The sequence below is a fragment of the Elephas maximus genome, chromosome 13 (assembly GCF_024166365.1).
Source record: "Elephas maximus indicus isolate mEleMax1 chromosome 13, mEleMax1 primary haplotype, whole genome shotgun sequence".
Lineage (NCBI taxonomy): Eukaryota > Metazoa > Chordata > Mammalia > Proboscidea > Elephantidae > Elephas > Elephas maximus.
Window position 1 is genome coordinate 68,305,599 of NC_064831.1, and position 135,285 is coordinate 68,440,883.

The window sequence follows — 135,285 nt, forward strand, 5'->3', positions numbered from 1 at the left end:
ATACCGAGTGGCTTAAAGTCAGGAAAGGTGTGCCTCAGGGTTGTATCTTTTCACTACACCTATTCAACCTGTATGCTGAGCAAATAATCCAACAAGCTGGACTAAATGAAGAAAAACGGGGCATCAGGAGCTGGAGGAAGACTCATTAATACCCTATGTTAATGCAGATGACACAATCTTGCTCGCTGAAAGTGAAGAGGACTTGAAGCACTTACTGATGAAGATCAAAGACCACAGCCTTCAGTATGGATTACATCTCAACATAAAGAAAAGAAACATCTTAACAACTGGACCAATAAGCAACATCATAATAAAGGGAGAAAAGATTGAAGTTGTCAAGGATTTCATTTTACATGGATGTACAATGAACACCTATGGAAGCAGCTGTCAAGAAGGCAGAAGATGCATTGCATTGGACAAATCTGCTGCGAAAGACCTCTTTAAAGTTTTGAAAAGTGAAGATGTCACCTTGAGGACTAAGGTGGGCCTGATCAAAGCCACAGTGTTTTCAATTGCCTCATATGCATGTGAAAGCTGGATGATGAATGAGGAAGACCAAAGAAGAATTGACGCCTTTGAATTATGGTGTTGGCGAAGAATATTGACTATACCATGGACTACAAAAAGAATGAACAAATCTGTTTTGGAAGATGTACAATCAGAATGCTCCTTAGAAGCAAGGATGGCAAAACTATGTCTCACAGACTGTGGACATGTTATCCAGAGGGATCAGTTCCTGGAGAAGGATATCATGCTCGGTAAAGTAGAGGGTCAGTGAAAAAGAGGAAAACCCTGAATGAGATGGACTGACACAGGGGCTGCAACAATGGGCTCAAGCATAACAATGATGGTGAGGATGGCAGAGGACTGGGCAGTGTTTCTTTCTGGCGTACGTGGGTGGCGTAGCTATGAGTTGAAACTGACTCAACGGCACCTAACAGCAACAACAAAGTGAATGGTTTCACCATACGAGCAAATCCACCCATGCATACCTTGCTTTACTGGTTAGTCCATACCTGCTGGAATCCATTCAGAAGCAGACAGACACCACAGTTCTGTTGTTATGACGATGGTGAGGTAACATAAAAAAAAAAAAAATGCATCTAAGTAGGTAGCTTTGAATTGTTCTTAGAATGGGAACTGTCTTTGGAAAAATATGTTGATGAGCAGACTAGATAGAGAAGAGTTTGAGATTCGAAGGTCAGGGCTTCAAATGACAGTTAAATCGCCCGGCATGACAGAAGAAGGGTGAATTTCTTATGCTCTGTGAAAAGAGTATGGAGGAAAATGAGAAGAGAGGAGGGAGAAGGAAGAGAGAGGAGGTGGAAAGATAGGCTTGGACCAGGTGGGTCTGTGAACCTTTCCTCTGCCTCCTCACCTCACCTCCACCCCATCTTCAGCATAGTCTGCTCAACTCACAAATATTTGGGATGGGTGTGGGGAGGTGGAAGGCCGATATGAAATGAGGCCTGGGATGTGCAGAGGAGACCATGGGATCCTCAGCCCCTGGAAGGGCCTAGAAATTGTGGGAAGAGCTTTGGAGTGCTACAGGCCATCAAATTTGGGGGATTCGGTCCAATTTTACCAATCTCCGTGAGCATCTAATTCCATTTACTATTGTTACTATCATTGTTATTACAAAAATGTACACCCCCCCCCCAAAAAAATACTCCCTCCTGGGAGAAGCATAGAAGAAAAAAGAAAGGATGCCACAAAGAAAGATCCTGTAGAAAGCCTTGCTTGGCAGAAATCTACCTTTCCCTTCTGGTTAACTGACAAGTGGTTTGTGGAACATGGCCCTGTGAAATGTCAGGCTCCCAGCAAAGAAATGGAAATGGTCAGGAATCATATTTCAGAAGTTCAGTCTCACTGTTAATCAAAGAAATACAAATTAAAACCAACACGATGCCATATTTTTCCAGTGAGGGCTGAGAAGGGGTCGAGTCAGTAAGGGAACCATCGGTCCCTGCGCATTGGAGGGAGAGAGCTCCCCACATGTTCACCAGTTGCAGGCCCCACGGAGGAGGCCAGCAGGGCCGGTGGGGACCTGGAGACAGGTGTCCCACCCTCTAGTCCAAGTCCAAACCCCCAGCCTCCACGAGGAAAGAGTAACTGTCTTTATATACCCAGAAGCCCTGGGAAGGAGGGCCTGGGGAGCCAAAACTCAGAAGTTGAGTATCTGTCTGAAAGGACCATTGCAACCCGAAAAGAGGCCAATTTGAATTTTTTAAATTTTCATAGTACTTGTTTAAAGTACAAAGTACATATAGTAAAATGCACAAAACTTAAATGGATTGCCCATGACTTTTTTACAAATGTGTATATCCGTGCAACTACCACCCAGATCAAGATCTAGAATATTGCCTTCACCCCAGAAAGTTTCCTCATTATTCCGAGTTCTGTAACCGTAGATTGGTTTTACCTGTTCTTGAACTCCGTATAGGTGGAAGCATACAGTAGGTATTCTTTTGGCCTGGTTACTTTGGGTCCAAGTAATGTTTTTGAGATTTATTCATGCCCTTGCTTATATCGCTAGTTCATGTGTATCAATGAGTGGCCTTCTATTACTTTGACCGCAGTTTGCTTACCCATTATCTTGATGATGGGCATTTGAGTTGTTTTCTGTTTTAGCCAATTATGGATAAAGCTGCTTGTACAAGTCGGTGTGAACATAAGGTTTCATTTCTCAAGGGGAAATACCTAGGATTGGATATACTGGGCTGTAGAGCAGGCATGCGTTTACCTTTATTAAATAGGTTTCTGTCGAGTCACTTCCAACTCATGGCAACCCCCTGTGTGTCAGAGTGGAAATGTACTCCACAGGGTTTTCATGGCTCTGACTGTTTGACAGCAGATTGCCAGGCCTTTCTTCAAGGTGTGTCTGAGTGGACTCGAGACGCCAGCCTTTCAGTTAGTAGCCCAGCACTTAACCATTTGCTCCACCTAGGGGCTCCTTTAACTTTATTAGAAGCTGCTAAACAATTATCCAAAATGGTTTCCCTACTTTATACTCCCTCCAATAGTGTATATGAGTTCCAGTTGCTCTATATCCTTGGCAACACTAGATAGTATCAGACACTCTAATTTTAGCCATTTCTGGTGAATGTGTAAATCCATTTTGTGGATTTAATTTGCATTTCCCTGATAACCTACAGCGTTGAGCATTTTTTCCTGTATTTATTGTTTCAAATGCTGTTGGAGGTGCATGTCAAGAACCCGGTAATCATAGAGTGAGGACCCTAAAGGCAAAACACCTTCAAACTGAGGAATATGGGGTGAAATTTGCATTTGTAGACTGTCTCCTTCCTACCCCTCTTGCTAGTTATTAAGGGTGATGGTTTGTTTTGGTGATGGGGGAAGGCTGGGAAAGCTCTCTTGGCATATTCGGGGGCTGAATACATAGCAACCTTCGTGAGACTTTGCTGCTTTGAGCTACCTTGGGACTGACTCTACATGGCTCCTTTCCATGAGGCTATGGGACAATTTCATTTACCAGAGTGGCTTCTGGTTCTCCCCCCCCGCCCACCCTATTGCTGCAGAAACCCTGTGAAGGCTATGGCCGCTGGGGTGGAGGAGGGGGCAAGAGGGGCAGGAGTGGCAGACAGAACAGGGGCACAGGCCCAGTAACACTGTACTATAGTGAAATATACAATATTAAAGATCGGTTTTTTGACTGTCCAGTACAAGCCCACTTTCCCAACAGCCCCTCAGAAAATTGTCTTGGTCTGGGTTGGGGGTGGGGGACAGGGCAAGGGGGGACAATGCCAGCAGAAGGAAGAATTTGCCTCCCCATGCCATGGTGAAGGAGCCAGATCCAGCCTTCCCTGGCCCCTGCTGCAGCCAGGGACGAGGGCATGATTCAAGCTTCACCAACCAGGTGTTCTCTTCTAGGCTACTGGATCCCAAGAGAGTAACACTAGGAGCCCAAGGAAGAAATGGAGGTCATTCTTGGCAGCAGTGGTGGGGGTGGAGGCAGTGGTGGGGCCCTGCCTGGCTACAAGATGGTTGCCATGTTTTTTGTTTCTTGCTTCTTGGCACCTTGGAGTTCCTTGGAGACTGCTCAAACCTGGTGCCCAAGCCTGTCAATTCTGGAGTCCTCTAACAGCCTTCCTGTTAGGTGTGGCCATGTGACTGCATTCTGGCCAATGGAACATGAAGAAAAGGCATGTATACCAGTTGAGTCCAGCAAAATCCCCCCACATAGTTCTCCACTCTCTCTTTTCCTCTCTCTGCTGGCTGCATGTTGACAGGTAACCTAGGAACCATGTGTTGAATGGGTGCAGCCACCTTCAGCCTGGGTTCCTGTATAACTGTCTAACTGCGTGACACAGAGCTTCCCACCACATCCCTCCACCCATCAGGAACAACTGTTTGGGGCTTTATGTGAGCAAGAAATAAATTCATTTTATGTAAAGCTATTGTGGACCCTGAATGGTGTAAACGGATAACACATTCAGCTGCTAACCAGAAGGCTGGCTGTTTGAGTCCACCCAGAGGCGCCTAGGCTGAAAGGTCTGGCGAGTCCCTTCCAGAAAATCAGCCACGGAAATCCCTATGGAGCACAGCTCTGCTCTATCTAACACAGGTGGGGTCTCGTGAGCTGGAATTGACTCAACAGCACCTGGACAAAACTATTGTGATTTTTGCATTTCTCTAGCACAACAGCTAACCTTAGTAATATAGGTAGCCAGAGCTATGTAATAAAATATATCTATTTAATGATTATGTATATACATATGAAGAATACACACAAAAATGTTAACAGTCTCTAGATGATGACATTGAGAGTGAATTTTATTTTCTTATTTTACATTCCTTAATGTGTTTCAAAATTTCTTGTATGAACATATATGTATACATATAACATATTTGAAAAAACTAAGTGTTATTAAAAAGGAGATTTGGATTTTCTGAGAGAGTCAGGGATGGAGAAATAGTAGTCTCAACACAAAAGGCCAGAAAATCCAGAGAGCCCTTTGGATTTGCAAAAGCGATGACCCCAGGCCTCTTGGGTCTTCTCTGAGATACACTGCCCACCTCTAGCAGCTTCTCCAGCTGTCCATCATGTGTCAGAGTCCCCTCCACCCCCATCCTGGGACACTCCTTGAACACCCCCCTCCCATTTGTCAACAGTCTCTCACAGCATGGAGCCCAGAGCTGAGCATAGTATCAGTGACTCTGTTGAGGGACACTTCACTGGCCACTGGAAGGACCATCCGGAGAGTGAAGACAGGCCCTCTTCCCAGGGTTAACAACACCAGCCCACCCACCTCTCCTGCCAGAGAGCAGTCCTTTCACTCTGTGGTCCCTCTCCTAGCTCCACCTCCCTGGGCTTCACGGCAAGAGCAGGGCTGAGCCCCCTCTCCATGACCTTCAAGGGGGAGAGGCTATCCTCCCCAGGCTCCCAGGCTCCCTCTATTTTCTTCATTTAGTTTGGATCACCACATTGTCAGGATGATCAAATGTCTTCTTTGGTCTGGTCCCAGCAGGGGATTCACTTAATTTAGGGGCCTTACCAGGCATTTTACAGCAGCACCTACCTAAGGGTGGGCACTTTTCATTTAATCTTTATGTCTGCCCATTCCGACTACAGGACAGAGTAGACCTGCCCCATAGTGTTTCCAAGGCTGTCAATCTTTATGGAAGCAAACTGCCACATCTTTCTCCCTCAGAGCAGCTGGTGGATTCCAGTTGTCAACCTTTAGGTTAGTGGCCAAGTGCTTAACCACTGCACCACCAGGACTCCTAGGGCAGGCTCTGCCACCTTCATATTGTTGTTGTTAGCTACTGTCGAGTGGGCCCTGACTCATAGCAACCCCATGCACAACAGAAAGAAATGCTGCCTGCTCTTCAGATATCCCTATGACAGGTTGTGGATCAGGCAGTTGTGATCCATAGGTTTTTCACTGGCTCATTTTCAGAAGTAGATTATCAGGCCTTTCTTCCTACCTTTGTATTACCAGCAAGGAAGCTGAGACTCAGAGATGTTACGTAACTTGCCCAAATTCACACACTACTAAGATGAGGGCCCTGCCAGGACTCTGACCCAGACTGAATGATCCCCCAGCCCACCACGTTCTTTCCAGTCCGCCACACACCTGCCTCTCTGCCAAGGTCAAATAACTGGGGTGTTAGTAATGCAGCCAAATCGTAGCATGACAACCCTAACAAGGAAACAGGAAGCACGTCCAGTTCCAACCCAGCCTTGGGTTCTTTCTGTTTTTAACGAGGACTCAGGTTAGCATCCAGCATCCTGCAGAGTTTCTGCAGAAATCCTATAATCCGCATACCAGACCAGCTGCTGCCGAGTCAGCTCTGACTCATGGCAACCCCACGTGTGTCAGAGTAGAACAGTGCTCCATGGGGTTTCTTTGCTTTTTTTTTTTTTTAACTAATTTTGTTGTTGAGAATACCCAAAAAACCAAACCCAGTGCCATCGAGTCCGATTCCAACTCATAGCGACCCTATAGGACAGAGTAGAACCCCCCATAGAGTTTCCAAGGAGCGCCTGGCGGATTTGAACTGCCAACCCTTTGGTTAGCAGCCAGAGCACTTAACCAGTACGCCACCAGGGTTTCCTTGTTGAGAATATACACAGCAAAACACACACCAATTCCACAGTTTCTACATGTACCATTTAGTGACATTGATTACATTTTTCAAGTTGTGCAACCATTCTCACCCTCCTTTTCTGAGTCGTTCCTCCCCCATTAACATGAACTCACTCATCTTCTGAGTTGCTGTTATCACTTTAAACCCATAGAGATAGTTATTAAGAGAGCACATTTCTAGAAAAAAAAAAAAATTTTTTTTTTTGAGGCAGACATTTTTTTTCTAGCTAAGCTAAACTATTGTTTGGTTTTAAGACTTCAGGAGCTCTTTTTGGTTTAAGGTTTAGAGACTATCTCAGGGCGATAGCTTCAGGGGTTTATCCAACCCTCATGGCTCCAGGATATCTGGAGTCCATGAGAATTTGAAATTCTGTTCTGCATTCTCCCCCTTTTGGCTCAGGATTCTTCTATAGAATCTTTGATCAAAATGTTCAGTAATGGTAGCCAGGCACCACCCAGTTCTTCTGGTCTCATGGCAAAGCAGGCAGATGTTCATGGAGGTGATTAGGCACATATTCCATATCCTCCTCCTATTCCTGACTCTTCTTCTTCTGTTGCTCTGGGAGACTAGAGACCAACTGTGCCTTGGAAGATTGCTTGCAAGCTTTTAAGACCCCAGGCATTATGCAAGGAAGTAGGAGGTAGAACAGAAGCACTAAACATGTTGTTAGGCCAATTAACTGGGATGACGCATGAAACCATGACCCTAAATCTCCAAACCAAGGAACCAAATTCCGTGAGGTTTCTGGCTGTACATAACCAGCCCCAGCAGCTACTTTTTTTTGTCATTGTTATAAATATGTCTATCACACACCTTTTGCCAATTCAACTTTTTACAGGTGTACAACTTATTGGCATCAATTACAATAATCAGCTGTGCAACCCTACCCTTAATTAATGCAGTATTTCCATCACTTTAACACCTTTCACTCCCTGTCTCTTGCCTCTGGTAACACTAATAAACTTTGTTCTCTATACATTTGCTTTCTCTTGTTTTTTTTGTTTTCTTGAATATAAGTGTGGTTATATAATATTTGTCCTTTTGTGATTGACTTATTTTACTGAGCATAATGTCTTCCAGCTCCATCCATATTGTAGCATGTATGAAGATTTCATTTCTCTTACTGGCTGAGTAGTATTCTATTGTATGTATGTACCACATTTTGTTTATTCATTCAACTATCGGTGGGCTTTTAGGTTGTTTCTACCTTTTGGCTATTGTAAATAAGTGCTGCAATGAACACCGGTGTACAAGTCTCTGTTTAAGTCTCTTCTTTCACTTCTTTTAGGTATGTACCCAGGAGAGGAATTGCTGAGTCATATAGTAGTTCTATTTTTAGTTTTTTGCAGAACCACCACACTGTTTTCCGCAACAGCTGTACCATTTTGCACTCCCACCAGCAGTGGGTAAGTGTTCTAATTTCCCCCATATCCTTGCTAACATTTGGAAACTCTGGTTGCGTAGTGATTAAGTGCTACAGCTGCTAACCAAAGTTCAAATCTGCCAGGCTCTCCTTGGAAACTCTATGGGGCAGTTCTACTCTGTCCTATAGGGTCGCTATGAGTCGGAATCGACTTGACGGCACTGGATTTGGTTTTTTGGTTTGGTTTTGCCAACAGTTTTTTTTTTTTTTTTTTTTTATCTTAGCCATTCTAGTGGGAGTGAAATGGTATCTCATTGTGGTTTTGATTTGCATCTCTCTGATGACTAATGACACTGAGCATCTTTTCATGTGTTTGGTGATGATTTGAATATTCTTTGGTGAAATGTCTATTTAAGTTCTATGCCCATTTTATGAATGGACTATTTGTCTTTTTGTTGTTAAGTTCTTAAAAGTTTTATATATATTTTCGTTATTGGATTCTTGTCAGATATATGGTTTCTAAAGATATTCTCCCAATCAGTAGCTTGTCTTTTTATTTTTTGGTAAAGTCTTTTGATGAACAAAAGTTTAATTTTTATGAGGTCCCATCTACTTACTTTGTCTTTTGCTGTTTGTACTTTTGTTATTATATTAGATAACCCATTGTTAAAAGCTAGGCCTGACAGCGTTGCCCTGTTTTTTCTACTAAGAATTTTATGGTTTTAGTTTGCACATTTAGGTCCTTGATCCATTCTGAATTTGTTTTTGGGTATGGTGTAAGGCATGGACCATGTTTCATTTTTCTGTATGTGGAAACCCAATTTCCTGGCACCATTTATTGAAGAGATGCTTTTTTTCCCATCAAATGGGCCTAGTACCCTTGTCAAAAATCAGTTGACCATACATAACATAGTTTATAAAGAAAATGTTCTACATCTTACTTTGATGAGTAGTGTCTGGGGTCTTAAGAGCTTATCAGTGGCCATCTAAAATACTCCACTGGTTCCACCCCATCTGGAGCAAGAGAGAATGAAGAAAACCAAAGATACAAGGGAAAGATTAGTCCAAAGGACTAATGGACACCACAACTACCACAGCCTCCGCCAGGCTGAGTCCAGCACAACTAGATGGTGCCCGGCTACCACCACCAACTGCTCTGACAGGGATCACGTTAGAGGATTCCAGGCAGAGCTGAGAAAACTGTAGAATAAAATTCTAACTCACACACACACACACAAAAAAAACGGATACATAGACCAATGGAACAGAATTGAGAATCCAGACATAAATCCATCTACATATGAGCAGCTGATATTTAACAAAGGCCCAAAGTCTGTTAAATGGGGGAAAAGACAGTCTCTTTAACAAATGCTGCTGGCATAACTGGATATCCATCTACAAAAAAGTGAAACAAGAACCATACCTCATACACGCACAAAAACTAACTCAAAATGGATCAAAGACCTAAATATGAAATCTAAAATGATAAAGATCATGGAAGAAAAAATAGGGACAATGCTAGGAGCCCTAATACATGGCATAAAGAGTATACGAAACATTACTAACAATGCACAAACAGCAGAAGAGAAACTGGATAACTGGGAACGCCTAAAACTCAAACACTTAGGCTCATCCAAAGGCTTCACCAAAAGAGTAAAAAGGTTACCTACAGACTGGGAAAAGGTTTTTAGCTATGACATTTTCAATCAGTGTCTTATCTGTAAAATCTACATGATACTGCAAAAACTCAACAAAAAGACAAATAACCCAATCAAAAAATGGGCAAAGGATATGAACAGGCACTTCACCGAAGAAGACATTCGGGCAGCTAACAGATACATGAGGAAATGCTCACGGTCATTAGCCATTAGAGAAATGCAAATCAAAACTACAATGAGATACCATCTCATCCCAACAATGCTGACATTAATCCAAAAAACACAAAATAATAATTGTTAGAGAGGTTGTGGCGAGACTGGAACACTTATACAGTGCTGTTGGAAATGTAAAATGGTACAACCACTTTGGAAATCGATTTGGTGCTTCCTTAAAAACCTAGAAATAGAACAACCATACAATCCAGCAATCCCATTCCTTGGAATATATCCTAGAGAAATAAGAGCCCTCACACAAACAGATATAGGCACACCCAATTCATCGCTGCACTGTTTACAGTAGCAATAAGATAGAAGCAACCAAGGTGCCTATCAATGGGTGAATGGATAAATAAATTATGGTATAGTCACATAATGGAATACTACGCAATGATTAAGAACAACGATGAATCTGTGAAACATCTCATAACATGGAGGAATCTGGAAGGCATTATGTGAGTGAAATTAGTCAGTTGCAAAAGGACAAATATTGTATGAGACCACTATTATAAGAACTCAAGAAAAAGTTTACACACAGAAGAAAATATTCTTTGATGGTTATGAGGGCGAGGAGGGAGAAAGAGGGGTATTCACTAATTAGATAGTAGACCAGAACTATTTTAGGTGAAGGGAAAAACAAAACACAATGCAGGAGAGGTCAGCACAACTGGGCTAAAGCAAAAGCTAAGAAATTTCCTGAAGACAGCAGAATGCTTCAAAGGCCAGAGTAGCAGGGGATCTGGGGGCTATGGTTTCAGGGGACATCTAGGTCAATAAAAAAACATAGGCGTAACAAAATGCATTAAGAAACCGTTCTGCATTCCACTTTGGTGAGTGGCTTCTGGGGTCTTAAACACTGGCAAACAGCCATCTAAGATGCATTAATTGGTCTCAACCCGCCTGGAGCAAAGGAGAATGAAGAACACCAAAGACACAAGTAAGTATGAGCCCAACAGACAGAAAGGGCCACATAAACCAGAGACTCCATCAGCCCGAGACTGGAAGAACTAGATGGTGTCCAGCTACGACCAATGACTGCCCGGACAGGGAACACAACAGAGAATCCCTGATGGAGCAGAAGAACAGTGGCATGCAGACCTCAAATTCTCGTAAAAAGACCAGGCTTAATGGTCTGACTGAGACTGGAGGGACCCCAGAGGTCATGGCCCCCGGACCATCTGTTATCCCCAGAGTGGAACCATTCCTGAAGCCAACTCTTTGGACAGGGATTGGACTGGAGTATAAGACATAAAATGATACTGGCGAGGAGTGTGCTTCTTAGATCAAGTGGATACCTGAGACTGTGTGGGCAGCTCCTGTCTGGAGGCAAGATGAGAAGGCAGAGTGGGACAGAAGCTGACTGAATGGAAATGGGGAATATAGGGTGGAGAGGATGAGTGTGCTGTGTCATTAGGGGGAGCAGGTAGGAGTGCATAGCAAGGTGTATATAAGTTTTTCTATGACTGACTTGATTTGTAAACTTTCACTTGGTGTTGGTGAAGAATATTGAACATACCATGGACTGCCAAAAGAACGAACAAACCTGTCTTAGAAGAAGTACAACCAGAATGCTCCTTAGAAGCAAGGATGGTGAGACTGTGTCTTACATACTTTGGACATGCTGTCAGGAGGGATCAGTCCCTGGAGAAGGACATCATGCTTGGCAGAGTACAGGGTCAGTGGAAAAGAGGAAGACCCTCAACGAGGTGGATTGACACAGTGGCTGCAACAATGAGCTTAAGTATAACAACGATTGTAAGGATGGCGCAGGACCGGGCAGTGTTTCGTTCTGTTGTGCACAGCGTTGCGATGAGTCGGAACCGACTCAATGGCACCTACAACAACAACAACTTAAAGCACAATAAAAAATATATATATATTTTTGAAAAGACTAGATTTACTGGTCTGACAGAGACTGGAGAAACCCTGAGAGTATAGCCCCCAGATACCCTTTTAACTCAGTACTGAAGTCACTTCTGAGGTTCACCTTTCAGCCAAAGATTAAACAGGGCCATAAAACAAAACAAGACTAAATGAGCACACCAATACAGGGGCAAGGAGAAGAAGGCATGAGAGGACAAGAAAGCTGGTAATGAGGAGCCCAAAGTCGAGAAGGGGAGAGTATTGACATGTCGTGGGGTTGGCAACCAATGTCACAAAACAATGTGTGTTAATTGTTTAATGAGAAACTAATTTGTTCTGTAAACCTCCATCTAAAGCACACACACACACACACACACGAAATCAGTTGACCATAGATGTGTGGGTTTATCTGGTCTCTCAATTCTATTCCATTTGTCTACATGCATTTTGTTATACCAGTATCCATAGGGTTTTTAGTGGCTGATTTTTCAGAAGTAACTCACCAGGCCTTTCTTCCAAAGTGCCTCTGGGTGGACTTGAACCTCCAACCTTTCAGTTAGCAGCCAATCATATTAACCATTTGCACCACCCAGGGGTTCCATGTACATACCTTCCCAGTTTTTGGAAGACAAAACTGAGATCCATGGAGGGGTTGTGACTTGCCCAGGGTCACTGAGCCTCACTGAGCCAGTTGGAGCTAGAACCTGGGCTTCTAACTCCAAGCCAATGTCCCCTATATCTCATAACCACCAAAATACTCCAATCACTGCAGTACGCTCATCAACATTTTTAAACATAAACTTCTTATTGCGACAGAATGTACACATAGAAAATGCACAGACCGTAAACATACAGCTCAATGAATGATTACAAGGTCACCCCTCCTATTTAACCACTGTCTGGAATTAGAACATTTCGGCACCCTGGAAGTCCCCTGTGTTGACGCCCAGTCACTGTGCACCCCCCAGGGCAACCCCTATTCTGACTTCTAACCCCGTAGCTTAGCTTTGCCGCTGTTTGAACATTATATAAATGGAGTCATGTTATAGGTATTCTTTTGTGTCTGGCTCCTTTTACTCAATATAGGTTTGTGAGGATTATCAGTGTTACTGGATTGAACAATGATTTGTTGATTCTCATTGCAGTTTCGAATTCCATCATATGAATATTTAGCCATCCATTCTACTATTGATGGGCATTTGGGTTGTTTCAAGGTTGGAGTGTCCAAATGGTTAATGAGCTCGGCGGCTAACGAAGGGTTGGAGGTTGGAGTCCATCCAGAGGTGCCTCGGAAGAAAGGCCTGGCAGTCTGCTTCCAAAAAGTCAGCCATTGAAAACCCTATGGAGTACAGTTTTACTCTGACACACATGGGGTCGCCTTGAGTTGGGGTCAGCTTGGTGGTAACTGGTTTTTTTTTTTTACAGTGCTGCTGTGAACAGCCTAGTGTGTGTCTTCTGGTGCACATCTGTTCATGTTGGATATCCCCCTAGGAGTGGAATAGCTGAGTGATTGGGGGTGGCACTTCATTGCCCCTCTTGTGTTCCCTCCAGCACACTCCCCTCCCCCCGACTGTCTGTGGAGACTCCTGCTTGGTGCTTTGAGAATCTCCCATGGGCCCCCTTATTGCCCATGAGGCCCTCAAACTGCCCCCCTGGGAAAGGTCAGTGGGCAACTGTGGGCACAAACTTGCCACAGCCACATGGCTTCCCGGGCTGGCCCTGGCACACCTGCTGGAAGTGTCCGTCTCAGAGCCGTTCAGGCAAACCCCTTTTCTGTTAGACCGAGGCCCTGTAGCTGCCAGTTGGGACCTAGCTCTCTTCAGGCTGCCAGTCAGTGAAAATCTGCTTATCTTGACTGGTTTCTAACCCAAGATGGCAGCTGGAGCAGCCCCAATGACACTGAAACTCCGCCCAGGGCAGCGGCTGCCTCTTTCTCTTTTGCCATTATCTCCCCTGTGGCCTGGGGCCTAGAAGGTGCTCAGTTAACTGTTTGTGGAATTACATCCTGCTTTCTAAAATACCAATCAGACAATGTTGCCTAAAGCCCCAACGTGCCACATTACGCTCAGGCTAGAGCACTGTGCTAGTTTTGTATTGCTGCTATAACAAGTTACTACGCTTCGTGGCTTAAAATAAGACACGTTTATTATCTTACAGCTCTGCAGGTCAGGAATCCAAAATGGGTCTCACTGACTAAAATCAAGGTCTTGGCAGAGCTAGCTCCTCCTGGAGGCTCTAGAGGAGCAATCCATTTCCTTGGCTTTTCCAGCTTCTAGAAGCTGCCTGCATTCTTCCTTGGCTCATGACCACCTCCTCCATCTTTAAAGCCAGCAGCATAGAATCTCTCTCTCTCTCTGCTTCTGTCATCAAGTCTCCTCTCTCACTCTGGCACTCCTGTCTCTGCATTATAAGGACCCTTGTGATTACATTGGGTCCACCTGGAAAATCCAGGATAATCTTCCCATCCCAGGATCTTTAACTTAATCACACTTGCAAAGTCCTTTTTGCCACATAAGTTAATATAGTCACAGAGTTTGAGTATTAGGACACGGACATCTTTGGAGGAATATTATTCTGCCTACCACAAGCCCCAGACCCTTAGCCTGGCATTCAGGGCCACTAACTGCATTTCCCTCCAGTCAATCTGCATCCACACACTGCCCTGGTCACCCTTCCTTGGTCACCCTACATGCCTTGTACTCTTTTGCCTTCCACACCTTTGTTCCGAGAGTTTTCTCTCCCCAAAACTCAGTGCCTCCGAATCCAATCCCTCCTTCGAGGCACCACTGAAAAAGTCACCTTCACCAGGAAGCCACTCCTGACCCCCTCTCTGCAGTTGAGAATGGAAGAGTGGCCTCCTCCTGGCCCCCCTAGATGATAGTGGCCTCCTTCTGACCCCGCATATGAGTGATCACTCCCTGACCCCCCAGATGAGAATGGCCTCACCTGATCCCCCAAATTAGAATGGCTTCCCTCTGACCCCCTCAGATGGGAGAGGCCTTCCTCTGACCCCCCACCAGATTGCAGTGGCTTTCCCCTGACCCCCCAGATGAGAATGGCCTCCCCTGGCCCACCCCAGATTAGAGTAGTCTCCCTCTGACACCCTAGATGAGAATGGCCTCCCCCTGACCCACTCCAGATTAGAATGGCCTCCCTCCGACCCCCCCAGATGAGAATGGCCTTCCCCTGACCCCCCAAATGAGAATGGCCTCCCCCTGACCCCCCAAATGAGAAAGGCCTCCCCCTGACCCATCCCAGATTACAGTGGTCTCCCTCTGACCCCCCCAGATGAGAATGGCCTTCCCCTGACCCCCCAAATGAGAATGGCCTCCCCCTGACCCCCCAAATGAGAAAGGCCTCCCCCTGACCCATCCCAGATTACAGTGGTCTCCCTCTGACCCCCCAGATGAGGGTGGCCTCCCCCTGACCCCCTAATCGAGAAGGGCCTCCCCTCATGAGTCCTATACACCACAATCATTTGCTGCCTGTGTGACCTTGGGCAAGTTAACATCTATGTATCTTAGTGTCCTCATCTATAAAAAATAATAGTAGTGGTTTTATAAGGTTGTTGTATGAGAGCTGACTGAGAGAATGTGCATAAAACACTTCACCACAAAGCCTGATACACAGTAAAAGCTTGACTTGACAAAAGTGGTACTGTTTTCATTGTTTTTGATGTCTAAGGCTCTCTTCCTAGCTGGGCTGCAATCCCTGACAAGTAGACAGTATTACTATCCCTATACTCCCAAGGTGCCCACTTGGCACAATCAGTATTATTGTCAGCTGCTGTCAAGTTGGCTCCTGACTCATGACGACCCCATGCACACCAAAAGGAAATGCTGCCGTATCCAGGGCCATCCCCACGGTCTGGTGCGATAGGATGGCTGTGATCCATAGGGTTTTGATCCATAGAATTTTCGTTGGTCGATATTTGGAAGTAGATCTCCAGGCCTTTCTTCCTAGTCTGAAGCTCTGCTGAAACCTGTTCATCATCACAACAACACACAAGCCTCCACTGACAGACAGGCGGGGGCTGTGCTTGAGGGGCAGTGGCCAGGAATAGAACCCAGGTCTCCGGCACAGAAGATGAGAATTCTGCCACTGAACTACCACCGCTGCCCTCGGCACAATCACAGGTGCCCTTTAACATATGGAGCCCTGGTGGTGTAGTAGTTAAGAACTCTGCTGCTAACCCAGAGTTCAGCAGTTCAAATCCACCAGCCACTCCTCGGAAACCCTATGGGGCAGGTGTACTCCATCCTATAGGGTTGCTATGAGTTGGAACCGACTCAATGGCACATAATAACAGCAACAACATTAATATATGTTGGAGGGATGGATTCATGGATGCGTGGCCACACTGACTTGAGCTCATCTAGCTAAGTATGCAATTAGACCTCAGAGCCAGCATCAAAGCCAGGCTCCCATGGCCCCATGCTGTGCAGCAGTGGCAGTTTAGCTGACAGTGGCAAGGATGTCTCATTGGAATATGCCAGAGGAAGTTGGGGAATGATGAGGCATCTGGGAAGGCTTCTCAGAAGAGGTGATCATGTCAAGCCTGGACTGGAGGAAGGCAGCACAATGCTGGCCCACTCTACCCGGGCTTAGCCCTTGAGGGTAGCACCTTGAGGACCCTCCCCACCCCTCAGTCCCTTTGCATCACCTTCTTCAGGCTCCCACTACCTTGCAGTGTGAATATTCTTTACAAAGATGGCAAAGCCCAAAGAGAAGTCACTTACAGGTGCTGGCGATGTCACTGGGGATAAGGTGGCTCCTCTGTGACCCAAATCAAGCCTGACCTCACCTATTCCCAACCACCAAAGAAGGGGTTCGTCCCTCATAGGGCTTGTCTTTGCATTCTTGTGGGGAGGGAGGGAGTCAAGGCCTGTCTGAGTTCTGCCTGAGGGAGACACCCTACAAAGAATGTTGTCACTGTTTTTGGGTGCTGTCAAGTCAATTTTGACTCATAGTGACCCCATGTGAGGGAGTAGAACTGCTCCATAAGATTTTCTAGGCTGTCATCTTTATGAGCAGATTGCCAGGCCTCTTCTGCAGAGCTGCTAGATGGGTTCAAACCATCAAACTTTCAGTTAGCAGCCAAGCACTTAACCGCTATGCTACCAGGACTCCTTCCCATAAAGAATGGAGGGCCTGAAGTCCTACCAGGAAAGAGTGCTCCATTGGGGCGATCAGAGTCCTGTTTGGGAAAAGAAAAGAAAATAACGTTTGAGGCTCTTCAGCAATGTTACAGAACAGAGTGCCAATTCATTCAGCTATGACTATGCCCTGGACGTGACTTCCACCAGGTTCCTTGTGAACAAGCGGGGCAGATACCACCCCCTGCCCTCACTCCCCAGGGTCCACCAATAGTCTGAGTCAGGCTCTGTGTCTCTTGGGGAGGATTCTCTTTGCCCCCAGGACCCGGCTCAGAGTGACGTCCCACACTCTCACCGCCCAAGGGATGCAGAGGCCTCCTCGGAGCACCTACCCCACAGCTTGGCTGGCCCTTGGCACTGGGGGGAGGCCTGGGTGGGAACTCAGGCTCCCCAAATTGTAGCCCCATGTCTGTAACTGGCTTGCTATGGGACATTGGCATGTCTCTGCCCTCTCGGACTGTCTCCACCCGTAATATGGAGTTATAACGCTGCCTCCTCTTAGGACCATCAGGAAGCACATGTGAAACCTTGGATGCGAATGCCAGGCACAGCTTGGAGCCACTGGCACTGGTGTAACCTCCCTTCTCTCCCTTGTTCCGGAAGGCCAGGCTCCCAGCACCACTTCCCCACTAGGCCAGGAAGCAGCCACCCAGACCTGAGTGTGAACTTACCTGAGCACTTCATTTTTCCCCAGCTGGTGTCCCCTGGACACCAAGCAGCATCAAAAGGTGGCAGAGGAACCTGAGAGGGCCCCAGGTTGGCTCAGCTGAAGATGCTCCGTCCGCATGCCCCACTGACTGGCTTAGAGCATCATCATTAAGCAGGACACAGGATTGGAACAGGACATCATATTCTCAACGCCTGGATGTTCTGCCCCTGTGGTGAGCGGAGCCGACCTGCCCCGGCCTGCTTTTACCCTGCCTGCTGGCTGCTTGGGCCACTTGCCAGGACTCCGAGGGCTGGGCCTGGTTTTCTGTGCTCCCCATTCCCAGCCATCCCCTGGGGAGGTCACAAGCAGAAGCTGGGGAGGTCCCCAGACTCAGAGTAGAGTCTGGCTCCCTGGCTCCCTGACATTGGGGGCTGTTGCCAGAGGAAGGTACTCCCAGGCCAGCTCTCAGGCTCAGAGAGAGTGACTTGTATACGTGCCCCTTTATCCCTGTGCAATGTCCCAAGTCCTTTCCTTCACGTTTGCCAGGTTTCTTCTCCCCTCTAGGCCTCCATTTCCTCATCTGTAAAATGAAGTCAGTGGGCTAGAAGAAACCTGGTCTCCAGACCCTTTCAGGTCTGACATTCACAGACCTGGCAGGCTCACTGGGCTTTTATTGAACTGATTTTCAAAGCTTTCTTGACCCCTGCACCTCTGCCACCCCAAGGGACAGGCATGAATATGAATGTAGTTATCGTACAGGTGAGGAAACCGAGGTGCTGAGACATGAAAGTCCAGGTTGTGTTGACTCCCCATCTAGTGCTCCTTCCCAGCCTCAGCCCACTCCCCCAACTTTGGGGACAGACAGCCCAAGGGAGGTGCAGCCTGGGCAGCACCAAGCACCCTCAGTCTCAAGGCTCTGTCACTGACAAGAGCCCTAGAGAAAGTGGCCCAAACTCCATTCTGTCCCTGCATAATGTACCTCTGTCCCAGTGTCAAGAGGTATTGTTTTGTAATAACAATAACAAAAACTCTTATTGAGAACTTCTGTGCTGCTCACAGTGCTTTCTGGATATTCAACTCACTACAACCCTGCGAAATAGGAATCATCGCCCAGCAAAACCCAGTGCCCTCGAGTTGATTCCGACTCATAGCGACCTTATAGGAAGGAGTAGAACTGCCCCATAGAGTTTCCAAGGAGCTCCTGGCAGATTCGAACTGCCGACCCTTTGGTTAGCAGCCGTAGCACTTACCCACTACGCCACCAGGGTTCCCGGGAATCATTAGGATCTCCATTTTATAGATGAGAAAACTGAAGCACAAAGAGGTTAAGTGACATATCCAAGGTCACACAGCTCCCAAGTGGCTATCTTATCCCAAGTTCCCTAGAAAACAGGGCCCAAAACAAAGCTGATACCCTAAGACTTTGGTTGGGAGCACGTTCCCAGGGCACAAGAGTGAGGGAAAAAAGGAAGGAAAACAGAAAAGGAAGGAAAGCAAAATACAAGGTACCACGTGTTGCTGTGGATTCTGTCTCGTGGAGACCCCGTGGGTGTCAGAGTAGAGCTGTGTCCCCAGGGTTTTCAGTGGCTGATCTTTCAGAAGTAGATCACCAGGCCTTTCTTCCAAGGCACCTCTGGGTGGACTTGAACCACCAAACTTTCAGTTAACTGTTTGTGCCACCCAGGGAGTGAATGTTTTTTTGAGTTGTTCATCATTTCACGAGAAACCATAGCTCTCTGCTCTGTCATGAATGGCATCTAGACAGGCCCCGTGCACCACACTTTGGGCCATTCTGTTGAGAGGAGAAAGGGAGAGGAATTTCCTGTGGTCCTCTTCCCATCTCCTGTGTCTCCACAGGAGGGAGCCAGTCTGCAGGGAGTAAATGAGCCTGGCAGGAAGGGAGAACGGACCAGAAAGGTGGAGAGTGTGCGTCCAGGTGGCTGACCTGGTTCCAGTCTTCCCCCGCCTCCTATGCTTAGTTGCTCAATCCTGCCTTGTACTGCATGAGTTGTTTTATTGTCCTTTATTCCTTGTTAGAGTCTCCATCCCTTGCAACCAGGTGGAGTGCCCATTCTACAGATGAGGAAACTGAGTCTCAGAGAGGCGAGGTGACTTGGCCTAGGTTACATAACTAACCCCAAAGCCAGTGTGCTCAGCCTTTACCCTATATTGCCCAGATCCAGTACATACACCCTCGATCTAGATCTCTCCAGGCAAGAGAAAAAGTGCCTCTGCTGCAGAGGCTGGACAGGCTTCTGGGTTTGCTCCCTTCCCTCTCTTCTTCCCTAATTTTCTCCCCTAAAGGACTTGGTCCTGGGTGCCCCCTGTCCCCGTCGTACACTCCCAGCCCTGTCCCCACTCATTAGTATCCTCTGTGCACCCACCTTCTGCCCCTGCTCATAGGAAAGCTCTGCCCTGCGGCCTAAGTTTAGGAGAATCTGAGGCCTTGGGAAAGGAGTTTGAGCCTCAGAAATCTCTGGGTTCTATTTAGAGCTGGCATAAACTCAGCTCTGATCCTGAGGCCCAAAGACTACCCCTTAAGTATACAAGGGGCCAGAGAGGACACAAATCCAGCCCAGGTCCCCATGCCTTCAGGGACACAGGGATCTTGCAGCTCTGGTTGGGACACAATGTCCAGGGCACACTGGGGTGGTTTACACAGATGTCTTGGGGGTGGAGGATCAAGGAAGGACATTTCTGGGTGTGGAAGTGGCATTGGCAAGATCAGGTAGGTGGTTTTTGGGAAACTGGCTGGCAAAAGTCTCTGAGGCCAGCAGGGGTCAGCAGAGGCCTGTTGCTCCTATGGTCCTCCTGCGCTCTGGGACTGGATTGTGAGGCTTTAATCCCTAGTCCCTGGGAGAAAATTTAAAAAAAAAAAAATTTTTTTTTTTTTTTTTTTTAATACCCAAGCAGTACAAGCAGGAGCCCTGGTGGCACAGTGGTTAAGAGCTTGATTGCTAACCAAAAAGTTGGCAGTTCTAAGACAGGGAACAGATGGGCTCCCAAATCTGCAAACAAAGTACAGGAAATGGGCCGGGGCGCAGAAACAAAGCCATTCCCCAGAACAATGGGACAGGGTACCAGAAAACAGCCCACGAACTAATTTAAAGTTGTCCTTCAGAAGCAGCTGGATAAAACCAGCCCCAGGGACATGCGCAGAACGTACACCTGTGACCGCTGTGTGACCTTCCACCAGGGGCAGTGAGGGGCTGCATCTGTAGCTGGGGAATCGAACTCAGGGAACTAGAGGCTGTGCAGGTGCAACACCCCATAAGTCCTGACAAGTGCGAAGAGCTGGAGATGGAAAACCAAAAGGGAAGAACATGCTCAGTGTTTCTCAAGCTGAAAGAACTGAAGAAAAAATTCAAGCCTCTTGTTGCAATGGTGAAGGATTCTGTGGAGGAAATACTAAACGTCTCAGGAAGCATCAAAAGAAGATGGAAGGAATACACAGTCATTATACCAAAAAGAATTAGTCGATGTTCAACCATTTCAAGAGGTGGCATATGATCAGGAATCGATGGTACTGATGGAAGAAGTCCAAGCTGCTCTGAAGGCACTGGCGAAAAACAAGGCTCCAGGAACTGATGGAATATCAGTTGAGATGTTTCAACAAACAGATGCAGCACTAGAGGTGCTCACTCATCTATGACAAGAAATATGGAAGACAGCTTCCTGGCCATCTGACTGGAGGAGGTCCATGTTTATGCCTATTTCCAAGAAAGGTGATCCAACCGAATGTGGAAATTATAGAACAATATCATTAATATCACACACAAGCAAAATTTTGCTGAAGATCATTCAAAACCTGCTGCAGCAGTATATCGACAGGGAACTGCCAAAAATTCAGGCTGGATTCAGAAGAGGATGTGGAACCAGGGATATCATTGCTGATGTCAGATGGATCCTGGCTGAAAGCAGAGAATACCAGAAGGATGTTTACCTGTGTTTTATTGACTATGCAAAGGCTTTCCACTGTGTGGATCATAACAAACTATGGATAACATTGCAAAGAATGGGAATTCCAGAACACTTAATTGTGCTCATGAGGAACCTTTGCACAGATCAAGAGGCAGTTGTTCAAACAGAACAAGAGGATACTGATTAGTTTAAAGTCAGGAAAGGTGTGCATCAGGGTTGTATTCTTTCACCATACCTATGCAATCTGTATGTTGAGCAAATAATCCAAGAAGCTGGACTAAATGAAGAAGAACGGGGCATCAGGATTGGAGAAAGACTCATTAACAACCTGCATTATGCATATGACACAACCTTGCTTGCTGAAAGTAAAGAGGATTTGAAGCACTTACTAATGAAGATCAAAGACCACACAGCCTTGAGTATGTATTGCACCTCAACATAAAGAAAACAAAAATCCTCACAACTGGACCAATGAGCAATAAACGGAGAAAAGATTGAAGTTGCCAAGGATTTCATTTGACTTGGATCCACAATCAACAGCCATGGAAGCAGCAGTCAAGAAATCAAAAGACGCCTTGCACTGGGTAAATCCGCTGCAAAGGACCTCTTTAAAGTGTTGAAGAGCAAAATGTCACCTTGAAGACTAAGGTGCGCCTGACCCAAGCCGTGGTATTTTCAATCGCATTATATGCATGTGAAAGCTGGACAATGAATAAGAAAGACTGAAGAATTGATGCCTTTGAATTGTGGTGTTGGAGAATATCGAATATACTAAATTATGGACTGCCAAAAGAACGAAAAAATCTGCCTTAAAAGAAGCACAAACAGAATGCTCCTTAGAAGCAAGGATGGCGAGACTGCGTCTTACATACTTTGGACATGTTGTCAGGAGGGATCAGTCCTTGGAGAAGGACATCATGCTTGGCAGAGTACAGGGTCAGCAGAAAAGAAGAAGACTCTCAACGAGGTGGATTGACCCAGTGGCTGCAACAATGAGCTCAAGCATAACAACAACTGTAAGGATGGCTCAGGACCGGGCAGTGTTTCATTCTGTTGTGCATAGTGTCACTATGAGTCGGAACCTACTTGACAGGACCTAACAAGAACAACAACGAATCCCCGAGGCCTCCGGGACAGGAGCCATCTTAGAAAGCTACTTCACGCACTCCTTAGTTAACCTATCCCCACCCAAAATGGGCTACTTGCCGGAAAACCCCGTATGCCTCTGAATAAACATGAATCTTTTCCCATCCCAAAGCCTTTTAAAACCCATGCAAATCCTTTTTTCCATGAGTCAGGGGTAAGGGTAGCTTAGGCCCTCCTCATCTCCACTTGCAAGCCTCTTCAATAAAGCTTTGCTCGTGTGGGAAAGTCTTCGTGCCTTACCGGCTCATTCTAAACCAGTGAGAGGCAAGAACCTTATTCGATTCCGGCAACATTTCCAATCCTTGGAAACACTTTGGGGGCAGTTCTACACTGTCCTATAGGGTTGCTTTGAGTCGGAATCAACTCCACCACAATGTGTTTAGTACAAGCACTAAACCGTAAAGTGGCCCAGAAGAGCTGATGCTAAAAACATACGGCAATGCTCCCCTATCCAAGCCCTGTTGCTGTTGTTAACTGTTGCAGATTTGGCTGACTCAGGGCGATCCCGTACACAACAGGATCTGACAGTCGTGATCCACAGGGTTTTCACTGGCTGATTTTTGGAAATAGATTGCCAGGCCTTTCTTTCTGGTCTGTCTTAGTTAGGAAGGTCTGCTGAAACCTGTTCAGCATCACAGCAACATGCAAGCCTCCACTGACAGACAGGTAGTAGCTGACACATATAGTACTTTCCACCCAACAACAACACAGTATACATTCTTCTCCAGTACACATAGATCATTGCCCACACAGGCAATATATTAGGTCACAAAGCAAGTCCCAATAAATTTAAAAAGACTGAAATCATACAAAGTATCTTTTCCGGCCACAGCTGAATGAAACTGGAAATCAATAACAGAAGGAAAATTGGAAAACTAATCCATACTGAAGGCTGTAGTCTTTGATCTTCATCGGGAAATGCTTCAAGTCCTCTTCGCTTTCAGTAAGCAAAGTTGTGTCATCTGTATATTGCAGGTTATTAATGAGTTTTCCTCTAATTCTGATACCCCTTTCTTCTTCATGTAACCCTTCTTCTCAGATTATTTGCTCAGTGCATAGAGTGAATAAGTATCGTGAAAGGATACAACCCTGAGGCACATCTTTCCTGATTTTAAACCACGTACTATCCCTTTGTTCCTTTCAAATAACTGTCTCTTGGTCTATGCACGGGTTCCTCAGGAGCAAATTAAGCATTCTGGAATTCCCTTTCTTTGCAATGTGATCCATAATTTGTTATGATCCACACAGTGGAAAGCCTTTGCATAGTCAATGAAACACAGGTAAGCATCTTACTAGTATTCCCTGCTTTCAGTCAAGATCCATTTGACATCAGCAATGATATCCCTCGTTCCATGTCCTCTTCTGAATCTGATTTGAATTTCTGGTAATTTCCTTTCAATGTACTGCTGCAACTGCTTTTGAATGATCTTCAGCAAAATTTTCATTGTGTGTAACATTAATGATACTGCTCTACAATTTCCACATTCTGTTGGATCACCTTTCTTTGGAATGGGCACAAATGTGGATCTCTTCCAGTCTGTTGGCCAGGTAGCGGTCTTCCAAATTTCATGGCATAGATGAGTAAGTGCCTCCAGCACTGTTTCTGTTTGTTGAAACATCTCAATTGGTATTGTGTTAATTCCTGAAGCTTGTGTGTGTGTGTGTGTGTTTGTGTGTGTGTGTGCACTGTAGGTGAAGGTTCACAGTTCGGGTTAGATTCTCATACAAATATTTATACACATATTGTTATGTGACCCTAGTTGCTATCCGTATAATGTGACAGCACACTCCCCCTTTCCACCTCTGATTTCCCGTGTCCATTCAACCAGCTCCTATTCCTTTCTGCCTTCTCATCTCGCCTCCAGACAGGAGCTGCCCATTTAGTTTTGTATATCTACTTGAACTAAGAAGCACACTCTTCATGAGTATTATTTTATGTTTTATAATCCAGTCTAACCTTTGTCTGAAGAGTTGACTTTGGGTGTGGTTTTAGTTCTGGGCTAACAGAGTGTCTGGAGGTCATGACTTCTGGGGTTCCTCTAGTCTCAGTCAGACCATTAAGTCTGGTCTTTTTACATGAATTTGAGTTTTGCACCCCACTTTTCTCCTGTTCCATCTGGGACTCTCTGTTATGTTCTTTGTCAGGGCAGTCATTGGTGGTAGCCAGGCACCATTTAGTTCTGGTCTCAGACTGATGAAGTCTCTGGTGTATGTGGCCAGTTCTGTCTCTTGGGCTATTATTTTCCTTGTGTCTTTGGTGTTCTTCACTCTTCTTTGCTCCTGGAGCCTTGTTTTTGCCAATGCCTTCAGCACAGCTTGGACATCTTCCTTCAATACCATTGGCTGTTGATCATATGCTACCTACTGAAACGATCGAACATCCATCAATCCTTTTTGGTACAGTGACTCTGTATCCCTTCCATCTTCTTTTGATGCTTCCTGCATCTTTCAATATTTTGCCTATAGAATCCTTCAATATTGCAGCTTGAGGCTTGAATTTTTTCTTCAGTTCTTTCAGCTTGAGAAACGCCAAGAATATCCTTCCCTTTTGGTTTTCTAACTCCAGGTCTTTGCACATTTTGTTATAATATTGACTTTGTCTTCTCAAGCCACCCTTTGTTCAGCTCTTTTACATCATCATTTCTTCCATTTGCTTTAGCTATTCTACATTCAAGAGCAAGTTTCAGCATCTCTTCTGACATCCATTTTGGTCTTTTCTTTCTTTCCTGTCTTTTTAATGACCTTTTGCTTTCTTCATGTGTGATGTCTTTGATGTAATCCCACAACTGGTCTGGTCTGCAGTCATTAGTATTTACTGCATCAAATCTATTCCTGAGATGGTCTCCAAATTCAGTGGGATATACTCAGGGTCATACTTTGGCTCTCATGGACTTGTTTTAATTTTCCCCAGCTTCAACTGGAACTTGCATATGAGCAATTGATGGTCTGTTCTGCAGCTGGCCCCTGGCCTTGTTCTGACTGATGATAATGAGCTTCTCCATTGTCTCTTTCCACACATGTAGTCAATTTGATTCCTGTGTTTTCCATCTGGTGAGACCCAAATGTATAGTTGCCATTTATGTGGTTTAAAATTGGCATTTGCAGTGAATAAGTCATCGGTCTTGTGAAATTCTATCAGGTAATCTCTGGGTTGTTTCTATCACCAAGGCCATATTTTCCAACCACAGATCCTTCTTTGTTTCCAACATTTGCATTCCAGTCACCAATAATTATCAATGCATCTTGATCACATGCTTAATCAATTTCAGATGGCAGAAGTTGGTAAAAATCTTCATCTTTGGTATTAGTGGTTGGTGCATAAATTTGAATAATAGTTGTATTAACTGGTCTTCCTTTTAGATATATGAATATTATTCTACCCCTGACAGGGTTGTACTTCAGGACAGATCTTGAAATGTTCTTTTTAACGATGAATATGATACCATTCCTCTTCAATGTGTCATTCCAGGCATAGTAGACCATATGATTGTCCTATTCAAAATAACCAATATCAGTCCATTTCAGCTTACTAATGCCTAGGATATCAGTCTTTATTTGTTCCATTTCATTTTTCCTACACTCATACTTTGTACATTCCATGTTCTGATTATTAATGGATGCTTGCCGCTGTTTCTTCTCATTTCAAGTCAGGCCACATTAGCAGATGAGGGTCCTGAAAGCTTTACTCCACCTATGTCATTAAGGTCAACTGTGCTTTGAGGAGGCAGCTCTTCCTCAGTTGTATTTTGAGTGTCTTCCAGCCTGAGGGTCTCATCTTCTGGCACTATATCAGACAGTGTTCCGCTGCTATTCATATGGTTTTCACTGGCCAATTTTTTCAGAAGGTGACTGCCAGGCCCTTCATGCTAGTCTGTCTTAATCTAGAAGCTCCATTAAAACCTATCCACCATGGGCAACCCTGCTGGTATTTGAAATACCTGTGGCATAACTTCCAGAATCACAACAACACAAGCCACCACAGTAAGACAAACTGACAGGTGAGTTTAATATGTTATGCAGTAGGAAATATACATGTATGTGTAGTCCCTGGAGGAGGACATCATGCTTGGTAAAGTAGAGGGTCAGTGAAAAAGACGAAGACCCTCTGTGAGATGGACTGCCACAGTGGCTGCAACAATGGGCTCCAACATAGCAACGGTTGTGAGAATGGCATAAGACCAGGTGGCATTTCATTCTGTTGTATGTAGGGTCACTATGAGTTGGAACTGATATATATAAATATACGTGTATATACAGATACACATATGTGGGTATGTATGTGTATATATTGAAGCCTTTAATTTGTGATTTCACAAATCTGTTTGCTTAGGATGAAGCTGGAGTTGATTTTTAAATTTTAAAAGTGAGTTGACATTGCAAACACACTAAACACCATTAAATTGTATCTTCTTAATATAATTATATATTATGTGAATTTTACCTTGATTTTTAAAAAAAATGTGCTGAGGTGAAGAAAGCTATTAAATGATGTACAATACTAGAAGTATGCAGATATGGCAAAAATCATAAAGAAGGTTAAGAGATTGATTGGGAAGCAGTGATCTTGGTGATCTTGACCCTCAAAGTTGAAAATTAGTGAGAGTGGCAATTACTTTGTTATGTCAATATCATTCATTGCTGAGCTGAGCAGCTTGCCATGACCATTTTTTTTTTATTATTATTGTACTTTAGGTGAAGGTTTACAGAACAAATCAGTTTCTCATCAGACAGTTAGAACACACATTGTTCCATGACGTTGGTTAACAACCCCACAACATGTCAACACTCTCCTTTCTCAACCCTGGGTTCCCTATTACCAGCTTTCCTGTTCCCTTCTGCCTCCCAGTACCTGCACCAGGGCTGGTGTGTTCTTTTAGTCTTGTTTCATTCCATGAGGCTGTTCAATCTTTGGCTGAAGGGTGAATTTCAGGAGTGACCTCATCACTGAGCTGAAAGGGTGTCAGGGGACATATTCTCAGGGCTTCTCCAGTCCCTGTCAGGCCAGCAAGTGTGGTCTTTCTTTTTGAGTTAGAATTTTGTTCTACATTTTTCTCCAACTCTGTCTGAGACCCTCTATTGTGATCCCCATCAGAACAGTCAGTGGTGGTAGCCGGGCACCATCTCGTTGTGCTGGACTCAGTCTGGTGGAAGCCATGGTAGATGTGGTCCTTTAGTCCTTAGGACTAATCTTTCCCTTGTATCTTTAGTTTTCTTCATTCTTCCTTGCTCCTGAAGGGGTGAGACCAGTGGAGTATCCTAGATGGCTGCTCACAGGCTTTTAAGACCCCAGACGCTACTCACCAAAGTAGAATGTAGAACATATTCTTTATCAACATGTTTTGCCAATTCAGCTAAATGTTCCCCAAGAGCCATGACCATATTTCCTTCACCCTAAGGCCAGTGCCACAGATCCGGAGCTACACAAGAAGCAATATGCTTGGCATCAAGGACATGTGAACTCTATTTTCTCAAACTCGAGGGCTTGTTTATAATCATGCCACAAGTTAGTTCGGTTCATATTTGTACCATGGCTTTTTTTTATTTTACTGTAGCAAAACACACATAACAAAAAAATTGCCATTTTAACCATTTTTAAGGGTACAATTCAGTGACATTAACTACACTCACTCTGATGTACAACCATCACCACCATCTATTTCCAAAGTTTTCCATCACAGAAACTCAGTACCCCTTAAACAATCACTCCCCTTCCTCTCTGCCTCTGATAACACTAGAACTTTGGTCTCTATGCATTTGTCTGCTCTAGATATTTCCTATCAGTGGGATCACAGAATATTTGTCCTTTTGTCTGACTTATTTCACTCAGCATAATGTTTTCAGGGTTCATGCCATATTATGTATCAGAACTTCGTTTCTCTTTATGGCTGAATAATATTCCAGTGTATGTCTATACCGCATTTGTGTATCCAATCATCTGTTGATGGACACTTGGGTTATTTCCACCTTTTGGCTATTGTGAATAATGCTGCAGTGAACATTGGTGTACACGTATCTATTTGAATACCCGGTTTCAATTCTTTCGGGTATGTTCCTAGAAGTGGAATTGCTGGGTCATATAGTAATTCTATGTGCAACTTTTTGAAGAACCGCCAAACTGTTTTCCACAGCATTATACATTGCACCATTATATGTTCCTTCCAGAATGCACAAGCGTTCTAATTTCTCCACATTCTCACCAACACCTGTTATTTTCTGTTTTTCTAGTACAAGCCATCCTAGTGGATGTAAAGTGGTATCTCATTGGGGTTTTGGTTTGACTATGACTTATTTTTGCAAGTGGCTTGTAATCACCTTTTATTTTTTTCTTATCAACCGAACACTAACGTGGTTTCAGCATATCTCCAGGTTGAGTCATCGTCTCAATCATCCACCTATTGCAGGGAGTCCCCCCTTCTCCCTGGAGACACCCAGGACCCATTTCCAAAAGGAGCTATTTGTTATGCAACAGTGGTTGTGGGTCCACACTCACAGGTCATTGGACATTCATTTGGCAAATATTTATTGAGCATCTATTCTACATCAGGTACTGTTTGAGGCACCATGGATAGAGCAGGGAACAAACCAGATGGAAATTCCTGCCTGCAAGAAGAACCCATTCTAGTGGGCAGACAAATAAAGGATAGAACACTTGTTATTGTAGGATTAGATGATGGCAAGTGCAATGGGGATTCCCTGGGTGGCACAAACGGCTAAGCACTCAGCTACTCTCTGAGAGGTTGGTGTTTCTAATCCACCCAGAGGCACCTCAGAAGAAGGGTCTGGTGATCTGCTTCTGAAGGTCATAGCCATTGAAAACCTTATAGAGCACAGTTCTACTCTGCCACACATGGGCCCACCATGAGTCTAAATTAACTGAACACCAAGTGCACTGGAAAAAAATAAATAGAAAATGGGTGGGGAGTGTTGGGTGGGGTGTGGTTTTAGATTGGATGGTCAGGGAAGGTCCCATCGAGAATGTGAATAAAGACTGAAGGAGGTGAAGGACAGAATCATCTGATAGTTGGGGAAAGTGCATTCCAGGCAGAGGGAACAGCCAATACAAAGGCCCTGAGACTGGAGTGTGCCTGGCCTATTTGAGGAACAGCAAGGAGGCCAGTGTGACTGGAGCGAAGTAAGAGAGAGGGAGAGTTGAGGGGCTGAGGTCAGAGAGACGGTGGGGCCAGATGACTTAGGGCTTTATAGGCCACTGTAAGGACATCAAGGAGCCCTGGTGGCCCAGTAGTTAAATGCTTGGCTGCTAATCAAAAAGTTGGTTGGAACCCACCAGCCACTCCACAGGAGAAAGATGTGGCAGTCTACTTCCACAGAGATTTATAGACTTAAGAACCCTATGGAGAAGCTCTACTCTGTCCTGTAGGGTCGCTATGAGTTGGAATCAAATAGACTCGAAAGCATGGGGTTTGGTTTTTTGTTTTGGTAAGGACTTCGCCTTATATTCAGAGAAGGGAAACCTTCGAAAGGTTCTGGAAGAAGAAAGATGTGTTCTCAAACTTTGGTTATAACAGGTCCTTTAGGGCCTCATCCCTGCACAGGGGGCCCGAGACCACATTCCGTTTCGGGTGGCTCACCTGGGTCCAGGACATGAAGGCAAGGTATCTCCACTCACAGGGGACAGGGCTCCACCCTCAGTACACACTGTCCTGAGATCCTCCAGCCCCGTCCCCTCCCATTTCAAGGACTCCTCACTCTCTGCTTCCCCCTTCCACTCTCCTTCTCCACTCTATTCTCACCCGCCTCCTCTCTCCTTTCCCAGGCCCTGTCTTACTTATCTCTGCTCTGGGAGAGGAAAGACTAGCTCTGCCCACACGTTTGCATCATCCCTAAGCCAGGAGTTTCCAAAAGTCTTTGTTTCTGTCTCAGTGTGGACAAAGGGAGGGAACCTGGTCCCCACAGGGCACCAATGAGAGCAAAGAAGGCAGAGAAATATGCAGAAAACCTTGCTGTCACACCAAGGTACAACAACACCCCAGGGGACTCCCCCTGACCCCACCAACTGCTGGTTCTGTGCCAGGCACCATCTGACTGCCTCATTCATGCCTCACTAGCAATCCCAGGAAGCGGCTACTACTACCTATCCTCATGGTGACAAAGCTCAGGATCAGAGGGGTGAGGTCCCTTGCCCATCCAAGATCAAACAGCTCATAAGCAGAAGAGGCAGGAGTTGAATCCAGGTCTGTGAAACTCCTGCCCACTGTTCCACTGTTCCTGTGGTTCCCTGTCTCAGGTACAGACTTCTGGGAGGATCTACAAACAGATAAGAGCTTTCCACATCAAAAAAGAAGAAAGGGACAAAATCAAAACATTGGTTACACAACTTGAACAAATAGAAGGAGAACAGCAAATGGAGCCCACAGCCACCAGAAGAAAGGAAATAATAGAGATCAGAGCAGAAATAAATGAAATAGAGAATAGAAAAACAATAGAAAGAATCAACAATACCAAAAGTTGGTTCTTTGAAAGGATCAATAAAATCAACAAACCACCAGCCAAACTGACAAAAGAAAAACAGGAGAGAACACAGATAACCCAAATAAGGGATCGGAGCCGGTGGGGGGGGTGTCATTACAAGAGACCCAATTGAAATAAAAAGGATCATAAAAGAGCATTATGAAAAACCATACTCCAACAAATTTGAAAACCTAGAGGAAATGGACAAATTTCTAGAGACACATGACCTACCCAAACTAACACAAAATGATGTTGAAAATCTGAACAGACCCATAACAAGAGAAGAGATTGATAAGGTAACTAAAAAAACAAAAAACTCCCAATAAAAAAAAGCCCTGGCCCAGATGGCGTTACTGGAGAATTCTACCAAACATTCAGAGAGGAGCTTACACCAGTACTACTCAAACTATTTCAGAACATAGAAAAGGAAGTGATACTTTTAAATTCATTCTATGAAGCCAGCATAACCCTGATACCAAAACCAGGCAAAGACACCACAAAAAAAGAAAATTACAGACCAATATCTCTCATGAGTACAGGTGCAAAAGTTCTCAACAAAATTCTAGCCAGTAGAATTCAATATCATATCAAAAAAATAATACACCACGATCAAGTAGGATTCATACCAGGTATGCAAGGATGTTTCAACATTAGAAAATCAATCAACTTAATCCACCATATAAATAAAAGGAAAGAAAAGAATCACATCATCATCTCAATCAAGCAGAAAAGGCATTCAACAAAGTCCAACACCCATTCTTGATAAAAACTCTCAATAAAATAGGCAAGAAGGGAAATTTCTCAACATAATAAAGGGCATCTATGCAAAACCAACAGCCAACACCAGTTCTAACGGAAAGAGGCTGAAAACATTCCCCTTGAGAACAGGAACAAGACAAGGATGCTTGTTATCACCACTCCTATTTAACATTTTGTTGGAAGTCTCAGCTAGAGCAATAAGGCAAGAAACAGAAATAAAGGGCATCCAAATTAGTAATGAAGAAGTTAAATTGTCCCTATCTGTGGATGATATGATACTAAGAAAATCCGAAAGACTCCACAAGAAAACTACTGGAACTAGTAGAAAAATTCAGGAGAGTTGCAAGATACAAGGTAAACATACAAAAATCCGTTGGATTCCTGTACACCAATGCAGAGAATGATGAAAAGGAAATCAGGAAAAGAATACCATTTATATAATAATAAAATACTTGGGAATAAATCTAACCAAGGATGTAATGGACCTATACAAGGAAAACTACAAAACACTGTGGCAAGAAACCAAAAGAGATCTACATAAATGGAGAAACATACTATGCTCATGTATAGGTAGACTCAACATTGTGAAAATGACAATTCCACTCAAAGTCATTTACAAAAACAATGCAATACTGACCCAAATACAAACAACATTCTTTAGAGATGGAAAAACTTAACATTAACCTTATATGCAAAGGGAAGAAGCCCTTGATAAGTAAAGCACTATTGAAGAAGAAGAATAAAGTAGGAGGACTCACACTACCTGATCTCAGAAACTACTATACAGCTATGGCAGTCAAAACAGCCTGGTACTGGCACAATGACAGATACATTGACCAATGGAACAGAATTGAGAACCCAGATGTAAATCCATCCACCTATGGTCACCTGATCTTTGGTAAGGGCCCAAAGTCCATCAAACGGGGAAAAGACAGTCTTTTTAACAAATAGTGCTGGAAAAACTGGATGTCCGCCTGCAAAAAAATGAAACAGGACCCATACCTCACACCATATGCAAAAACTAACTTGAAGTGGATCAAAGACCTAAATATAAAGCAAAAAACCATGAAGTTCATAGAAGTAAAAATAGGATCAACACTAGAAGCCTAATACACGGCATTAACAGGATACAAATCACAACCAACAACACCCAAGTTCCAGAAGATAAGCTAGATAACTGGATCTTCTAAAAATTAAACAATTATCCTCATCAAAAGACTTCACCAAAAGAATAAAAACAGACCCTACAGATCAGGAAAAAATTTTTGGCTATTACAGATCAGACAAAGGTCTAATCTCTAAAATCCACAAGAAAATCCAACATCTCTACAACATAAAGACAAATAATCCAGTTAAAAAATGGGCAAAGGAAATGAATAGGCACTTCACCAAAGAAAACATTTGAGCAGCCAACAGACATGAAGAAATGCTCACAATCTCTAGCCATCAGAGAAATGCAAATCAAAACTGCAATGAGATACTAGCTCACCCCAGCATTACTGGCATGAATCAATAAAACAGGAAATAACAAATATTGGAGAGGCTTTGGGGAGATCGGAACTCTTATACACTGCTGGTGGGAATGCAAAATGATTCAACTTTTTTGGAAAACGACATGGTGCTTCCTTAGAAAGCTAGAAATAGAAATACCATTTGATCCAGCAATCCCACTCCTAGGAATATATCCTAGAGAAATAAGAGTCACCACGCCAATAGATATATGTACACCTATGTTCATTGCAGCATTGTGCGTAATAGCAAAAAATGGAAACAACCTAGATGCCCATCAACAGATGAAAGGATAAACAAACTGTGGTACATACACACAATGGAGTATTATGCAACGCTAAAGAACAACGATAAATCTGTGAAGCATCACATAACATGGATGCATCTGGAGGGCATTATGCTGAGTGAAATAAGTCAGTTACAAAAGGACAAATACTGTGTGAGACCACTGCTGTAAAAACTAATGAAAAGGTTTACATACAAAAGGAAACAATATTTGATGGTTACGAGGGAGGGGAGGGGTGGGGATGGAAAAACACTTAATAGACAATAGATAACTGGTAACTTTGGTGAAGGATAAGACAGTACATACTACTGCGGAAGCCAGCACAACCTGTACAAGGCAAGCCCCTTGTAGCTCTATAGACACATGAACCTGAGGGAACGAATTGCTGCGCTGAGGGCTGTGGGGACTGTGGTCTCAGGGAACTTCTAGCTCAATTGGCATACAGAGTTTATAAAGAATATGTTCTACATTCTACTTTGGTGAGTAGTGTCTGGGGTCTTAAAAGCCTGTGAGCGGCCATCTGGGATACTCCACTGGTCTCACCCTTGGGGACCAAGAAGGAATGGAGAAATCCAAAGACATAAGGGAAAGACTAGTCCAAAGGACTAAGGTGCCACATCTACCATGGCCTCCACCAGACAGAGTCCAGTACATCTAGATGGTGCCCAGCTACCACCACCGACTGCTCTGACAGGGGTCACAACAGACAGTCCCAGACAGAGCTGGAGAAAAATGTAAAACAAAATTCTAACTCAAAAAAGAAAGACGAGACTTGCTCGCCTGACAGAGGCTGGAGAAACCATGAGAATATGGCCCCTGACACCCTTTCAGCTCAGTAATGAAGCCACTTCTGAGGCTCACCCTTCAGCCAAAGATTGAACAGTCCCATGGAACAAAACAAGACTGAAGGGGCACACCAGCCCTGGGGTAGGGACTGGAAGGTAGGCGGGAACAGGAAACTGGTAATAGGAAACCCAGGATTGAGAAGGGAGAGTGTTGATATGTTGTGGGGTTTGTTAACTAGTGTCATAGAATCATGTGTGTACTGTTTGACGAGAAACTAATTTGTCCTGTAAACCCTCCTCTAAAGTTCAATTAAAAAAAAAAAAAGATAAGAGCTTTCTCTCTAGAAAAATGCACAGGCATGGACCCACACATGCGCGCGCGCGCACACACGTTGCCTGTGACTTCAGAGGGTTCTCAGATGCCAGGGAAGAACCATCCTGTGCCATCCATTAAGCTGCCTCAGGAGAATGTTCCCTTGGGGCTGAAGCCCACCTTGCCAAACTGCAGTGGGCCCTGGAGCCACCCTATTCCCAGCTGGCAAGCTCTCCTCACTCCACCCGTCCCCCAAGCTGCCAGGCCACAGAGCTTCTAGCTGTTGCAGAGAAATTAGTTTTGACCCTTACATCTGTTGTTGTATGCCTTTGAGTTGATTCTGACTCATAGCGACCCCATGTGACAGACTGGAAATGCCCTGTAGGGTTTCCCAGGCTGTAATCTTTACCGATTGCCAGGTTTAGTAGATTGCCAGGTCTTTCTTCCACGGAGCCTCTGGGTGTGTTCGAACCGCCAGCATTTTGGTTAGTAGCCCAGCATTTAACATTATGCTACCAGCGTAAGTCCAAACTTCTGCTGTTAACAAACTCAAGTAAGCAAAATTGCAACTGTATTTTTCTGTAACTCAATGAAACCTGTTTTTGTACTTGCCCTCTCCCCTTTCTCCTAATGGCAGAATATGTAATCTGTCCATTTCACAAAAGCTCTGTCATTTTCAGGGTCAAACTTGGTCAGGTCCTGGCAGCTCCAATGGTAGGAATTTATCCTACAGCTAGACTAGTTTGAGCAAACAATGCCGGGATAAGGTTACTCATTGTAGCGTTATCTGTAACAGCAAAGGCTGAAAACCTAAATATTCATCAGCACCAGAAAAAAGCTCAGCTGCCATCGAGACGATTCTGACTCATGGCGATCGCATGGATGTCAGAGTAGAACTGTGCTCCATAGGGTTTTCCATGGCTGATTTTTTGGAAATAGATCACCTTTCTTCTGAGATGCCTCTGGGTGGACTCTAACCACCAACCTTTTGGTTAGCAGCCAAGGGCGTTAAACACTTGCACTGCTCAGGGACAGGGCTGGTTACATGCATCACAGCCCAGTCCTTCAGAGCAATGCTCTGCACACCAAAAGTGGAACCAGGAAGCTGTCAGGGCAAAGATACGGGAAGCTCTCCATGCACACGGTCAAGCGTAAGAAACGCAACAACGTACAAAACTGCATATGCCGTGTGTTATCATTTGCATGTGTCCAGAATGTCTCTAGAAAAATGTGAAAGAATTTTTTAACAGTGGTGCCTCTGCGAGAGAAAATGGGGGAGGGAAGGGGTGAGAAGACCGGGAGAAATTTTGACTTTTCAGTGTGAAGCCCTTTGTACCTTTTACAGTTCTACTCTATTAGTCCCTGGGGCGTTAGTGGTTCCCTGGTAGAATTCTCACCTTCTATATGGGAATTCCCGGTTCCCAGCCAAGGCACCTCATGCACAGGTACCACCCAGCTGTCAGTGGAGACGTCTGTATTGCTACGATGCTGAACAGGTTTCAGCAGAGCTTCCAAACTAAGACGGACTAGGAATAAAGGCCTGGCGATCTACTTGCGAAAATCACAACAGTCCAATCTGCAACCAGCCATGGGAGTTATAGCTCTAAGAGGGATGCAGCTGCTTCCAAAATGCAGCCAGCAGGCGGGGATCGAGAGGAGTGAAAATCCCAGCTCTCTTTCTGTCTACTTTCTGTTCTCCAGGCGGTGACCCACATTGGCCTAACTCAACCAGAACCCAGGGGTCCGAGGAGTGGGTGATGCCCACACTGGTCATCTCCAGGGCACAGAGCGGGGCGGGGAAGGGTGGAGCGGGAATGTGGGGACATATGGAGAATAACCAGCACAGGCTTCTATTTTCCCACTCAAGATTAAATTAGCCCACCATTTTATAAAAGCTACATCACACTCCACTTCCCCCTGTACTTCTCTTTAGCATCTGTCCCTGCATCAGTTGTTTGTTGAGATGCACTTTGGTCCCGGTCCTCAGGTGGGGTCAACTCTCTGCCTGGTAACCAGTGAGATGACTGTTTGTTCCCATCAGCCTCTGTTGCCAGGCCCCCGACTCCACCTTCTCTTTGTGGGGACCATGAAAACCCCACCCACACTCACTACCTGCTCTAAGGGCTCAGGATGCTGGAGGGAGAGCCCCTGGCCTCTGTGGAGGAAGTGCGGTTTCCAGGCCTTCTTACCCTTGGCTCCCTGGGACCATCTGTCCTCTGTGGTCACATCAGGCTGGCCCATGCTGAACACCTGAGGGCCTCGTCACCATCTTGGGCTCACTTGGAGGCAAGCTCAGGTCCTCACCACCTCAGATCTCCACACTGATCTAGACCTGGCCCGAGGGAGTTCTTCTCCAAACCTTCGCCTGAATCCCTCCTGGCTTCCCTTTGAACTCTCTTCCCTTTTCCAGCTCCCAGGACCCATAAAAATCTGAGCGATGGAGACAACAGGGGAGGAGTGAGGGACGGGGTTTGTTCTGCCTCACACACTTCTTTCCAAACTTTTCCAGGCTTTCATCTTCACCAAGCCTTTTGAACTTGAAAGTTCAAAAATTCAAGAATCTTAATTTTCTGATTGAGTTTCTCTTGGGGTGGGGGTGCACCGATTCATCACTCACAGTGACGTCCCACTCAGCACAGCCAATAAGTCCACGGGCACAGCTCTCCCCATTCCCGTCTCATGTCCAGTTGGAACTGGTGGCCACGTTGGCTGGCCTCCAGGCCAACACTCTCATGATCCAAACAGTTAAACCGAGGGCCAGAGAAAGGCAGGGATCTGTCCAAGGTCACAGGGGACGGGCCAGGGGAAAATCCAGGCTTCCTATCCAATGTACCATCAGCAGTACTGGGGAGGCAGCATCCAGGGGCCTGAGGCCGTGCCCTCAATTTGCTTGGACACAGCCCAGCTCTTTCTCAGCCCCTTGCCTTCACCACAGTTAGGACAGCATGACCTGTGGCCCGGTTGGACCCACTGCCCCTTTAGGGGGACGTCTCATAGGAATGCCCACCAAAGCCTCCTGTACACAGTGAGCCTTGGAGGGGAGATTTCTGGTCCTCAGAGAAAGCCCTCTGTTCTCACAGCCCTATAGAATCCCCCACATCTGTTTATGGATGCCTCAAATCCCACCATTAACATCCTTCTTTCCTGTAACTGAAGGGTCAGATTTGTGCTTATATCAGGTGCCAGAGGAAAATCACATCTCAAAGTCCTAAACCAAACCCAGTGTCATCGAGCTGATTCCAACTTATGGCGACCCCATGTGTTTCAGAGTAGAAGTGTACTCTATAGGGTTCTCTAGGCTGTGACCTTTTGGAAGCAGATCGCGAGGCCTTCTTCTGAGGAGCCGCTGAGTAGTCAAGCTCTTAACTTTTTGCACCACCCAGGGAACCTCCAAGGTCGTAGGTCTCTATTAGGCCTGCTTCGGTGTGAATGCTGCTACCAACTAGATAAGAGCCGCTGGTGTTGGAGACAATCTTTCCTTCTACCAGACGAGGTCTTGTGAGGGCAGGAGCCATGGATATCTCCTCCTTCGGTCTCCAGTCTGCAGCGCAGGGCCCGCGGGAGGTTGGCTGAACAGGTGACCTCCTTGCCAGGGGCTGTGTCCAGCTACCGCTGAGGCAAGGTTATCACATGTGGGCAGCCGAGTTAGCAGCCACCTCAGGTGCACGGTCCAGATTTGTGCTGAGAGCCCCTTTTACTCCAGTGTGGCCTTTTAAAGCCAGAGGGAGGTTTCCTGGGGGCCCAGATGCCCAGAGTCCATTGGCCAGAACTCCTGGGAGAACAGGAGTGGATTTGCATCAAAAAGAACACAGACTTCATTGAAATTCTCCTCATCCTGAGTGAAACAAAACAACAAAGAAAAGGAAAGTTTTAATCCTGAGCAACTTCGCTGCTGAAGAGTGTTTTGAGCTTCTAAAAATAAAGAGGAAATGAGTCTTTTTGGGCCTTTCCAGTCTCCGCCTCCCCCCCCCGCCCCATGCCCGCCCCCACTGCCCACTCAAGGCCAACTTCTTGCCACTGGGCAGCCAGAGACCAAGCTGTCTTCAGCGGATGTCTGCAGCAGATGCCACACAGTTCTGGAGCTGGACGCAGCTTCTCCCCTCCCAGGGACCCCAGCATGCCTGACAGCAGAGAGGCCCCACAGGAGAGTGGGCAAGACACAAGCCTGGGGACCACGCAAGCAAACTTGGGGACCAGGTAAGCAGGTGGTCAGGTCTTCTGTACACTGAGCCTGTGGGCCAAGTTCTGGTCTGGACTCTGCTGTGTGAACCTGGGCTAGCTGCTTCCTCTCCGGGCCTCAGTTTCTTCACCTGGGAAATGAAGGAAGGGTCCAGATGATCTTTAAGGTGGAATAAGCACCGGACTGGGACGCTTGATGTTTGAAGCGGCGACTTAGTATCTGCTCTTCTACAGAGGGCAGGAGTTGAGGGTCTCAGCCCAAGAATGAGTCACATCACAGAGGTATGAGTTGGGGGCTGCAATTGGATGGGGGAAGGATTTTTCAGTCAGTAAGAATTTTCCCTGTCTCCCCAGGGGGGCCTTTGGCAGTAGGGCCAATGACAGACAAGGACAGGAACCAGAAGTCCCATCTCCAGCTTGCTGTGTGACATTGGCCAGTCCCTTCCCTCTCTGGGGTGCAGTTTCCCTGTCTGTACATGAAAGCAAGGTTGGCGGTTTCCTGAAGCCCCTCTCCTGTGGGTCTCCTGCTAACCCATGGTCAGAGACCAGATGCCGTTGAGTCAATTCAGACTCATGGCAATCCCATGTGTGTCAGAGAAGAACTGTGCTCCATAGGATTTTTAATGGCTGGTTTTTTGGAAGTAGATTGCCAGGACTTTCTTCCAAGGCATGGCTGGGTAGACTTGAACCTCCAACCTTTGGGTTAGCAACCGAGCGTGTTAACTGTTTGCACTACTCAAGGACTCCTATGATTCAGAGAAAGTTGATTCAATTTGTCAGGCATTCACCAATGCTCATTCTGCCCCAAGTGCTGTCCCTCCAAGGAGCTGGGGGTCCTGAGAAGATGGGGACCCAGTCCTGGCCCTGGGGACTCCCAGGCCAGGAGACAGGGAGAAAGCAGATATAAATACCTCTGGAAGCTAGACATCTGTGATCCATGCCCGGGAGGGATGCAGACCCCAGTGGAGGAGGGAAAGAGATGTAACTGGGGTACTTGAGATGGGCCTTGGGTGATCAGGGGGCGTGGACAGCCAGAGAGGAGAGCAGTGCGGGCAGAGGGAAGAGCTTAGACAATACACAGAAGATTCAGAAGACAGGAAATCCAGGGATGGGGGTCTAGGTGGCTGGAGTGCAGAGTGGGAGAAGGGCTGGAATAAATGCCCTGGTCTGAATCCTCTGTGGCAATAGGGAGAAATTGCCAGTGTTTGAGCTAGGCAGTGTCTGCCTGCTGGCTCCGATGGGAGGTCATGAGGCAGGAAGGAGGACCCAGAGGAGTCAGTGCTGATACGCCTCAGGGGTACAGTGGACCGGCCTTCCAAGGACTGGGGCTCTGAGTCCCACCCTGGGTCTCCTGAGACACCCGCTAAGCCATGAGTGGAATCCTGGCCTCCCAGAAGCAGCAGTTGCTCACCAGCAAGGCCTCCCAGCATGTGAGGCCCAGCCCCCTCCCTGGACAGGCACAAAGAGGCTGATCCCACTGAGGGTCAAGAAGACCCAGGAGGCAAGCTGGCCAGCCAGGGGTGGATTCTGGATCTACTCTGGGGCCTGGGTATCCTGCCATCTGCCCTCCTCCCTGGGGACCCAGGGATCAGGGAACAGGGGGCACAGGCCCCTCTGCCTCCATGACACTCACAGGCCTTTCTCAAAAGCTGTGTGTGTGGAACCAAGAAATAGGGTTTGCTGGTTCACAAGGTCTCCTCCCCCCAGTGGTGAGGCAGGACTCCAGGTGGGGGCCAAGGTGGGGGTCAGGAACACCCCAGGGTTTTTTGAAGCCCACCTCTCAGGCCCATGGTGATAAGTGGTGGCAGAGGGGCCTGGCCACCCACAGGACAACCTGCAGGAGGCGGCACCTGGGCTCACAGAGATTTGGGCCCGCTTTGGGGACCACTGAGGGGAGGCTGCCAGTGCTAGGGCAGAACCGCAGCCTGGTGCAAGGAAGGACTGCCTCGTGAAGAGTTAATAGGTAAGGGGCTCCATGAGGGGAAGAGAAGGGCTGAAAGCCCAGAGACAGGTTTCCAGTCCCACTACTTTTTTGCTGCTTGACTTTGGGCAAGCTGTTCAGCCTCCCTGAGCCTCGATGCCATCCTCTGTGCAAATGAAAATGTAATGCCAGCCCCTCCCCACTGACCTTACAGAAAAGCTGGGCAGATTACATCTGCTGGTGTGTATGAAAATGTTCTCAAGACCAAGAGATTATCTGTCACAGACAAAGTAACCTTCATAGCAACGCCCTGGAACTCTCTTAGCAGCAACTGGAAGGACTTGGGTTCCAGTCCAGCTCTGTTCCTGGCTGACTCTGTGACCCTGAGCCTCAGTTTCCCCATTTGTCAAGTATTGTTGCTGTTGTTAGCTGCCGTTGAGTCAACGCTGACTCCTGTCGACCTTACATACAACAGAACAAAACTTTGCCCGATTCTGCGTCATCCTCACAGTCACCGACATGTTTGAGCCCCTCGTCTCAGCTGTTGTGCCAATCCACTCACTAAGGGTCTCCCTCACCCTCCTTGGCCCTCCACTTCACCAGGCATGATGTCTTACTCTAGCAATGGATCCCTCCTGATGATGTGTTCAAAGCGATCAAGTTGGACAATATTCTGTTGTGATCCATAGGGTTTTCCTGGGTTGATTTTTGGAAGTAGATCACCAGGCCTTTCTTCCTAGTCTGTCTTAGTCTGGAAGTTTCCCTGAAACCTGTCCATCAGGGGTATTTGAAATGCAAGTGGCATAGCTTCCAGAATCCCAGCAACACACAGGCCACCACAGCATAACAAACCGAGAGATGGGTGGTGGGTCTGTCAAGCAGGGGATGATGATACCTGATCCACTTGCTCTGCAGAGGAGCTGTCAGGACAGAACTTTAAACCTTTTGCTAAACTTTGCTCTAAAGTCACCTAGACGGTGATTGCTGCGATGCCCCCCTCTCCTTCTCTGCCCTCCAGGCTAGCCCCAGCAGCGAAGGACTCCATCGCAGGCTTACCCATCTGCCCTGGCCTTGTGGCCATGGAGGCTATTCCTGGGGGAGGTGGGCCTGTATTTTCCAGTAGCCTTATAGGGGCTTCTCTTCAGCCTCTGCCCCTGGCATTGTAGTGACCAGGGGCAGGGGGAGGCTGAGAGCTGGAGGAGGGTTTGCACCCTGGTCAGACCCACCTACTTGCTGGGCTGGAGCCAAGTGGTATGGGCAGTGTCTGGGGGCAAGGAGCCAGGCTGGGGCCAGGATAGGCAGAACCCATTGGGCCCGAGTTGGCACCAGCCTGGCATTGGTCTGGCAACTCGTATTCTGTGTCCTTTGAGGCCGAGGTTGTAGACCATGCCATGCATCAGGGGCACCCATGGAGCAGATCCAGGGGCAGGCCTGAGCCTGGGCCTGGGCCCTATTCCTGTCCAGCCTTCTGCCCAGTGGAGAAAGGGCTTCACAGGAGCTGGGATGAAAGGTCATGAGTGCCCAGGATGGCAGGCAGGAGTACCTTCGTGTGCTTGCAGCAGAGGTGCAGGTGGCCACCAGGCCCCTCAGGTTGGAGCCGGGGTAACTCCTAGGTCTGAATAGGCTGGTGTGGCCAGGCTGGGGGAAGTAGGGGGAAAGGCATGTGGGCAGACAGGGCCAGAGGAGACAGAGGGGGAGCATCTGAGGTGTGGAAGCAGCAGAAGCCTGGGGAAAGCCTGGTTTTAGGGAGGTGAATCTGGCCATGTTGAGTACAGGCTGGACTAGGGATTGGCTGCAGGCAGGAGGTCAGGAGATGGGAGCCTGCAGGGTAGAGTCTGGCCCAGGGAAGGATGAAGGATGATGAGGCTCTAAATCAAGCACACACCTTGGGCTCCAGCACTACCTGCCCAAAGACTGAGCCCAAAGAGGAGCCCCTCAGAGCCAGGGATGGGGGCAGCCACAGGAAGCTGCTGCCAGCTCAGGAAAGAAGGCCTTTCTCTCTGCCAAGCCTAAGAGGAGCAATCATAATGCGAACCCTACCAGAGGATGGAGGCAGTGGTGGTTCAGTGATAGAAGTCTCACCTTCCATGCAGAAGACCCTGGTTCAATTCCTAGCCAACGCACCTCATGTGCAGCCACCACCCATTTGTCAGTAGAGGCTTTTGTGTTGCTGTGATACTTGAACAGGTTTCAGTGGCTTCCAGACTAAGATGAACCAGGAAGAAAGGCCTGGTGATCTACTTCCAAAAATTAGCTGATGAAAACCCTATGGATCACAGCGGGTCCATCTGCAACCATTAATGCAGGTGGCGCAGGACTGGGCAGCCTGTGGTTCTGTGGTACGTGGAGTTGCGATGAATTGCGGGTAGACTAGATGGTAGCTAACAATAACAAAAGCCAAGAGGATACAGACATTTTTAAAAATATGGAATATTCTGGATCTTCTAGTTCTGAGATTCTCCCTCACTCCACCCCCACCTCACTCTCCTGTGGGATTCCCCCCCCCCCCCGAATTTTTGATAGCTTGACAGCTTCTCTGTTTTCATACACACGCATTCATTTATTTATAAATTATTTATTTTGAATATGTGAGGCACTGTGCTCAGCACTGGAGAACATCTTAGAAAACAAGACAAATCTCTCCTTAAGGAGTTCACATGCTTGCAGCAGAGACAGACATTAAACAAATAATTATACAATTACTTGTTAAGCTATAACTGTGATAGGTGCCAGGAAGGAATAAAAATATATGGAGGGAATACAACAGGGCCCTGACTTAGTCTTGGCGTCAGGGAAGGCTTCACTGGGGAAGCAACATTTAAGTCAAGACCTGAAAGATAAGTAGAAGTTGGTTAGGGGAAGAGCTTTCTAGGAAACGGGAAGATCATGTGCAAGGAGTGAGAAGGAGTTTGCAGTGTTTGCAGACCTAAAAGGCCAATGGGCACAGGGCAGAGGATTTGGGACTGTAATCTAAGAGCCACAGGAAGTCAAGGTGCTGGTATCAAGAGTCCCAGGACAAAGAGCAGGACACATTTGGGAAGCCTGTGGCCCTGGGGCTGACTAGCCCTGATCCCAGACATCTCATTAAAGATCTGGATGCCTTCCAGAGGCAGGTCAGCCTGGGCCAGCCCAGGGTCCATGTAGGTGCTGCTGACTTGTTAGCTGGGAGCAGCAGAACCAGAGCTGACCTGGAGTCAGGATGCTGGGCCTGGAGCTGACTCGCTCTGTTCCCAGGAAAGCTCCTGAATGGCAGACTTAGCCCCGCAGGGCATTTTAGGTCACAGAGCCCAACACACTCTACCACGACATTCACGTATCATCATTCTGCTCTGACTCGAATACCTCCAGAGATGGCGAACTTACTACTTATCTCTTCACCTTTGCAAAAGGTGTGGTTCCATCTAGAGTCAGTGGTGTTGGGAGAGAGCCCTATCTCACACTGGGCCCTATGAGAGACCCCCAGGTCTTGGGTCTGCCCACTCCTCTCCAGAGACTCCTTGGCTCCTTGCAAGGGAGTCTGTGAGAAACACCTGAGATCAGGGCTGGGAAGATGCTTTGGAAACTGTAAAGATAGTGACTGTGTGAAGGCTACCTAGAGCCTAGCTTAGGCTCGAGCCCCAAGAAGCTTTGAATAAAAATTTTCATTTGGAAAATTTCCATCTGCAGAGTTAATAGCTTGCTTCTTATTAATGGAAGCAAGTTTTTCACATGGTGAGTGGTACAGACATTAACAGTAAAATCTGATGACTTTTGACAAATGTATGCCCCAGTGCAATCAATAACCCAATAGAAACACAGAGCTTTTTTTTTTTCATTGTCCTTTAGATGAAGGTTTACAAAATAAACTAGCTTCTCGTTAAACAGTTAGTACACACACGGTTTTGTGACATTGGTTACCAACGCTATGACATGTCAACACTCTTCTTTCTCGATGTTGGATCGAAAGAGGGATATTACCAGCTTCCCTGTCCCCTCCTGCCTTCTAGTCCTTGCCCCTGGGCTGGTGTACCCCTTGAGTCTCATTTTGTTTTATGGGCCTGTCTAATCTTTGGCTAAATGGTGAACCTCAGGAGTGAATTCATTTCTGAGCTAAAAGGATGTCCCATGCCCATAATCTCAGGGTTTCTCCAGTCTCTGCCAGATCGCTAAGTCTGGTCTTTTTTTTTTTTTTTTTTCTGAGTTAGAATTTTGTTCTACATTTTTCTTCAGCTCCGTTGGGGACCTTCTTCTGTGATCCTTGTCATAGCAGTTGGTGGTGGTAGCTGGGTACCATCTAGTTGTGCTGGACTCAGCCTGGTGGAGGCTGTGGTAGTTGTGATCCATTAGGTCCCTTTGAACTAACTTTTCTCTTGTGTCTCTGGTTTTCTTCATTCTCCCTTGCTCCACATGGAGTGAGACCAGGGGAGCATCTTAGATGGCCACTCGCAAGCTTTTAGGACCCCAGATGCTACTCACCAAAGTACAATGTAGAACATTTTCTTTTTGAACTATGTTATACCAATTGAGCTAGATGTTCCCCGAGACCATGGTCCCTACAGCCCTCAGCACAGTAGTTCAACTCCTCAGGAGTCTAGATGTGTTTATGGAGTATTCGTGACCTTGCCTTGAACAAATTGTGCTGGCTTCCCCAGTACTGTGTACTGTCTTACCCTTCACCAAAGTTACTCTTATCTATTGCCTATTTTGTGTTTTTCCATCCATACCCCTCCCTTCCCTTGTAACCATCAAAGATTGTTTCTTTTTTTGTGCAAACCTTTTCATGAATTTTTATAGTAGTGGTCTCATGTAATATTTGTCCTTTCATGATTGACTTATTTCACTCAGCATAATGCCCCCTAGATTCATCCATGTTGTGAGATGCTTCCCAGATTCATCATTGTTTTTTATCATTGTGTGTATGTACCACAGTTTGCTTATCCATTCATCTGTCGTTGGGCATCGAGGCTGTTTACATCTTTTTGCTACTGTGCACAAACTGTAATGAAATGGATGTGCATATATCTATCATGTAACGGCTCTTATTTCTCTAGGATATATTCCTAGGAGTGGAATTGCTGGATCAAATAGGATTCTTATTTCTAGCTTTTTAAGGAAGTGCCGTATCATTTTCCAAAAGAGTTGGATCATTTTGCATTGCCGCCAGCAGTGCATAAGAGTTCCAATCTCCCCACAGCCACTCCGACATTTGTTATTTTCTGTTCTGTTGATTTGTGCCAGTAATGCCGGGGTGAGATGGTATCTCATTGTGGTTTTGATTTGCATCCTTCTAATGGCTGGTGATCTCGAGCATTTCTTCATGTGTCTGTTGGCTGCTAGAATGTCTTCTTTGGTGAAATATCTGTTCATATCCTCTGCCCCGTTTTTTAATTGGATTATTTGTCATTTTGTTGTAGAGGTGTTGAATTTTCCTGTAGATTTTAGAGATTAGACCATTGTAGGATCTGACATAGCCGAAACTTTTTTCCCAGTCTGTAGGTTCTCTTTTTACTCTTTTGAAATCTTTTGATGAGTGTAAGTGTTTAATTTTTAGAAGATCTCAGTTATCTAGCTTATATTCTGGAGTTTGTGTGTTGTTGGGTATGGTTTATATCCTGTTAATGCCTTGTGTTAGGGCCTCTAGTGTAGATCCTATTTTTTCTTCTATGATCTTTATAGTTTTGGGGTTTATATTTAGGTCTTTGATCCATTTTGAATTAGTTTTTGTGTGTGGTGTGAGGTATGGGTCCTGTTTCATCTTTTTGCAGATAGACATCCAGTTTTGCCAGTACTGTTTGTTAAAAAGACTGTCTTTTCCCCATTTGATGGATTTTGGGCCCTTGTCAAAGATCAGATGACTGTAGGTGGATGGATTTACAACCGGGTTCTCAATTCTGTTCCATTGGCCAATGTATCTGTTGTTGTACCAGTATCAGGCTGTTTTGACTACTGTAGCCATATAGTAGGTTCTGAGATCAGGAAGTGTGAGTCCTCCTACTTTATTCTTCTTCAATAGTGCTTTACTTATCCGGGGCTTCTTCCCTTCCCATATAAAGTTAATGATTAGTTTTTCCATTTCTTTAAAGAATGCTGTTGGTATTTGAATCAGGATTGCATTTTATTTGTAGATTGCTTTAGGTAGAATTGACATGTTCACAATGTTGAGTCTACCTATCCATGAGCACGGTTTGTTTTTCCGTTTATGTAGATCTCTCTTTTTTTTTTTTTTTTGCAGTAGCATCTTGTAGTTTTATTTGTATAGGTCTTTTACATCCTTGGTTAAATTTATTCTGAAGTATTTTATTTTTTTAGGGGCTATTATAATAAATAGTATTGTTTTCCTGATTTCCTTTTTGGCATTCTCTTTATTGATGTATAGGAATCGAACCCATTTTTTTATGTTTATCTTATGTCCTGCTGCTCTGATGAAGCTTCCTACTAGTTCCAGTAGTTTTCTGGTGGAGTCTTTTCGGTTTTCTATGTATGGCATCATATCATCTGCAAATAGGGGCAACTCTACTTCTTCCTTACCAATTTGGATGCCCTTTATTTCTGTTTTTTGCCTTATTGTTCTAGCTAGGACTTCAGCACAATGTTAAATAGGAGTAGTGATAAAGGGCATCCTTGTCTTGTTCCTGTTCTCAAAGGGAATGTTTTCAGCCTCTCTCCGTTAGGAATGATGTTGGCTGTTGGTTTTGTATAGATGCCCTTTATTATATTGAGGAATTTTCCCTTCTACGCCTATTTTATTGAGAGTTTTTATCAGGGATGGGTGTTGGACTTTGCCATATGCCTTTTCTGCCTTGATTGAAATGATCATGTGATTCTTTTATTTATGTGGTTGATTATGTTGATTGATTTTCTAATATTGAATCATCCTTGCACACCTGGTATGAATCCCACTTGGTCGTGGTGTACTATTTTTTTGATATGATGCTGAATTCTATTTGCTAGAATTCTGTTGAGAATTTTTGCATCTATATTCGTGAGAGATATTGATCTGTAATTTTCTTTTTCGTGGTGTCTTTGCCTGGGCTTGGTATCAGGGTTATGCTGGCTTCATAGAATGAATTTGGAATTATCCCTTCCTTTTCTATGTTCTATGTTCTGGAATACTTTGAGTAGTACTGGTGTAATCTCTTCTCTGAATGTTTGCTAGAATTCTGCAATGAAGCCAGCTGGACCAGGGCTTTTTGTTGTTGTTGGAAGGGTTTTTTTTTATTACCTTTTCAATCTCTTCTTTTATTATGGGTCTGTTTAGATTTTCAACTTCAGTTTGTGTTAGTTCAGGTAGGGGCTAACACACCCAGATAGGTGTGTATCTAGAAATTTGTCCATTTCCTCTAGGTTTTCAAATTTGTTGGAGTATGGTATTTCGTAGTATTCTGTTATGACTCTTTTTATTTCACTTGGGTCTGTTGTAATGTCTCCCATTTCATTGCTTATTTGGGTTATTTATGTCTTCTCCTGGTGTTCTTTCATCAGTTTGGCCAGAGGTTTGTCGATTTTGTTGGGTCTCCCAAAGAACCAACTTTTGGTTTTGTTGATTCTTTCTATTGTTTTTCTATTCTGTATTTCATTTATTTCTGCTCTAATCTTTATTATGTTCTTTCTTCTGGTGGGTGTAGAGTTCTTTTGCTGTTCTCTTTCTATTTGTCCAAGCTGTGTAGCTAATGTTTTCATTCTGTCCCTTTATTATTTTTTAATGTGTGCTTCTGTTGCTATAAATTGACCTCTGAGCACTGCCTTTGATGTATCCCAAAGGTTTTGGTATGATGTGTTTTCATTCTTGTTCAATTCTAGGTATTGTTTGATTCCATCTTTGATTTCTTTTATCATCCAGTTGTTTTTAAGCACAAAATTATTCAGTTTCCATGTATTTGATTTTTTTCCTTGCTCTTCCTGCTGTTAATTTCTACTCTGATGGAACTGTGATCAGAGAAAGATACTTTTTATTATTTCAGTGTTTTGGATTTTGTTGAGGGCTTCTTTGTGGCCTAAGATGTGGTCTATTCTGAAGAACATTCCATGTGCATTGGGAAAGAAAGTGTACTTTGCAGCTGTTGGGTAGAGTGTTCTATATATGCCTATGAGTCAGCTGATTGTGCACTTTAGATCTTCTACATCTTTGTTGAGTTTCTTTCTAGATGTTTTGTCCTTTACCGAGAGTGGTGTGTTGAATTCTCCTATTATTATTGTGAAACTGTCAATCACTCTTTTCAATACCGGTATTTGTTTTTTTTTTTAATGTATTTCGGGACCCTGTCATTGGGTGCATAGATATTTATCATGGTTATGTCTTCACGATGGATTGTCTCTTTAATCATTATGTAATGCGTTTCTTTGTCTTTTATGGTGGATTTTGTTTTTTAAAGCCTATTTTATCTGAGATTAGTATTGCCACCCCTGCTCTTTTTTGGTAGCTGTTTGCTTGATGTATTTTTTCCATCCTTTGATTTTTAATAAATTTATGCCTTTGTTTCTAAAGTGTGTCTCTTATAGACAGCATATTGATGGGTCTTGTTTTTTTATCCATTCTGTCACTCTCTGTCTCCTTATTTGTGCATTTAGGCCATTTACATTCAGTGCAATTATTGATAGGTGTGAGCTTATTGCTGTCATTTTGTGGTGCTAATGTTTTCTTTGTTCCTCTTACTCTTTTGTGCTGGATTCCTTTTGTTTGTGGATTTTTTTTTAATTTCTTTCATTTTTGTAAATTTTGTGTTTACTGAAACTTTATGTTTTTCTCCTTTATTTTGATGAGTAGGTTTGTTAACTTTCTTTGTGGTTACCTTGAATTTTACCCTTATCTTCCTAAGTCTGAACCAGTCTGTTATTACTTGGTATCACCTTGACTTTCTTTCTTTTTGAAAGTTCTATACCTACGCCATTAGTCCCTCTTTTATTGTTTTGTTGTTGTTGTCATTTACAGACTAACCTCTCTGGTTCCTTGTTGAAAATCTTTTAGTTTTGTTTTATCCTTGAGAGTTCATTCCTAGGTTGGTATCTGGCTGATGTGGCCTTGTGTCCTAGATTCAGGCTGTTGTCTGATGTTGTTTGTTCTCTAACTTAAGGACTCCCTTAAATAATTCTTGTAACTTTTGTTTGGTTTTTACATATTCCTTTAATTTCTGCTTATCTGGGAAGGTCCTAATTTCACCATCATATTTGAGCAAGAGTTTCACAGGATATTGTTCTTGGTTGGCAATTTTTTTCTTTCAAGGTTTAATATATGTCATCCCACTGCCTTCTTGCTTGCATGGTTTCTACCGAGTAATCAGACCTTAGTGTTATGTTTCCCCTCTGTACATGACTTTTCATTTTTCTTAAGCTGCTTTCAGGGCTCTTTCTTCGTCTTTGGTTTTAGTGAGTGTGATTATGATACGCCTTGGTGATTTTCTTTTGGGGTCTATACTATGTGGGATTCATTGAGCTTCTTGGATGGTCAGATTTTCATCTTTCATGATATTAGGGAAGCTTTCAGTCAGCAACTCTTCAATGATCCTCTCTGTGTTTTCCAATTTCTGCCCCTATTCTGGAACTCCGATCACTTGAAAATGTTTGCTTTTGATTGTATCCCACATTATTTTCAGGGTTCTTCATTTTTCTTTGTTCTTTCCTCTGATTTTTCCTCAAACAAAGTGGTACCCGAGGATTTGTCTTCAGTTTCACAGATCCTGTTTTCCATTGTTCCATACCTGCCCCTCAAACCTTCTGTGACACTGTCCATTTCTGAAATCTTGTTGTTTGTCTTTTGGATTTCTAATTGCTGGTTTTGTATGATTTCTAGTTTTGAGTTTATTTTGACATTTTCTTCCTGTATTATTTTCCTGAATTCTGTCCTTCTTTTTTGTGATTTTTTTCTGTATTTTCCATGATTTTGTCTATTTTTTACTCATTTTTGACTGCTTTTTTCCTTTATCTGTTGGGTAGCCCTGAATATTAGAGATTTGAATTCCCTATCAGGTAGTTCCAGTGCCTTTTATTTTACTGGAAGGTTATCTGCTGTTTTATTTTTGGATGTCTACTGGAACCATCCTGTCCTGCTTTTAAAATATATTTTTGATATTGTTTATATATTTGTTTTGTCCTGCTTTTTTGTTTTATTTGGTTATATCTGAGCAGGCAGGCTGGGAATTCTTTGTTATTTGCTTGTCTGTGGGCATGATACTTCTCACCATCTTGTCCAATGGGCAGGGCCAGTTGCTCAGCTATGGTGCAGCAGGGCAGGTCCAGCTGAGGAGGAGGACCTGGGCTGGGTCGTTTGCAGCATGTGCTGAGGCCAACAGGATGTGATCAGGGGGTAGTGCAGGGCAGGTTCTGATAGGCTTTTGTCACTCAGGGGTGCAATGCTCAGTGCATGGTGCACATAGGTAGGAGGGAGGGGGGAGGATGTGGTGTGTGGAGCTCAGTGTTGGAAAGAAGAGAAAGAGGAGAAACAGAAGCCAAAAAAAAAGTGCTAAAGGAGCTTGCTGTTGGAGAGATGCAGACCTGAGGAATCTGTGTGCCAATGGCTTTCTAGCCAGGCAGTGCAGCACAGTCCATCAAGAAGGGGTAGATACAGCACATGCAGCTAGGTGGGTGAGAGAAATAGAAGGAAGGATGAGAGAAAGAGATAAGAAATTAGATTTAAAAAGAGAGAGAGAGAGAAAGGTACACTTGGCCAGGTGGTCAGGAGAAGGGAAAGGAAGGAAGCAAGCAAGAGACAAGAAATCGAGAGGGGAAAAAAAAATGCCAGGTGGTTGGAAGGAAGGAAATAGAGAGAGACAAGAAACCAAGAAAAAAAATGTCCTAAGGGAACTCACCAAAAGCAGGTCCCCAGCCAAGCAGTGCTGCACACCCCATGGAGAAGAAGCAGAAAAGGCGCACAGTGCAAGGTGTTCAGGAGAAGGGTAAAGAAGGAAGGTAGATAAAGACAAGAAACAGAGAAAAGAAGAGAAGAAAATGCCCGAGGGAGACCACTGGTGTGGTAGGGCAGACCAGGGACGGGGCTCCCTAGCTGAGTGGTGCTGCACAGCTCATCAAGAAGGAGCAGAGATGGTGCATGGCACCAGGTATTTGGGAGAAAGGAAAAGAACAAAGGTAGAGAGACAAGAAACTGAGAAATGAAGAAAAACAAAAAAAAAGTGCCCCCAGGGAACCAGCTGACGTGGTGATGTGGACCAGGGAAGTGGCTCCCCGGCCAAGCAGCACCGCACAGCCCGTTAAGAAGGAGTGGAGATGGCCCAGAGTGCTAGGTATTTGGAAGAAAGGAAAAGAAGGAAGAGATAGAGAGACAAAAACAACAACAACAACAACAAAAAAAAAACCTATTGCTGTTCAGTCAATTCCAACCTTTAGCAACTGTATAAGATGAAGTAGAATTGCCGCATAGTGTTTCCAAAGAGTGTTTGGTGGATTCGAACTGCCCGCCTTTGGTTAGCAGCTGTAGCACTTAACCACTATGCCACCAGGGTTTCCAGAGAGAGACAAGGAACTGAGAAATGAAGAAAAACAAAAAAGAAAAAAAATGCCCTCAGAGAGCCCACCAGCGTAGTGGTGCAGACCAGGGATGTGGCTCCCCAGCTGAGCAGCACTGCACAGCCTGTCAAGAAGGAGCAGAGATGGCACATGGAGCCAGGTATTTGAGAAAAAAAGAGAGGAAGGAGGTGAAAGAGAGAGAGAAGAAATGAAAAGAAGCCAAAAAAGTAACAACAGCAACAAAAAAAAAAAAATGGCACTGAAGGAGCCAGCCAGTGTGGGCAGGGCAAATCCAAGTGGCAAGGAGCTGGCGTCTCCCTGGCCAAGCAACTGTGGTCCACCAGGAAGCGGTGGAGACCAAGCAGTGGGAGGAAGGAAGGGAGTGGGAAAGCATATATCACTGGTTTCTGGGTGCTCTGTCTCCTCCTGGGAGCTCCATGAAGCTGCCTTCCTTTACTCCCTGTCTGACATTCTTGGTGGCTGATGGGTCCAAGATGGCAAGTCTGTGCCCTGTTAGCTGATAGGGGACCTCGACTCCATGGCTCTCCTCACTCTCTGTTCTCTGTCCGTTTCTTATTCCATTTGGTGCTTGGTTGAGTTCTTTAACCCTTCATCTGATGTTTGTCTGTTTTACTTAATTTTTCAGGTCTTCGCTGTGGAGGGATATCGTGGTACTTCTGTCTATAGCTCCATGTTGGCTCTGCCCTCCGAAAGTTTTAGATGAAGTCCAATGCATCTATTTTTTCTTTTTTTGCTTGTGCTTTTGGCATATTTAAAAAGGCTTTGCTTAACTCAAGGTCACAAAGATTCTCTTTTCTATTTTCTCCTAATCCTTTTACATTTTTAGCCCTTACATTTAAGCCCATGATCCATTTTGAATTAGTTTTAGCATGTGGTATGAGGAAGGAGTCCCAAGTCATTCTTTTGCATGTGGATATCCGGTGTGCCGGCCCCATTTTTTGGAAAGACTATTCTTTCCTTATTCAATTGTCTTGGCACCCTTGTTGAAAATCAATTAACCATAAAAAAAAAAACTATAAATATGAGGGTCAATTTCTGGATTCTCAATTCTATTCCATTGATCTATATGCCCATCCTTATGCCAGTACTGCACTGTCTTGATTACTGTAGTTTTGTAGTACCTTTTGAGATAAGGAAGTGAGAGACCTTTAGCTTTGTTCTTTTTCAAGACTGTTTTGGCTATTCTGGGTTCCATATATTTTTATATGAATTATTGAATCAGCTTGTCAATTTCTGCAAATCAGCCAGCTGGGATTCTAATAGGGATTGTGTTAAATTTGTAAATCAACCTAGAGAGTGTTGCCATCTTTAAAATATTAAGTCTTCTGATGTGTGAACATGACATTTCTTTCCATCTATTTAGGTCCTCTTTAATGTCTTTCAACAATGTTTTGTTCTGTTCAAGTTTAAAATCTTCTCTCTATTCTTTAGACTGGATAATTTCTATTCACTGGTCTTCAAAATCATTAACACTTTTTTTTTTTTGCTGTTTCTAACTGTTGTCAAGCTCATTTGGTGAATTTTTCATTTCAGAAATTGTCCTTTTTTATAGTTTTCATTTTTCGGCTGAGATTTTCCCATCTGTTCATTCATTGTGTCCATCATTTCCTTTAAATTCTTGAACATGAGTATAATAGATGTTTTAAAGGCCTTCTATGCTTATCCAAACATTTGTGTCACCTCAAGATTTGTTTCTATTAACTACTTTAGCCACAGTCCTCTGCCTGTTTGAATCAATTGCTCCTAGGAAATTCTATGTTGCTGAGGTGTGTTGAGAAATGTTAGAGCTCTCACAGAGCCTGATCCAATTTTAGGTAGTGCATATACTGGTTAGGGAGTCCTGGTGGCACAGTGGTCAAGAGCTTGGCTGCTAACCAAAAGGTCAGCAGTTCAAATCCACCAGCCGCTCCTTAGAAACCCTATGGCGCGGTTCTACTCTGTCCTATAGGGTTGTTCTGAGTCAGAATTGACTTGGGCTGTAGTGCTTAAGACATGGAATCTAAAGTTACATTGCCTGGGTTTGAATCCTATTTCAATTACTAGCTGTATAACTTACAGCAGGCTACTTCATCTCTCTGTGCTTCCATTTCTTCATCTATAAAATGGAGATTATAATATAATGACTATCTCATAATTGTTGAGATAACTAAATAAGCTAATACATAGAACAGTGTCTGGCACATACTATGTACTCAGTAAATATTCATTTTCACTTTTAGAAAAATGAAATTACCATGCTCCTTCTGCTCTGTGCCTCCACTTCATGAACTTTGCCTGCTGTGTTCACAGGTGCCTCTCACATGTACAGATCATGTATATATCTCTCCCCTTCACTCTCTTCTTCAGATTGTGGGCTCCTTCACAGAACATTGCCTGGCACACAGTAAGTGTTGAGCGTATGTTAGCTATAAGCTAACATTTTTTTTCTCTTTTCCTCCTGTCCCCCAGGCCTGGTAGCCTTGGCGCACCCAGCCTTGTAGCCTTGTCCCTGCCTGGTGCAGCAGAATTCCAGCCCAGGGAAGCCAGGTCACCAATCACAAATAGAACATCAGAAGGTTTTTTATCTGTGACGTATTTGAGGAAACTGAGTCCCAGAGAGGGTGGGGGACTTGCCCAAGGTCTCACAGAGCCTGTGCTAGAATCCAGATGCCCTAGTGCCCAGTGAACTTTGTCTCAGATGTGACAGGCTGCCAGACAACTCCTTCCTGGGCTTTGTAGTGGGACTTTATGACTGACATGTTTATTTCCAAACAGCAGGCTGTGTTATTTGACTTGGAAGGGTTGGGCACGCTGGGTGCTACCAATTGGGTTAGAAGTAAGCTGGCTGACTTAACTGCCCCCACCCACCATGGAGCCAAAGTGAAGCTGGGATGGGCTTTTGAGGGTTGAAACCTCTCAGCAAACACATTCTTGTTGGGGACTTGAGCTAGTGACTTCAGTCATGAGTCAAGAATCCCAGGATGCCTGCCCCAAATACATTCCTTCTGGTGGGTGTGGGGGATGTACCTTAGACCACCCCTGCCCAGTCCTCACCTTTTCTGAGAGACCATGGTCCCCAGTATATCTGCCCCAGCCTCCACCTCAGCTCAAGGACCTACCCCTGTGAGTTAAGGGGCTCTGTCCAGAGGGCCCACAGCCTGGGTCCATCTCCAGGACCTTGGTTCCTCTCCTCTCTGAGTCAGCACACCCAATGCCCCATTGCCTGGGGCGTCTGAGAGGTCTGGGAGTGGGTACCTGCTATCTCTTGATGTGAGGACATTTTTACCACCCCTCCCCCACCTACATCACCTCCAGCATCAATTTCAATCATTAACGTCACTATTCAGTCCTCATCAGGAGAACTGGGAGGAGGAGGGAAGGAGTAATTCCATCTTTAGCTTTTTAGGGCAGAGGTGAGGTCTGAATTCCTTTCGGGGATTCACTAGGACTTTTTTTTTTAGGGTTGTTAATATAGCATGGGCTTCTTGAAAAAAAAAGGTTATTAAGGGTTATTAACTATCCCCTAATTGTTGTTTTTCAGAAAAGTCTACTCTTACTACATTTTTGTTACAGCTTTTGCGGCACATCACCATGATTGGTTGAATCCCCAGGTTTCTTGTCTTCTCCTGGCAGGAGGCCAAGGCGCAGCAGGCACACTTACACGGGAATCCACCCACTAAATGGCCTTCCTGGGGTGGCAGTAGCGAGCCGTCTCCATTTTTTCAGGGCTGTGCACAGTATTTTTGGATCTGTGTGCAAAAACCCATTCACTAAAATTATGCGGACTGCGCAGGCCTCACAAGACTGAAGATCCTCCCCTCACCGTTCATACGTATGTATGTCACTCCCTATAAAAGGAGCAAACCAGTGCTGGTTCAGGGAGCTGGCAGCCTTAGGTCACAAGACCCTGCTTGTCTTCCAGTTTGCAAACTGTGAATAAATCTTTGTCTTCTTCCAACGGTGTGTCTGGCTCACTTCAACTCACTGGTCTGCTTGACAGGAACCTATTAGCTGACGGCTTCATTCTGAAGCCCCATCCCAGTTACCAGTTGCTGTCAAGTCAATTCCAACTCATGACAACCCCATGTGTTTCAAGGTAGAACTTCATACGGTTTTCAATGGGTGAATTTTTGGTAGTAGGCTGCCAGACCTTTCTTCTGAGGTACCTCTGAGTGGACTCGAACCTCCAAACCTTCAGTTAGCAGTCAAATGTGTTAACCATTTTCACTACCCAGGACTCCCCAAAGCCCTATGGGGACCCTGAAACAGCAGGAGAATGTCTGAGTGCAGAAGTGAATTGTTGGAGGGCAAGGGTAGGGCTTCCAGAAGGTTCTCAAGCCCATCAGAGGCTCAGGACTAGTGCCTCAGAGACAGAGGAGGGACAGAGAGGCATTCTGGAATTGTCAGGACATCCTGAGGTGGCATGGGCAACTATCCCTGGGAAAAGAGGTTTTTATGGGGATTTGGAGTTTGGCGAAGGGTAGAATTTTCTGGAATTTGGATGTGCTGGCATTGACCTATGTCAAGACCTAGGTTTATAACCCACCAGCTCAGTGTGGCAACCTGGCAGTCTTCTGGCAAGTGAGGGTATTCGAACAACCTCCCACCCCATCTCTGCCCCTGAACCCTGTCACTTTGCTTTAAAATTAGGGCTTAAAATTGCCCCCTAATGGCAGGCAGGGCAATCTGCCAACCCACTCACCCCAAAGGCAGCTGGGATTTTGTAGGCATTGGTTTAGATGGTAATTGAGGACGAGGGCGTGGGCGAGCTCCCCAAGGGGGAGAGCAGGGGCAAGAGGTGAGCAGAGCGGCAAGGACAGCACCCAGGGAACTGGGTGGGAGGGTGGCAGCACAGTGGGTGGGGACAGGGTTTTCTAGGGAGCCAGTGCGGGCCTGCTTTCTCTGGAGTGGACGAGGAAGTGGAAGGGACATTAGAGGGCAAAGGGCAAGGTGCAGAGACATTTTTTACTGTGGAATAGGGCCTCTCAAGGGGGTAGAGGCTGAGATGGAATGGTTGGCTGAGTTTTATGATACAAATAATGGGTAAACCTAGTTGCAAGCTATCCTGGCTTCAGAGCCGACTGTGGTGACCTGGGTTTAAAATGCCAGCTCTGCCACTTGCTGGCTGGGTGACACTGAGCAAGTCTAGAGCTCTCGGGTCTCCTTTGCCTCGTCAACAAAATGAGACCATTAATAAAACCTAAGTCACAGAGTCGTGGTGAGGATGCCAGGAGACAGTGCATCTTAGTACTTAGCACACTGTGTGTTTAGTAAAGAAAGGTGTAGAGGACAGAACTTCCTGCCATCCCCGGGGGCCAGGGTCAGCTCCCAAGTGGAGGGCCCAGCGGCAGGAGGAGTTTCTTCTGTGGAATGTCTGCCAAGGATGGCAGCCAACAACCTACCTCTCCATCCTACAGGTCCCTCTCCTGCCTCCTGCCCCTCTTTCTGTATGAGTCATGCAGATGGGCAGTTGATGTAGGTGCCATGTGGGTCAAAGGTTCCTGGGGCCACACCTCATCAGCAGTCCCAGGGCAGGCTGGGGCGGGCCCCCATCCACGCCCAGTCCCACTGTCTCAACACCCAAAACCTGAGGCACCTGCAGTGGCTGAGTCCCGGACTCACGATGGCTTAGCAGTGTGCAAAGGAGATGCTGAGCCCTGTGTGTGCCAACCACAAGAAGGAGGACAGGGAGGACCCCAAGGCAGCCAGACCCTCCTAAGCAGACCATCTGTTGTGAGTTCCCTGGCGGGGGGGGTCTTAGGGCAGGGAATGGGGAATGGGGAGAGAGCTATCAGGGGCCTGACCTTTGAGGTGAGGCAGTCCCTGAAGTATGAAGAGGTGAGGGGTGTGGAGTCCGTGGGCTGGCTAATGGAGAGGCCAGCACAGATTCAGCATTGCAGAAGAAGGTGCTGCTGTCGGGAGCATCATTCTCTGCAGAGGAACTGGCAGGGGTAGCCAGGAGCTGGGGTTAGGAGCAGGCATTGCTTTGTTCCCTGTTGGGGTTTTTAGGATACGGGGAAGTGTTCAGGCAGTCCCTCCATTGAGAACATTCTCCAGCGTTCTGGGAGGAAGGTTCTCCTTTTGACCGTCCCCAGAGCAGAGAAGGGTGAGAACAAAAATGAGTGACAGTGGAGTGGTGAATGGTGGTGAGGGGTCTTTGCCAAGCAGCAGCCATGGAAATGTGGCTTGTTTGCTCATCCCAGGGAACAGCTGGCCCTGGGGAGTAGAGAGACTCGAGACCCCAGGAAACCACCTGCTTTGTGGTTCTTGTTCTCATCCCAGTAAGGGTTTTAAAAAAAAAAAGGGTTTAGGAGGCAATAAATTGGTGCATCGGGTGCCTGGCCCCAGGATCCATGAGTCATGCCCAGGAAGGAGGGCAACCACCCCTCACCCAGTCTGGCCAGGGGAGTGATTCACTCTGTGTCTCTGTTGCAGGGCAGTTTGGTGGAGCTGGGGCTCTTGGGGTCGATGTGGCTCTCCTGGGGAATGGTGTGATACTTCCCCTGAGGTTCTCCCTCTCTCCTGGGTGAGTGCGTGGGGTACGGCCGCCCCACAGGCACCATGCCAGAGGCGCTGCTGCTCAGGTCTGCCAGCTCCATCCTGAGGATTGTGTAAGGCACCAGGATCCCACCCTCCTCCCCGACTCGCAGCCCCCATCCTGTTCCCTCAAGGAGAGCACCAGGGTTTGGTACCGCACCTGGATCCCGGACCTGGGTTTGGGGTTTTTTATCCCACTTAGCCCCCCTCCCAGTCTCCCCAAAGAATCTTGCCTCTTCTTCTCGCTCCCTGAAAGACCCGCAAGAATCACCAGTAATAATGATGAGAGCTGACTATATACTAAACACTTTTCATGGGCCATCTGATTCTCACAGTAGCCGTAGGCAATAGGCAGAAAACTGAGGCTCAGAGAAGTCCAGTGACTGCCCAAGTTCACATAGGCAGTAAAGTGAGCCGGGCCCAGGCAGGCAAACTCTGGCAAACCTCAGTACTATGTTGTTTCAAGAAAGTATTAGTTGAACACCTACTGCATACAGAACAGTGGGCTGGCTGCTGAGGGCTGGAGGAGAAGACAGGGCAACAGAAGTAAATAGGAGGCAGGTCTCCGACGTTGAGAGGCTCCCAGGCAAAATGAGGACTCCCCTCGACTGCACATATGTAGAGACAACTTGAGAAGGGTTAGGTCCAATCAATATTTATTGGGCTCCAACTGTGTGCCTCAGAAATACTCATGATCGGAGGACAGAGGTGAATCAGGCACAACCCCTGCTCTCAAGGAGCTTCCCAAGCCATGTGTGACCTTCAAAGCCCAAGCCTGAGTATCTGAGGGCCACGAGGTGAGAGGGTGTTGGAGGGGTAATCCAGGAAGGCTTCCTGAAGGAGAAGTTGAAGAAGGCATGGGAAGCTCTGTCTTTAAACTGATTCCCATCAGCTCCTCTGGCAAGATAGAGTTGTGGAAGGAGGGGTGAAGAAAAGACCAAGCAACCAAAGGCTGGTTAAGAAAAAGGGAGAGTGCAGACCCCCCTAGACTCCTCCCCCTACCCTACCTCATACATATTTGCTCAAACATGCCTGTTGAGTGTTTTCTTTCTCTTCATGCTACTCAGTAGACAGTAAAGATGTTTTCCTGTGAAAGTTAGGCAAGGTGCTTATAGTGTGTGTGTGAGTTGGAGGTGAGAACAGATCCTTGTCCTCATCAAGGTGAAAGGGGGCCACGCTTTTATAGGAGCTTCCTCCTGGGGGTTAGAAAAAGAAACAGGTGCAAGTCAGCCTCTTCTGGAATGTCCCCCACCCTTCTTGTCATTCTATTATGTCAGGTGACTTATGCCTCCGGAATACTGAATTCCAGGAAGAGTCTGATCTTTTAGAGTGACAGGGATAATATGTTAATCACCTTCAACAGGTTCATTATGATCATAGGACAGTAGTAGCACCTCACCTGTCAGGTCGCTTACAGGCCACCCGTCCCCCCCAGAATAGCAGCAAGAATCAGGAGAGGGGCCCAAAATGCTTTGGAGGAGTCAAAACAGAGAATAGTATCTGCCCCCCCTTAGAAAAGACTCAGGTGCTTTTCTTTGAAGGAAATATTACAGGTTCCCTTTTGGAACCCACCTCCTCTGATTTCACCTACAATTCGACCCAGCTTGGTTATCTAGCTTGGTCATCTCACCTCTAAGTCCGCCCCCAAAGGAAACTGCAAGTTGGGAGGAAGTTGAGTTGCTAGAGGCCAGGACACATGCAGACTGGCCAGAAGTGGCTGCTGATAATGCAGGAGAGGCTTCAAAAATTTAAAAAACACAACCAGCAGCAAGAATGACTAAGTGTAAGGACTCAGGCAGCAGCCATGCTGCACAGAGCCCAGCAGTCTTAGGTCTACAACAGATGGGCTACGTTCCATGTTACACACCAGGCCGGTACACTCCTTTACCAGTCATAACCCTGAGAGAGCAGGGAAAAGTGACAGAGAGTTTCAGTGTATTCATTTCAGGTGACGGGGAGGTGTGGCATTGCCTTAATCCATTGCTGTTGACTCAATTCCAACTCATAGGAACCCTATAGGACGGAGTAGAACTGCCCTATAGGGTTTCCAAGGCTGTAATCTTTATGGAAACAGACTGCCACATCTTTCTTCCAAGGAGGGACTGGCGGGTTCAAACCACCAACCTTTCAGTGAGCAGCTGAGAGCTTAACCACTGCACCACCAGGGCTCCTTGGCATCCCCCTAAATCTGAAAGGCTCTGGCAAGTAGAAGGATGAGTTTAGCCTATTTGGAAAATTAGATTTCAGCCCAGTTTGACATTCTCTTAATCAGACATGCAACATTTTTCAGGCATTGAACATAGAGAGCTGAATAAGTTCTTCCAGAAGCCATCTACAAAGATAAATGAGGTGATCCTGTCACACTGAGTACTGGCCAACGGCCAGGACCCTCCCTCTCATTGAAAAGAGGAAGGAGAGAGAAGGGGAGCTGGGTGAGCACAGTGTCTGAGAACTATGAGACTTATTCCTGCACTGGGGCACAAGACACCCCAGAAAAGGCCCCTGCAAAGGAGAAGGAGCTTCAGGCAGCATTGTCCTTCCTACGTATGCTTTGCCCTGAGCTTCCTTAGGTGGCTGGCTTTTCATTTAGTCTTTGTTTAGCTGTTTTAAAACCACAACCAGTTTACAGAGATTGTATTAGGTGGGGGAATGCTGTCTGTACCTTTTGATGGTGAGGATTTAAAAACAGGCTTGTTTGTGAGGAAGCAGTTAAGGTTGTGGAAGATTACAGCCCATGACGGTCTTGGCTAATTTGGGGGTGACTGGCAAGCTGATGATTTTAAAGGATGATCAGCTTTAAGCACTGGGTTTGTCCTGTGGTTGGAGCTCCTTCTTTGAGAACACAGGCCAAGATGGAGCTGGACCCAGGGGGACATTGGCCCCCTCCTTTGCAGTGGGGTCTCCCTGACACTCCCAGTGTGGGACCCTGAGCCTTATTGTGTGTGTTCCCTCAGCTGCCTGGTATTGCTTGAGCCCAGAGCTCAGGGATTGTTTATAGTCTTTTTGTCCCCAAATGGAGACAACTTCTACCAGACAACCCAAGCTAGTCATGGCAGTAATCAATGATCCGAAGTCAGAAGGACAAGCTCCATGACCTTCGGAACCCTCTGTTTCCCTCTGCCTGGCACTGTAGGCCTCGCCCCAGAAGCCTGCTTTGTCATCTTTTCAGTCCTTCCGGCAATCTCCAGAGCAGGTCACCATAGCAACAGAAGGACTGCTCCAGCCCTGTGCTCACAACGTTTCCAAGAAAGGGGCCAGCTCAGCCCTGCACTTATCCCCCTTCTCCCCATCCCCCTCCTTGCATAACCTCATGATGTCTTTTGCTTTAAAACCAACCTCAGGTTCTTAAGCAGACTGTCACCGTGTGGGCCTGGGTGTGTTCGCAAACTTAGTTTGGGCCTGCAGCACCAAGAAGGAGTAAGGCCGACTGGGAGAAGCAGGTAACTGGAAACTGGGCAGGTATGGGGCTAGCATGACCCTGACAGAATGGACTCCCTGGAGCCAGGGTCCTGCCCTCAGGGCTGCCACGACCAGCTGCACAGGTTGTGTACTGCACAACTCCAGGGGACTCTGTTTGCATAGTTGATGACTTTGAAATATGTGTAATGCTGTAGCCCTCTTGCTCCTGAGGTATGCACTGATACCCATTTGCTCACCCACTCAGGGGTTGAAGTCTGACCAGTTGAATCCTGAGGAGGAATGGTGCTGAGGAGCAGAGAGGATAAAACAGCCCAGTAACCCCATTGTCCACAGGCCACCAAGCCTGGGAGGCAAGGGGAATTTGGGCCATGGGTGAAGGCAGATGGCACTGAACCACACACAGGTTTCCCTGGTCCCGTGTTTGTCTCTCCATGAACTGAAGAGACATAGGGAGCACCACCAAGAGGGGGGCACCAACAGGAGGGAAGGGCCTCATTTTGGGGCCTACTTCTGGCTCCTGAGAGCCCTAGGAATGCACTCAGCCCCACCCTGAGTTTCTAAGCATGGCTCTTCTCAGTGCCTGAGTTATGGTGGGTGTGGGATGGGTGTAGGGGGCTCTCATCCCAACCCTGAGAATATGCATTCTATGGGGTAGTTCTAAGAGCCCGCCACTGCCTAAGCCCAACCCCTTCCTTGTCCACATGGGGACACTGAGGCCCAGAGAGAGGCATGAAATTGCCCAGAGTCACACAGTCAATGAGAGCAAAGCAGGACTTGATTTTTCTTACTGAGCCCCAGAGGGGCTCCATGGCCCTGCCTTAGAACCTGCAGCGAGAGGCTGGGGAGGGAGCAGATTAGGGCCTCAACCCAGGGAAACAAGGGACTGTCCCTTACTTAACTCCTGGAACTACTGAGGTCTTGTCTCCTGACCCCAGCTGGGACACTTCTGCAAATGGTCCCGGGAGTCTTCAGGAGGCAGATCTACCAGTGTCACCCCTCGGGGAGTACTGAGATGTCTGCCAGGCCAGAGCCCAGGAGCCCAGGCCAGTCCACCAGGTTCTAACAAGTGCTTACTCTCTCCCCCACCAGCCCCCAGACTGACGGGCAGACGATCTCCAAAGAATCCCTAAGCCATGCCCTTGTTCACTCGTCCCCAGAGAAGGCGAAGGACACCCAGTTGGATTGTCCAGGTGAGCCTGCTGGGAGGCTGCTGGGGTGGGATGGGCAGTACCAGAGAGCTTAGCTGTGCTGGGTATGGTGAAGGGGACTGCTGGCTAGAAACAAGCTGATGAGCCACAGGCCAGGACTGTGGGAAGGGGCAAGTGGAAGCCCACTGATCACCATGCCCCCAGGGACTCCACCAGGCCAGTTTCTTCGTCACTGTCGCCACTACCACCACCACCACCACCGGTGCCATCAGGGCCAGGCATGATAGAAAGTAGGCGGGGGGAGAGTTCTTCTTCAAGAAGGCCGGGGAGGAGAGGAACCAGAGACAGGGAGACAGCTCAGACCTCACCCAGGGCCAGGCTATCGGTACTTGGGAACTTCAGCTGGGGTTACTGGAGGATGGGAGGAAGCCCAGGCAAACAATGTCCTGGGAAATTGGGGCAAATGACAGGCAGGCAGGTGGAGGCTGGTGGCATTTGATTTGGAGGCTTAGAAAGGCATGTACCCTTTAATAATGACATTGACCCTCAGATAATTGCACAGGGTTAGCATTTACCCTGAAGAGTCATCAAAACGCTGATGACAGTAATAACGCAGCTTTTGTCCGTTTTTATTGGCTGTACAACCAATATTGCAGCAACAACAGAAATTGAAAAAAAAAAATGAAACAAAAGGTGCTGGGTGCCCAGGGTCACTGCCTCCTGTATGTGTGCTGTCCTTGGGACCATACGTTGTTGCCATCTTATCTCTGGCCTGTCTCACCTCTGGGGACAGAGAGCTTCCCCCGAGTCACTGGTCTTCCTGGTTGTGAGTTTCTTCGCTGCAGACTCCTCCTCAGAGTAAATGCGCTGTGATCCTCGTGACCACCCCCACTGCCTTGGGCCTTTGGGTGGGAGCTAGTTGGGGGAGATGATGAGTTGGCTGATGGATGGTGAGGTTTGAGGGGTACTGGATGGGTGTTTGTAGAATGTCCTTCAATTTGGGTATGCCTGGTGTTTTTCTCACAGTTAGGCAGGGGTTGTGGGTTTAGGAAGGTCTCTGGGTGATGCAAACGGTTTGTGCTCAACTACTGACCTTAAGGGTTTCATGGTTCCCACCCACCCAGCAGCGCCATGGAAGAAAGGCCTGGCAATCTGCTTCTGTAAAGATTGCAGCCAAGAAAATCCTATGGAGCAGTTCTACTCTGTAACACGTGGGGTTGCCATCAGTGGGAATCGACTTGATGGCAATGGGCATGGTTTGGTTTGGGGGAATAGATGGTAGTGTTTGAGATGGGACTAACTGGGGAGGAAGGAGTGGGAGGAGGCCAGTGCCAGGGGTCTTTGGACTGTACAGAGTGGTGAGGCCAGGGCCAGGGAACAGGAGGAGGAGGCATCTGCCCTTTGCTCTCGTTTTCCTTACTCAGCTTTCTCAGGGTCAGGGGGCGGGGAGAGGAGGGCCCGGTGTGAGGGTGGACACAGTCAGCACCTCTATCCCCTGTCACAAGCATTGTCATGGGCTGGATGGTGAGAGGCAGGGCAAAGGTCACTACGCCCGTTTTCAGTCAGGAAACTGAGGCATAACAAGCCCCTCAGCCAAGGCTCCGGGGGTGCGCTTTCCAGGGGTGAAGCTACTTCTCATGCTCTCCTCAGAGATAAAAGAGAAGGAATTGGGACAAGGAGAGGGCCAGATGGTTTCTGAGGGGAAGGATTTGAAAGGCACCAGAGATGGACCAGGCAGCCTCTCCACTTGCTGTATGACCACAGGCCATCCCACCAGCTCTCTCGGGCTGTTCTCTCAGATTTTATAACCCTTCTCTGCTGTGCTCAAAGAGATGTCTGAACCAGAAGGCTCGCACACAGTGATGCCCTGGAGTGGGGAAGCTCTGAGCACTGCGATGGCATTGTCAGTTCTGGAGATTCGAGGGGCAGGAAGGGAGTGAATGTGGGAGAAGCTCTGTGTCCCCCACCAAGCCCCAGAAAAGCCTCTGGTGTTTGCAGGAAGGAACAAGTCATCCCCAACCCTATGGGCTTCAGTTGTGTAACATGCTTGGCTGTCGTCTCACAGCCTTGCGGCAGTGAGCACGCAGAATGGGCAGGTTTTAAATAGATCAGGGAGGAGCCCCTGGGTCACACAAAAGGTTAATGCGCTTGGGTGCTAAATGAAAGGTTGGAGGTTTGAGTCCACCCAGAGGTGCCTCAGAAGAAAGGCTTGGTGATCTACTTCCAAAAAATCATCCATTAAGAACTCTGTGGAGCACAGTTCTGCTCTGACATGCGTGGGGTCATCGTGAGTCAGAGTTGACTTGAAGGCAGCTGGTCAGGTCAGGTCAGGTTAGGTTAGGTTAGGTTAGGTTAGGTCAGGTTGGGTTAAACAAGTGGGGTGGGGAACTGCAGAAAGGGTCCCAGCAGAGGGGCTGCAGCAGGGGCATCTAAGCGCCCCACAGCTTCTGGGCACTGGATTTAATGAAGGGGCGGAGAATTGGTAGGCGACTGAGGGGGAGGTGGCAAGGCCACCACTCTTATTTATCAGGACTTTGGGAAGCTGGGTAGGGACAGCCAGGCTGGCTGTGAGCTGGAACCAGGTAGGGTAGGGTGGGAATCCCTCCTTCCATCCATACCATGTATGGCGCATGGCTGCTGGGGGTGCTGAGATGGAAGCGCCTCCTTTCCTGCCCTCAAAGAGCACCAGTCTGGGGCAGACAGGCCCTGGGTGAAGGACACAGAGAGTCAGACCAGGGAAGGAAGGCCCGCTACCTGGGGACCAGGGACCTTCCTGGGTGATGAGGACCTCAGTTGGCCTCAGAACCTTAAGTCGCCCCTGTGCCTGGATCCAGCGGTCTGCCCTTGTTGATAAGGAGGGCAGGACAGTCTGGGAGGGGCTAAAGGAGCCACCTGGTACTACTGCTGTCAGCAGGCACCCCTCAAGGGGCCCCAGGCACCGCCCAGAGCTTTGCCGGGCAGGCCTCATGAGGACCCACAGGCCTTGCGTGGGCTGTGCTCTGCCCAGCTCCCTCTCAAGCAGCCCCCGGTGTCCCTGGAGGTGGATGGAGCTGCTGTGAAATCCAGGTTCAGCATGAGATTGAGTGCCCACTGTATGCCAGGCCTCAAGATGGGGCTTGGGACCCTTTAGCTCTTTGACTCCCTAGCAGCCCCAGAAGCCGTGGCGTTAGACTCCGTACCAGAGAGGAGACTGGGGCGGCCACCTGTTGAGAGTGGCCTCAAAGCTGCTCCTTCACAAAGCACTTTTCATAATATTAAGAGAAGTTAGCTATCCATGTCAAAGACTCTTGGGGTGAAGGGGTTGTAGGATTATGCGAGGGATTAGAGCACCCTCTCCCCACCCAGCTGCCCCCCCTTAAGAAGAAGAAGAAAATCTTATTGAACTTAGCACGTGCTAGGCTCTGTGCTAAGGGCTGCTATTTTATATTGACAGCAGCCTTGTGGGGTACATCCTTCTATCTTTCCCATTGGTTAGAGGATACCAGCCACACTGCCCCTTTGGGACCTAGACAGCATCGTGTACAACGTGGTCCCCTCCAAGTCTGGCCCTGAGGCCTGGCCAGCCCCTGCCTTGCCCCCACCTAACTGCTGAGCAGGTGGCACCTCTGGGAGCTCTTGAAATTTTGCCTCCTGGGATCAGGGTTTACCCTGGAACCCTCAGAGGCGCTGGGGCTCCTTCTTGAGTTCCCAGAAGTTTGTGGGTCCCCAAGCACTGGTCTTTGGGCTAGGCACTGAGCTGCCCACAAGCCTGTGCTCCCAGGCACAGCCCCTCCCGCCCAAGTCAGGCCACAGAGCTGCAGTTCTGACCTCCACACAAAGGCAGCCTTATCCCCAGCCTGGAGACACATTTCTTTCTCGACATTTCTAGGTTGAACATGAACCCCAGCTGGAGAAGGGCAGCTTCGAGGCTGCAAAGAAGGGTAGGGGATCCAAGGAGAGCACCCCTGGGGATGGAGCTAGTGGGGGTGCTGGCCAGGGCCTGTTCCCCACCCCCACTCTTCCAAGGACATGCCCACACCCACTGGGCAGCTCTCAGCTACAAGCTGGGAGGCTGGGTGCTTGGCCCAGCTTGGCCTCCAGCATGGTGAGGTCAACCGATTTACTGGGTGTCCTCTGTGCCTCACTTCCCACCATTCCCAAACGTTCCAGTGGCATGAACAGTGTACCAGGCTGGAACTGTGAGCTGGGGAGCCAGAAAAGAGACTGATATGACCCCTGTCCTCAGGCAGGGAGCTCACAGCCTGAGGCTGGAGAGAAGGAAGAGGCCTGAGGGACACTGGGAAGCAAAGGACCCTGCTGCCACTTCAGCCCCCAGAGGGGAGTGGGTTTGGAGAAAGGTCAGAAAAAGCGAGGGGTCAGAGGAAATTAGTGTAGGTGGTTCAGAATGACCTCAATTCCTCATCTGTGAAATGGGTACAGGTATAATACAAGCCCTTTGGCAGAGAACAGTGGAGCTCTGTAATCCTTGGAGAAACATTTTACTTGTCAAAATATTCGGTCCTGCCAAGTCACAAGTGTGTATGAGGCCGATCTCTGTCCCCAAGGTGCTGGCCACATGTGTGTACAAGACTGGGGCTGGGTCCCAGGGGTGCTCCTGAAGCACTGCAGGCAGAGAGAAGCAGATCTCAGCAGGGCTGAGAAGTCTCAGGGGCTTCCTGGAGGAAAGTTACCCCCACAGGGCTGGGTGCCTAACTGGAAGCCCAGCGACCTAGGTGCCCCCCGCCTCTGTATGGGCATTGCTATCAACGGGGCCTTCAGACATTGCTTGAGTGTTCTCTACCTGGATATGACCGGTCGCCAAGGCGCTGGCTATGAGGGGCAGGTCTGGGGCAGCTCTGCCTTAGTGGCTCCAGGCTAGGATGCTAGATCTCACTTTCTCTAGCAGGTGGACCTCTCCAGGGTCACCTGTGTCTCCTGGGCACTCCCACCACAGGCCTGGGGAAAGCCCATTGCCAGCCCTGCCACCTCCACTCATCCAGGCCTAGACAAGTGGAATCCTGGGGGGCAGGGGAAAAAGACCAAAACAATGGCCGGGGAGGGGCTCACAGGGACCATCTTGTCCATCCCAATTGTAACTGAGATAGGAAAACTGAGACTCTCCTGCAGTGGCCAGAGCTCAGGGCTCCTGGCCCTCAGGTGAGAAGGCTGGGGAGGGGCCAGCAGCTACAGGGCCTCTCCTCCAGACTTGTCCCTGTCTGCCAGGAGGCCTCAGACACAGTAGGGATAAAACCACTGGTGTTCTGGCAGGTACATTCTGTACCACTCTGCCAAGCTCCTCATAGACTGTTCTGTCCCAAGCCTTGTGCTTGTCTCCTGTCATGTCCTGAGGCCGCTGTGACCCTTTCCTCTGATGTATCCCCAAGTGGCTGGCATGGAGCTGACCAGGCCCAGAGACCCTCAGCAAAGAGTCCCTGTGTAGAGATGGGATCCCTCCGGGGCCTGGTCCCAGACTGACCCCTGGGAGAAGGGGCTGTGGGATCTGGGTGCCCAGAGGGAGTGTTCTTGGAGAGAGATCTGTCTCAGGCCTGAAAACCACCTTTCCCTCAGGACCAGGTTATCTCTCCATCTGAACAATGAGCTCCATTCCTATGGCCTGTTCCCACAGACTACAGAAAACACCACGGGCCTCCCACTCTGTTCTCGGGATTTTCTCCTTCCCAGCTAATTGAGAGTGACTTCCTCTGCTGTTCAGACCCCTTTATCCCAGAGCTCCAGAACACGGCTCCCACCCTGCCCAGCAGCCCCCAGCATAATGGATGGATTGATAAGACACAGACCAAGGTCAGGCCAAAAGTAGCAGCAACATGAGGGGGAGGAGGAGAGGGGCAAAACAGGCAACGGGAAGTGCAAGCTAGGTCTTGGGAAAGCCCGCCCACGGCACTCAGCTGACATGGTGTAGATGGTGTGGAGGCAGCTTCATCCGGAGAGAACTTTAATCACTTTATCAGCATCGACAGGCCAAAGCTGATGGCTGTGAGGCAGAGGTCAGACATCCCTCCTCTCTCCAAACTTTTTACCAATTCTAACACCAGCCATTCCTCCCATGGCATTCTCTACCTCTCTGATGGGTTTGATAATTTATTGCAATGGCCACACAGAACTCACAGACCATACTCATTATTATGGGGTTTATTAGGGAAGTAACAGGTTACAATTCAGGGTCAGGATACAGTTCTTCAATCAGGACAGCCTCTTCTCAGCAGTGCCCACAGGAAGGCCTCCCTTTGGCCTTCAGCCCTTTGTTCCCTCGGCCCGGCCTCTGCCCTGCTTTGGCAAGTGTTACAAAGTTCTTTAGCTCAGCCAATAAGTGCCTGGAGACAACCCACTGCCCCAAGGTGACTCCTTCCTGAAGAAGCTCAGCTCTTTCCCCACAGGTCAGCACATCCACTGTAACCACCTTATTCTGTGGGCTGGGAAGCTCACTGCGTCATCTTGTGCCAGTCTCCTGGTTCTGCTGCTACCATGTATCTGCTGCCACTTCTCGCCATCTTGTATAGTCTCCTGTGTCATAGCTCCCTCTCTCTCTGTCTCATGGGTCTAGGAGATTCTCAGCAAAGGGACCCCAGGTTTAAAGGATGTGCTCTGCCCTTGTCTCTTCTTGGTAGTAGTGAGGTTCCTACCCATCCGCCTCTGGGATGGCTCATTTTTAGCCTAGAGGAATAGCAAAACTAACCTATCCCCTCATTAGGGCCCCATACACTATATTTGCGTTGTCTTGCCCCCACAAGTGTGCCATTATTAGTTATTTGCATTATTAGGAAGCCACCCAATCCCCGTGGTGGGCCACAAGTACCTCATTTGCTAGTCTCACTCGGTCATTTGGCAGGAGTTACAAGATGGTGAGAGAAAGGCCATATAAAAGCAATCCATCACAGCACACAGGATCATCGTCCTGGTGGGCAGCTTGGCAGTGTTTGAGTGGGATTGTTGGCTGTTGGCTGCATTGCAAGCTTAAGCATTTGTTGCCTTTTGGGGCCTTGGGGGCCTGGCTGAGTGATCGAGACCATGATTGGGTCCTGGCCATGTTCTTGCTGTTATTGCCGCAGCGATTTTGGGCACAGGAAGGAGTTGATGGTTATGCCCTTGTGGGGCTTCCATGAGGGTCTGGGGAAGAGACAGTTTTAAGGGGCTGGTAGCTTATCCTGATTTCTTAAGTCTCTCCTGTCATCCGAAGGAGCCCTGGTGGTGCAGTGGTTACGTGCTAGGCAGCTAACCGAAAGATCTGCAGTTCAAACCCACCAGCAGCTCCTTGGGAGAAAAGATTTGGTGACCTGTTCCCATAAAGATTACAGCCTAAGAAAAACTCTGTCACATGGGGTCACTATGCAGCAGAATCCACTCAAAGTCACCTAACAACAACTTCTATCCCTCAAGAAACTAACACCAGAGAGGCAGACCAAGAGGTGACCACAGCAGACCTGGGCCCATTCACAATCCCTCCGTCCTGCTTGGTTCTGAGCAGTCTGTGTGGCAGAGGTCCAGGGACTCGGGCACTGTTATCTTCCCCCCAACACCATCCCCACAAAATAGACAGCAGACCCCCAAACCTACACCCCATTTCCTGACCAGCCCCCATCCCCCCTCCCCAGCCACTGGGTGCAAGGCAGCTGCCGGGACTGGCCAAAGTCTTGTCCCAACTCAGCCACTAATCTGCTGGGACCTTGGCCATTCCTGCCGCCACTGGTACTCAGTTTCTTCATCTGTAAAGGGACCATCTACCTCTGAAATACTATGTGTGAGAATTTCCCGCCCCTGCTTTTTTTTTTTTTTTTTTGCATTTCAAGGATGCCCCATGTGGCTGAGGTCGAAGCTGACATTCCTGCTGGGGCTGGAGGTGTTATGTGCGTGCTTATTCTTCTGACAGGCATTTATTGCAAGTCTACTGTCTGCACCGGAAGCTCTGCATCTACTCAAAAAGGATAGAAAGAAATTTCTTGAGCACCCGCAATGGGCTAAGCCTTTTAATCATAACAATACAGTGACACGTATCTTTTCTGATGTGTCTACACGTTTTACATGAACTTTTATTTCCACCTTTTTTTCACTCAGTGTTATATGTGAACATAACCTCATGTCATTAAATACATTTTAATATCTTTTTTTTTTCATTTTTATTTTGGTGAATACAAGAACAAAGCATTTTCTGTTTCCATCATTCTGACATAACAATTCAGTTGACATTATGTCCCCATATTGTGAAACCATCACCACTATCCATTCCCAGATTTGTTCATCATCCTTAACAGGAGCTCTTGAGCAATACCTCCCCATTTCCTCTTCTCACCTGCCCCAGGTGGTGGTGTTGTTGCTAGTTGCCGTGAGCTGACTGCAACACATGGCAACCCAGTGTGTTACAAGAATAGAACACCTCCATAGGGTTTTCAAGGCTGTGAGCTTTCAGGAGCAGATCGCCAGGACTGTCTTCCAAGGTGCCTCTGGATGGGTTTGAACCTCCAAACTTTTGGCTAGTGAAAAAAACCAAATCTATTGCCGTCGAGGCAATTCCAACTCACAGCGACCCTACAGGACAGAGTAAAACTGCCCTCATAGGGTTTCCAAGGAGCACCTAGTGGATTCGAACTGGCAACCTTTGGTTAACAGCCGTAGCTCTTCACCACTATGCCACCAGGGTTTCCTTTGGCTAGTAACGAGTGCTTAATCATGTGTACCACCTTAGTAACTACCAACGAACTTTGGTCTCTATGCATTTGCCTATTAAGTAGGTTATTTTAATGGCTGCGTTGGAATCCATGACATGGCTTTATTATAATGAATTTAACCAGACCCCTATTAGACATTTGGGTTGTTTCCAATGACTTTGCTAATAGAAACAGAGCAGCAAAGAAAATGTCTCTAATTGTTGTCCTTGGGTAACTTCCTAAAAGTATGTGATTACTGGGTCAAAGGATCAGTCCTTTTTAAGCCCCTTGATATATATTGCCATATTCCCCCAGGAAATTGGTACCAATTCATGCACTCACACCGCACAGCATCCTTGCCAACCTGGGATATTGTCTTCTTGTCTGGTTACATCTTTGCTGCATCAGGTTCTTTCATTTGAGAAGAAGCCCAGGTAGTAACCAGGTTGGGAGGTGAGTTCAGATGGCTCCAAGAGATGGCGGTTACCGTGAGGACAAGCAGGGAAGAAAAGAAAGTGGTCAGTGAGGAAGGGGAAGAAATTAATAGGCCTCTTGTTCCCTACTCTGGTGACACCACCATTACTCAAACTCAGCTCCTCTTTCTCCTGCTGCTACCACTGCTGCTCTCCACTCATCTCACTTGTCCACCCTCATCTCTGCAAGTCACTTCCAAACTCAAGAGAGGCTATGATTATATCAGTCGCCACCCACAGAAGTGTTCTTTCTAGGCAGCGTTCCTGGGCAGGCAACATCCTGAGCCTCCGGGCACGGCATGGGGCACTGGTTCCATTAGTGTGGTTACCAAAGCTCAGCACCTTGGGGCCAAGGATCCCTTCCAACTGCTCTGCTCAGGCACTTGACGCACCTTCATTGTTGTTGTTGTTGTTAGTTACTGTCCCTTTGGGTCCGACTCATACTGACCTCATGTATAAAAGAAGGAAACGTTGCCTGGGTCCTGCACCATCTCTATAATCTTTGATGTATTTGAGCTCGTTGTTGTGGCTATGGTGTCACTCTATCTCATTGAGGATTTCCCTCATTTTGCTGACCCTTTACTTTAGCAAACTTGATGTTCTTTTCTAGAGATTGGTCTTTCCTGATGAGCTGAAGTTTTGCCATCCGTGTTTCTAAGGAGCCTTCTTGTAGTTCTTCCAAGACTGATTTGTTTGTTCTGGCAATCCACAGTATATTCAATATTCTTCGCCAACACCACAATGTATGTTGTGGTGTATTGTGGTGTCAGCGCACTTCTCTGATAGCTAAAGGCTCCCAGCCCAGGCCTTCAAGCCTCGTGTTCAGAGCTCTTTCACCTTCTCTGACAGACATGGGGGTTGAATGCATGCACATGAGACGAGAGGGGTCACCCAGACCAGATGGTTATCCTGTCTTCCCTTCTCTCAACTGCTCAAGCCCAAGGGTGGGCTTGGACACTGGCACCAGAGGCTGAGGCCACTGAGCTGTGGTGGGCCCAGGACACTGAGCAGGGCAGGGCCGCACTGGGGCTACCTGGGGCTGGCTCTCAGGCATGCAGAATGGGGTACAGTCTGGCAGGCCCCATTTGGGCAGGCACCTACAGTGTGGGCCTGTCTCTCTCCACACTTGAGTGACATCACCAGGCCATCCTAGGGTACAGAAGGTGAGGCAGAGATGAAGGCTGGGTCCCCTAGACACACAGAGCCCTGGTCCAGCCATCCTGGGATTGGGATTGGAAGGGAGGCTAACTCGTTCTGCCCCAAAGGCCCGCTGATCTCTGCTCTGAGCAAGACTGCTGCTGGAGCTTAGGACCCAGAGAAGGTCAGATTGCTGCAGGAGCTTCCCAGCCTGGTGGGAGAGGCAGACCTCACCCTGACTAAACCCTGGGTTAATCTTTAGTGATGACAGGTGCTTGGGCCTTGAAGTGCAGTTAGCGTGTGGCCATGGATTAGAGGGAAGGGCATTCTAGACAGAATGACAGGAGGGGCAAAAGTTCAGGGGTGGAGAACGAAGGAAGGCTGGGAGCCGGTCAGGCTGGCTGTAAGGACCAGTATGTGCTGAGTTGGGAAAGGTGGGTAAGCTCCTTTGGGAAGGTCTGCCTTAGAGGCCTCAGAGCAGACCGCATCCTGTGATCAGTGGGAGCCATGGGAGGCTTTTGAGCAGGTCAGACCTGGGCTTAGAAAGGTTTATCTGGGGGCCTCAGGAACAGGGAACAGCCGGGGGTCAGAAGTCAGAACTGCCCAAGATCACCCAGCCTGAGCCCCAGGACCAGATGGGCCGCACTGGTGGCCCTTTCCCAGAGGAGATGAGGGTGCTTGGGGTCTGCCTTAAACCCCACCAGGAGAGGCAGCATGCCCAATTGGGATGGCATAAGTTTGAGTCAGACCCTGTGGGTTTGAATCCCAGCTGTGCCACCTGCCAGGAGTTACTTAACCTCTCTGAGTCTCATGTTGTAAAATGAGGTAATACACCAGCCTCAGGAGGCAGTGGGCATAAAAAGAGATGGCACACAAGCCTACCTGGCACATGGCAGGAACTCTGTAAACAGAAGCTGTGAAACCATTTAAATTTCTTCACGGGGAGGAGAATGATCAGGGACTCCTGTGGCGAGGGAGAGGATCAGGGAAGAGGGAGAGAGTAAGCAAAGAGGATCCCAGGCCCCTTCCCCACTTTCTGGCTGTTCTAGGGGCAGGAACAGGCCTCTGTGGTCCTGCTGGCTCAGCTGAGCCTATGGAGTAAATGCAGAGAGGAAAGGCCAGGCCAGAACAGAACCAGACCCACTGACCAGCAAGCCTTGTCACCCTTCTCAAGGGGTGTGGGGTCCTCCAGGGCCCAGGGCTCTCATCCCCATCATGAAACTGGTGAGCTATGAGGAGACTGAACTCTCAGACCAGTCAACCTTCCTTCTTTTTCTCATGACTTCTTTCTTCCTCCCAAGAAGGATTTGAGATGATTTAACACACTTATAATTATTTAAACTATTAACACAGGGAAAAGAACTATGTGATTAATGGCAGAGGAAAAATCAGATGAAGAAATTCTGTCCACTATGTCCATCAAAATTTAAAGCGCCTTTTTCTTTTGCTCCAGCAAGCTTAAGTCTAGAAACCTATTCTTTGGAAAGCCTAGAGCAAGGGCTGAAAGCTGGGAATCGTCTGAGAATGCTGAGTAAGTTCTAACCCAGCCAACAGTGGAGTCCTGTGTAACCACACACACACGGAGACACACAGTGAGGGAAACACAGTAATATCACAGAAGTTCAAAAATGAATGATTTGGCTAATGGCTATGTTTTATTTGATTCACATAGTTTTTTAATTTGAGCCAACATTTAAAAATCAGGTGATTACTCTTTCAAGAGTTATCTATATAGGGTGCAAAGGAGCCCTGGTAGTGCAGTGTTAAAGCGCCTGGCTGCTAAACCTAAATGTCAGCAGTTCAAACTCACCAGTTCTCCACAGGGGAAAGATGTGGCAGTCTGGTTCCATGAAGATTTAAACCCTTGGAAACCCTGTGGGGCATTGTACTTTGCCCTACAGGGTTGCTACGAGCTGGACTCCACGGCAGTAGGTTTGGTTCGTTTGGTTTATATGGGATCAAACTGACAACAGCAACTCAAAAGGTCAGATAGGAAACTTAGGGAGCAGTGAGTTTATGTTAATGGGGGAGGAACAACTCAGAAAAGACAGTGAGAATGGTTACACAACTCAAAGAATGTAACCAACGTCACTGAATTGTACATGTAGAAATTGTTGAATTACTGTATGGCCTGCTGTGTACATTCTTAACAACAACAACAAAAATAAAATAAATTATATATTTTGTAAAAAATCAGGTGATTACACATAAACACCCAGATTTCCAGCAACTCTGGGCCTCCATTCCTTCTGGCACCAAACCCTAGAGCTGAGACACAGCGTTCCCTTTTGATGTGAGCTCTCCCGTGTCCACAGTCCTCATCACTCCCTGTTGCCTCCCTGACATCGAGGCTGGGGTTGGTACAGTTATCATTGCACTTGTAATGAAGTGCAATTTCTCAGAATAGAGAAATATTGCATTGTTCTTTAACAAAAGCAGAAAAATGAAAGGTGGACTAAGAGGGCCATGTGTCAAAGGAAAATGAGGGCGCCTATTTCTCTGTGGAAGTGAAGAACGAGCAAATCCTGGTGCATTTCATTCATTATTTATTATTATAAACTATCTATTATGATGCTGGTGGCACAGTGGTTAAGAGCTCAGGCTGCTAACCAAAAGGTCAGCGGTTCAAATTCACCAGCTGCTCCTTGGAAACTCTATGGGGCAGTTCTCTACCCTGTCCTATAGGGTCGCTATTAGTCGGAATAAACTCCACGGCATTGGGTTTGGTTTTTGGTTTTATTATGATACTGACACAGAGTTGTGCAAACGGCACCATCATCCTGTTTTAGAATATTTCCATCGCCCTAAAAAGATCCTTTAAGCTTGTTTGTGGTCACTTCCTGTTCTCATCCCCAGCCCCAGGCAACACTAATCTGCTTTCTATTTTTACTGCCTTTTCTGGACATTTCATATAAATGGAATCCTACGAAATGTGGTCTTTTGCATCTGACTTATTTTGCTGAACGTGTTTTTGAGGTTCATCCATGATGAGCATGTATCCATCCGTACTTCATCCCTGTTCACAGCTGAGTAGTATTCCGTTGTATGGATAGGCCATATTTTTTCATTCATCCTTTGATGGATATTTGGGTTCCTTCCACTTTTGTCTATTACGAATAATGCTGCTATGAACATTTGTGCACAAGTCTTTGTGTGAACATATGTTTTCATTTCTCTTGGGTCTGTACCTAGGAGTGGAAATTGCTGGGTCAATGGGGTCGCTGTGAGTCAGAATCAACTCCATGGCAACAGGTTTTGTTTTGTTTTAGTTTTGGTTTTGATGGTAAATTTATGCTTAATTTTTTTATGCCTCTCTGTCACTTTTAACTTTTTTAAAAGAACACATATGTTTACTTTTATTATTTTTCCATTTACTTTTGTAATAAAAATTGGTTTATTAAAATGAGAAAAAATATAGATCGACTCAGTACATCCAGGGTGGAAATGGAAATTTTCAGCAGAAGGTCAAATTGAAAATAACTGGTTCGAAGTTCTGGAATTGAGCACTCATCCTCTTTCTTCCTGAACCCTTAGTCCTGTGACCAGCAGATCAAGGGGCTGCTTACTCGGGCCACCTGAGCTCTCACTTCTGAAGCAGAGGGGCTTGGCCTTTCAAGGCAGTAATTAGAGACAACAAGCCTTTATAGACAACAAGCTTCCCAGTCAATGACTTCCATCTGAACCATGCCTTCCAGTTATCAAGGAACTTCTTCTCTATAACCACAGGCAAGTTACTAAATCTGCCGGAGCCTTGGTTCCTCCATTCAAAAAAAGGAAGGGGCATGAATCAGGATCACCAGCCCTTAGCCACAATTCCAAAGCCCCCAAAACTCTAAGATCTAAAGTTTGATCAAAACTCGTGTCTGCTTCCTACTGTGGAGGGGAAGTTTCCAGTAAGATTTTTATCTCCTTTCACTATGGATTCCCTTAGGGGGCAGTGAATTTATGTTACTGAGCGAGGAACAATTGAGAAAACACAGGGTGAGAATGATTGTACAACTAACTGTAATCAATGTCACTCAATTGTATGTGTAGAAATTGTTGAATTGGTATGTTTTGCTGTGTGTATTTTCAACAACAAACATTTGGTGGCAAAATCCAACCTGAAAAAAAAATTTATGCTTAATTTTTTAAGAAACTTCTAAACCATTTCCCAGTGTGGCTGTACCATTTTACATGCCCACCAGCAATATATGAGGGTCCCAGTTTCTCCACATCCTTGCAATACCTCCCATTTTAAGATGAGTAAAATGGGGCTGAGAGGAAAATGACCCCCCCACCCCAGGTCACACAGCAGTGAGTGACAGAACTGAATTTGAACCCAGGTTTCCTCAACTCTGCAGTCTGTCTCCTTTGCGCTGGTCTGCTCTGTGGAGAGACTGTGAGTGAGATCCAGGGAGTGGACACTCTGAAGAGTCTGGACATTCAGGTCTGCCAGGCTGGGGCTCTGGGATCTGGGGAAAGGGCCTGGAGGAGTCTGAGGAATGACTGAAGGGGGTTCCTCAGCAGTCCTTGGCTCACACCCCCACCCAAGAGTGCTGAGCTCCAACAGCAGCTGGTGGCGGGGGCCTCAGTCCCAGGAGGTGGCAGTGGATGCTGTCCAGCATGGTCTTGGCCTCTGCCAACACCTAAGACCTGTCAATGAGTGCCCTCCCTGCCCAGCCTGCATCCCACAGGCTGCCATGCCTCTGCCTCATAAGCTCCCTTCTTCCGTTTGGACCTGGACACATGATTGATTCATTATTTATTATTGTAAGTTATCTATTATGATGTCCCTATCACTGCCCCCCACCACAACTCCTGGCTCTTCACAGGAGGAAGAGGAGGCTGTCCTCCCCCACCCCAGGATCATTACCTAAGAGTGTCAAAGGAAACAGTCACTCAGTTCATCTGCAGGCCATGGGGAAGGGCCAGTCACAGGGCACCATGTCAGTAGCACAGAACGGACGCTAGGTGGCGCTTCTCCACCCCAGCTTGGGCGCAGCCAGCAAGTGGCAGTGCAGCCCCAGCCATCCTAGGCAGCCCTCCCTCCCCATCCCAGGATTCCTCGTCTTAGAATGACCACCCTGACCCCAGGGAAAGGAGGCCTCAGGTGCCCAAAGGGTCCAGACCAACCACCCAACCTCTTTGCAAACCATTTGCAGAGTCTGGAAAAGGAAGGAAGAACAGAAGTGTACATTTATTGAGCACCAACTGTTTGTCAAGGCTCTTTGATGCACACCACTTCTCCTGATACTTGCATGAACCCTGAGAATTGAATCCTCACTTTACCCCTGGGGAAGTAGACTCAGAGGTTAGTGGTTTATCCAAAGCTGCACATATTGAGTGGCAAGTCTCTTTCTCCACCCATCACAACTATAGTAAGCCCCCTGACCCTCAGAAACTGGGTGGTGTCCCAGAACAGTGTTCCCAGTATGAGCTGTGGTGTCAGGCATGCCTGGGTTCAAGTCCTGACACTGCCACTTCCCTACTGTGTGACCTCGGGAAAAATGACTGACCTTCTCTGAACTGCAGCTGTCCCATCTGTAAAACAGGCTATTCAGATACTCCACGTGAGGCATCCCACATGGTGCCTGGCACTCAGTAAGAACTAGCAAATACTTTTGTTCTGCTGTTGTTATTATTTCCTACGACTAGGAGATTTCTCAGGCTGGAGAACAGGGCCTGCTGGTCTTTCATCTCCTGTAGACCATGGGGAGGGCCCCACTCTTTGATGCTCTGACCTTCTGTCCATTCGGGTCTGTCCCCACCCATTCCCAGGCATCAGAGGAAGGGTGGAATCCTGAAGGCTTCTTGAGATCTAACAATCCTACTCTTCCAAGGCAACCCAAGTTCCACTCCCAGCTGCCCAACCTCAGGGAGCAAATTCCAGCTGGGATGAAGTGGACATAGGAAAAGGTCTAGTGACCTCAGTGTCCCAAGGGCCTCTGCCTCTCCTCCAGCTACTCACTCAGCTCTTCCTTGCTGCAAGCCCAAGCCTTGCCCATCCTTCACGGCCAAGTTAGACTTCTTTCTCCAGGTAGCCTTCCAGCCTATCCCAGTTCCTAGCTCACCTGCCAGCCCCCACAGCCCAGTGCCCAGGGCATTGGTGGCACCAGCAGGGCGGGGAGCTCAGCCAAGGACAGGACCAGGTTCCCCCAGTGACAACCCCAGCTGACCTGATCCAAGCTCTGTCTCTCCACCACCAGAGGAGGCGTTGTGGACGACTCAGGCTGATGGGCGGGTCCGCCTGCGCATAGACCCCAGCTGCCCACAGCCTCCCACCACCGTGCACCAGATGTTCTACCAGGCCTTGGACAAGTACGGCAACCTCAGCGCCCTGGGCTTCAAGCACCAGGGCAAGTGGGAACGCATCTCCTACGTTCAGTACTACCTGCTGTCCCGCAAAGCGGCCAAGGGCTTCCTGAAGGTGAGGGGGCCCCTCCCTCAGCCCCTGACCTGCCTTCTAGGTCTGGCCCACCAGGTGCGCCTCCCCCAACCCCTACCAGGCAAGGCCCTTTGAAATCATAACTCCACTGCCATTTACTGAGCGAATGCTACGTGCAGAGCCCTGTACTTCAGGTTTATTTGTTGTGTTCAAGGTGGGCTAGAAGCCTTGTGTGCTGGGCTGAGGGACTGGACTCCCTGGGAAGGCCCCGGGCAGGGGCAGCAAGGGCTATTGAGTGACGGATCCCCCAAAGAGTTCTCTGACTGGCTGGATCCTAGCAGGGTGGTCCCTGGGACAGGCCTGCAGGGTCCTCTGCAGTGTGCATTGAGGGCGTAATGCGGGTGGGAGGTCCCTTCCCTGCCCAGCTGACCTGGGCTGTCTGTCTTTGGCCTGCAGCTCGGCCTAGAGCGGGCCCACAGTGTGGCCATCCTCGGCTTCAACTCCCCAGAGTGGTTCTTCTCGGCTGTGGGCACAGTGTTTGCAGGGTGAGTGGCTGGGGTGGGGCAGGGTCTCCAACGGGTTAGAGGTGGGCAGAGAGTGGAGAGAGCAGTGTTATCTCTTATTTAGAATCTGGGAATGTGTCCACCTTTGGGGGCCCTGGCAGACCTCCCACCTTCTTCTTTCCCTGCCAGGCTACCCACCCCTCTCCAACATCCCATCTCTTCTCTGGGCCTTCTCCTAGACTGCCTTTGGCATCCTCTCTGCCTGGGGTGGCTGTCTGAGATGACTGGGAGCCCTGCCTGGCCTGGGTGCTCTCTAGGGTGGGGGCTGTAGGTGAACCGGGGGTGGGCGGCCCCTCTGCACCAGCCGAGACACAAACCCTCCCTGTCTCCTGCAGTGGCATTGTCACCGGCATCTACACGACCAGCTCCCCTGAGGCCTGCCAGTTCATTGCCCATGACTGCCGCGCCAATGTCATCGTGGTTGACACACAGAAGCAGCTGGAAAAGATCCTGAAGGTTTGTGGGAAAAGGGGTGGAGTAGCAGCAGCTGGGCACCCTCCTGGGCCTCCACTCCACCTGACGAAGGCCTTTTCTACCCTCCCATCCAGTGTCTCCCCTCATCCTCATCAGCAAGTCCATGCACCCCACCGCCATGCACACACACATAGAGCAAGGCAGGGTAATGGTTACCCACCCATTTGACAGGTCAGGAAATTGAGGCCCAAAAAGCACAGGGACTTGCCCCAGGTCACACATGAAGTTGGTGATCAGGCCCTGGGCCAGGAATCCTGGCCAGACCACTGCTTCCAATGGCTTTCCATTCAGTGTAGGGTCTTTCCTGGGGGGTAAAGGGGACATGGGATCCTCTGCCTATGGAAGGATTACACACTGTGGGTGGCTCAAAGCTCTACTACCTTGGGCATTCAAGTCTGACTCTAAGTGGGAGGTGGGGTGAAGGTTGCCACAGGGTGAGGGCTGGACCACAGCAAGCGCCACAGGGTCTTCTAAAGACAATGGGAACATGGCAGGAGCTCGAGTGCCCCCTGAGCTAAGAAAAAACAAATTTTTTCCTGAGCTAGCTGGGTCTTTTCTGAGTGTGGATGATGCCTCCTGAATCACTTCAGGTCCACCCCTGACTAGCTCTGTACCCACACGCCCCACACTGGAATGTGGTAGCCCAGTGACACCTCTGTGCCCCAGTGACCTGTGAGGCTCCCAGGGCTCCCTGTGTCCTAGAGAAGGCCTTCGTGTGCTGGCTTGACTTGTTGGCAGGGCTCTGGTGCTGGGGGTGTCACCTGGGCCTCAGCCTCCCCATCTGTACCTGAGGGTGGGAAAAGTGGCTTCCAGCCTTCTAGGACTTGGGACCTGGATTCCCAGAGGAACCAAAGCAAACATCTTCCCCCATTTCTAGTGGAGAGACCTCCTCCAGCATGAAAGAAAGAAGCTTGGGTCAGTGGTTCCCAACAGGCTTGCCTCAGAATCCCTGAGGCAGGCCCAGGCTGCAGCCCAGATCCCTCAAGGCAGAATCTCTTGGGGGGTGCCCCAAATCAGGGTATGTTTTTAAAACAGCTCCCTCAGGTGAGGCTATGAGCAGGCCAGACCAAGAGATGTTGATTTATAGTCAAAGAGAAGCCCTGGGAAAACCTAAGAAGTAACCAGGCTAGAAGCACAAAGGCCTCTTGCCAGGGTTTACAAAAGACACTACCTGCTCCAGCACTCTAAGCGTACCCCTCCTCATTAGTCGTGGATGCTGTATTCACAAACCCAACTGTTCACAAAAGCTACTCCTGGGGTTCTCTGTCAGTCACAGAGAGGCGCATGTGCAGAGCTGTAGAAACATCCCCTCAGGTGGACCAAGGCTGGTTCAGCAGTCCCTAATTCAGTGTTCGTGGGGACTTTATAGGTCCTGTCACAGATTGTGAGAATCAGCGGCATATAGTTTATGGCTGCCTCCTCACAGCCCCTAGAGCCCAGAACTGCTATGCGAGGGGGACTGAGGGAACCCCCAAGTCAACCACCAGAGCCTAGACAGGGAGGCTCAGTCACACAGGACCCCTCGCCTGGTTCAATGCTCCACTGTCGCCATCTTAAAATTCTTAATAACTTTCCAGCAAGGGGCCCCACACTTGTTTTGCACTCGGTCCTGCAAATTAGGTAGTGGGTTCTGCCCTCAAGTTCCAGACCCCTCTCTCTCAGTGTTTGTTCTTATCCATTTGCGTGCTCTCTCTCTTTTGTCATTTTAGGATTATTTTGAAAACCCTGTTTTCACGGGCACTTTTGACCTACTTTTGTTTTACTAGTAGAGATTTATCAAATGGGCTTTGCATTACCAATGACAATATAGCTTTGAATTCTTGAGGGGTCTTCTTAGCTCCTTTGGAGCCCTGTGTTTTCAGATCTCTAATTCTGAGCGTCTCCATTCTGCCTGACTTGGATAAATGCTTGAGATTGGGGGAGAGGGTGTGGGTGCGGATTCTGCGGCCCAAGATAAATTGCTTTGTGAGACCATGTCAGCCTGAACTGTCGCCGGTGCCCTCCTTCTCACCCTCCCTCCCCTCCAAACCCTCAGGTGGTTCACTAAATATAAAAATATATATATATAAAGGGGGCAAATATTTAGACAATAATGGTCAGCAGGCACACACCATTTTTGGCCTGCCCAGGCACCCTAGAACTTAGTGGGGCCCTGATTTCCTCAGGTTTGGATGTTTCCAAAAGGAGCCCTGGTGATACAGTGGTTAACTGCTTGGCTGGTAACCCAAAGGTCAGTGGTTCAAACCTACTAGCCATTGCACTGGAGAAAGATGTGGCAGTCTGCTTCTGCAAATCACAGCCTTGGATACAGTTCTACCCTGTCACATGGGGTTGCTATGATTCGGAATTGACTCCGTGGAAATGGAGGTTTTGGAGGTTTCCTAGACCCCAGTGATCTCTGAGGCAAATGGGTCATTGGGACAATTCCTAAGCCCCTCTCCCCACCCAGGCTCCCCGCCAGGCCACCTTCAGGCTGATGCCTCCATGGCTTAAGAATTGCTCGAGAACCAAATTGGCAGGGACCTTGACTGCCAGTGTCCCAGTGGCTATCCCCCCCGCCCCAACCTTCCTGAAGGAGTCAAACCATCCTCAACGTCAGCGCTCATATCAGAATCCCAGGGCCGGGGAGGCCTCCTGAGCTTTAAAAAAGTCCCCCAGTAGATTCTGCCATGCCCCTCAGGGACTCAGGCCCCCTCTGATAGGTCGTCAATCTAATCCAAATGCTCCCCTCCCCATTTTGCAGCTGAAAAAACTGAAGCTCATGGTTAGGAAATCACCACCCTAGATTATTATTTCAAATAAAATTTGTATTATGAAAGTTTTCAAACCAACAAAAATAGAGAGGATAGTGAACCCCCACACAGCTATCATTCAGATTCAACAATTACCAACACTTCACCACACTTGCTTCCTCAATGCCCCGTTTTTGCTGAAGCATTTGCTTGAAGGAGCCCTGGTGGTATAGTGGTTAAGAGCTACAGCTGCTAACTAAAAGGTCAGCAGTTTGAATCCACCAGCTGTTCCTTGCAAACCCTATGGGGCAGTTCTGCTCTGTCCTATAGAGTCACTGAGTGGTAATCGACTCGACGGCAATGAGTTGTTTTTTTTGGTGAGGGGGGAGGATTATTGGCTTGAAGGCAAATCTCTGACATCAGGTCATTTCATCCCTTAAATATGCATCTCTAAAAAATATGGAATTTTTCTTAAATATTTACAATAACTTCATCATACCTAACAAAAGGTGATTCGATGATTTCATGTCATCTAATACCCAAAATTTCTTTTTACAGTCGGCTTGTTTGAATCAATCTAAACTAGGCCCACGTGTTGCATGTGGCTGTGTCTCTCATGTGTCTTTTAATGCGAAACAGTCTCCATCTTTGGTTTCCCATGCCGTAGACCAATGTGGTCCCTGGGCCAGTAGCATCAGCATCACCTGGGAGCTTGTCAGAAATGCAAATCCTGGGTCCCCACCCCAGACCTGCTGAATCAGAAACTCAGGCTGTGGGCCCAGCACTTTGTGTTTTAACCAGCCCTCCAGGTGATTCCGATGCACGCTCAAGTGTGAGACTATGACCACAGACATGTCACAGACTAGTTTGGTTGTCTTGTACCTTGTCCCACATTCTGGATTTGTCTGTCTGCTTCTTCTTGACGTTGTTTAACTTGTTCGTCTAACCTCTGTAGTTTCTCTTGGATCTAAAGGCACGATGTCTTTTTGGCAAGAACACCCCACAGGTGGAGCTGTATTGCACCTTCCCATGAGGCACATGGTGCCAGGCTGTACCACTTTTAGTGACACTGAGATTCAGTGGATTCAGGTGGAGAATACTTGATCTTCTATTGTAAAGCTCCTCATCAACCTTTCTCCTAATGGCTTTGGTATCCTTTGATGATCTTTGTCCAAATCAATTATTTCATTAGGGATGGTACGATAGTGATTTTCTAATTCATCAGCTGGTATTCTTCTTCCAAAAGAACTTTCCTTCATTACCTAGAACCTGAAACACCTGTGCATACAAATCAGGTGTGATAGAATAATGGCCTACAAAAGATGTCTATATCCTAATCCTGGGAACCTATGAATATATTAATTTACATGGCAAAAGGGACTTTGCAGGTGTTATTGCTAAGGATTTTGAGACAAGGAAATTATCCTAGATTATCTGGGTAGGCCCAATGTAATTAAAAGGGTCCTTATGAAAAGGGACAAAAAAGGACCATAGTCAGAAAAGGACGTGATGACTGAAGCAGAGGTCAGAGAGAGAGAGAGATTTGAAGATGCTATGCTTCTGGCTTTGAAGATGGAGGAAGGGGCTATGAGCCAAAGAATGCAGGCTGCTTCTAAAAGCTGGAAAAGGCTAGGAAATGGATTCCCCCTAGAGCCTCTAGAAGGAACACAGCCCTGCTGACTCATTTTAGACTCTGACCTCCAGAACTGTAAAATAATAAATTTCTGTTGTTTCAAGTCACTGAGCTTATAGAAATTTGTTACAGCAGCAGTAAGTAACTAATAAGACAGGCAAGATAAATGCTTAGTCTTTCTATTTATTTACCAATATCAGGACTATCTCAGTTATCTAGTGCTGCTATACACAAGTGGGTGGCTTTAACAAAGGGAAACTTATTTTCTCACAGTTTAGGAGGCTAGAAGCCCAAATTCAGGGTGCCGGCTCTAGGGGAAGTCTTTCTTTGTTGGTTCTGGAAGAAGGTCCTCGTCTCTTTGACTCTCTACTCCTGGGTGATCTTCATGTGGCTTGGCATCTCTCTTCCCGTCTCAATCTCTTCCCCTGTTTTAATCTCTTTTATATCTCCAAACAGATTGACTCAGGATATACCCTATGCTAATCCTGCCTCATTAACATAACAAAGACAACCCATTTCCCAATGGGATTATAACCATAGGCATAGAGTTTAGGATTTACGACACATATTTTGGGGGGATACAATTCAATCCATAACAGTGACTAACGGTTGTTCTCAGATTTGTTTGGGTTTAGTTTGTCTTGTTTTTCAGGTTTTTTCCTTTTTCCATTTTTCTCTCTCTCAAAGTGTCATTATGAACTTATAGATCTTTATATATAATGTGTTTCCATCAATCACGGTCATTATTCAAATTTTTCCATCTGTAGTCAGTGCGAAAACTGATGCCTGTGTCCTTTTGAACTGTCCCCATCATTCTTTGAGGACTTATTTTCTGGCACAAGACCTCAGGTTCATCTTGTACATTTCCTGCCCCAGACTCCAGACCCAGAATCAACTATTTCTCCAGGATACTCTGATTCTTTTTAGTGAGGAATGATATTTAGAGACCACAGTCTGAACTATCTGGACACCAGGAGTGCCTAAAGCTACTGGGTAGAGTCATTACTTTCAGTCTTTTTCAGTGGCCAGAACTAGGAAATAAATTATATATATATGTATACATATATATGTATTTTTAATGCACATTTGAAAAGAATGTGTATTCTACAGCTGTTGGATGGAATGTTCTATAAATGGCAATTAGGCCAAACTGGTTAATAGTGTTAATAAAGTTTAAGTCATCTATGTCCCTACTGATTTCCTGTTTACTTATTCTATCAAATACTGAGAAAGGGAGTGTTGAAATCTCCAACTACTATTGTGGATTTATCTATTTCATTTCTAACCGTTTTCGCTTCATGTATTTTGAAGCTCTGTTATTTGGTACTGTACATACATATTTAATTACGTCCTCTTGATGAATTGACCACTTTATCATTAAGAAATATCCCTGGTAAATAGCTCTTGTTCCAAAGCTACTTTGTCTCATTATAACCACTCTAGGTTTCTTACGATTAATGTTTACATGGTATATGTTTTTATATCCTTTTAACTTAAGGAGCCCTGGTGGTGCAATGGTTAAGTGTTTGGTTGCTAAACAGAAGAAAGGTCAGTGGTTAGAATCCACCAGCAGCTCCAAGGGAGAAAACACCTGGTGATTTGCTCCCCTAAAGATTAAAAACAGAAATCATATGGGGCACATCTAGACTGTCGTATGAGGTTGCTATGAGTTGGAATCGACTCGACAGCACACAACAACAACAACTTTTAACTTATCTATGTCTTTATATTTGAAATGAGCTTCTTGCAGACAGCATATAGTTGAGTGTTGCTTTTTTATCTAGTCTGACAAAATTTTCTATAAATCCACCATGTTGTTATTTGTTTTCTATTTGTCCCATTTGTTCTTTATTCCATTTCTCCTGACTTTTTTGAACTGAGGGTTTTTTGTTTTGTTTTGCCTGTGTGTGTGTGTGTCTGCATGTGTTTGGTTTGTTTGTTTTGGACATCACATTTTATCTGCACCACTGGTATATTAGCTATTCCTCTTTATTATGTTAGTGTTTGCTCTAGGATTTACAATATGCATCTTTAACTTATCACAGTCTACTTTCAAATAATATTATACCACTTCACATGTATATAGGAGCCTTACAGCAATATATTTCCATTTCCCCTTCCATCCTTTGCATTACTGACATCTGTTTTACTTCTACTTGTGTTATAAACCCCACAATATATTATTATTCTTGCTTTAAACAGTTAAGTATCTTTCAAAAAATTTTAAAAGAAAGAACATTTATATATTTTCCCACGTATTTATAATTTCTGACACTTATCATTTCTTTATGTAGATCTGAGTTTCCATCTGATAGCATCTTTCTTCTCTGTTAAGAATGTTCTTCAACACTCCTTGTAGTACAGGTCTAACGGCAACAAATTCTCTCAGCATCTTTTTGTCTGCAAATGTGTTTTTCCTTAATTTTTGAAGGATATTTTAATTTGGTCTAGAATTCTACATTGATGCAGGTTTTTATTTTGCTTTCAGCACCTTAAAGATGTCAGTCCAATGTTTTTTAGCTTGCATAGTTTCTGGTAAGAAGTCTGTGATTCCTTATCTTTGTTCCTCTCCACATAAAGGTAACTTGTTTCTCTGGCTGCTTTTGAGAACTTTTCGTTATCCCTGGTTTTCAGCAATTTGATTGTGTGGTGTCTTTGGTGTGATTTTCTTTATGTTTATCCTCCTTGAGGTTCATCGAGGTTCTTGAATTGGTGGGTTTATAGTTTTAATCAAATTTGGAAATTTCTCAGTCACTTCCTCAAACATTTTTTAAATAGTTTCCAAGACTCCAATTACATGTATGTTAGACTTCTTGATATTGTCACACAGGAAATTTTTTCCAGTTTTTTTTTTTTTCCCCCCTTCTTTCTCTCTGGACTTCTCTATGAGGTTTGTGTTTAAGCTTTTTCAGGGAGGGTCTTTAGATAGCTTTCTTAGTTCCCTAGTGCTGAAGTAACAAAATATTCCCCAAGTGGGTCGCTTTACAGAACAGAAATTCATTTTCTCACAGTTAAAGAGGCTAGAAGTTCAAATTCAGGATGTCAGCTCTAGAAGAAAGTTCTTCTTTCTTTCTCTCAACTTCTAGTAGCTACTGGCAATCTTTGGTTTTCCTGGACAGATGTATCTGTCTCTGCAGTCTGTTTTCTCCCTGTGTGTGTCTCTCTCTCTGTCTATTCTGCTCTTTTTAAGACATCATTCAGAAGTGATAATGTTTAGGATCCACCCTACTCTGGTATGACCTAGTTAACATAACAAAATAAAATCCCTTTTTCCAAAAAGGGTCATATTTACAGGTACAGGAGTCAGGATTTCAACATAACTTTTTGAGGGACACAGTTCAATCCAGAACAACAGCCTTTAGCCCCACTAGTAAGGCGTGACGTTTTTGGGATCTTTACTGAATGTCTCATGTATTTAATGAGGGGCCTCCATTCTGGCTGATGGAAACATAAACAATTCCTGGCCTTATATGACCTCTTGTTTATCTTATAGCCCCAGTAATTGTCCTTTATCCAGAAGGTTTTTTCCCACCAGATTTATAGAGTTTCACCTATAAATCTGCAGACTGGTATTGAGCCAAAGACTCAAGAGGGCCTGCCCCTAAACAGATTTCTGGAACTCTTTTTCTACATAGTTCTTTCTTCTCTGATATTCTGCTCCACATAGTCTAACCATTTCCACTTACCTGAACTCTGATCACTGTCTCCTCAACTCAGTGAAACAGCCAGGTTCTATATGAGATATCTTCTACTTCTGCCATAGTCTAGAAACTGCCTGCAGGCAGAAAGCTCAGGCAGCCAGAGGCTTGAATCACTTGTTTCCTGTCTCAGAGATCATAGTCTGTGCTGCCTATAGTCCAATGTCTGAAACCGGTTGTTTTACATGTTTTGTCCAGTTTTCTAGTATTTACAACAGGAGGATAGGTGTAACTTCCTTGTGACCAGAATCAGAAGTCTCACAAATACATACTTTTTAAAAGTAAAAAAAAAAAAATCATGAGTTCACAATTTTTCTGATTCAAGGTTATATTGTGGTGTTTTAACTTATTTTCTTTGCTTTTATCTTTGCATTCTTTTTGTCTTACCTTAAATCTTAGGTCCTAATAATATTTGTCTAATTATTTATTTTCTATAATTGTTGTTGTTAGGTGCCATTGAGTTGGTTCCAACTCATAGCGACCGTATGTACAACAGAACGAAACACTGCCTGGTCCTGTGCCATTCTCACAATCGTTGTTATGCTTGAGCCCATTATTGCAGCCACTGTGTCAATCTATCTCATACAGTGTCTTCCTCTTTTTCACTGACCCTCTACTTTACCAAGCATGATGTCCTTCTCCAGGGATTGATCCCTCCTGATAACACGTCCAAAGTATGTGAGATGTAATCTTACCATCCTTGTTTCTAAGGAGCATTCTCATTGTACTTCTTCCAAGACAGATTTATTCATTCTTTTGGCAGCCCATGGTATATTCAATATTCTTCACCAACACCATAATTCAAAGGCGTCAAACTTCTTCGGTCTTCTTTATTCATTGTCCAGCTTTCACATGCATGTGAGGCAACTGAAAACACCTTGGCTTGGGTCAGGTGCACCTTAGTCTTCAAGGTGACATCTTTGCTTTTTAACACTTTAACGAGGTCTTTTGCAGCAGATCTGTCCAATGCAATGCATCTTTTGATTTCTTGACTGCTGCTTCCATGGGTGTTGATTGTGGATCCAAGTCAAATGAAATCCTTGACAACTTCAACCTTTTCTCCATTTATCGTGATGTTGCTTATTGGTCCAGTTGTGAGGATTTTTGTTTTCTTTATGTTGAAATGTAATCCATACTGAAGGCTGTGGTCTTTGATCTTCATTAATAAGTGCTGCAAGTCCTCTTCACTTTTAGCAAGCAAGCTTGTGTCATCTGCATATCATAGGTTGTTAATGAGTTTTCCTCCAGTCCCGATGCCTTGTTCTTCTTCATATAGTCCAGCTTCTCGGATTATTTGCCCAGCATACAGATTGAGTAAGTACGGTGAAAGGATACAGCCCTGATGCACACCTTTCCTAACTTTAAACCATGCAGTATCCCTTTGTTCTGTTCAAATGACTGGATCCTAATATAATACATAATAGGATATATATAAATAATTTCAAAATAGTAGCATCAATACTATTACCAACAATAAGACTACTGAATAAAGCTTGGAATTTCTTTTTTATTATAAAATATATGCCACTAAGGGAGGAAAATCAAGACGTAGTGTTCTAAAATCCCTTGATGTAATTCTTTTGTGTGGTTATATCACCAACTTGGTACATAGGTTCATTTCTTTCAGTTTGTTTTCAATTTTTAGGGAACCATTTTCTTGCCCCTTCTCATATAATCTTATTTTTCAAATGATTAGAACACTTACCTGATTCTAAAGTCAAAACTATATAATAAAATACACTCAAAGGAGTTTTACTTCTCATTCCTTTCATCTTGCCCCATTCCCTTCTTCTGCCTATAATCAATTTGTTTAGTTTTTGCTTTAACCTTCCAGCATTCCTTTTTGTAAACAGAAGCTAATGCATGCATACATACATATTCATATATTCACATTCTATTCATTTCTTGCACAACGGTGGCATACTACATACATTTCTACACATTTCTTTTTTCACTTAATAATATATCTTAGAAACCACTCCATGTCAGTATGTAGACATTCCTATTCCCCTCTCCCCCTAACTTTCTTTTTCTACAGTTGCATAGTACTCCATTGCGTGGCTGTATCATAGTTCATTCAGCCAGGCTCCAGTTTGTTTGGAGGTTTTCCTTTAGTAGGGAGACATTCCCAGCCCCTAGCCTATCCCCACCTTTATTCCCCCAAAGTTCTCATGATGGAAGAACTATGGGAGAGGGTGCCAGTTCTGCTGAGGTCAAAGGTCGGAGATGGGGAGCCCAGAAGCCTTTGCCACAAAGTGCCTGCCAAGCAGGCTAACACCTGGAGATAGGGTCTTCTCAGGAAGTGACATTTTTCTTGTTGAAACCTCATTTGTGTTTTCTGTCAACACAGATCTGGAAACATTTGCCACACCTGAAGGCAGTAGTGATATATCAGGAACCTCTTCCAAAGAAGATGGCCAATGTGTACACGGTATGGGTAGTGGGGCATTGGGCATCAGCTGGGGCCTGGCTAGGTTCACCCAGTGACCTGGAATGCCCATTCTCCCCATCTGGCCACAGATGGAGGAATTCATGGAGCTGGGGAATGAGGTACCGGAGGAAGCCCTAGACACCATCATCAGTGCCCAGCAGCCCAACCAGTGTTGCGTACTGGTCTACACATCAGGCACCACTGGGAGCCCCAAGGGTGTGATGCTGAGTCAGGACAATGTAGGACAGATGTCCCACATGGGTGGGGTTGGGCTGTGGGTGGATCTGGGGCAATGGCCCTGCCCTGACAGTCCCTGGGAGGGCTCCTTTGGGCCCTTGGCTCAGAGTACTGGGATAAATAGGACAGTCTGCCAGTCTGTGGTCCAGACTGACCCTAGTTAGGGGAGGTGGAGGAAGGAGAGGCCTGTACCCAGGGTTTTCCAGGGCCTGTGGAGATGCCTGGGAGGTTGCCCACTCTGGAGGGGGTCCCTGAAGGAGTAGCCCCAAGCCCCGAGGGCGGCCACAGTTGTAATAAGCACTGCCAGGGCTGGCTTGTGGACATTTCTGGGGTACACCTGCCTATCCTCCAGATCACGTGGACAGCACGATATGGCAGCCAGGCCGGTGACATTCAGCCAGCAGAAACCCAACAGGAGGTAGTGGTCAGCTACCTACCCCTTAGCCACATTGCTGCCCAGATATATGACTTGTGGACGGGCATCCAGTGGGGGGCCCAGGTCTGCTTTGCTGAGCCTGATGCACTGAAGGTCAGTCTGCCTCTCTGCCCATGTGGGTGTCTGAGTAGGTGTGCAAGGGCATACCCAAGTGTGCACTCATGTTTGTGGGCCTTGTGTGTGCATTTGTGGGTGTGCTATTCCCTGTCCCCTTACCAGTCAGAATTCTTTCAGCAGCAATTAGCACAGCCTTATTCAAACAACCAAGAAGGGAAACTGATCACATGACATAAGGGAAAGTTCAATCGGAGTAGTTCAGTGAGTCCAGAATACCATCAAGCATGACCCATCCTCAGAGGTTGGTCACAAGATGGTCACAGACCCTCCCTGCACCCCAATCTCTTACAAACATATCTACTCTTTGGATCCTTTTTAACAGTGGAGAAAACTTTCCTGGAAGCCCCCAGCAGACTCCCTTGCAACTCATTGGTCCAAGCAGTGTCACATGCCCATTCCTAAACCAATCACTGCTTAGGGCTATGGAGAGTCTCCACCCCCTGGGCTGAGAAGGGACTGAGGTCCTTTTGAAGCATCTGACCACCCTGATACCTGAATGACAGCAAAGAAGGGTAAAGAGATGGCTGATAAGTGGGCAGCCAATAGTATGTGCCATAAGTTGGGTACAGGTATGTAGGTGCACCTGTATGAGCCTGTGTGTGCAGGCATGCCTGTGAGGTGTGTGCATGTCTTACTGGGGAGAGGCGTCTCCTGGACCCCAGCTGGCCCTGAACTGGTAGGCCTACCTTCTTGCTGGCTGTGAACAGGGGAGCCTGGTGAACACACTACGGGAGGTGGAGCCCACGTCCCACATGGGAGTCCCGCGGGTGTGGGAGAAGATCATGGAGCAAATCCAGGAGGTGGCGGCTCAGTCCAGCTTCATTCGGCGGAAGATGCTGCTGTGGGCCATGTCGGTGACCTTGGAGCAGAACCTCAGCTCCCCGGACAGGTACAGGGATCAGGGAGTGGGTGGACTGAGGAGGCAGCAGGGCTGGGTCATAACCTTAGTGTCCAGCCAGAGACCTGACAGGTCGGGTATGCCCCGGCCCATTGACCTGCCAGTTCTAGGGACCCCTGTGCAGAGGCCCTGTCAACGGCTGGGCCTGAGCCCCCATCCTTTTCCCAGGCCCCACTGGGGACAGTCACCCCATTTTTGGCTTCTGCCTGGGAGGAATGACTTATATCCTCTAAAAGAGTTCACCACTCTGGGAGCAGCTCCTGCCCCATCTCCTGACCTCAGTGGGTGACTACAGAAGTGGCCACAGTGGTGGGGGCCACCCTTCCCCAGACCATCCAAAGTGACCGCTAGGATCTTTCCCCTCACACCCTTTTGATTGCTTTTTCAATTCCTACAGCACTAGTCTACAGGAAGATCAATAGGGAAAATGTGGCTTGGTTTCAATTTAGAAATATTTTCCATTACCAGGATATCTTTGAAACTGTATCACATTTCATGAGACATGTATACAAGCATCTGCACACCTACAACTTCATTTGCACAGACAGAAAAATGAATATGCATGAACAAAACACTCATGCGCTTCAAATGGGATACACGTGTTTGTACATGTACGTCCGTGCATGTATACTTTCAGTGTCTGCACATGTGTATTGTTGTGTGTGCAAATTTGCATGCATCTGTGTTGTTACCTATACAGAGCTGAATCTGATTGTGTGCCTTCCTAGCTCAAAACACACTTGTACACAAGTGCAGGCATGCATACCTATATCTGCATTCATGCCGCAGGGCAAATATTGGGCAGGGCCAATATCTGAAATATTCAACAGTCGGAACAGACAATGGCAGTGGCAACACGTACCCACTGAATACTCGGCCTTTTAATGTGTGAGTATGTGTGTCTTTTCTTCTGTGGACCATTCTCCCTCTCCCGTCAGCGACTTAAAGCCCTTCATGACCAGGCTGGCAGATTACCTGGTGCTAGCCAAGGTCCGCCAGGCGCTGGGCTTTGCCAAGTGTCAGAAGAGCTTCTACGGAGCAGCCCCCATGACCGCAGAGACACAGCGCTTCTTCCTGGGCCTCAACATCCGCTTGTACGCGGGCTACGGGCTCAGTGAGACCTCAGGCCCCCACTTCATGTCCAGCCCCTACAACTACCGGCTCTACAGGTGAGGCTTGAGGCTGTGGCACATACGCTTGCCCACATATCCATGTGTCCTTGAGACGACCGTTGGCGCCCGGCCTGCTGGAGGCCCTGGGGACCCTTTCCTCTTTCCATGTTCATTGTGCCCCAGAGACCTAGCCACTGGTGCCGACATTGCCATCTTGGCCAAATCTCTTGCTTCTCTGAGCCTCAATTTTCTCCTCAGTCAAGCGGGGTGGGGTGGCAGTAGTCTCTACCACTGTATCACATAAATCTGTTAAAAACAGCCTAAACGCCCAGGCACCCCCCGCCATGGTTCCTGTGGTGGAGCAATTTCCCTTCGCCCCCTCTCTCCAATGGGGTGGAGTGTGTTAGAGGTGTCCCGGGATAGTTGATGGCCCAGGTTCCAGTTGGGGTGGGAATGGGGTGATAGGGGCAGTTGAAGGCTCATCTGTTGTGCTTATAAATACCTCCCCTCTCTGCCGGCCCATCACAGTGCTTGAAGCTCCACTATGAGCATCCCATTCATTCATTCATTCATCTCCCCAAAAAGCATTTATGAACCCCCACCTTTCAGCTCTAAGACCCCTATTAAAATAAAAAAGCCCCGAGAGGGGACACTTTATAGGCATCAGGGAAGGCTGAGAGGTTGCCCCCTGCCCCGGGGGAGCTCGCCCTGGACTGGGAGAAACCGACTCCCTCTGACCACGCGCCCCCGCTCGGTGGCCCCAGTTCTGGCAAGGTGGTGCCAGGCTGCCTGGTGAAGCTGGTGAATGAGGACGCGGAGGGCACCGGCGAGATCTGCCTGTGGGGCCGCACCATCTTCATGGGCTACCTGAACATGGAGGACAAGACGTGTGAGGCCATCGACGCCGATGGCTGGCTGCACACGGGCGACGCCGGCCGCCTCGACGACGATGGCTTCCTCTACATCACCGGGCGACTCAAAGGTGAGCGCACCCCGATGGCCTCCGGGGGTTCGAGGCCCGGGAGGAACAGTACTCCGGCCAATAAACCCGCTACTAAGTACCCTTTACCCGCTACCCTTACCCTTTCCAAGCACCTTTCCTGACACCATTTTATTCACTCTACGCACTGGTGGAGCAGTTATTCTTATTACCCCAATGCGTTGATGAGGACACCAGAGAGGCTAAGTAACTTGCCCAAGGTCACTCAGCTGGGATTCAAATCCCCTAGGAAAACAAGGTAAGTTTTTTCCAGAAGATTTGAAGGCCTAAATACTGTGTATGTATTTCTCTATGCAAACAGAGATATGATATGGAGCAGAACACAAACTGGATATTAAATTAAAAATAAAACATGAGACTTAAAAGAAATTTCCCCGCAGAGAACTTGGCTCCTCCCAAGAAGTTGGGGATTCTTCCCTGGAAAAGGTGCTTTGCTTACTTTGCCCGAGTGAGTGTAATATCCGCAGTAACCACGCGGGAATCCCATTCCACAGGAGAAAGTAAAGCTCGAGGAGCCAGTAAACGACTTCCAGGAAATCACCCACACAGGCGGGCGACGGAGCCGGGATTCGAACTAACGGCCAAGCTGGGGCAGAATCTCACAGTGTTTGGGATCTGGGACCCGAAGGGCAGTGAGCCCTGGCCCGTACTCTCGCGAGGCTCCGGGCGAGCGAGGTGGCCGGAACTGCGGGTCTGCTTGTGCATGCCGCGGGCGCCGCCTAGTGCTCTCCTAGGTAACGGCAGTCCTAGGGACCTTGGTGAGGAGGCCGTCTCTCTGAGGGCTCTCGCAGTGACTCGCCTCCTTGCACCAGAAGGGATAGTACTCTCCCCTCCCACCAAAAAAACAATTTTTTTCAGAGTTGGTCCTTCTTTTAAAAATAGTGTGGTGAGAGGTTTTGTTGTCCTTGTTGATTGCCCCCCGTTGGCTCCGACTTATGACGACCTTATATGTAATAAAAGGAAATGTTGCCAAGTCCTGCTCCATCTTCATGATCCTTGATACGTTTGAATGCACTGCTGTGGCTATTATGTCAATCCACCTAATTGAGGGTTTCCTTTGTTTTCGTAAACCCTCTACTTTACTAACCATGATGTCCTTTTCTAGCTATTGGTCTTTCCTGATGATGTGTCCAAAGTAAAAGTCTCTTCTAAGGCGCATCCTGGTTGTATTTAAGACTGATTTGTTTGTTTTTCTGGCAGTCCACAGTATATTCAGTATTCTTTGTCAGCACCACAGTTCAAACGCTTCAATTCTTCTGTCTTCCTTTTTCACTGTCCAGCTTTCATGTGCATATGAGGTAAGAGGTAGGGGTCCAGAGCATATGCATATACAACTGATCTAGTACCACCTCTTCAAAAGACCACCCTTTCCCCCACTGCAGTACCACCTTTGTAACAAGTCAAGTGGCTGTGTATGGCAGGTTTTTGGACTCTATTCTGTTTCATCGGTCTGTCTATCCTTGCACCAGTACCCTAGTGTCTTAATTCCTGTAGCTTCATGATAGGACTTGGTATCTGTTTGTGTAAGTCCTACAGTCTTGGACTTCATCTTCAAGAAAACCTGGGATATTTTTGACCGTTTGCATGCCATACGAATTTTAGAATCATGGAGTCAATTTCTTAAAAAAAAAAAAAAAAAAACTGTTCAGAATTTCTATTCCATTGAATCTATAGATTGATTCGATGAGAACATACATCTTTACAATATTGAGTCTGCCAGTCCATAAACCCATACCCATACCCCATTGCCACTGAAATCGATTCCAACTCATAGCGACCCTATAGGACAGAGTAGAACTGCCCCATAGAGTTTCCAAGGAGCAGCTGGTGGATTAAAACTGCCGACCTTTTGGTTAGCAGCCATAGTCTTAACCACTACTCCACCAGAGTTTCCAAATGTGGTATAGCCCTCCATTTATTTTTTTAATTTTTCTCAGTGATGTTTTGCGAATTGCAGTGTGAAGATTTTTGCACATCTTTCCTTAGACTTAGTCTTAACATTGTTTGATGCTATTGTAAATAGTGTAATTTAAAATTTTTTGTTTTCTATTTGTTGCTGGTATATAGGAATGTGATTGATTTTTTTTTATATGGATGGACATGGTATTCAGTGACCTTGCGGAATTCACATATTAATTCTACTAGTTTGTAACTTCTTTTAGATTTTCTAAGACATGATCATGTCATCTGCAAATAATGAGTTTTGTTTCTTCCTTTCTGCATTAGTTTCCTAGGTCTGCTGTAACAAATCACAAGTGGGGTAGCTTAACACAACCGAAATTTTTTCTTTCACAGTTCTGGAGGCTAGAAGTCTGAAATCAAGGTGTTGACAGGGCCGTGTTCCTTCTGAGGGCGTTAGGGAAGCCTCCCTCCTTGCCTTTTCCTAGCTTCAGGTGGTTTCTGGCAAACCCTTGGTGCTTCTTGGCTTGTAGTTGCATCACTCCAATTTCCGCCTCCATCTTACATGGCTATCTTCCCTTTGTGTGTCTGTCTTTGTGTGTATGTCTGTAAATCTCCTTCTCCTTATAAAGACACCAGTTATTGGATTTAGCCTACCAGTACGGGAAACTCTGGTGGCATAGTGGTTAAGTGCTATGACTGCTAACCAAAGGGGTGGCAGTTTGAATCTGCCAGGCATTCCTTGGAAACTCTGTGGGGCAGTTCTACTCTGTCCTATAGGGTCACTATGAGTCGGAATCGACTCGACGGCACTGGGTTTGGTTTTTTTTTTTTAATCCAGTATGACCTCATTATAACTTGATCACAGCTGCAAAGACCTGATTTCCAAATAAGGTCATATCAACAGATACCTGGGGTTACGACTTCAGCATATCGTTAAAAACCCACTGCCGTCGAGTCGATTCCAACTCATAGCGACCCTATAGGACAGAGTAGAACTGCCCCATAGAGTTTCCAAGGAGCACCTGGCGGATTCGAACTGCCAACCTTTTGGTTAGCAGCCGTGGCACTTAACCACTATGCCACCAGGGTTTCCCAGCATATCATTATGGGGACACAATTCAATCCACGTTTTCCAATCCTTATGAATTATCTTTTCTTGTCTTATTGCACTGGTTAGGCCCTCTAGAATAATGCTGAATGCAAGTGGTGAGAGTGGTCATCCTTGTTTTGTTCCTGATCTCAGGGGGAGAGCTTTCAATATTTTAACATTAAGTGTGTCTGCACTGGATTTTTTGTAGATATTCTTTATCAGATTAAGGAAATTCCTCTCTATACCTAGTTTGCTAAGAGTTTTTATCATGAATAGGTGTTGTTAAACTAGTAGTAAAAGATGCTAGTAAGGATGGGAGAGAGGTAAGAAAAAAGGGCAGGAATGAGGTAGTAATGATGAGTTCCACATGTGGGCAGCTGGATTATGTCTTTCCACATTTCCAGAATTTATCTTTCCTCTCCATCCCACTTCTGCTGCCCTAGATTAACCCTGATTGCCTGGACTTCTGTCATGGTTTCCCCTCTGGCCAGCTTGTCTCCTTAACCACCCTTCATCCCAGTCATCAGTTTGCTAAAACTTTGACCGCAAACCATTCCGTGGTTCCCACCTACTCATAGTCCTGTTCCTCACACGGCATTGGAGGCCTCTGTGATCAACCTTCCTTCCACTTCAGCCTTTCCTCATTGTATTACCTTTAGCTAAAGTCCTTTGTGCTTCTATGTATGTTGTACTCTCTGCCTGTCAAACCCCTATTCATGCTTAACATTCAGTTGGATCAGGGTATGCTCCTCTGTCCCACTGTCCAACCACACTGGGATCTCCCTGCAGCTGGAGACCGTCTTGTTCTATTCTGTACCTGATGTCCAGCACAGGACCCGCACACAGAATGTGATCAACTAATCTTTGCTGAATTAGAATTAGGGGAACAGGAGTGCAATCTAGCTACTGTCAGTCAAGGTGCATTTATTAAATACCTACTTATTACCATATAGTAAGTCATCATTCAGAAAACAGAAGGCCAATACACTGAGTGCCTAAAATGCTGGCCTTGCACACAGTAGACACTCAATGAATATTTGAATGAAAGACTGAACCAATGGATGAATAGGTGAGTGCTGTAAAAGCTTAGAGAAGGGACTGGTCAATAGACTGGAAGAGTAGAGAAGTCTTCCTGAAGGAGGCAACTGAGCTGCTCCTTGAAGAATGCAGTCTGGAGGACAGACAGAAAGAAGGGGAGAGGGCATTCCAGTGGGGTAGGCACAAGTGAGGTGAGAGGCAGAGTGGGCAAAAGCACAGGCTTTGGGACTGGACTGCTTGGATTACTTATTAGCACGTGGCCTTAGGCAAATTACTTAACCTCTCTGTGCCTCAGCTTCCTCATTTGTAAAATGATAAGTGTACTGCTTCTTCATAGGCTTATTGTGAGGATTCAATCAATCACTATATGTAAAGCACTAAGCCAGATGCCCGCACATGGTGAGCGCTATGTAAGTGATAGGAGTGTTTGGCATTAAGACAGTGGGGGAAATAATAATAGGTTATTCAGAGGGTGCGTAGGAGGTCCAACGAGGATCTCAGTCTGGCAGAAGGGAGCCAGGATGTCTGAACAGGCAGAGTCTCAGTTGATGAGCAGAGGAGTGGCACCCCTAGGGGATCATTTGTCCTCTGGGGACCACCACTATTGCCCAGCAGGCATGAGATGCTCCTGAGGGCCTGGCACTGCTTCTTGGCTCCTTGGCTTCTTGGCACTGCTTCTCGGCTTCTTGACCTCCTCCCTAGGTCCTGAAGCCCAAGTCTCCAATAATGCTTCTTGCTGCTCTGGCTTCCCCAGACTGTGGCTGAGGGTTGAGTCTTGGTTCAGTCAGGGCAACTGGACTAAAGCCTGTGCCGGGGCCCTGGCCTTTTCTCCCCAGAATTAATCATCACAGCTGGTGGGGAGAATGTGCCTCCTGTGCCCATCGAGGAGGCTGTGAAGACAGAGCTGCCCATCATCAGCAATGCCATGCTGATTGGGGACCGACGGAAGTTCCTGTCCATGCTGCTCACCTTGAAGGTGTGTCTGGGGGGTTCTGGCTCAGGAGGAGCAGCTGGTGGGTGGCCTGTGGGTTGGCCCAGGCAGAAGCCACGTTCAGCCCTGGCCACATCTGGATCCCAATCTGGAATAACTGCAAATAGTGCTGCCTGCCCTAGGGGAGCCATTGCACATGGAAATCCTTTCTGTCCTCAATGGCACAATTAATACACTACCGTGATGATCCTTCACACGTGACTAGTACGTTCCGGTTTACAAAGCGCTGCTGGCCTCATTCCCTTGGCAGATAGTCTCCCAGGGCAGTGCAGGGCAGGAGGTATTGTCCCTGTTTCACAAATGATGACTTCATTGGCTGAAATTTTCTAATTCTCTGACCATTGCTCCTTCCACACCACGGGGCTCAACAGTCAGGACAGCATCCTACTCATTCTAGAACCATCTCTTTCAAACAGAGTTCACAGACATCACCAGTAAGACCTCCTGGAAGACCAGGGCTTAGCTCTTCAGATTGAGGCTTGGTCCTGACTGATATCTGACTTTCCAGTGCACTCCAGATCCAGACACATCTGAGCCAACTGATAATCTGACCGAACAAGCTGTGGAGTTCTGCCAGGGGGTGGGCAGCAAAGCCACCACAGTATCCGAGATCGTGGGGAAGGATGAGGCCGTGTATCAGGCCATTGAAGAGGGGATCCAGAGGGTCAACCTAAATGCAGCTGCCCGACCCTACCATATCCAGAAGTGGGCCATTCTCGAAAGGGACTTCTCCATTTCAGGTGGAGAGCTGGGTAGGTATTTTCATTTTATCGAGGCCTAGGAGTGTCGGGGAGGTGCCGATTAAATGAGGCAGCCCTGGCAAGCAGGTCATTGTCAGCACTTTCGTGACACCCACTTCCTTCCTGAGGGAGGATATTGATTTCTCTGTGCAAGGGTTTGTTGTAGTGCAGAGCCTGTTGAATACATGAGATATGTGCTAGAACTTATTAATTAGGACAGACGACATTTAACTTTGCCTTGATCATGGGACTATTTCCCCAAGATCACAATGAGAACATGAAAGCCCTGCTACCATTTAGGCTGGAGTCACATGGCTGTAGGAATAAGACTGCTATGGCCTTCTGTAGTCAGCTCATTTGACAGTTTAGAAACATGAAGCTCCTTTGGACGATGGTACCTAGAACCAGAAGAGGCCTCTGGTTTAGCCTTAGCTGGGAGGATGAGGTCGCTCTTGGCTGTAGTATCATGGGGTGTTCATGACACAAGGCAGAAATGGAAATGGAGTCTTCAAGATTCCCTCAAGGCTGAACCCAGAGGCAGCTCTCCTCAGCCAATGCTGAGATGCAGAATTCTTGAACATATCTGGTTGGCTGGTGCTAACAAATTGAATGCAAGGTCAACCAGATGGAAGATGTCCTAATATTTCATATAAATGACTTTGATTTTTACATCTCCAGTTACACAGCCAAGTGTGAGGCACAAATGCTACCCAGCACCTCAAATCTGAGCCGTTTCAACCTTGCTTTACAGGGGGAAGCCAAGGCCAATAAAAATGACTAGGGGAAGACCATGACAGGGCCCCTCCCTCACCAGGGCTTGTCCTCTGTCCCTTCATAATCAATCAAAGCATAATGTCCGACATCCACATGAACTTTCACTGAAATGGAGAGATGATTTGTGTATTATCTATTGCTGTGTAACAAATCACCCTTTAAAACCTAGCAGCTTAAAACAACATTTGTTATCTCTCTGTGGGTCAGGAATCCAAGGGCAGCTTAGCTGGGGGGTTGTGGCTGAGGGTCTGTCAAGAGGTTAGTCAAGATGTCATCTGGCGCTGGAGTATCTACTTCCAAATTCATGCATGTAGTTGTTGGCAGGCCTCTGTTCCTTGCTGGCTATTGGCCAAAGACCTCAGTTCTTTGCCAGTGGACTTTTCTATAGGCTGCCTGTGTGTCCTCACAATACAGCAGCTGGCTTGATCCAAGTATAACCCAAGAGAGAAAAGCCCAAGACAAAAACCAGTCTTTTTATAACCTACTCTCAGAAGTGACGTATCATCACTTCCTCTGTTCTCTATTGGTCACACAGACCATCCCTGGTACAATGTGGGAGGAGACTACACAGGGTATGGGTACCAGGAACAGGGGTCATGCAGGCATTTTGGAGGCTGGCTGCCAGTTTGTCTGGTTTAATTTGAGCTATAGGATTCATTCAGTCTGGATCTTACCTTCTCAGATTTCTCAGAGCCCAAGGCTCACTCATTTCTTTCCCTTTCTCTGCTAGGTCCCACAATGAAACTGAAACGGCTCATAGTTCTGGAGAAGTACAAAGACATAATTGATTCATTTTACCAAGAGCAAAAAAAGTAATCAGGGGCTCCCCTTGCAGTCTCTATTAAATAGATGATGGTAAGCCTTTGGGAGCATCTTGCTGCCTCCAGGGTCTTTTCAGTTTGGGCATGTGGACTTCTGGCACGTCTGAGGTCTCCCGGTGAGGAAGTATGGCTCTGCATTTCCATTTGTGATGTCTTAGGCCAACAATAGCTGAAAATTCTGAAAAGCTGACATGTGGATTCTTAGTTTTAATTCTGTGTTTAAGTATTGCTTTTTGTTCAGGTGACAAGTGAAAATCAGTCCTTCTCCAGAACAGAAGGGCTGATCATTTTTGGGTAGTTCCAGGTAGATTTAACAAGTGGCCAGCTTACATAACAGGCAAGCTGGAGAGGACTGTGTGTGGGGGATGGGGAGGTGGTTTGTATTTCCGGTGTGTGCTGCAAGGAGAGCGGACAGCTGTAACTCACCTAATGACCTGACTTCCGGCCTGAGTCACCTGGGATCCTACTGGATACGCCAACCCTATAGTTCCACTACCAGGCACTCCTCAGCCACACACATGCCAACTAACTTGACGCTTAATAAAATGGCTGCTGTCTATTTGATTGTTATTTAATATGTGATCTGAATATTAAACTTTTTAACAGAGCTGTTGACAAGTACCTGAACTGTTTGTCATCTGAGCAGGTGAGATCCATTTAGAGTAGTGGGTCAAATAAAACAGGTCCATGTGCAACAGGAGTGACCGTTAGTGCCCTGGAGTAAGCGAAGGTGTAGGCAGGGTGTCAGTGAAGCATTCTTGTAAAAGCAGCCAGCTTGTCACCCTCCCACTCTGAATACCTTAAGCAGCCCCATTCTTAGTAGCAAGCTGAGCCAAAATGACCTAAGGTACCTGTATAGGAAACAGAGAAAGCAGACATCTCAATCAGTTCTGGAATTCTTTATTAGTATGAACCCAAGAGCCACTGATAATTAGCATAGCCCAATAAAACGGAAGAAGCAGCAGTGTAAACAAAGTAAAATATATATACTATTGTAAGACTGGTTACAAGCCTAAAAGAGGGCCCAAACAGGCCTATTTTTGGCTAAGAAATTCCTTTGTAACCTGGGTACATGACATAAAGCCAAAGGTTTGCAATGTTACACAAGGGCCAAAGGAGGACATGAGTTGCCTTTGGTGTGGGGCCAAAGAGTAACTGTTTATGAAAATAGTGACTTCATGTCTGAAGTTTAACAAAAATCATGCTAGGGAACGTGATATGGGGGAGGAAGGTACTAGAATGTCAAAAGCTGAGACCAAGCCCCAGTGTGGCACAGCTCTGTGAATCAACTCAGGCTGAGTCTGTGCCAGTCTCTACAATCTCATCTCTTACTGGCGGTGCTGAGGTGGAAGGCAGTGATTGGGTGCTTTGGGGAAGGTGAAGGAGCAGCTGCCGAAATATAAAATTAATAGCCAGCATCCCAAGTCCCTTAATTGCAGCTGAAATCTATGAACTCAGTCCCTTTAGTAGTATCACCCCCATCGGTCTCAGCGGGAGTGTGGTTGTTTTCAGAGAGTTACATGCACAACTCACAAGAGTAAATATACACTAGAGGTCAGCTCCATGGCCCAAGTCAGGATTGAGTAGAGTGGCTCAAAGGCTGTTACTCAGGATACTCGATACATGTCCAGTTAAAAGGAAGTACCACCCCTCTGCTTCGTTAAGTTCTCACAAAAAGTATTAAATCTCAAGATAACAAAATAATGAACACACAATGCAGGTGTGTGTTTGTATCTATTATATCACCTAAATTTTATTAATAAAAATTACATCTCTCGTTACATATATTTCTTGGATCTGAAGTCTTTATTCATATGCAGTAATTCACGTAAAGGACAAACCTGTCTTGATTTTTCATGTCACTAAGAAATATACCAAATTTACTGTTTTTGAGGTAAACTTTCCCAGGAAATTTCTCTGTGTCCATTTCGTTTTATGAGTATCATTTGTGCTATAATGTAAGTATCCTGTTTTATTCCCATTATATTTTTTATAAACCAAAAAAACAGCTTTTCTTTAAAAAGTTAGATGTTTTCTCTTATTAATTCTGTATCATGATATTTACAGCTGAGGAAAAAAATCTTTTAACTGCAGTTTAAAATGGCTAACAATGGCAAATGATACAATCCTCTTAGAGTTTATAAAAAAATGTTTACCAGATAAACATTTAATAAATAAAACAGCACTCAGAAAAAGTCCTTTGAAAGCAGGCCTAGGGATATCACCTGCATCTTTTGCACAGATTTTAAGAGGCCAGACCCAAAAAATGTACTGTCAAGAAACAAGCAAATTAAATGCATACATACTGTAGATTTTCTAAATATAGATTTATATAGTGTCCATTAGGATGACTGGTACAAATACCACTGGTAGGGGTGTTAATCTAAATCTTTTACTCGGCGACAGATTTCCTCTGTGAAGTCTGAGCACTTGGCGTTGCCTCCTAGATCTTTCGTTAAGCTCTGAGAAAAGGAAAAGATCATAATGTATACATGCACTAAACCAAACCAAGGCTATTTTTTACTTAAAGCCCTCAGTGAAACACCAGCTGAGCCAGTTATCTGGCTACTCTCTCCTATTTCCTTCTTCATTTCACAGTGAGGCCCCACCCCACCACTGTTATCTACCCCAGGAGGACTGGGAAAACCCAGCAGAATGTGTACAAGAAAACACTCTGAAAAAAATTAGGTGTTGTCACTACAAAAGGAAACAGGGAGGCTGTCACACAAAAATTTCCCTTTGGACTTTCAATAGACCCTAAGAAAAGATTTGTTGATTAGGGACATTTAAATAAAAGCAGATCTAAACAAAAGGTTTCACAAAGTCCTTGGGGAATTTTTGAAACTTAGGATATGTTTTGATCCATCTTTGGAGGCTAGGAAACAAATATCAAGGAATACTTAAATCACGAACCCTTAAACTTCTTTCTTTAGGAAAGAAAGTTTCATAAGGCCCATCTGTTTTCTACCAGCTTATCCCCTCTTTACCCCCAAACAGATTCTCCTGTGCCATTGCATCCTACACAATTAAAAGGGCCCACTGTGTCATTTAGGTCTCTCTCTGCTGGGTTCTATAGTGTAATGTCCCAAATACAGCTTCAGAATAAAAAAAAAACCAAAATCATACGCCTCCAATGTGACTATCGGGCTATGAAAAACAAGCCTGGATTCCTTGCATTCTGGTCATAAGAAATAATTTCAAATTAAAAAATAAAAATTATTATTATTATTATTTTTTTAATTTGAAATTACAGAATGTTAAAAAAAGAAGGGACCCCAGACTAAGGATCAGCCTTCAAGGCCCGGCCTTGGGAAGTCATGGCTTCTCCCTTCCTCCTCCCACTTCCAGAAGAATCCACTGCACCCTCTTCCATGGGCCAAAGCTGCTTATGGAGGCAGTGAAGTTTGCTGAGCAAGAACCAGACTGGATGTGAACCCTGGCTTTGCCATTTAGGAGCTGTGAAACCTTGAACAAATTACTTAATCTTTCCATGCCTCAGTTTCCTCATCTATAAAATGGAATTACTTATATCTGCTTCAGAGTTGTAGAGATTTACTGAGATGATATTTATAAAGAACCGAGGGTTTTGTAAGTACAATTAATATTAGCCATTATTATTACTTTCATGAAAGCTTTGTATTACAGATGTATACAGTATAACATAGAATACCACTGTCTTACAGACACATTGCATCTGTATTCGCTGTTAGATTCTGAGCCCCTTGAGGCCCAGGACCTTATACTATTCATCATTTTATTATATTCTTCATACCCTATAATGTAAACTCAACAGATGTTTGTTGAGAGGAGGAAAAAGCTACGTAGAAAATTAACAGACTTGGCCAAGATCAAACAGCCAGTTGGGATAAGACAGGATAGGCCAGGACAGGATAACTGGGCCTTAATCCTGACTCTGACTCCCAAACCACTGCTTTTTAACCTTTATCTGATGAAATACTTCATGCTCACCTCAGAAAACGCACACATATGCTTGCACATACGCCCTAGAGTTTAATCAGGGAACCTACACCAAGAAGCCCTGTTCCAACACCAAATCCTTCAACCCTTTTGAGAACAATTATCTCCACACAGATAAAACACAGGGAAGAAATACATTTTGCCCAGCAAGACTCACTCAAGATTACCGATACCTTTCCGTCTTTAATTGTAGCAAAACACGCAGCCTCGATCTTGGCAGCTTGGTCAAAAAGCCCCATGTGACGCAGCATCATCACGGCGCTGAGCAGGAGGGCCGTGGGGTTGGCCATGTCCTTGCCTGCTATATCCGGGGCGGTTCCATGAACCTACGTGGTAGGAAAAGCCGCATAGTTGGGAGGGAGGCAAAAAACAAACAGCTCTCTTCTGAATGAGCTGGGGGGGTTAACCATCTTTCTTCACCAATAGAAAATATATACTAAATAGCTACTGGGAGCATTTATCAGACACAGATCTTAGAAACAAAAACTCAAACAAATAAGGAGCTTAGAGTAATAAAAATAATTTTTTTTAGGTAAAATAATGGCCCAATCAGCTTTCCCAATCAATTTGTGGTAAAATATTTTTAATGTGAGGAAGGATATGTAATAAAGAAATACCTGGGGGGAAAGAACCACCAAACCAAGCTTACATAAAAAAAACACAAACAAAGCATCATTTTCTTTTGAAAATTTGAAAACCTCAAAAGTTACAAAATAGTTATGCAGATAATACCTCCCAAGTGGTCATGCCACTCTGACCTGAGATCTGTTTCAGGCATCACCATCCTTACCGACTCGAAGATTGCAACTCCATTGGCTCCAATGTTGCCACTTGGCGTCACGCCAAGACCTCCAATCAGTCCTGCACACAGGTCACTAGGGGCAGAAGAGCATTTCAAAAACTATTTTGAAAAACAAAACATCTTACCTAGCAACCCACATTTTTGTTTGTAAATACCATTCTTCACTAAACAGAACCAGGGCTCCTTGGAGAAATGGCTGATTCCAGAGCTGGAGTTAGGAAAATGCAGGTTGAGCTTGGAACACCCTGTAGTGCCAGAAAGCACAACAAGGCTCAAAAAAAAGATAGGCTGTTTTAAAAACACACAGTAATATTAAAAAAAAAAAAAAAAAAACTGGCATAGCGGCACTTACGAAAATACCTCGCAGTGGGAGGGTGCAGTTGGCAAATGCAGAAAGCGCATGTTATTTGTGTAAAAATACGGTAAATAAGAAAGAAGGAAAAGTTTTCCATATAAAAGAATGCCAATGAATAAATGTAAAAGAACTGATAAATCTGAAAATCTACCATTTGGCCTACATCATATGTCTGTGTGTGTGTGTGTATGACAGATAACACTTTTTCCATATTCTATTCATTAGAAGCAAGTCACTAAGTGTAGCCTACTTTCAAGAGGGGGAGGTACTAAGAGAAGAATATGAAAAGAATTTGTGGACATATTTTAAAACCACCACTCTGTGTGTGTGTGTGCGTGTGTGTGCGCGTATGTGTGTGTTTTCAGCAAGATGGGGGGAAGGGAGAGAAAGAGAGGGAGAGATGGGGGGAGGGAGGGAGGGAAAGAGTTATATGGTAAAATGTTAACATTTGGGGCATCTGGGTGCCAGGTATACCAGATATTCTTTGTACAATTCTTGCAATTTTTCTGTAAGCCTGAAATTATGTCAGAAAAAATTTTTAAAAAATTGTCAAAATGACCACCCACCTACAAGTTATACATAACAGAAGGCTGAAATCACTCAATAAATAAAACATCTGAAAAATTGGAAGAATTTAGGGAGCAATAGATGTGAGCTGATCTGATACATAAGTGAAAGAGTAACCCACCCAACACTGAATCGTTGATATCACTACCTCTGTTGTTAGAATTCAATTCGTATCATATAACAAATGCTGTATTTTATAATATTTGATTAAATTTTTAAGCCATAATTTATTTCAGGGCATTTATAAATTAAAAAAAAACATTGCCGTCATGTCGATTCCAGCTCATAGCAGCCCTATAGGACAGAGTAGAACTGCACTATAGCGTTTCCAAGGCTATAAATCTTTACAGAAGCAGACTGTCACATCTTTCTCCCACGGAGAGGCTGGTGGGTTCGAACCACTGACCTTTCGGTTAGCAGCCAAGCAGTTAACCACTGCACCACCAGGGCTCCTTGTGTAAATAAACCATAGGCTAAAAGAGAAAGGTGCAGCTAGACTCACCTAAGGATGTCTCCATATAAATTTGGCATAACAAGCACATCAAACTGGGACGGGTCTTGTACCATCTAGAAGGAAAGCATTATGTACATCAGCCACTGCAACAGCACACCACACATACACACACACACACTGCACACCACACATACACACAAACTGTACACCACAAAAAGTAGCAGGTAAGTGTAAACACATACTTACATTCAGACATACTGTATCAAGGTACATCTCATTAAATTTAATATCTTTACAGTTTTCTGCAACTTCCCTGCATTTTTGCAGAAAAAGCCCATCTGACATTCGCCTGTATTTAATCAAATAAAAAGTGTTGAAGACTTGCAGAAGAAAAAAAGGATCAAACCAAAGAAGCAAAAATAAGCTCAAGAAATTTACGTTCCAAAAGCCAAGATGTCTGATTTCACAATTACAGTAAAACTAATTTTTAGGTAGGTACTAAAATATAAGTTGAAAATATTCTGGAAGCACAAAAGAGAGAAAAAGGAAACCAGTGTGATCATAGCGGAGAAGACTGTTTTTAAAGTGTTATCTTGTGAGAAGTAAGAAATATCCATTCCTAAGAAAATACTAAACTTGTTTTAGAAGGTTAACTTATTTATTACTTATATGGTTTTATTATGATTTTAGTACTTTTCATGTTCAACACTTCTTAGCTTAGGAAAACTTTCTTTATACGTTCACAGATAGTTTTTAGTAGACTGGAGATGAAGAGAATTTAAACTGCTAGAGTAATGCATCAGACAGTGCTAGCACTATTAGCACTATTTTAAGCCCCTGAGCGGGTGGCAATTTCAGAAACACTCCCACTATTATACCTCTAAAACACAAAGGACCCTGCCCTTAGAGCTTTGTTGCATTTGCTTAACTGGCCACAGCGTCTGGGGATGCAAAGACTCCAACTTCCTTTCCAATAACCCTCAGTCCCTCCCTGAAGGCACAGGACCTGTTTTCCTGCCCCCTCCAAATGTTCTCCTGCCACTCACCCATCAGAGAGAGAGGCACATCAGATAGGAGACCACAAGGCAGAAGAGAAGATAACTAACGCTTGACCCTCCAAATGCTTACACAGCTATTTTTCAGAGACGTTAGAAATCAATGAGCAAGCTAGAGAGCAGAAGGGGAAGCCCTGTCACTGTGCTCCCCGCACAGTGAGACAGCGCGCTGGCCCTTGCGGGGACTCACATGATGTTGGCTTTGTGCACGGCCGTGACGTTGCTCCGGTGATTGTTCCGGGCATACTCAAAGGCAAACTCAGCGATGCGCTTGCTTGCCTGCTCGGTGATAAGCTTGATGCTCTGCACAACTCCGTCGACAATCTGAAAGAAGGGAAATACCACCTCACTGGAAAGAAAGGGGCAGCAACTCAGTGCTCTACAGCCAGCTGCATGTGGACAATACCATTTGTGGTGTGCTCGCACAGCGCTGGCTACCAGGGTCAGCACCTCACATACACTATCTCATTAAATATTAACACCCCCCTGGTGAGGTGGGTATTATAAGCCCCACTGCACAGATGAGGAAAACTGAGGTAGAGTGATGGTCACCTGCCAAAGAGCACAACTACGAAGTGGGGGGATGCAGGATTCAAGCAAGAGGGCCAGTCCCCACTGCTGGGCTCTGAACCATCATGCCCTGTTGCTGCTGACATCCACTGGGACACTGTCAGCCAGAGACCAACACAAACACCCACAACTCCTCACAGAAGTAAAACTGTCTTAGGGAGATAATGTCACCTGGGAGTTTGTACAGCTGTCCCAGGTGCACAGAAAGCAACCCAACTAAGAGTAAAAAAGTCTCTGGAATGAACTTACCACATGCTCAATGCCACTGTATTCTCCTTCTGTGTTCTCGCGAATGGTGACAATATTTACATCGGTGTAAGGGGTTTTATAGCCTTCGATTGAGACACATGGCCGGACGTTGGCATAAAGGTCAAATGTTTTACGCAGCAATAAATTCATAGACGGGTGACCAGCTGCTATTGGGGTCTTTAAAGGGCCTGTAATAAAGAAGAATACTCAGATGACAAGACTCTAATCAGTTCAAGACTAGGACACATTCTGGTCTGACATGTCACCTACTAACCCACCTGGGCTACCTTGTAAAACGTGCGGTCTCTAACTTCAACCTCTCCCTCAGATTCAAACGAAGGAAGAACATTCCTCATGGAAGCTCTCTGGGACCCTAATGCGTTCTTTAATAACCTTAAGCACCTAGTGACGACATTATCTAATCCTTACCACCACCCTATTAGGCAGCAGCTACAGCGAAACCTGGGAAAGCTGGAACTAAATGAGGCTGCCTTATTTTTCCGGGTCTCTCAGGTCTTCCACCTTTGACAGGGTGCAGTCTTATCAGTTTTCTATCGCGATTAGTGGAAAATATTTGCATTTTCCTTCTCTGACAGACTTCTGCCTTACAAAGGTTCTGGCTTTCGCAGGTTTTACGTACTATTATTATCATTAGAAAAAAAACAAGAATAAGACATTTGCCCAAGCTTCCCAGCCAGTAAGTGACAGGGATGAGATTCAAAGTTAGATCTGTCTGGACTCCAAGCCTGTGCTGAACGTGAATCTCTCACATGCTAGCATTTTGAATCTCGACCTTCAAAATATATTAATTAAAATAATAATAAAAACATAAAAATTAAGCAAAAGATAAATCTAGTCAAGGATAAATACATTACATCACTTGATGTTGGCCAGTAATACTTAAACTTTTTTTTTTTTATTAAACATTTTTACTGAGGGGAAAAAATGTTGCAAAATGAAACACAAAGCTTCTTCTTATGAGTAAATTGCTTCGTAAAAGGATGGCTTTACTTTAGTAGATGGTCAAGCCTTACTGAGCTTAAATGTATAAACTTTCAAACCTATAAGACCTGTAGCAGAAATCAGCAGTAACCACCTTATCCACTTCAGTGCTACCTTTCAAGCCCATCTTGTTCTTATCCATGGACTCTTTGGCTTCTGGGGGGATCATCCACTTTCCTCCTGGTCCTTGGATGGCAGTGACATTCCGCTCCTCCCACTGAATAGGTGCCTAGAGGCCACAACAGAGAGCACAAGTGAATAGTCAGACTACAAACACTTCTTCAACAATGAATGCAACCAGTAAAAACATGTACAATAAAAGTCCAGAAAGTTCCGGGCACACAAGAAGAGATGTCATTCTCCAGTATGCCCAGGGAGATTCTCAATATTGCTCTTGCCCAGTCACTCGCTCCTAGCTGCCACCTGCCCACTTATTTTTTTCACAAGGACTCTTCAGGTGCCTATAATTAGAAGAGCACAAGGAGCAGAGAAATATGGTTCGGAGAAACACTACACCGTACTGATACATGCTACCACATGGATGAACCTTGAAAACAGTATGCTAAGTGAAAGAAGCCAGTCACAAAAGACCATGTCTTTTATGATTCCATTTATATAAAATGTCCAGAACAGGCAAATCCATAGAGACAGAAAGTAGATTAGTGGTTGTCTAGGATGGGGAAAGGAGCCCTGGCGGCACAATGGTTAAATGCTTGGCTGTTAACCTAAAGGTCGGCGGTTCAAATTCACCAGTAGCTCTACGGGAGAAAAGACCTGGTGATATGTTCTCATAAAGATTCAAAACCAACAAAACCCATTGCTGCCAAGTTGATTCTGACTCCTAGCAACCCTACAGGACAGAGCAGAACTGCCCCATAGGGTTTCCAAGGCTGTAATCTTTATAGGAGCAGACAGCCACGTGTTTCTCCCACAGAACGGCTGGGGGTTTCAAACCACCAACCTTTCAGTTAGCAGCTGCGCCCTTTAACCACTGCATCACCAGGTTTCCTTTCTGTAAAGATTACAGCCTTGGAAATCCTATGGGGGCAGTTCTACTGTGTCCTATAGGGTCACTATGAGGAAGAATTGACTTGACAGAACACAACGACAGGGCTGGGGAGAGGGGAGAAGTAGAAGGGTACGGACAGTAACTGCTGATGGATGTGGGGGTTTCTTTTTGGGCGATGAAAAATGTTCTAAAATTAAGATTGTGGTAATGATGGCACAACTCTGTAAATACACTAAAAACTAATGAATTGAGTCGTACACTTTAAATGGATAAATTGCGTGGTATGTGAACTCTATCTCGGTAAAGCTGTTAACAACAATAACAAAAAAATAGTGCCTAGCCTGTCGAGGTAATGTTTTAATGTAGAAACTACAGTGTCACCACCCTTTCTCTCTACTTACATCCTTCATGTATATATACACGTGAAAGCCAGCACACAGATGGAACATGTCCTAGGAACAGGGACACAGAATAAGACACAGGCCTTGTTCACAAGGGGCTCAAGACTGCTAAGTGAAAGAAGATTGTATCTCAATTCACTTGGGGGATTTGCCACTTTATAAGCATCATCTCCTCTGTAGGAATTTTAGTTATAAACTCGTATAGAAAAAAAAATATGTAAACGTAGTTTGAATAAACTGAGTGCCTCAACGTACACGTGCTGGCATTCTAACAGCCACTAATTTCATCTTACACATTATTTTACCTGGCAGCTATACTTAGCAATAACAAAACATCATGTCAAGCAATGCTCAAATTTCTTGTATCTCTAAAAGTATGTTAAAATATCTACTTGTATCGAAGGCTGGGCTGTTAGAAGTAATTACACCTCATTCTTGATAATAATACCAATAGCCCATTAGAAATTTAAAAATAAATCTTTCAAAATCTCCGATATAATTTTTTGAAACATCAAATCTATTCTATTTCCTGGCAAGAAGGTAGAATGAAGTAAGAACATTCCTCCTGGAAGCTCTCTGGAACCCTAACTGCATTCCTTAATAACCTTAAGCACCTAGTGATGACATTATCTAATCCTCACCACCACCCTACTAGGCAGCAGCTACAGCGAAACCTGGGAAAGCTGGAACTCAAAGAGACTGCCTGTTTTTCGGGGTCTCGCAGGTTTTCCACTTTTGACAGGGTACAATCTTATCACTTTTCTATCACGATTAGTGGAAAATATTTGAGTTTTCCTTCTCTGACAGGTTTCCGCCTTATGAAGGTTCTGGCTTTCGCAGGTTTTACTGTGCTATTATTATTATTAGGGGGAAAAAAAAAAAAAAACAAGCATAAGACATTTGCCCAAGCTTCCCAGCCAGTAAGTGACAGGGATGAGATTCAAAGTTAGATCTGTCTGGACTTCAAGCCTGTGCTGAATGTGAATCTCTCACATGCTAGCATTTTGAATCTTGACCTTAAAATAATAATAAAAATGTAAAAATTAGGCAAGAGAGTCCATGGATAAGAACAAGATGGGCTTCAAAAGTAGCAATGAGGTGGGTAAGATGGTTACTGCTGATTTCCACTACAGGTCTTATATTTTTGAAAGTAACTTTGCAGGGCTCAAAGATCTACAAACACCGCAGTACTCCCTTGGTTAATTCGTATATAACTGATGCAATACAACTGCTTAAACTATCAACAATGACAGTGGCAAACAACAATGTAACATCCGTTTAGAGTTCAGTAAAATCTGTGAGGATTAACCATGGACGTCATTAACTTTAGAGGTGCATGTACAACTCATCCTAAGAGTTCACAGGATCCAACTGGCAAAGAAAACTTTTCTATGAATTATTTTTAAATGCATTTTTTTAAACCCACTTACTTTGGCAGCATCAAAAATCTTCATAACTGCAGCTGAGATTTCTGGGCCAATGCCATCTCCTGGAATTAAAGTTACTGTCTGAACCTGAATATAAGAAATCATCAAAGAAGACAGTAAGAATTGATTTTTGAAGGTTTCAAAAAGAGTATCACTGATAAGAGAAATCCACTTTATGGGCGTCTCATAAGACCCAAATGCTCTTTGGATCATCAAAAGGGAGGGAAGTAACAATAGCCAAGAAACTCCACAATTCTATACTATCCACATTAGAAGGTTTTAAAAAAGAATTCAAACAATGCTCTTTAGATAAAACAAAAGTAAAATAAACTCCCAAGTAGACTAGCCAAATGATTTCTTTTCAGATGAACTACAGAAAGTCTAAGTAATTGAAGTCTGTAAAATCGAAGACAGCAAAATATTTCAATAATGTTCTCTCACTAAAATTTAGAGGGTTTCTCATGAAGGCAAGCGCTTTCCTTTCCATTGTGATCCTGGAAAGTTTAATTTCTCATGCAGCTTCTTCAATCTTACAAAACACCTTCAGACACATTTTTCAGAGTATCACTGAGGTCCACTAGAACACTCAGAGAAAAACCAGATTTCAAATCAAAAGCGGGCCTCCATCTCTCTTAGTTATTCTAGAAAATTAGCTGCTTCAATGTAATCTGAATAATTAAGCTCATCAAAGCTTATTTTTAAGCAACATGAATAGCATATGTGATCACACCTGTAGAGTCTGAGTTACACGGAGAATGACAGCAAGTGCATTTATAACATAACGTCAAAGATTTACTCCAATGGCTTGACACAAAATGAAGCCAGCACTTCAAACACAGAAACAGTAACAACAAAAAATCTAAAGAGAAATAATTTCAGAGGCTTTTAATGAGTTAAGATAAAATTCAGACCCTCTCTCTCTCAATTTGAGAACTAGACATTTTGTTATTTGGGGGCTTTCTCCCCACCTTAGGGGTATGGACCAGACAATGGTACCTGACCTGTTTTATTTCCAGTTGCCTGAGTTACTTTTTTTTTTTTTTTAAGTCGCTGATTCAAGTTTCTCTGGACCTTTGCCTTCCAGTGAGAACCCCTGGGCAGGCAGACTGATTATTTCTGAATGTTTCTGTACAATGGAAGAAATTTTCTTTAGAAGTATTATTTTCTCTTATCTCTTCCAAATATAACCTCTTCCACCAGGCTAAGATTTTAAAAATGGGCCAGACTGAAAATTAAATAATAGTAGAGAGCAACAATCACCTTATTCACTTTCAGAATGTTTGAAATGCCATCTGAGCCATATTTCAGATTAAAGAGCAAGCATCATTCTGCGTCTTTCGCATAAGCAGAGCCAAAAGAACCTTTGTGTGACATAAATGCCATCAGGCCACCAGAAAAAATCGACTTTCTTTCCCCAGTACAGGAAGCAAATGGGAAACAATATACTATGGTCTTATAAATTCCTCATAGCATAAGTTGTTACATGGGAGTATACAAAAGCCAAACCAAACCTAGTGCTGTCGAGTCGATTCCAACTCATAGCAACCTTATGGGACAGAGTAGAACTGTCCCACAGAGTTTCCAAGGAGCGCCTGGCAGATCTGAACTGCCCGCCCTTTGGTTAGCAGCTGTATCACTTAACCACTACGTCAAAAGGGTTTCCTATAGGGGAGTATAGGAATTATGAAATCCAAACTGGATTCCTTAAGAAGGGGGTAAAATAAAAACGATATGGGAAGTCACTGACCCACAGCCTCAGAATGCTCTAAAAATGTGGTATCGGCTTTTAACGCACAAAATTAATAACGCCAGGGATTCTAAAAGCTGCAGATTTAATGAGAAATAGACAAATCACTAGCACATAACCTATAAAGACTACATAAGGAAGGGAAAATAATACAGGGCTTACAGATGTTTACGGTATTCCTAATTGGCAACCGATCTACTGTTTTTAGGGGAGCTCACAAAATAAAAATGCAAAGCAAGTGTTGAAGCTTCTCAACAATTTTCTCTCAATTTGCACTACTTTTGAAAAAATCGTCTTACCAAAATGAGACCATGAAATAAAGTTAACAGGCTCCAGGGTACTTTTCTGTTTTTAACAAAGCTTCTTCAAGATATTAAGATGACAAGCTTATAGAGCCAGCTGTAATACAATTCTTTAAATGTACAAGTAACCTGATAGATTTACGCATATGTCAGCCAATCATTTTAATATACAGTATAAGTATGGCGCATTTTCTCTAGTTTTAAATAAATGGAGACAATGCTATATGATAGCATTAAAATGCAAATAATATAATACGAACTGATTAGAGTATCTTTCTTGAGAAACTTCTAAAAGGAAAGAAAATAAAAATGTAATTATACTCACGCCACCAGAAAAACCTCTGGTCACCTGTTTTGGGTTGTGGAATGCCCCCAGCAGCCGAGAGACCTAAATTAACACCAATGGAGAAATGTCACACTGAGCATTAGGCCACACAGAGCAGAAGGGGAGACGGAGGCATTTCTGACAGCTGATAAGGCTGCAAACTTACACAGGTCTCTCTGGAAACTCCCCAGGAATACTTTTGCCCTGCGGCAAGCTCTCTCAGATTTGAAAACCTAAATATTCAGTTTGTCTTTGCCCTGTGAATTTAAGTACTATACGCTTTTGGTCAACTTCATGCACGCAGGTTGCCAAAAGATGCTGAGGGTAAAATGAAGCTGTACCTTTTTAGCTCTAACACTGGATTTTTCTCAGATGATCTGAAAAGTTGTACGCCAACCTTCTTGACTACTGGGGTCAGTTTGGGCATAAGACTTACTCTAAGAAAATCATCGCTAATTTTAGAGCCAGGAGGGTCCTTATAAAATCCAGAGCCCACTCATTTTACAGGTGGGGACACTGGACCCAGAGAGTTAGAATTTGCCACAGGTCACCCAGTTGGTAATTGGCAAAATGGAAACCAGGTTCTTGTCTCCTGACTCCTAGTCCAACTACACAATATGACTCTTCTTCTCCTGTGAACATAAAGACATTACACTTTGTAATAAAAATCTAAGAAAGTTTACTTAATAACATTTAACACTCGTGCCATATAGAATAAGGACTTCCAATAAATTATGTATTTCTTCTGATAATAAAAATAATATGTGGTCCATTCTTGTTAATTTGCTAAGGGCAGAAGGAAGACACACACAAAAAAAGAAAAGAAAGTCACCCAGTAATCCCACCACCCCAAGATGTTACCACAGGTACATTTTTTTTCCACTTAACACTCATACACCAGATATGAGAACTGGTACAAAGTCATATTGCATTATAATAAAAAGATAAGATCAAAGAGATTAGGTACACAGATCAAAGGAATCAAAATTCAATAAAAAGTTTAAAGGTAACTTTTTGTCATGCTAGATACATAGGCAAAGATACACTTGTTATATCCTCTTTTAGGCTTCCTTTTCAAAGAGTTCTTATAAGGCTGGAACCTTTACTGAAATAGTGGCCTCTACTAATGATTTTTTTTTTACTAATGATGAGACACCAACCAACAGCCAAGAAGGTATGAGTGAACTGTATTCTCTCATCCTCCATTCTGGCACCCACAAAGTCATGTTGCTGAACTGAAAATAAAAGATAGGGCCAGACCCAAAAGAACACTCTATGCCAAAACCATTGGCCATAACCTTAATCCTAGGACATGATCCATTCACCAGCAGACAGGAGGCCATTTAAAGGCTACTCTGTGATAAGCACTGTTATATAATTTTGCATGAGTCCTTCTTACCACCCCAAAAAGAGGGAGCAGCCATCCACACAAAACAGACACACTGATTAAGAGCTCAGCTGCTAACCAAAAGGCCAGTAGTTCGAATACACCATCCGCTCCTTGGAAACCCTATAGGGCAGTTCTACTCTGTCCTGTAGTGCTGCTATGAGTCAGAATCAACTCAGTGGCAACGGGTTTCATTTGGTTTGGTCCTTGTACCAGAAGACCTGACCAAGAAAACTGATTTCAAATGTAAACCCACAAGCACAGGGATTTTTGTTTTGTTCACTGTTTCATCTCCAGTGCCCAGCTCATATTAGGTGCTCAAAAAATATATGCTGAATAAACTGAGGACAGCCTCAACCATCATCTCTATCTGATGAGTTTTTAGCCCAGCAAACAGCTTAATACTTGCAAAGATTTTTCTGTAACAACCAGTCTTTTCCATGTTTGTCATCTCTCCTTAGATCTTTTAATAAGGTGGTGGTACTACATCTAAGTCATTAGAATGACCCAGAACTTTAAGTAAAATGAGATTTTTTTAAAGCAGACTATCTATTTTATGATAGACTTGTACATGTATTACATCACAAAGAGACAGGTAGTAGTGGCCCTTTTCAGATGAGGAAAGCGAGGCCCAGAGAGGCTTCAGGACTTGGCTCACAGAGCCTGGACTGGAACCCTGAACTGGAACCCTAAACTTGTGACTCCAGGTCCCAAGCCATCTTAACCCACAGCTCCTCATTTCCTTTTTCACCTTCACACTTCAACTTGAAAACATAAATACAGCACTGGATGTATGGCAGGTGCTCACTCAGTAAGTGCTTGCTGATGGGAATTGGCTCATTATAACCATAGTGCTTTAGAGCCTGGAAAGTCTTTAGAAACCCACTATTTTTTGTGTGAGAAAAGCTTTTTTAGCCTGTAGATCTCTTTTTTCAAACAAGATCTTAAATGGAATCCCAGTAGAGGAACTGCTCTGATTGAAATCCCCACCCAGCTCGGCCCCGCCCCAGGGCAAGCCTCAGAAGCACCCTCCACTCCAATCCCTGAAGAGAGAAACTGGCCCACAGTGGTGAAATGACTCTTCCAAAGGTCACACAGGGAGTTGGTGTCAGAGAACAACCACAATTCAACACTTCCTGAACACCTATTTTTTTCTTTCCCCTTGTAGACCACACTAAAGGTGAAACAAAAATTTCCAGCACGTTCACTATCAACAGTGCTGCTTCTGTCCCTCATTCTGAAGACTTAATGTACCTACCAAAGATAAATCAAGTGTTAAGTGTGAGCTCAGGGATGAAAGGACGGTGGCATGGATTTGCTTTACCTTCTTCAGCAAACATGACATAACTTGCCATCACAAGCAAGTCTGGTCTGATGAGGGTAAAAGAGCAAACCCAGTTACTGAGAAACACCTGGTTATTGAGGTCCAACTGTCTGCTTTGTGACCACAAGATAAGTACACTGCTAGCTAGAAAAGCTTTAGATTGTTGTGTTCCTTCTACATGTACTAGGTGCTTTTACATACATTATTTAATCCTCAAACAAGTCTGTAAGGCAAGTACAGACATTTAATGGATGAGCACATTGAGGCTCTGAAATGTTAAGTAATTTGCTCAGGATCACACAGCCCATCAGTGGCATTCCTAAGATTCCTAAGACTCCTGAATCCCAGTGTAAAGCTCTTTTCACTAAATAACAATGCATCCCTGGCCCTCTCTTTAAACTCAAAAAAAAAGAGAAAAGTACTATATTTTATAAGAAAAAAAGTGCTTCAGGTAGATTGCTAGGTCATTCATTAAGAACAACAGGAGACCTGTGGCCTGTTATTCCCTGTACCCATAATTTGCTGTGTGCCCTTAGCCACAAAGCAGGCAGAACAGGGCTGAGGACTGGGAATCAAGACACCTGGGTTTCTCTTTCAGCTATGACACAATCTGTATGACTTTGGGCAAGTTTTGTCTCCAGGCACAGGTTTCCTCCTCTGCTGAGATGCTGTGAAGCCCTTTCCAGCTCTGGCATCCCAGCTGTCAGGGAGAGCTAAGTTGTTCATATCGCAGGATTCCCACCAATAAAAGGCAAAGGAACGCGCCAGGGGTCTCCCTCCCCAGGGTTCGAAGGGGAATTCCAAGGTGTAAGGTGCCTTGTGTCCTTTGAAGGGAAATAGCTACAAGAGCACCAGAGGTCAGACTGGGGAGCATTCCAACAAGAAAAAAAAACTGGCAGGAAACCGCCTCGGGATTCCCTCACCTGGGAAGGCCTCCCAATCCCAAAGCCCATGCTCGAGGCCGCAGAGGTCACCGGGCCGAGGGCCTAGCAGACACCGGGGGAAGGAAGCAGGCCGTGCTGGGGGGAACTCTCCGAGCGATCAGCACTGCAGCGGGCCGCAGCCTCGGAAGCGGCCGGGATGACCGGTCCGGGGGCAGCGGTTCCCATCACTTTCCCGGGCTCGGAGCGAGGCCCGGGCCCCGGCCGACCGGATGCGGGTGGCGGCACCAGGGTGTCGCGGGGAGTGGAGCCGGTACCCCAGCCTTGACCTTGACGCCGTCCCCGCCTCAGGCGCGGGTGTCCTGGCGCAGAAGTGCCCAAATCCAGCGTGCGGGCCCCGGCGCCAGGGGCACGCGCGGCCCAACAGGCGCCCGAACTGTCCCCGGCTGGCCGCGCGCGCCACCCGTCCAGGCCCGCTCCCGCCCAGCACGCGCCCCGCTCGCCCGCCTGCCCTCGGGGCCCGCCCGCCGCCACCTGCCCGCCACCCGCCGACCTGCCGGGAGCTCACCTTGGAGATCCACGCCGGCCCAGCCATCGCGTCGCTTCCTTTCACCGCGGCGACAGCGGTGGCAGTAGTGCGCAGCCGCGCGGCTCGCGCCCGCGCCCCGCCCACGCCCCGCCCCCTCGGAGCCCCGCCCCTGGACACGCTGCCACCCTTCTGGCCAATCCCCGGGCTCGCCTCGCGGTGACGCACGAAGCAAGCGTGGAGTTGTGGCCCGGAAGGTGCCTGGTCCGGATACGTGGGAAGCAACTTTTGTGATTTCCTCTGTCATTCATTGATTTCACTGACAAGTGAAGATGTTTTTGTTTGGCGCCCACCAGGTGTCAATCACTCTTCTAAGTTTTGGACCTAGAGCTTCTCTCACGGAGCTTACAATCCAGTGGAGGGATACAGTGTAGTTATTACACAATTATTTATTTTCATTTTTAACAGTCCTACTAAGGTATAATTTATATTCCATAAAATTCATTCTGTAATTGTACAAGTTTGGTGATTTTTAGTAAATGTACCCAGTTGCACAACCATCACCACAATCCAGTTTTAGAACATTTCCATCACCCCAGAATGTTCCCTCCTGCCATTGGCAGTCAATCCCTGTTTGCATTTGCAGTCTAAGACAACTACTGATCTGCTTTCTGTCCTTGTTGTTGGTTACAGACAAGAGATTCCGATGTGGCAACTCCACGTGTGCAGAGTAAAACTCCATAGGGTTTTTAAGGCTGTGACCTTCAGAAGCTGATCACCAGCCCTGTCTTCCCAGGCATCACTGGGTGGGTTCGATCCCCCAAACAATTAGTAGTCCAGCACTTAGCCGTATGCGCCACCCAGGGACTCCTATAGTTCTAGAAATATTTTTTGAGTGCTGACTAGATGCCTTATACTGTTCTAAGTGCTGGAGTTTACCATCCAGTTGGAAACACAGATTATCAATCAAGTATCACATGAATATATAATTTAAAACTGTGATAAGGGTCACAAAGCAAAAGTGCAAGGAGCTGTGAAAGGGCAAAATCATGGGACCTGATCAAATCTAATATCGAGGCCAAGGAAGGCCTCCCTGAGGAAATAATATCCCTGTTTCCCTCTCATCCCCTCCCTGTCAGCCACAAACAGTCCTGAGGTCCTACTGATCGGAGAGCACCAGGGGAGGCAGGGTGATTTAGATCTGGTCTCCCCCAGCCCAACCCTGGAAAGGGATTTATCCAGGGAGGGGCTACCCACCCACCCAGAAAGGTGATGAATGTGATAGAAGGGTGATGTCAAAGGTTTTCATGAGATGAAATAAATAAACGGCAGCTTAGTCTGTGGCCTTGTCAAGGAGGGAACTCCTTCCCTTTGGCTCTTGCCCTCATCAGGCCCTGGCAGTCCCACCCTGAAATATTTCCCCGCCAGTCCCCTTCCCTCTATTCCCAGGCCTTCCTCTTGACAGTCCTCTCCTTCAGACACAGGTCTGACCAGGCTCTGCCCTGGCTCTAAAACCACCTGGGTCTCCCTTGCATTCTCCTCTCACCACTGCCATTTTTCAACCTTATTTCCTACCACTCAATTCAGCCCCAAAGACCTGATGCACAGCCAAGTAGGACTGCTGGCCAGCCCCCAAATTTTTCCCATATTTTACCCCTCGGCGCCTATGCTCCTGCCATTCTCTCTGCCTGAATGCCCTTTTGCCCCATTCCCACCTGTTGAAATCAAGACAGCTCAGATGTTGGTTCCTCTGGGAAGCCCTGAGACTCACCCTTGTGTCCCCTTTCCCTTACTCAGAGGTCCCTAGCACTTGGTTGCCACCTCTTCTGGGAGCCTTACCACATTCTTTCCTGCTACGTACCATTGAGAAGATTGTCCTTCAGTGCAGAGACTATCTTTTATGTCTTTGTTTCTGGACTATACCAAGGATACTTGCTGCTCAGTGATTATAAAACAAATATTGAACGACCTTCTCCAACTTCCGTTTAATCCTCAAACAACCCTATGAGGAAAGTGAGGTCCAGCTAGTAAACAATAATGCCAACATTCGCACTATTTGTTATTGCCATTAGGTGCCATAGAGTCAACTTTCAACTCGTAGCGACAGAGAAGAACTGTCCCACTGGGTTTCCTAGGCTGTAATCTTTACAGAACTCTTAATCGTGCTCATGAGGAACCTGTACATAGATCAAGAGGCAGTTGTTCAGACAGAACAAGGGGATACCGAGTGGTTTAAAGTCAGGAAAGCTGTGCATCAGGGTTGTATCCTTTCACCATACCTATTCAATCTGTATGCTGAGCAAATAATCCCAGAAGCTGGACTATATGAAGAAGAACAGGGCATGAGGATTGGAGGAGGACTCTTTAACAACCTGCATTATGCAGATGGCACAACCTTGCTTGCTGAAAGAGGACTTGAAGCACTTACTAATGAAGATCAAAGACTACAGCCTTCAGTATGGATTGCACCTCAGCATAAAGAAAACAAAAATCATCACAACTGGACCAATGAGCAACATCATGATAAGCGGACAAAAGACTGAAGTTGTGAAGGATTTCATTTTACTTGGATCCACAATCAACAGCCATGGAAGCAGCAGTCAAGAAATCAAAAGACTCATTGCACTGGGCAAATCTGCTGAAAGGACCTTTTTAAAGTGTTGAAAAGCAAAGATATCACCTTGAAGACTAAGGTGTGCCTGACCCAAGCCATGGTATTTTCAATCCCATCATATGCATGTGAAAGCTGGATGATGAATAAGGAAGACCGAAGAAGAGTTGATGCCTTTGAATTGTGGTGTTGGAGAGTATTGAATATACCATAGACTGCCAAAAGAACGAACAAATCTGCCTTGGAAGAAGTACAACCAGAATGCTCCTTAGAAGCAAGGATGGCGAGACTGCGTCTTACATACTTTGGACATGTTGTCAGGAGGGATCAGTCCTTGGAGAAGGACATCGTGCTTGGTAGAGTACAGGGTCAGCGGAAAAGAGGAAGACCCTCAATGAAATGGATTGACACAGTGGCTGCAACAATGAGCTCAAGCATAACAATGATTTTAAGGATGGTACAGGACTGGGCAGTGTTTTGTTCTGTGATACATAGGTCAGCTATGAGTTGGAACCAACTCGATGGCACCTAACGACAATAACAAATCTTTACGAGAGCAGATCGACAGGTCTTTCTCCTATGGAGCCGCTGGGTGGGTTTGAATCACCAACCTTTCAGTTAGCAGGATCAGGGCTCCTTATTCACACTAGCCAAAACCCATTGCCACCGAGTCAATTCTGATCCATAGCAACCCTACAGGACAGAGTAGAACTGCCCCATAGGATTTCCAAGGAGTGGCTGGTGGATTCGAACTTCAGACCTTTTGGTTAATAGCCACAGCTTGCCGTAACTCTTAACCACTGTACCACTGGGGCTCCTATTCACAGTAGGAAGCCCCATAATTATGAAGGCAGGGCTCCTAAATGCTAACCTTCTCTAAAGGACCATCCAGTTCAGCAAAAGCTTCCCAAATGAGCACAGGGAAGACATAGAGATGAATATGACCCAGCCCTACCTCCAGGTCTAGTGAAGAAGAAACAGTGGAACTTCAGACGGTGACAGGTGATTTAATAGTGGGAAGGATGGGGCAATTGATCAGGGTAGATTCCACTAGGGAAATGGCATCAATTCCATGGCAACTGGTTGCTTGGTTTGTTTTTTAAGTACCAGCTCAGGCTAGTTTCAATTCTGGGTCTATACTTTGAGAGACAATAACAGACTCACAAAATGGTGGGTGGCAATGGGATCGGCAAGGTATGTTTGGACCAGATCGTTGGAAAACTATGCCATTCGGGAGAAGAATCTAGAATGCATACCCACATCTGCAGTACCCAATACAAGTGTGCTTCACTCTAAGAAATTTTTTTAAAAGATAATGTCTTAGTTGTCTGCTGCCGGTATAACAGAAATACCACAAGTGGATGGCTTCAACAAACAGAAGTTTATTCTCACAGTATAGTAGGCTAGAAGCCCAAATTCAGGGTGTCAGCTCCAGGGGAAGGCTTTCTCTCTGTGGGCTCTGGAGGAAGGTCCTTGTCAATCAATCATCCCCTGGTCTAGGTGCTCCTCAGGCACAGGGACCCCAGGACCAAAGGACGCACTTTGCCGCTGGCAAGGTTTTCTTGGCAGTATGAGGTCCCCATGTCTCTCTGCTCACTTCTCTCTTCATATCTCAAAAGAGATTGGTTTAAAACACAATCTAATCTTGTAGATTGAGTCCTGCCTCATTAATATAACTGCCACTAATCCCATCTCATTAACATCACAGAGATAGGATTTACAACACATGGGAAAATCACATCAGATGACAAAATGGTGGACAATCACACAATACTGGGAATCACGGCCTAGCCAAAATGATACACGTATTTTTGGGGGACACAATTCAATCCATGACAGATTGTATTTTTTAAATTAATAAATCAGCAAAATAGGACATAATTATTCCCACACAAAAGTTTCCTTTTTTTTACAAAAGGAACACAAATTCATTTCAACAGTTTCCCTAGTTTATTTAAAATCTTATTTTCATAAAAATATGACTGGCAAAGGGTCAATCCCTATTTCCATTTTAGGAAAATTTGAAACAAATTGTTAAAGAAGATACTACGACTTTAGTAAATAAATGGGCAAAGGACCTGAACAATCGATTCACAAAGAAACTTTAAAAATGTCCAACCTTGCCAGTGGTCAAATGTATGCGGATTAAAAAAAAATTAGATACTCTTTAACCCCTCTTATTATTCTAAGGTCTTATACTGTCCTGTTTATAGTGAAACTGCTACATCCTAAGTTTGGGCTGGCCTTCTAAGTTTCCACAACCTTTTTGGAAAACAGTTTCGCAATGTGTCTGAAGAGCCCCTTTCATCTAGCAAATCCATTCCTGAAGATTAATCCCTTGAAAAAGCTTGCAGGAAGAAAAAACTTTATCTATAATTGTGAACATTAAAAAAAAAAAAAATCTAAATGATTAACACAGAAAATGGTTCTGTAATTTAGGATAAATGAATTGAGTGGACTACCACACAGCCCTCAAAAGTGATCATTATGAAAATTCTCAAGCATCTTGGTGAATGTTTAAGGTTTAATGTTAAACAATGACAACAACAAACTGAAATTTGTGATCTGCGATAACTTCTTTCAATATGTGAGCAAGGGCTAGAAGGGAATCTGCTCCTCCCACACACAGACCCCCCCCCCCAATAAAATGCAACTCCAATCTCCCAGTTGCTCAGGCCAAAAAAACTTTACAGTCAGCTCTGTCTCCAAAATAAATCCATAAATGGACCACTTCTCCCCACCTCTACTGCTCCTACCCTGGTCTATGCCGCTGTCACCTCTGGCCCTGATCAATGCAGTAGCCTCCAAACTGGTCTCCTTGCTTCCACCCTTGCCACTCCCCTGTTATGGATCGAACTGTGTTGCCCAAACATATGTGTTGTAAATCCTAACCCCTATACCTGTGGATATAATCCCATTTGGGAATGGGTTTTCTTTATTATGTCAATCAGGCAGTATTAGTGTGGAGCGCTGTTACCAATTGCCAATCTGACACAAAGGGTCTTGTCTTTTCCCAAGTAAGAATACACGCGAAAGACGAATTTTGTCTTCAGCAAGCTTTATTTTGCTTGAGTCAAGCAAAAGGAGTTAGTGGGGGACTAAGCCTCTCCAAAAGACTGACTCAAAAAAGGCAGCAAGGGTAGAGCTGATATGGGTTTGGTGGAGACAATAGCCTAATGAATACTTAGTGGGCTTCTTTCAAGGGGCAGGTACTTCTCAGAACGGCCATGCATGTTAATTATGTTGCAGGCACATCTGGAATCCAAGGTCCTCTCAGCAGCCCTTGGCATCATTTATTATGGAATATGATGCAAGCCCACTGATCTTTGGCACTACATTGCCATCTTCGGAGGGCTAAGGAAGGTTAAACAATGGTTACACTTGGTTCTTCTGTGCACGTGGGAGCCTGTAAAGGGGGAAGGGACTAGAAAAACACTAAGAAAGAGATAGTAATTCATGGGTGGTTTCAACCTTATCTCCTGTTGACAGGGTGTGGTTCCTGCTTACCCAACTTCTAGATGGTAATCTTTTAACAGCTTTTTTGTTCCACCAGCACAGTTAACCCTATCTGTCTCAGTGTGTCTTAAATCAATCTCTTTCAAGATATAAAAGTGCAGACTGAGCAAACAAGTAAGCAGAGATGGGGGAAGATAGATGCCACACCACATGAAGATCACCAACGAACTGAGAAACAGAAGCTGAGAAGAGACAAAGGCCTTCCCCAGAGCCAACAGAGAAAGCCTTCTCCTAGAGCCGGTGCCCTGAATTCAGGCTTCTAGCCTCCTAAACTGTGAGAAAATGAATTTCTGTTATTAAAGCCACTCACTTGTCGCATTCTGTTATAACAGCACTAGATAACTAAGACACCCCCTATAGTCCATCTCCTACCAGAGAGATCCTGTTAAAGCATGAACAGATACACCACTCCTCCACTCAAAATGGAGTCCCTGGGTGGTGTAAACAGTTAACATGCTAGGTTACTTATTGAAAGGTTGGAGGTTGGAATCCATTCAAAGGCACCCTAGGAAGAAAGGCCTGGCAATCTACTTCTAAAACATCAGCCATTGAAAATCCTATGGAACACCTTTCTACTGTGACACACATGAGGTCACCATGAGTTGGAATTGACTCAATGGCAATTGGTTTTCTGCTTAAAACCACCTGTGATACCTGTCTCTCTCCAAGTCAAAAGCCCTGACAGCCTATTTTGGATATTTCATATAAATGAAATCATTCAATATATGCTTTTTGGTGCCTGGCTTCCTTCACTTCAAATAACATTTTCAAGAGTCATCCATGTTGTAGTATCAGTACATCATTCTTTGTTACGGCTGAATAATATTCCATTGTATGTAAAAAAAAAAAAAGTAGACCACATTTATTTATCTATTCATTAGTTGATGGACATCTGGGCTGCTTCCACTTCTTGGCCACTATGAATAATGCTGCCATGAACATATACTTTCCTTTTGTATTTCCTTTATTGTTCCTTAAGTGTGACTTGTGAAATAAAAATTATAAAGTCTTCCCAAATATTGTATGAAAGCACTATTATAAGAACTCAAGAAAAGGTTTAAACACAGAAGAAAACATTCTTTGATGGTTACAAGGGTAGGGAGAGAGGGACAGGGATATTCACTAACTAGATAGTAGACAAGAATTACCTTAGGTGAAGGAAAGGACAAAACACAATACAGGGAAGTCAGCACAACTGGACAAACCAAAAGCTAAGAAGTTTCCTGAACACAACTAAACACTTCGAGGAACAGAGTAGCAGGGGCAGGGGTCTGGGGACCATGGTTTCAGGTGACATCTAGATCAATTGGCATAACAAAGCTTATTAAGAAAACGTTTTGCATCCCATTTTGGTGAGTGGCATCTGGGCTCTTAAAAACTATGGAGCGGCAATCTAAGATGCATCAACTGGTCCCAACTACCTGGAGCAAAGGAGAATGAAGAACACCAAAGACACAAGGAAAATATTAACCCAAGAGACAAAAAGGGCCACACAAACCACAGACTCCATCAGCCTAAGACCAGAAGAACTAGATGGTGCCTGGCTACCACTAATGATCACCCTGACAGGGAACACAACAGAGTCCCTGATGGAGCAGGAGAAAAGTGGGGCGCAGAACACAAAATCATGTAAAAAGACCAGACTTAATGGTCTGAGACTAGAGGAACCCCAAAAGGCATGGCCCCCAGATTCTCTGTTAACCCAGAACTAAAACCATTCCCACCACCATCCTTTCAGACAAAGATTAGACTGGACTATAAAACATAAAATAACACTTGTGAAGAGTGTTTTGGGGGGAAAAACATCAAAAAGTTTAGTTAAGTAAAAAGAAAGTTTTATTAGGAATATATTCAAAAAGGCACAAGTGGGAAGCAGACAAGCATGTTGCCAGAGCTAATGTCTACCCGAGTCCAAGGAAATGTTACAGAGTAAGCAAGAATGGGAAAACGGACAAGCTTGTTGCCACACCCATGTCTGCCCAAGTCCTAAGAATATTACTGAGTTATCAGTATACATTAACACTAAAACCAAAAACAAAAAAACCAAACCCAGTGCCATCAAGTCGATTCTGACTCATAGAGACCCTACAGGACAGAGTAGAACTGCCCCATGGAGTTTCCAAGGAGCACCTGGCAGATTCGAACTGCCAACCCTTTGGTTAGCAGCCGTAGCACTTAACCACTATGCCACCAGGGTTTCCATATTAACACTACACTGGGCAAAACAATTGAAAGCTTCACTTTTTCACAGATTGGCTAGAAACTGTGATCTCACATTTTGAATTGTCGCTGTCAACAATCATCGGTACTGGTTTCAGTAAAGACAGGAGAGTCTTCGGTTGGTCCAACAAATTTCTATTCACTGTATGTGAATAGAAAAAGATAAAATTGGAAAGTCTTTTGTGTTCTGGCTTATGTGAAAGGTTCCCTAAAAGATAATTTCCAAGATTGTTGTAGCTATTGTCTTTATACCTCAGGGCCCAGTTGATGCGTCCCTGTGAGTCCTTGTGAGCCCAACTCCAGCTGGGTCACATTCTCTATACTCAAGGACAGGGAATAATGACTCCAATATTATTTCCTAAATCAAAAGTGAGCTTCTTAGTTCAAGTAGATACACAAGACTAGATGCCCAGAGGTGAGCTAAGAAGGCGGGAAGTAACAGGAGCTGGTTGAATGGACACCGGAAACTCGGGGTTTAAAGGGGTAGTGTTCTATCACATTATAGGGATAGCAACTAGGGTCACATAACAATACTTATATAAATTTTTGTATGAGAAACTAACTTGAGCTGTAAACTTTCACCTAAAGCACAATAAAAAATAAAAGATAAGTCTTCCAAAAATCCTTGCACCTTGACCTTGTCAGAAGCACATGCATGGCCTCAAGCACAGACACACATACACACACCTGTGTATTAAGTTAAATTAATTAAAGCCTGGAATTGTTCCCTTCCCTGGAGGAATGAAAAGATTCCTGAGATAAATCTTCTAATTCAGAGATTTCTCCCTTGTAATCTTCTCTGTCCTGTAGGGCCCCTATGGCTCTAGGGTAATGGTTTTTTTTTTTTTTTTTTTAATATACCTTCCCTGTTGGTAAATAGGAGGCCACCCACAGGGCTTGTCACATGGATGCACAACAGATCCTTCTGGGAAGGAGCTAGGCCTTTGAAAAACTTGCTCTTGTTAATACTGAATTTTACTTGAACCCTGTGATATTGGCGGGGGGGCCCAAACCCACTGCTGTTGTGTCAATCCCTACTCATAGGGACACTATAGGACATAGCAGAACTGCCCCATAGAGTTTCCAAGGAGTGGCTGGTGGATGTGAACTGTTGATCCTTTTGGTTAGCAGCTCATCTCTTAACTACTGGCCACCAGTGCATACTGGAAAAAGCAACGGTTAAAGAAATCTCCTCACCCTTGATGTTTAGGAAAATGGCTTGCTGCGAATGACCACCCCTCCCATATGACTTAGGTAAGACTCAAGGATAGCCTTTTGTTTATCTATGATAAAGCCAAACACAGACCCTCCAAATTCCCATTTTTCACCTTATAAACAAGTAACTGAATTGCTTGTCCTCACTGATCAATCAGAAACAAAGTGCTTGTTAACCAAGATTTGGCTAAGTTTCTCTTCTTCCCCTAGTCCCTGAACCTTGGCCCACCCTGAGCCTGAGCCAACATACAACCCCTCTTGACCTCAGAGTAAAACATTCTGACTCACTGTCCCATGATATCATCCACTCATCCTACTTCCCCACATCTGCATTTTTCCCTATCCTTGTTATGCTCAGTCTCCATAAAAGAAAAGCTATTTCCCTAACTCTTCAAGACCTTGCGGAACTCATGGTGGAAGTGTTCTTTCCTTCTCCCTGTTGTAGTAGTAGAACCCCTTTCAACCGTTATTATAAGAGTCTCTTTCCCTTTCCCCCTTTTCCTTCCTGAATAAACCTTCTAACAAAGTCTGCATTGCTTTTTGTTTGACATTTCCAACCACTCCGCTACTATGACTTCAGGTAAAATTAAAAAAAAACCCAAACCTGTTGCCGTTCAGTCGATGCAGACTCATAGTGGCCCTATAGGACAGAGTAGAACTGTCTCATCGGGTTTCCAAGGAGTGGCTGGTGGATTCCAACTGCTGGCTTTTGGTTAACCACTCTGCTCTGAATCCTACTGTTTCCACCGTCAGGTTTTGCTGCGTGGCTCCCTCCAGCAATCAGTGCGTCTACTCTATCGCGCCCGCGCTGGAAGCTTCGAAGGGCAGATGAAGGCCTCCTGTCCCCTACCTCTGAGGAGTCTCTAGTCTCTGAGGCCCAGGCAGATACACGAATAGCAGCAGGAGGAGACACATGCCTGCATCTTGAGCCCAGTCTGGGCAGACCCTGCTGGTCTGTTCATCCTGTGTGGAGAGCCTCTGCAATGTTTACCGATCAAACAAATGAGCTGCTTCTATGGCTCTGCACTTCCAGCTCTTCAATTGCATTTAGAGAGGAAGCCAGGCCTGCAGAGCCAACTGTCCTTTGGGCACCTCCACCTGAAGTCCCCAAACTTTCATATTTAAAACTGAATTCATCACTCTCCTGGCAAGTCTGGCCTCTCTTCTGTGTTTCCGTCTCAAAGGGCTCCACGTCTACCCAGTTGGTTGTCCAAACCTGAGACCTAGGTAGCACCCTCAACTCCTCCATCACTCATTCAAAAAAGATTTTCTGTGCATCTACTACATTCTAGGCCTTATGCTAGGCATGGAGTCCCTGGGTGATCCAGTTAATGTGTTTGGCTGCTAACTAAAAGCCTGGAGGTTCGAGTCCACCCAGATACACCTCAGGAGAAAGGATTGACGATCAACGTCAGGAAAATCAGCCATTGAAAACCCTATGGAACACAGTTCTACTCTGACAAACTTGGAGCCATCACGTGTCGGAGCCAATGCCACAACAATTGGTTTTTATGCTGCCGTTGCTGTTGGGTGCCATCCAGTCAGTTCCAACTCATAGCAACCCTATGCACAACAGAATGAAACACTGCCTGGTCCTGAGCCATCCTTACAATCCTTGTTATGCTTGAGCTCATTATTGCAGCCACTGTGTCAATCCACCTCGCTGAGGGTCTTCCTCTTTTCCACTGACCCTGTACTCTGCCAAGCATGATGTCCTTCTCCAGGGACTGATCCCCCCTGACAACATGTCCAAAGTATGTAAGACACAGTCTCACCATCCTTGCTTCTAAGGAGCATTCTGGTTGTACTTCTTCTAAGACAGATTTGTTTGTTCTTTTGGCAGTCCATGGTATATTCAATATTCTTCACCAACACCACAATTCAAAGGCGTCAATTCTTCTTCAGTCTTCTTTATTCATTGTCCAGCTTTCACGTGCATACGATGTGATTGAAAATACCATGGCTTGGGTCAGGCGCACCTTAGTCTTCAAGGTGACATCTTTGCTCTCCAACACTTTAAAGAGGTCCTTTGCAGCAGATTTACCCAATGCAATGCGTTTTTTGATTTCGTGACTGCTGCTTCCATGTATGTTGATTGTGGATCCAAGTAAAATGAAATCCTTGACAACTTCAATCTTTTCTCCATTTATCATGATGTTGCTCATTGGTCCAGTTGTGAGGATTTTTGTTTTCTTTATGTTGAGGTGTAATCCATACTGAAGGCTGTGGTCTTTGATCTTCATTATTAAGTGTTTCAAGTCGTCTTCACTTTCAGCAAGCAAGGTTGTGTCATCTGCATAACGCAGGTTGTTAATGAGTCTTCCTCCAATCCTGATACCCCATTCTTCTTCATATAGTCCAGTTTTTCGGATTATTTGCTCAGTATACAGATTGAATAGGTATGGTGAAAGAATACAACCCTGATGCACACCGTTCCTGACTTTAAACTAATCAGTATCCCCTTGTTCTGTTTGAACAACTGCCTCTTGATCTATGTAAAGGTTCCTCATGAGCACAATTAAGCGTTCCGGAATTCCCATTCTTCACAATGTTATCCATAATTTGTTATGATCCACACAGTCGAATGCTTTTGCACAGTCATGAAAACACAGGTAAACATCCTTCTGGTATTCTCTGCTTTCAGCCAGGATCCATCTGACATCAGCAATGATATCCCTGGTTCCACGTCCTCTTCTGAAACCGGCCTGAATTTCTGGCAGTTCCCTGTCGATATACTGCTGGAGCTGGTTTTGAATGATCTTCAGCAAAATTTTGCTTGCGTGTGATATTAATGATATTGTTCTATAATTTCCACACTTGGTTGCTTCACCTTTCTTGGGAATAGGCATAAATATGGATCTCTTCCAGTCAGTTGGCCAGGAAGCTGTCTTCCATATTTCTTGGCATAGATGAATGGGCACCTCCAGCACTGCATCTGTTTGTTGAAATACCTCAACTGATATTCCATCAATTCCTGGAGCCTTGTTTTTTGCCAATGCCTTCAGAGCAGCTTGGACTGCTTCCTTCGGTACCTTCGGTTCCTGATCATATGCCACCTCTTGAAATGGTTGAACATCGACTAATTTTTTTGGGTATAATGACTCTGTATTTCTTCCATCTTCTTTTGATGCTTCCTGCGTTGTTTAATATTTTCCCCTTAGAATCCTTCACTATTGCAACTCGAGGCTTGAATTTTTTCTTCAGTTCTTTCAGCTTGAAAAATGCCGAGCGTGTTCTTCCCTTTTGGTTTTCCATCTCCAGCTCTTTGCACATGTCATTATAATATTTTACTTTGTCTTCTCGAGCCGCCCTTTGAAATCTTCTGTTCAGTTCTTTTACTTCATCAATTATTCCTTTTGCTTTAGCTGCTCGACATTCAAGAGCAAGTTTCAGAGTCTCCTCTGACAACCATCTTGGTCTTTTTTTTCTTTCCTGTCTTTTCAATGACCTCTTGCTTTCTTCATGGATGATGTCCTTGATGTCATTCCACAACTTGTCTGGTCTTCGGTCATTAGTATTCACTGCGTCAAATCTATTCTTCAGATGGTCTCTAAATTCAGGTGGAATATACTCAAGGTCATATTTTGGCTCTCGTGGACTTGCTCTGATTTTCTTCAGTTTCAGCTTGAACTTGCATATGAGCAATTGATGGTCTGTTCCACAGTCAGCCCCTGGCCTTGTCCTGACTGATGATAATGAGCTTCTCCATTGTCTCCTTCCACAGATGTAGTCAATTTGATTTCTCTGTGTTCCATCTGGTGAGGCCCATGTGTATAGTCGCTATTTATGTTGGTGAAAGAAGGTATTTGCAATGAAGAAGTCGTTGGTCTTGCAAAATTCTATCATTTGATCTCCGGCATTGTTTCTATCACCAAGGCCATATTTTCCAATTACTGATCCTTCTTCTTTGTTTCCAACTTTCCCATTCCAATCGCCAGTAATTATCAATGCCTTTTGATTGCATGTTCAATCAATTTCAGACTGCAGCAGCTGATAAAAATCTTCTATTTCTTCATCTTTGGCCCTAGTGGTTGGTGCGTAAATTTGAATAACAGTCATATTAACTGAAGCTGGGCTCACAAGGGCTCACAAGGACACATCAACTGGACCCTAAGGTATAAAGACTATAGCTAAGATAATCTTGGAAAATATCTTTTAGAGAACTTTTCATGTAGAGCCATTGAAACAGAACATAAAAGACGTTCCACTCTTATCTTTTTCTATTATCATCTAGTGAAGAGAAATTTGTTGGACCAATGAAGCCCCTCCTCACTGTGGTTACTGAAACCTATACCAATAATTGTTAGGAAAGGCAATTCAAAACGTAACATCACAGTTTCTAGCCAATCTGTGAAAAGGTGAAGTTTTCAATGGTTTTGTCCATTTGTAATGTTAACATATACCAATGACTCTGTAACTTCCCTTGGACTTGGGCAGACATGGCTCTGGCAGCAAGCTTGTCCGTTTTTCCATTCTTGCTTCTTCTGTAATATTTCCTTGGACTCGGGCAGACATTAGCTCTAGCAACATGCTTGTCCATTTCTCACTTGTGCCTTTTTGAATATATGCTGAATAAAACTTTCTTTTTACTTTATTAAACTTTGATTTTTTTACCCTACAACACTCCCCTAGGTAGAGTGATCAAGAGATTACTCTGGGAGGGGGGCTCTGGTTTAAATCCACTCATTACCAGCTGTGTGACCCTAAGCAAGT

The 135,285-nt window shown here is 45.7% G+C and overlaps 2 protein-coding genes across 4 annotated transcripts; one reads left to right on the plus strand and one right to left on the minus strand.

Moving 5' to 3' along the window:
* The first annotated feature begins 38,736 nt into the window (after positions 1-38,736).
* ACSBG1 (acyl-CoA synthetase bubblegum family member 1) lies at positions 38,737-104,421 on the plus strand. Of its 3 annotated transcripts, none has more exons than XM_049852850.1 (14): positions 38,737-38,902; positions 63,288-63,388; positions 79,784-80,004; positions 80,419-80,507; positions 80,861-80,981; positions 91,413-91,493; positions 91,583-91,732; positions 92,083-92,259; positions 92,991-93,172; positions 94,120-94,350; positions 95,058-95,275; positions 100,160-100,299; positions 100,823-101,066; positions 102,559-104,421. In XM_049852850.1, the coding sequence occupies exons 1-14, from the start codon at positions 38,769-38,771 to the stop codon at positions 102,642-102,644; spliced, it is 2,175 nt and encodes a 724-aa protein (XP_049708807.1). In that variant the 5' UTR covers positions 38,737-38,768; the 3' UTR covers positions 102,645-104,421. The 3 variants fall into 3 exon arrangements, with proteins under 3 accessions (XP_049708807.1, XP_049708808.1, XP_049708809.1); XM_049852851.1 differs by having other exon boundaries at positions 94,144-94,350; XM_049852852.1 differs by lacking the exon at positions 91,583-91,732.
* On the minus strand, positions 104,419-121,144 carry IDH3A (isocitrate dehydrogenase (NAD(+)) 3 catalytic subunit alpha). The gene is made up of 11 exons (XM_049852870.1): positions 121,053-121,144; positions 116,893-116,955; positions 114,522-114,605; positions 111,796-111,910; positions 110,680-110,867; positions 110,051-110,184; positions 109,052-109,154; positions 108,854-108,918; positions 107,418-107,502; positions 106,801-106,953; positions 104,419-105,111 (listed from the first exon to the last, which is right to left on the minus strand). Exons 1-11 carry the CDS (start codon positions 121,077-121,079, stop codon positions 105,028-105,030), a joined length of 1,101 nt encoding a protein of 366 aa, XP_049708827.1. The 5' UTR covers positions 121,080-121,144; the 3' UTR covers positions 104,419-105,027.
* Positions 121,145-135,285: the final 14,141 nt, after the last annotated feature.

Coding starts and splice junctions, on each gene's coding strand:
- IDH3A (XM_049852870.1), bottom strand. CDS start 121,079: ATGGCTGGGCCGGCGTGGATCTCCAAG. Junction 109,155..110,050: donor GTGCACAAAGCCAACATCAT/GTGAGTCCCCGC, acceptor GATTAAATACAG/GCGAATGTCAGATGGGCTTT. Junction 107,503..108,853: donor TTATATGGAGACATCCTTAG/GTGAGTCTAGCT, acceptor TTCTGCCCCTAG/TGACCTGTGTGCAGGACTGA.
- ACSBG1 (XM_049852850.1), top strand. CDS start 38,769: ATGCCACACAGTTCTGGAGCTGGACGCAGCTTCTCCCCTCCCAGGGAC. Junction 38,903..63,287: donor CAAGCAAACTTGGGGACCAG/GTAAGCAGGTGG, acceptor CTCCCCCACCAG/CCCCCAGACTGACGGGCAGA. Junction 80,005..80,418: donor CGGCCAAGGGCTTCCTGAAG/GTGAGGGGGCCC, acceptor TTTGGCCTGCAG/CTCGGCCTAGAGCGGGCCCA.